At 34.6% G+C, this 144,179-nt stretch overlaps 1 protein-coding gene across 1 annotated transcript; it reads left to right on the forward strand.

The window, feature by feature from the left end:
* The first annotated feature begins 15,587 nt into the window (after positions 1 to 15,587).
* Positions 15,588 to 116,080, forward strand: SEMA3E (semaphorin 3E). The gene is made up of 16 exons (XM_069462172.1): positions 15,588 to 15,683; positions 32,781 to 32,840; positions 35,330 to 35,449; positions 69,195 to 69,288; positions 76,819 to 76,938; positions 78,036 to 78,178; positions 79,065 to 79,179; positions 79,607 to 79,676; positions 84,966 to 85,110; positions 87,256 to 87,478; positions 90,107 to 90,198; positions 92,326 to 92,367; positions 93,374 to 93,540; positions 97,769 to 97,836; positions 99,342 to 99,481; positions 115,628 to 116,080. The coding sequence occupies exons 1-16, from the start codon at positions 15,588 to 15,590 to the stop codon at positions 116,078 to 116,080; spliced, it is 2,148 nt and encodes a 715-aa protein (XP_069318273.1).
* Positions 116,081 to 144,179: the final 28,099 nt, after the last annotated feature.

A 144,179-nucleotide genomic window follows, 5' to 3' on the forward strand; every position in this document is an offset into this window, starting at 1 on the left:
GTTGTGACTAAGGATTTGTTGATGTCCAAATTCAGCCTCTGGAAGACTGAGAATGCCCTTTGCCGACTTCTGACTCATCACATCTGATGTCTGTGTGTGTCATTGCAAATATAGCTTTTTTTTTTTATAAACTATTAATTGTCAAACTTGTTATTTACCCTGGATAATCAAGAGCTAACTCTATGAAAGAGAAGATTGAATAAGAAAAAATGAAAGAGAATCGACTATTTACTAAAGCAAAGAAATAGAACAAATTTAAAACATTTTTCCAACACATGTGAATCACAAATTTCTACATTTGAGGACTATATTTAAACTTCCTTCATCTTTTAGCCATGACCTTCATAACATAAAATTTAACTGTTTGAAAATTCCCTAAATTCAGATGTGTAGGGGCATGTGGTGGACATGGCCGCTTCCTGTTTACCCCCGTGACACTAACACTAAAGCAGTTCATGAGAAGCCAACAAGTTCTCCTTCTCTACAGAAGGATTTTGCAAGCAATTTGGCAAGTTCCAAAGGATTTTTATCACAAATACCTGAAGGACTGGGCAAGGGAAGAATTCAAAAGAAGCAAAAGTGCCACTGAAGAGGATACACCCAGCGGATGATTACTCAAGGCAATATGCAGCTCAAAGAGTTAGAAAAAACTCTTGCTTTAGCAAAATCTTAACTAGAGCATTATTATGAAGGTCTTTTAAAGTCTCTTTGTGTTTTGTTGAGTTTGGGCTTAACAATGGGCAGCACAAATCCAAGTCTTACTGTTTGTATGGACATTATTTGGGCAAAATATCAGAGCATGGAGCATGCTGTATCATAGAAAGCAAAGGAAAGCACATCCAAACAATTGCCTGAGCACTGAAAAACATATCCTGAGTTTTGAATATGTTTCTTGATATGACAGTAGTTTATGGAGAAGCAAAAACCACTGTAATAAACGGCCAGTTAAAGCACAGGAAATGATGCACAACACAGTTAATTATCAGGGAGATGAAAATCAAAACCACAATGAGATATCACTTCACATCCACTACAATGGCTATAATTAAAAAGAGAAGTAATAACAAATGTTGGTGAAGAAATTGGAACCCTTTATACATTGCTGGTGAGAACATAAAATGATGCAGCCACTTTGGAAAACAGACTCTTTCCTCAAATGGTTAAACACAGAGTTGCCATATGTTTTAGCAATTCTACTTCTAGGTCTATAACCATCATTTGTCAATAAAAAGAAATGAAGGACTGATGTGTGCTACATACGGGTGAATCTTGAAAACACTATTAACTAAAAGGAGCCAGTCATAGAACATCACAAATTGTATGATTCCATTTATATGATTCAGCTCCCTAGTGGTCTAGTGGTTAGGATTCAGTGCTCTCACCCATTTATATGATCCAGAATAAGCAGAAAAACTAGTGGTTGCCTACAGCTATAGGTGGAATGAAGAGTAACTGCTAATGGGTATGGGATTTCTTTTGAGGGTGATGAAAATAAATATCCTACAGTTAGATTGTGGTGGTGGTTGCACAACTGTGAATATACTCAGATCCATTGAATTGAACATATTCAATGTATGGTATATGAATTATATCTCAATAAACCTGTTTGAAAAAAATGATAAGATGGAGGGCTAGGGGTACACTGATCCCAAGAGATACCCTGAAACTTTCTTGGAAAGTCCTTTTGTATTATCAGGGTTGTTGAGGTATGTTCTTCAGATGTGTCATGGTTTCATAGTCAGAGGACTCTCCAGAAAGATCACTATTGGCAATGTGGAAACAGAAGAGAAATCCTTGTTGGAAAGAGAAGAGAAATAGAAGCTTAATGAACACATTGATGCACTTACCTAAAAGAAGAGGTAAGACTTTAGGCAACTTCTGGATGAAACTCATTATTTTAACATTCATGTGGAAAGAAGTAAAAAAAAAAAAAAAAACCATTAAGGAAGACCTTCAATGCATTTAGTTCTCTTCCAGTAATAGAAAAAACAAAAAACAAAGAGAATTTGAAGAGTACATAAGAGATAAACACATCACAACCAAAGCTGAGTTCAGGACACTTTTGAAAGAGACCAAATTTATGACATAATTCATTCAGTGAAACTTGTGGAAGATGCTGGGATTGGCAGTCCCACAAACTGAAGTTGTCTGTCCATCAAGAGAACAGAGCTAAGTAGCATATCCAAGAATCTGACCAGCACCTGAAAGATGAAGATAAAATTTGCAGAATGATAAATGGTATCCAGGACTGGACCATATGCCAGAAGAGAGGCATAAACTGATGGTGGCATATGTTGATGACCCAATTGCCAGGGTCCACCCCTACATTCCAGAGCCTCAGACCCCACAGACAAAATAATTCCAAGTACTTTCCCATAAGGGTAGTCTACTAATTAAAAATGCTTGCATGAGCCAATTTTCAGGTTTTTATATAGATATACATTAGTCAACCCATTACACAATGATCTAACAGGAGAAGCATTTCTGAACAGAGAACACTTTGGAAAGACTTTTCATTGTGTGACATGATTGATATGTTTTAATATAGGCTATCTCTACTGAATCTAAAACCTTGAAACTATAACAATTATCTTTTTATGAGGTGTGGAAGTTGGTGACTTTTAGTGATGTTTTTCCTGACAGAGATGTACATGCAAAAGTTTTAAAGAGCAGTATGTGGTTTAACTTTGCAAGATGCAAATGTCACAGACTCTAAGAAAATCTAATTTTTTTTTTATTTTGTTTTTTAAAGCAGGTAAAACACTGGAAATTGAATTATCTTCCAGAGGCTAAGATTATTGTAATGGATGGACATGCTTTTACCTTCATCTCTAAAGAATGGTTTATTTTGTCCACTTATATGCTTTGATTATCTCCTCTGAAGTTTTGTTGTTTGGCTAAGTCTTGCTTAGCCTAAGAGAAGATTTATTTAGCAATTTCTTTTCAGATATGGAACCACAGTCATTAAGATGTTGGCCAGAAAAGAGTAGCTGGTGAAACATTTTATTCATCATAAAGTGATTGTTATCAGTATTTTGGATTAGACAACAAATTACCTTCCTGGGTGTTCCCTGAATACCATTCTCCTATTTCAATGTTAAACTTTTGTTCCTAAAGTTTAATTTCCAGATGTTTGAATGTTTAGTTTATGTATTTGAACTACAATAAATCCTTTTTTTTTTTTTTCTGAGACAGCGTCTCACTCTGTTGCCCGGGCTAGAGTGTGCCATGGCATCAGCCTCGCTCACAGCAACCTCAAACACCTGGGCTCAATCGATCCTCCTGCCTCAGTCTCCGGAGTAGCTGGGACTACAGGCATGCGCCACCATGCCCAGCTAATTTTTCTGTATATATTTTTAGTTGTCCATATAATTTCTTTCTATTTCTAGTAGAGACGGGGTCTCGCTCTTGCTCAGGCTGGTCTTGAACTCCTGAGCTCAAACGATCCACCCTCCTTGGCCTCCCAGAGTGCTAGGATTACAGGCGTGAGCCACCATGCCTGGCCCAATAAATCCTTTTAAATTAAAAAAATTTTAGTACCAAAAAATTCAGATGTGGACAAAGCACCTTGAATCCAGTGAAAATATAAGCAATGGATGTAATGAGAAAAATCATAAAAAGTAAAGTACCCTAAGATATATGAAAAGATGCTTAACTTCACCTATAATAAGATACATTCAAATTTTATTTCCCCAATAGATTAACAAAAATTCTAAACTTTAATTACACATGATTGTCAAGGCTATAAGGAAACAGTTAGTCTCCCATATAGTAGTGGGATTTTAAAATGGTGTAATACCTATGAAGGCAAAGTTGGCAATATTTATAAAGATTACAAATTCATGTATCTTTTAATCTAGTAATTCCACTCTTAAACATTTATTTTACAAATATATCTGCACATATATAGAATTGACACATATTTATGTATGTATATTGTAGTGCTGTTTTCATAGCAAAAATTTGAAAGAATTCAAATGCCTACTATAGGCGATCCATAAAATAAAATATTTTGCAACTATAACCACTCTCAGTTTTAATACAGGAAGATTCTCAAGATATTTTAAATGAAGAAAAGCAAGGTATCAAAGAGGGTTTATATTATTATTCCTTTTGGGCATAAAAAAGTTGGGAAGTTACTATCTATACATCTTATTTGTTGTATATGCATAAGAAACTCTAAAAGAATGCCCAGGAAATTAGATAGGATTAATCAATTGAGTGCAAAGGAGTGAGAACTAAACAGCAGGAGAGCCTAGATGGAAGGTAGTTTATCATTATAAACTCTTATCTTGTTCTGGGTTTTGAATCAAAGCATGTATTTTCTTTAACATAAAAAAAAAAAAAGGAGTGAATGTGCCTGATTTTATCAAGTACATAAGTTAAAAAAAAGCCTTACCTCTAAAATTAATTTTTAGAAATAAAATGAACGATAGTAAAATCTGATTTGTGGTGTTTTAAAAGAATTATATTGATCCTTAATATTCCTCTGAAACCCCAGATACAGTACCTAGCACAGTGAATATGCCATATGCAGCTGACCCTTCAACAATACAGGGGTCCAGGGTGCTGACAAAAATCCAAGCATAACTTTTGAATTTCCAAAAACTTAACTACTAATAGCCTACTGTTGACCAGAAGCCTAACGAAACAGTCGATTAACAAGTATTTTGCATGTTATAAGTATTATATACTGTATTCTTACAATAAACTAGAGAAAAGACAATATTACTAAGAAAATCATAAGAGAAAATATATTTACTATTCACTAAGTGGAAATGGATCATCATAAAGGTCTTCATCCTCACCATCCTCACACTGAGTAGGCTGGGGAGGAGGAGGAAGAGGAGGGGTTGACCTTGTCTCAGAGTGACAGAATCAGAAGATGTGGAGAAGGTGGATGGGGCGGCAGGAGTGGCAGGCACGCTTGTATAAATTTACAGAAAGGTATATTAATTCCTGTCTGAATATTTTTGCTTTTTCATTTCTCTAAAAATGTTTCTATATGGTATCAATCCTTCTTCCACCATTTGCTTTAGTTTTAGTGCCTGTATCACAGAAGCATGCATGTCATAAAACAAGTTAAAAATCAATCCTGAATAATCAAAACAATTCTACCAGATTGTCTAATGTCAACCTGATTTCTGGCACTGCTTCTTCTACATCTTCTTCCTCATCATTTGGCACTGGTTTGAAAGCACTCATCTTCATCAAGTTGTCTTTTCTAATTCCTGTGGTGCAATGTCTATTACCTCTTGAATTTCTTCAAGATCTTGAAAACTTTCACACTCTTACCCCACCCCCACACCTTTTTTTTTTTTTTTTGCCACATCTACAATGTCTTTCATGGTTTCCTTGATTGACTGTGTTGTAAATCCTGTAAAGTCATGCACAACATCTGAACACAGTTTTTTCCAGCAGAAATTTATTATTTCAAGCTTTTTTTTTTTTTTTTTTTTTTTTTTTTTGAGACAGAGTCTCACTCTGTTGCCCAGGCTAGAGTGAGTGCCGTGGCGTCAGCCTAGCTCACAGCAACCTCAAACTCCTGAGCTCAAGCGATCCTCCTGTCTCAGCCTCCCGAGTAGCTGGGACTACAGGCATGCGCCACCATGCCCGGCTAATTTTTTCTATATATATTTTTAGCTGTCCATGTAATTTCTTTCTATTTTTAGTAGAGGTGGGGTCTCGCTCTTGCTCAGGCTGGTCTCGAACTCCTGAGCTCAAACGATCCGCCCACCTCGGCTTCCCAGAGTGCTAGGATTACAGGCGTGAGCCACCGCGCCCGGCCTATTTCAAGCTTGATGGTTGTCACAGCTTTTTCCATGACAATGGCGGCATCATCAATGGTGTAATTTTCCAGACTCTCTTGATGTTCTCTTTATCAGGGACCTCTTCCATAGCATTGGCATTCCTTTCCCTAGAGTACTGTGTGTAATGAGCCTTACCAGTTCTTATGATCCTCAGTTTATCAGCTGAATTAGAGATGCTGTGTTTAGGGGCAAGTTGACCACTTTGACACCATTTTTGTTGAACTTACAGGGTTCTGGGTGGCCAGTGACATTGTCCAATATCAAAAGAACTTGAAAAGGCAGTCCATTACTGACAAGGATACCTCCTGACTTTAGGTACAAAACATTAATGGAACCTATCTAGAAAAAGGGTTCTCATTGTCCAGGCCTTGTTGTACAACCAAAAGACTGGCAGCCGGTGTTTATCTTTTCCCTTCAAGGTTCAAGGGTCAGTAGCTTTATAGATAAGGGCAGTCCTGATCATAAACCCAACTGTATTTGCATAAAACAGTAGAGTTAGCCTATCCTTTCCTACCTTAATCCTAGTGGTCCCTTCTTTTCCTTCCTAAAAAATGTCCTTTGTGGAATTTTGTTCCAGAATAGAGCACTATCATCTGCATTAAAAATCTGTTCAGGCAGATATCTTTTCTCTTCAATGATTTTCCTAATGGCATCTGCTGCCCCTTGGTAGGCAGAAGCTGCTTCTCTTATCTTGACATTGTTTAAAGCCAAACCTCTTTCTAAAATTATCAAACCATCCTTTGCTGGCATTAAATTCTCCAGCTTTAGATCCTTCACCTTCCTTTTGCTTTAAGTTGTCACATAATGATTTTGTTTTTCTTGAATCATATTAGAGACTACAGTTATGCCTTTTTATAGAAATGCCTTTTTTATAGAAATCCTGTGCACACATAAAAGCTGTATTTTCAATACGAAAGAAAAAGGTATTTCACAAAAAGTACAGTTTTCATGCCTGCTGGCATAGCTGCAGTGATGGCCTCACAATTTTTTTTCTTTTTTTACAATGGTCCATAAGCTGGATTCATTTATCTTGAAATGGTGGGCACCCATAGCTGTAAACCTCAATTTATGGTACATATCAAACAATTCCACTTTTATTTTACTGTTATGACTTTTCCCAGCTTCCTAGTAGCACTTCCAGCATCACTAGTGGTACTTCCTATGGGTTCCATGCTGTTATTCAAGGTTTTATGGTATTGCGGTAAGCATGACAAAAAATACATGAGAAATTACACTAGAACCATGAGAGATCACTTTTTACTGTTACTTAAAATTTACTGGAGAGAGGAACTACTCAAGCAGAGGTAATTAGCGTCACACCATGTTTTAAGGGGATACTCAAAACACTTGAGCTCACTGCAATACGGTAATACAGTATGCACTATAATTTTATGCAGTTATGATTTAATACTGCATCCTTATGCTTGTTTACATGTCTCTTGACTGTGAATGTCAATAAGTCTGGGTTTGTGTTTGTAAGTTTTGATCAATTTTAACTTTTTTTGATATATTTGTGTACATTTTATGGTAGAAAATGATAAAATAGACTAGTACCTACATATATTTTATACATTCATGACATACCTAACTTTTTCTTAATTTTGTTTGATATTTCTAGGCTATTTGGTTCATCCAACAGTTTTTTTCGAATTGTCACAAATCTCTAAAAATTTTTTCCAATATATTTATAGTAGTAACATTCATTGGGCATCAGGCAGGTGGGAGGAGGGAAGAGGGGATGGGTATATACACACCTAATGCGTGCGGTGCACACTGTCTGGGGGATGGACACACTTGAAGCTCTGACTTGGATGGCGCAAAAGCAATGTACGCAACCTAAACATTTGTACCCCCATAATATGCTGAAGTAAAATAAATAAATAAATGGGAAAAAAAAGGAAAAAATCTGGGTTATAAGTGGACCCATGTACTTCAAACCCATGTTGTTCACCCAGTTCAGGGTACCCCCAGTAGACGGGCTCTGTTTAGGGCACTATTCATGTAAGGCTTGCTCCTTTGGCCTCAAATGGAATAAAATATAAGTATACATTTAGGTGGTAATCAAAAATAAATTTTGAAATCATTGGATTTTAAGGAGTAGCACTTTATATTTTATGATTTTTGTTCAGTTAAGTAATTTAAATATATGCACACATACACACACATGATACATGGATAGATAATGAGTCCGTGTAAACTTTTCTCACAGTGACCTCTTGTTCATAAAGGAGTTCAGAGACCTATACTCCAGAATATCATATACAATACTGAACAATAATAAGTTACATAGGATAGGAACACAAGGCACCTTAAAATTCTGAATTACATTATTTTGTTTTCTTTAACCAAAGAAATAAAAGGCTATTCAAAGGTCTTGCCTATTGCTTTTGTAGGAACTCTTTTGCTTTTGTAGGAAGTGGTTTATGATTGAAAAACTTGGAGCAACATAATGCCTGTTGTATACCTTTGACTTGTGAGAAGGATAGAAACTAAAAGTCCAAAGAACACATGAAAGGCTAGCCACTGTTCATTGCTGAAAAGAACAATTGGCAAATCATTGAGCTATCCCCTATTTACACTTTTTAAAAATCTTATTGCTTATTTCTTTACCAGTTTTTACATTATTACAAGCCCTTAGTGATCATCAGTCAAATCTGTCAAAATTATCAGAACATGTTATAAGAAAACTTTTCCTTTTTAATTATTAAGAAGTTAACAAAAATTTCTAGTGGCTATTTCTATATTTCACTTTCATTAACAATGCCTACTATGTCTGCAATTCAGTATTTTTTTTTTTTTGGTTGAATAAACTTTAAAACACATATTGAATAAAGTAATTAAGTCAGAGAATAATGACAAATTAACTCAAAGTCCTAGGACTCAGGAAGTCCTTACTTGCCAGGTGACAGTGAAACAAGAATTGTGCATTCAAGAATGAAAACCCTTTCCTTGGGTATCTATTTTTATTTGAGCACTGAAAAATGTGTGCTCTGCCTTCCCCTAACTTACACATGAAAGTGTAGAATTTAAATATATTTTGACAAAGTGTAAAAAACGATCTCCATTATATATTGATGTCAGTGAGTTTTAAAACTATTTCCCTTGCAGGTTAAAAAGAAAGGCCACGAGAGGAAATGACTAAATCCTCAGAGTATATCTTCATTGACAGCTGATAATTAGCTTGCAGCTTAGCAATAATAATTAGTTCCCTCTTTAGAAAATTTCCGGATAAACTCCGAGTTGGTGCATTTCAGTTTCATCTTGTTTCTTTGTCCACTCCCTCCCTAAGTAATTTGTGTTATTTTTAGAGTAGGAAGAACTCAAGATGAGCTCATTCCTTTTAACTGAGTCAGCGCTGTCCATTATTTGCACTGTATTTTCTGGAGATTACCTGAGATTAGAGTTCCTTTTGTCCTTCTCTTCCTGTATATTTTCTGTTTCTTTCATACAGGCAGCTCGAAGCAGTGCAAAGGGATAAAGAAGTTAGCCATTGCTTGATAAAAATGCCAAGTGCATGGACTGTGCTTTGGAGCTAAGATCATTAATATGACTTAAAGTACTGGCTCTAAAACAAAAAAAGGAAAAATTCTTAAGGAGGGAGGAAAGCTTTTTGCTTGCCTTTATTTTGCCTTAAGTATGTACCAAAATCCTTTCAATACATTTTGAAACTCTGTGGCAAATTAGGTAAACACATTTCAATTTTCTTAAAAGTAATGTATATAAAACTAAAAATGTCATGAATTAGTGTCAAAACAACATGAAAAATCTGTAGTTATTTGAGACAGTTTATGAAATACAAACTAAAGGTAATTAAAATTAAAATTGGTATAACCTGAATTTTCCTGTTGATGCTGCTATTATTATTTTGGATTATATCAATACAAATTATTGAATATTGAAAAAATCTTCCATTCTACCTTACTATTTATATCAGGCTCTTGAAGAATGCATTCAATTTCTGACACATCATAATCACTTAATAGACTACATTTTTTTTAGTTGCTTCTGTAGGGAGTTTTATATGTAATAGATTATGGAGTCATTGTTAGAAAGGAATAAGCTTTTAACAAGCCAAACAATCTTCTTACTCTTTGGGACTAGAAATGGGGATGACTAAGCTGTGTATGAGTTCACAATGATGATAGACAATCTATGTCATGTGCATTTCTAATAGCAAAGCTTTCCAGTTAATTTCTGTTGTTCAAATTTTGGCACTAACACTGATCAAATAACAACTCTGCACTAAATCACGAAAAACCTCTATTTTCCATGAAGAAATCAGGGAAAGTAATATTTCCAAGGTGGTGTCACAATGATTAGATGAAATAATAAATATTTAGCCCTTAGGTAGTTAAGCAATATAAAACTCCTCAATAAATGTTAATTTATTGTTATTATCACCTTGAGAGTCAGGGCTGGGAAGAACAGTATCCAAACACATGAGGAAATTTGGATGCATAAAAGAAAGAGGCATTTCCCACTCTTCCCCTTTGTTGTTAATGAAGTAATACATGTTCAATGAAGAAAATTTGTATAATACAGATATGTTACATTGGCCTTTGGAAGAAGTCTAATAGCAATAACCTTAACCTTATTTTTACTGGTTATTGTAAGTTTTTAAACTTACAATATCATTTAAGTTACATATCATTGACATATCATTTAAGTTGATATTTTCATGTACATTTCTTTGAATATTTAATGAGGCTGAATTTTTTTTATGTGAATTCATTTTTCTGTGTCTTTTTTAATGACATACTATTTATAGAAAAAAGGTGATCATTTTTTCTTGTTTCTTTAAAATAGTTTTTTCAACATATTAAAAGAACAGTTTATTTCCACACATGCTATATAGAAGTATTTTTTCACACCCTTTCCAAATAATTATGTTTCAGCTTTTTCTTTAAATCTTAGAATTCTATGATTTATCAAACTTTACTTATTTTATCTTAATTGCTTTTGTGTTTATAATGCTCTTTTTAAAAATAAAGCATAATTCATTTCCTAAAAATGCCATATGAATAAGATAGATGTATGGTTCTCCATCCCAAAATAGTTTGGAAATGAAAATATTCTTCTCTATGTTGATATGAAGATTTATTCTCCAATAATGTGAGTGACTTTAACAATCCAATTATCAGGAAAGATGGCTCAAAATCGATTATTGAAAAACTCAAATTTTCATTATTGGCAGATATTCTCCAATATGTAGTTATATCGAACATCTATAAACAGCAAGTCAACTTGTTCCGTCTACTAGAATTACAGGTTATAACAAATTTATGTTATTATAAACTTATTAATTAATAAAGACAGACTGGATAAATTTGCCTGTGGAATTGAAATATGCTTCGTGGTGCTTGCTCTGACCCCATATACATTAATTATAGGGATCACACTATTAGCCATGTGGCTTGCACATATGACCACAGATGTATAATTCATCACAAAGCAGCCAAGCTAGAGGAGCCAGCAGTCTATGTATTGTGAACACTGGCTGAATCAATTACATTCTTTTCCTTGAGAATTTAAGCTGAGAGATGCAGGAACTGTTGTCATCCAGAGGTGGGGTGGGAGCCAGAAGGTCATATACAACTGGGACCTAACAGATATATTTGGCCATGAGCAAACTAATGGACAAACCCTTTAGAATCAGTACGGTGAAGCAGTGGTATTAAGAGAAACAAGAAGCAAAGATGCAGCTTCTCCTAAGAGATAAATCATGTTGGCTTCTATCAGTTTTCCAATTACCATGAGGCCGGGCTTTTTGTCCTTGGATGTATTACCCTAATTTAATCCCTGTTTATTGCAATCATCAATGTCCTAACTAACATGACCACCCATGGTCATAAAGCCACTCTTGGGAGAGTACATTTTGATATGAGTTCGGTTGGCTTTTATTAAGGAATGTAATTATAGACAGAGGTAAGGAACTTGGCACCTGATTTCTTAGTGATTTTGAGGGTCCAACATAGCATTCCCATTAAGACAACCTCAGGAGAAATTCTCTTAGTTCTTAATACCAGGTAATGCTCCTGAGCAACTGATAGTTTTCTTCTTGTTCTATTATAGTCACATTTACTTTGGATTTTTGGAAGCCTGAGGTCATTTTTGGGATTCACTTTAATAGTGTATTGCATATCACAGGATGATTCAGTTAAATTTATTCTAGCCTTCTCATCTTACTCTGTTTTCCTCTTGCCATCACTCCCTTAGAAATATATTTGTTTATTCAACTAAATATATTTGTATAAGTAATCTCAGATCCTTTTTGAGAAGAAGCAAATTGAATAATCAAATAAAAGTGGAACAATGGAGTTAATATTGAAAAAATAATAAATATTTATATGTGTGTATATATATGGCACAAATATTTACCTATAATGGATATTGTTTCCTGACTTAAAGTCAAGGATGTTAGAGAATTACAGCCAGTTAAAATGGATAGTTTAGGTCTTAGGGAAAAGTAAGGATCAAGATCAGGATTTATACCTGTGGAAGTAAACAAGAAAAATATAAACCATTATTACACTAAGTTTTGTTTAGTGCTATGATTATAAAATAATATATCTACTGACAATTCTGAACTTCTTGAGAATTCAATCATTGGCACTGTTCTGTTGTATGGTATTAGTCAGGATAGAGAGTGGCAGAATCATTCAATATACTTCTCTTGTACTGTGAAATGTTTAAAGAAAATTAAAGCCTATTCGTTAGATTTTATAAGTTTTTAAAATGACTTTAGAAATTATTCTAGAAAGTATCTTTATGAATGAAATGATAATTTCTTGACTTATTACCTGAGTTATGTAATATATTCAGTTTTATTATCTAAATATATCTTAGCAGCAATTTTCTGTGAGGTCATATGAATAAATCAGGCTAAATAATCTCCAAAATTCTTTATAACTCAAAAAAATTATTCTCTGGCCCTATAATTATTAAAATGTATGAAAAGTTGTAAATGAATTTTCTAACTACTTCCCTTTAGGCAAGCTTAAACATAGAACATGTGATTAGACTCATTCATTGACCACTCACTCCTGCTAAGTTTCTAAAAATATAAGCAAGTCCTTTAAAGGACTCTGTAAGATATCAATATGTTGGGTTTGCTTGTTTGTTTTTGTACATTGTCTTATCACCTCCATTTTAAAATGCAATTTAGACAAAGAATTAAGAATTTTAAAGGTGGAAGGGTAATGTACAGGAGAGGGACCCAATCAAAGAGTTTAAGAGGTTGTTCAAGGTTACCTAGGCAATTTGTGTCAAAGCCAAGATTAGAACTTGGCTTTCCAGATTCTCATTCTACAAGACTTTCAGTTATAATATATACATCTGTTTTACTTTGTCATGTTTTGAACCTTTTTTCATTGTAATAGTGTATACCCATAAAATTGTCATTAAATTTCTAGGTACCTGAGTTTTCCATTAGTAAAGTAAAAGACATTGGTAATTTAAATCATTATACTGTGGCTGCTTACTATTTTAGGAAAAAAATGATAAATGTGAAGACCATTAAAAATGAACATTTACAAATTTTTCATTTGTTGAATGCACACTTCAGTGCTTTCCCTTTTGCTTTTTCCGTATTATGTATGCACAGAAACGTGGGTGCATCTTTGTGGTGTTGTAGGATAGACTTGACATAGAGGAGGAGGATGGGTCAGAAGAGAGTTAACATATCAGAATAAAATCAGATTGATAGTTTAATAATTATTTTCTGTTATTGACAAAGTAATGGGAACTACCACCTTTAGACGATTATCAATAGAATTATAATATGCTTATCAAAAATTGGCATGTCATAAAAACAAGTAGAAATTGGTATCTATTGTGCCATGTGTACACAGAGGTGACAGGGCACTAAGGACCTCATCAGAAATCAAGGAAGGTCATCCCTAGATGTAATTCACTCCTGGAGTGCCTCCTTTACTGGTGGGGCTGTAAAAAAGTTTCCAATTCAAACTTTTTTTTTTGTATTGGCACAGATTACTCCACTGTGGCAACACTTTGTAGGGCATTCATATTTTCATCCTTTCATGATTTTCTCTTATTTCTCAGCAAACTTAGTCTCCTAAACTCTGCTCCTTTGTAGTTCTAGTAACTGTGAAGTCTACAAACCTGTTAATTGTAGCTAACATATAATCATATTTTTTTTTATCAGTTGTACCTGTTTGGGTAATTATTTCACTTTGCATAGAAATTGGAAAACTTTAGCAAACTATTGGAATAACTGTGAAAACTTTTCTGGGAAAGAATCCACTTGGCAACTCTAATAGAAAATCATAAATGCTCATATGTAAAGACAAAGTATAATGGCAGCAGACGGCTTTGATCTTTATTTTTGTTGTGATATTGAATCCCAAAATGTGCTTGTCTTGCTATATGTCAATGCCTACTAAGGAAAACAGTATGATTCTACCTTGACAAAATTATTAAATAGGAAAAAATTTGTCTTCCTGAGTTCAAGAACCTTTAATTTCTCAAACTCCTTTTTTTCCCTGCTTCAAATAAAGTACCTGTTATTCCTTCCTTCTCACCCTCAAAACTTGATATGACTCAATATCTTAAGTTTTACTTCTACAAGAAATATGTTGATTTTAGCAGTATTGCTTCTTTTAAACTAAAAGATTTAAACTTGGCCCTACACCACAAACTTTTGGGCATTAACAGTTTTAGCATAGAGATACGGACAAGAAATTCATTGTTAATAGTGGGGAAAAGATACTTCACAGTTTGTTTCTCAGAAACAGAAGGTATAGATGTGGGCAAAATGCTATAGTTCTGTCCTTTTTCATGTAGCTTTTAGCTTCCTGGTCATTAAGATATCACATTCTCTGTCAGATGCATTAGACATTGGCCTTTGGAAAAGGACGTTATCTTCTAACTTGTGAATATTTCCCAAGGGTCCTCTTCAGGAATTCTTCAGTGTTCAGGGTCTAGTCTTTGGGGCAATATTCTCTCATCACCAAAGGCTCTCATGTATCATTTTACCAACCTTAAGTACTGAACTGACATATGCAATTAAATACCTTCAACAAACAAACAAATGTACACATGAGAGTTTTGCCAGATTCTGACTTCTTAAAATTAAATACATGTAGCTAAAACATACGGTTTTAAATTTCTGACATAGATATGAATGCATGAACATTAACCAAAATCACAATAGTAGAAAATAGATCCCCACCAGTTTTAGCAGTGATTCCCCATGGTCCTGAATGTTACCACGTTAATGCCTCCTTGTATTAACAACACCAGTCGTTTCCAGACTTGGAAAATTTGACTTTGGATGTGACTTTTAAAACCAATTTCAAGTAAAAACATTATTTTTCTGAGTTTGTGTTCATCTGGAATTAAATAAACACACTTTGGGTGGGGTTAGTGTAGATTTGGAATTTTGTTATAGTTTAGACAGAAGTTGTAAAATACTTTTCCACATAGTGTCTTAAAAATTGCCAAACATGATATTTTTTTGTATTTAAAAACATAGAATATTTATTTTACATGTTAAGTTGACTTGAAGTTTTTAGATTCACAAATGTATAATAAAAGATTTTAATTTGTGCACATTAAAATTTATTGCCAGTATATTTGTGATAAATGTTAACTGCTAAGTTCCAGTGGAGATGAAAATAGAGCTATGAGAAAATGTTATGAAGGTATTTGCATTTCCTCATGTCTTTAGTGTACATATCTCTTTATATTTCAGAACTCTTGGAACTGAACAGAACATCAATATTTCATAGCCCTTTTGGATTCCTTGATCTCCATGCAATGCTGCTGGATGAATATCAAGAGCGACTCTTCGCGGGAGGCAGGGACATTGTGTATTCCCTCAGCTTGGAGAGAATCAGTGACGGCTATAGAGAGGTATAGACACACCAATCTGTATTTCAGGAGGGAAAGAAAAGGGGGAAATCGCAAGGACACTACTTGCCTTTTTTCATTGTGTTGACAACTTTAAAATTTTCAATGATTACTTTGTTTAAATAAAATATTCATTAAAATGAAATCATTTTCAGGAAAATTTAGAAATCATCATGTATGAACTTTCCTAGCACACCACTGATATCTAGATTCCCAGAGACTCTTGCCTAGTGCATTTGACATTCCTCTTGCATGGTGGCCCTTGTCACCACACCCACTGTCCTGAGACCTGAGTTTGGAGCATGCTGAATTACCAGCAGTTCCTCTGAGCTTTATTACTCCAAAATCCAAGCTTGAAGACATAATTGATACATGATCTCAATATAACTACCTCATGTAGTTCTATTGGTAATATCACTCATTTAGGTGATGCTCCTTTAACCTGGTGGAAGAATACATTATATTAAAATAAGTAAGTGCCCAACATCTTTTGAAAAAGGTTTACTGTGGTAAGGAGAAAAAAGGTTTTTATACTATATACTTATGCAGATTAGAATTGAACTAATTTTTTTTAGAACCATATCAATCTTACATGAAACATATAGAGATATTTAGAACACAGTATTTTGGGCATAAATTCATGCATTATGCAATATACTTTTAAAAAAATTAGTTTATTTATTTTTATGTTTGTCAAATGAGCCATGTCCATATTTTCTAAAGTCATTTGTAATTTTTTTTATTTTTAATTATTATGGGTACCTAATAGTTATATATCCTTATAGGGTACGTGTGATGTTTTGATACAGGCATACAATATGAATTAATCAAATCAGGGTAATTGGGGTATCCATCACCTCAGACATTTAACATTTCTTTGTGTTAGGAACACCGATTCCATCTAAAGTCATTTTTTTAAAATTATAATGAAAACCGTCATTCCTCGGTCTTGGCCAATTCACTATTCCTAGGGAAAACATTTTAAACTTCACTCTTTCTTCTGGTTCTTACCTCTACATTTCAAAATAACATTTGTGTGCTGTTCTTTATAGATATCTTTGGTTTTAAACAATATCTGTTAACTTTAGGGAAGATGAGGATTTTAGCTTTCTTTTCTTGCAGTGCCATGCCTGAAATATCTGTGCAGCACTCCTCACCAGCGACCCTCCCCTCACCTATTCTCCATTGTCCCAGTATAATTAGGCCACCATTTTTGGTTAAATAATAATTATGTCTTTACATTATAATTAGAGAAATAGTATTTACTACTAAGCCACATAGTATACGTTTTTTATCTCTCTCTCTTCAATTTTCTAGTTTCTCCTAGAATTAAAAATTATTCCATTTTCCCATTTGCTTAGAATCTTATATAAGTTTCACTAATTTTTCACCAACTTCTTCAGATTTTATACTCCCCTTAATACAGAAAAACATATCAGTGTTCATCAGTTAACATTGTTTTTATTTTTATTTATTTATTTCATTTATTTTTTTTTTTTTGTAGAGACAGGATCTCCCTATGTTGCCCAGGCTGGTCTCAAACTACTGGTCTCTGGTGATCCTCCTGCCTCAGGCTCCCAAAGACTTGTATTTTGTTTTTTATATTAAAGATATCCTTCATGGTCCTATTGTCCTGCTGGAGCTTAGCTTCACCACCATTCTGGAGCACCCTTTTGGCCTCTGACCTGTGTAGAACATTAGTTTCCCAGGTTCCCCACCTATTTGGGTTTAGTCGGACAGGTTGCTGAAGCATATCTTCTCCTAGCTTTTTGAAGAAGGATTCAAAGTCAAATTTTGGTCTTCTGTATTTGAAAATTTTACTATTCAAAACTTAACACATGATTGACAGGTGGATATACAATTTTAGGTAGAGTTTTGAGGATGGCACTCCGTTGTTTTCAAACTTTCAGTATAGCTGCTGAGAAATATGATGCTATTCTAATTTCAAAGTGTTGGATGTAACTTGTTTTATACCACCCAACTCCTGAGCCCATGTATTTAGAATCCCCTCTTTAATCTATGTGTTTTAAAACCTTCTCATGTTTCCCTTAGGGTCAATCTTTTTACATCCATTGCGCTGAGACACAATGGACCTTTCTATTAGGGACCCCATAGGCTTCGGCTCTGGAAAATGCTCATTAGTTCTGTGATGTTTTTTCTTCCCTCCATTCTCCTTTTTACTTTCTTTTTGGGACTCATATAAATCAGATTTGTTTCCCTTTTATTGTCTGGCCTTACTGCTTATCATAAATACTTTGAACAGTTTCTCCCAATTTCATCCATACCCTCCCCCCCCACTGTCTAGGCTTCTAGGCTTCTAATTTCTGAGAATTTCTGAAGTTCTTTTTTATGAATCAGCTTGCTTCTTGGCTCCTCTCACCTTGCAGGCAGTTAGATTTCCGCTTTTCCTAGTGTGCAAAGCCAGTCAACACTTGTCCATATGTTTTAGAGTTTCTAAAATGTTGCTGATATTTCTTTGGCATCTATACTCCAATTTTATTTGTCCTTTTTGGATTATGCCTTTTTAATCTTTTTACTATCATTTTGGTGGTTAGAGGATGAAGTAGAAGCAAATATTGCATTTTACCCCAAGCCTTTCCTTTCTTTCTAACATCTTTATTTGCTCTATAGTTCTTTTGACTTCTCTCTTTCCCATATATATATTATGTAATATATATGGAGAGAGATTAACATAATATAACACACACACACACACACACACATATATATATAAAATGTCTTGCCAGTCAAGTTCAATAGGTTTTTCTTTCATCTCTTGGTTGATCTCTTATCTGCTTCAATCCTAACTAGCCCTCTTTTTCTTTCTCTCACTGATACCATCTACATACTCTGATTTTCTGTGAGGGAATATCTAAGCTAGGTATCCTAAGTAAGGCTGCCATACATTGATCCTCACATTAAAATGGATAGTATGTGAGTATTAAAAGGTCCTCTAAAAGATCTGGCATCCTAGAAGATTAAGAACCTTTACATTAAGGAAGTGGTTCTTAAATTATCATCCTTGAACCAGGATATTGTATCACTCTCAGAGAGTGGGCTCCTGGAACCCACATTTATAACAAGTTTCCTAGGTGACTCTTATATACACAAAATTTCATAATAATTTTCCTGAGCTGTTGTTTTCTATGTGGATCATAAGACCAAGAGGTAACATCACCTCACGCTAATGTGCTTTCCACTCAGAGTAGGGGAGATTGAATTGCCTACTTATTCTCATTTATTGTTTTGCCCTAATTGTATCCTCAGGCCTTTAATGCTAGAAAGACCTGCTTTTATAGGGGAAATGATCTGTGAAGACTATATAAGGGTAGAGGACCTGGAGTGTGATGTGGTTTTATAAACCTCATCTTAAAGAACTAAATAGAGTAGTATGCAGCATCGAGCTTCAGGGTGCCATCGAGCCAGGAAGTCAGAGAAAGCAGCTATAAAAATTTTAAATTAAATGACGTCCTGCACTCAAGAGTAAATCCTCATTTTTCAAGACTTAAAAAATTTGGGGGACCTTTTCAAGTAATAAAATTAATTCAAACTTCTAAATTTCAAAATTGCAAAGACAATTTTCAGGTCCAACCTAGGGGCAAGTGCCAGGAAGAAGTCCTGAGACAAATGCTTTATTAGCTCTGAAGTAGCGTCATCTCATCTACATTTCTTATTTTGTACTTGTCCTGCCTGCTTCTCTGGAATGATTAGCAATAAAACTCTCAGTAGGTTTTTAGTGTGTTTTTAGTAAAAGCAGAAAGGGAGTAAGGTTTACTTCGTGATATTCCATTTAAGAGAGTGGGCTTATGAAAAGTGTTGGTTCTTCAGTGCTCTGCAGGCTCTGGAGATGTAATGTGTCTGCTTTTGGGCCAAGCTCTCCTCCTGTCTTGTCAGGACCTTGCTCTCTTGATTATTTTGCCTACTATTGTATTTTTTAAATCTCTCTTGCTTTGCTTTCTCTATCCTTGGGCTTCTCAGTCTCGGTACTACTGACATTTTGGATAATTCTTGGTTGGGGATAGGGGTGACATGTGCACTGTAGGATATTGCATCCCTGGTTTCTACCTACTAGATGCCAGTAGCACCCTCCCTGTAGCCGTGACAATCAAAAAAATTCTCCAGAAATTGCTGGATATCCCCTGGGAGACAATATCACTGAATCATGTCAAGTCTAGCTTACATATCTATAAGCAGGATTCAGACTCTCCCATTAAAGACATATACATACTCACTGAACCATGGATCTATCTGGTGGTACCACATCCCTCTTTCCTTCCTTCCAGTCTAGCATCTTGAAAATGTAGCCAAAGCTTATTTTCTTTACCTTCTCACTTTCTATTTATTTCTTAGCTTTAATATCTTGTAAAATTTAACATTTGGTACAAAAGAGGATATAAATAACAAATAGGTTAGAAAGTATAATAATAAAGCTAACACCTGTGAACCCATCGTCCAACTCAAGAATGAGAATATCACCAATCCCGTTGCAGGAGCAGCTACCTTCTTCTTCTACCTGTTTCCCTGTATGTGCCTCCTGCTGCCCAGAAGTAATGACTGCCTTGGATTTTACGTTTATCCTTCCTTTTTTTTCATTTTTGAAAATATTTTATCATATATTTCCATATACAGTATATATTGCCTATGTATGTTTCCTTATACAGTATACTATTTTTGTGTTACTATTTTCAAGCTGTGTAAAAATCACATATAATAGTATGTTGCAGTCTTCTGGGATTGCTTTTTGTTTTCTTTTATTCAATATTATTTCTTAGATTTAATCATGTTACTTGTACCCCAATTTTTTTTTTTTTTTTTTTTTTTTTTTTAAGAGACAGGCTTTTGCTCTATTGCCCAGGCAGGAGTATACTGGTGCAATCATAGCTCACTACAACCTCTAACTCCTGGGCTCAAGCAGTCCTCCTGCCTTAGCTTGCTGAGGAGCTAGGACTACAGTGTACCACCACAACCAACTGTTTATTTATTTATTTTGAAGAAACAAGGTCTTGCTATATTGTCCAGGCTGGTCTCAAACTCCTGACCTCAAGTGATCCTTCCACTTTGACCTCCCAAAGTGCTGGGATTACAGGCATAAGTCACAGCACCTGGCCTCTTTCCCCATTTATGAAATGGCACTCCTTCTACATGTGCTCTAAATCCCACTTTGTTAGCTTTTCTTAAGGATTGGTTATTTTCTGTCTTTTCTACATTATCATTTCTTCTTTTTCTCCCTATAAAATCAACAGCAAATATGGTTTATATTTGTACAGGGCTGCTTAATTTTTTTGTGATTCATGGATCCATTTGGCAGTCTGGAAAAACTTGTGGACCCTTCAAGGCACAAAGTAAATATATAGAATTACAAAGTAAAATATTGGAGTAAATTTACCAGAATGTAAATATATTAAAATAATCTATCATAATATTTAAATAATCACGATATAATAACCTGTACCTTCTTTATTAACATATTAGATAACACCTAGCAACAGGTCTCACTCATAAGTACCATGATTTCAAATTAATGATGAATGTTAATGATGTTTTGAGATAATTGCCACAACTGTAAAGTAACATTAAAATATCTTTTATTTCTCTTAGTAATTAAACCATAGATACTACTAATACTACTGTAATTTGCTTTCTACATTTAATGATAGAAATGCTAAATTTCAATCAGAAGTTAATGTAACTAATGATGTATTTTTTTTTTTCTAATTTCTGAGTTGGTGCATTTCCTGAATTCTTTATTCAGGCCCCAATTAACAACTACTGCTGTGTAATTGTCACTTTATAAAGCATTTTAAAAATCTTTGAGTAAAAATAAATATAAATTTCTCAGCTTAGCAAAGATAGTCCTTCACGATCTACTCTTGTCTATCTTTTTAGCCTAATCTTCACTTATCTGCACTAACACAAGGACACTTGTCCCACTTCTATTTGCTCTTTCATGCCTCCTCAGCCTTACACACTCCCCTTCTTTGAAATAACCTCAAACATACTCAATTTTTTAAAGCTACTTTCTTTCTCTTCTAAGCTAGATTTTGAGGCACTACTCCTTGCCCTTCCTTATCCCTCAGTCTGACTTTGATTCCTATATCGTATTAAAGTTGGCTGTTTACTTGTCAGTCTACTTTATAATATGGCTCCTTATGTACTATGTTTTATTCATCTTTGAAGATGTAGGTGCTAAAAGAACGTAGGCACTGAAAGAATGAGAAAAGTATGTCTGCTGCTAATCCTAACATGGTCCAATAAATCTATTCTTCTTCCTGTCTGCCCTCTTGCAAATCTCATTGTACTTATTGTCAGAACCACTTTCAAACTAAATATTCTCTAATTTCTTTTGAGGTAATTTTGTCTTCCTTTTTTACTCATCCCAACCTACCACCCCCACTCCAACTACCTACCTACTATCTACCCACTTCCTGTCTGACAAACAGGGTAAGGATTCTGTTTTGTAGTGTGGTAATTTTAACCTTGACTGCACATTAGTAAACCCCCGAGTATCTTGTAAGTAATATCTGTGTCTTGGCTTCACCTCACGTGAAGACGAAGTAGTGGTACTTTTAAAAACCCTTACAGGTGATTGTAATGTGCATCTAGAATTGTGGAATGCTAGAGTATTATGAATTCCTGCATGCCCTGGAAATACTAGTCCTATACGTGGTGCTAAATAAATAATTGCTTTCTGTACGATAATCAGAACTTATGGGGGGAGGGGCAAGATGGCGGACGAGAAAAACCGACAGCCAGAGTGTCTCTGCAAGAAAGACAGATTTTAGAAGAAAGTGAAAAAAAATAGAGAAGCAGACAAACATTGATTGGATGAGGGCCGCAAGGAAGCGTGCCTGAAACTACAGGAGACTCCATAGGAAGCAGTTGCTGTGGAGAACTGGAAGGAGAAAGGCCTTGGAGAGGCTTGGAGTCCAGCGACAAGGGTAGGTGAAGTGGTTAAATTTCCCCTCCCTTGCATCTTGGACTGCGGATGGGCTCCTGAGCAGTTGGAGAGACCTGCCAACATCAGCCCAGAGATGGCCGCTGCCAGTGAGAGGTGAGCCTCTTGAGGACAGGGCACCAGGCTCCCAGCTCCCTCAGGGCACCTCTCGGCCTGCAGACGCCAGCCGATTGGCAGGCGCCATATTGCTTCATTCTCCCCTTCCCCTTCCCTACCCATGGCTGCTGAGAGAGATAATTTAGCCACCACCTGGAGGCATCTACAGGTAACAGGGCCTTTCCTTTTGGGGCCCTACAGTGGACTGAGGGGTACTCAGACTATGAGCTCCCTAACCACTGGCCCTCCCAGGCTGCTTGCCTAGTGACTCCAGGAGAGCAGTGCAAATCCCAAAGTGGAGAGATTGATCTAGCTTGGGTACCCTGTGGGTGACTTGAGACCAGCACTACTTTCCCTGGGAGGGTCAGGGATTGATCTCCAGGGCCCAGGGGACAGGCCTGCAGACCAGATCCCGTACAACCAGGTATCCAGGTATCCATCGCATTGCCCCAGGGTACAGAAGGGTTATTTGTGAAGGAGCCTACTGAAGTATGTGTGCCATCAGGGGCAGATCAGCGTGCTTGAGTGGCAACCTTCCTCGCACAGGAGGGCCATGGGCATAGCTCAGGCTGCGATCCTGGGCAGGGAACCTCCCGCCCCGCATCATAGCCAGGGGAGATCCACTGGCTTGAGGTCGTGCCTGCTGGCAGAGGCCCGGGAAAAACTGCAGAATAGGGGAGGGTGGAAAGGAGCAAGGCCTGCTCCAAAGTGCAGGTCTCAGACAGCCCCACCCCCACAAGCAGACTTTTTGGCTTAGTGGGTCCATTTCAGCCCCTCCCTGGCAGCTTTGCCTAGAAGTAGAGAATATACCTTTGACTCCTGCTAACAACATTTGTGGAGCTTGAGGGCAGGCTCACCCAACCCAGCTCTGCCCAGCCTCACTCCCCAACCTGCCCCCACTGAGGTAGTCCCAGGGCCCCACACATGATCTGAGGTACTAGAGTTTTATTCTAATCCTCTGGATATTTTGCATGGTCAAGCTTTCCATACAGCACCTAAAAATACTGAAATCATTTTTGTATTATTTTCTATATTCTCTGAGAGAAACTTATTTCCTTACTCATATTCATAACATATATTCATATATACCATGACGAAGCATTAGATATGGTACACTCGTTTGTGTTTCTTTATTAATTGAAAGTTTGTCCTCATTTTTTCTGATCATTTCTAGAGTGAGGTACAGCTGACCATCAGTTACATTTTTCTTAACCTTGACAATAAATGCTAACATGTTAATTTTAGTTTTTAACTTATTTTAATTTACTTTTAAGACTTTGAAAACAGCAGGGTGCAATGGCAAAGAACGCAGATTCTATAAATGGCTTGTCTGGGCTCCCATGTCAAGTCTACCATTTGGATGAATTTTTGGGCAACTTATTCTACATCTTAATTTCTTAGTTTTCTCATCTATGAGAAGTGATAATCATAGTAGTTTTTTCTTAGCTTTTTTGAAGGGCTTAAATGAGTTGTGAAGTGCCTAGAACAGTGCCTGGAACATAGTAAGCACCATCTAAATGTTTACTGTGTTTATTATTATTTCAATTAGATGATTCTAATATTCTGCCATTTCTAAGTGAAAGGAATATGACAGATTTTTAGGATTTATCTGAGTTCTAGAAACATATATGGAGATATATGAAGTATGCAGAAATGAATAAAACAGTCTCCACCTTAAAACATTTATAACATAATAGTCAAGGTACATAGATACACATGTACTATAGACATCACGATTTGAGTAGACAATAATAAAGGTCCAAATAAAATGCTAAGAAAGTATAGAAAAGCTTGGGGAAGTGGTTCCTAAAGGACATACAGTTTAAACTGGGCTTTGAATGATAGAATTTTGATGAGTATGGCAGTAAGAACAAAGTAGGTGGGGGGAGGAAGGACAGAAATTTTAAAGTAGTGTGGAGTAATGACTAATAGCATTGGCTGAAATAGGTGGGATGGGGGCACGTGGATGGGAACAGGGCACACAGTGAGAGTTAAAGATGGAAATTTGGCTGAGACTAGCTCATGAGGAATATTGACTGCAATGCTCTTGAAACAGAATCTTCTAGGCAATGCAGGAGTCACAGGAGAATTCTGAATATGGACATAAAATAATTCAAATTGTAGTTTAGTGTGATTACTTTAACAGCAGCATGTTGGATAAATAAAAGGAAAATGAAAATAGAGCCATGAAGCCAGTAAGTAGCACTTAGAATTTAAAACTATGTACATTTGTTTAGGAAGCCATCATTGAGAACCAGGCTACTGCTCTGGGGTGAACTTTCTGTCTCCCAAATTGGTGGGCCATTAGTTCTACTAGTTCTGCCTTTTGTAATGAGGTGTTTCTTTCCCCCATGGTTCTTAGTCCCTTTGCATAATTGCACTTTATGCTAGTAATGGTTAAGAACTGGTAGAACACTTACTTAGTTGCTGGTGACAGTGTGAAGAAGAACCTCTGACTAGAACTAGAAGGAATTATATTCCTTTGTTTCCTTATAGGAAAGGTTGAGATCCCCAGGAGACTCCAGTATTTAATCACAGGTAACAGATTAGCTTGTTTATGTTCTGTCTATATAGACCCTTATGATCTGTACACATCTGAAAAATACTAAGACTTTTCAAAAAACAAATCAAAATTATTCTCTGGAAGATACCAATACTAGTTTAAGGTATAAAATTTTCTTTCGTTTTTCCCATTTTATGAAAATATTTAAAATGGTTATGTTTATTTATTTAAGCCATATTTTATAGCAACTCATAGAATATTCCATAGTTAGCAATAAACTTTCAGTTCAAGAAACGATGATCTATAGTTTCTCTCTAACTTTCTAAGTTTCAGCTTGTTTTTCTAAAACCATCCTCACCACTATAATTTAAAGCTAAGTTTAAACTATTTACTTTGGATACCTATAGATATGAGAGCTTGATTAGATAATTACATTTATAAAAATATGTATAGTTTTCTCATTCATTCAAACTTATTGCATCAAAGGTGGGAAAAAACCTTGTATTTTAGAATTTAATATTTTATTGAGTAGACAGGCATTAAAATACAATTTGCATATAAATGTGCAAATGTGATATTTCACATTAATGATACTAATTAAGTAAATTTCATCCATACAAAAGGGCATGCATCAGACCACAAATATTTATGTAGTTATAATATTGTTCTAGTTCAAATGCTTTGAAGAATAAGGCTTTCAAGTATAAATTTTGTCTATAGTCTAAAAGATTATAATTGCATATAAACTACTAGAATAATGACAGTCATTATAATTAAGTATAAAAGCATAAACACTGAGACAGATAATGTGTGTCAGGTTAAAGACCACCATTTATAAACCATTAGGATTATTTTAATTTGTTATATTGAAGATAGATTTTCTTGCTTTTAATGGTATCTATTGGGTGTATAATTAAAATGTACATTGATGAACACTGGTACTGTACATAGATGGAAAATGTAGAAAGAAAAACAAAATATAAACAAGAATTTATTAGAATAAAAGCAGAAAGATAATATAAAATGAAATTATAATAGAGTCTTAGTCACCTAAATATATAAGATAGACTTATATTAACTGGATTGTTTTATTTAGTTTTTTAAATGAAAATATATTTTTAGACAGTTAAAAATTATTCCATCTTTGTTAATTTGATTTTGCTCCTCTAAATCTCTGAGTGTCATAACGTCTTGTAACAATAAGCTGTTAAATCCTTAATTCTGGTTTAATTATGAGACTCAACAGGGAGTCCACAAAAAATTACTTTGTAATTTAATGTATATTTTATTTTATTTTTCTTCTTTGCGATATGTAAGAATAGTAAATGGCCTATTAATGTGCAGTGGAATGATTAAATTATATTGTAGGGGTATTGCGATGAAATGATGTGTACTTAACCTTTTGCTTTTTGAACCTTTTTTGGTACAGAGAATTCGGAAATAACATTACACCCTGTTGTTTAACTGCCTTTAAAAATGTTTTATGCAGAACAAATAGCTTAATTTTATGGGTTTTTGTTGATGCTAAACTCTGGAGCAGAACCAAAAGGCATCCTGACTGCCAAAACAAATGAAGAAAATCATTTCCTTTACTAGCTTGGCAGAACATTTGTACATGGTGGCTTTAAAGCCATCAGCTTTTTAAAAAATAACTTTCGATTTTCAGTGAGGTCATTCTTTGTCATATTTTGTCACCTGAGTTAACAATTTGGATGCACAGCCTGTTAAACTTTGTTAAAAAACAAACCAATACAAAATAACAACAACAAAGCTTTAGTAAATCTATAATTTTGTTGTTCCTTTGGAGGGTTCACAGGTATTGGACTTCACTGTGGTGAGTGCTCATAATTAATCTTTTGCCTTTCTCCATCTATCCAGACTGATCTGTTCAACATCTTTTTATCTGTTCTCAGAAATCCTATCAGTCTTTCAAAGATTAGATCATTGCTAACATACTAAAGTATTTCCTTTTTTTTTTTTTTTTTTTTTTTTTGAGACAGAGTCTCATTCTGTTGCCCGGACTAAAGTGCCATGGTGTCAGCCTAGCTCACAGCAACCTCAAACTCCTGGGCTCAAGCATTCCTTCTGCCTCAGCCTCCTGAGTAGCTGGGACTAGAAGCATGTGCCACCATGCCCGGCTAATTTTTTCTATATATTTTTAGTTGTCCAGCTAATTGCTTTCAATTTTTTTAGTAGAGACGGGGTCTCGCTCTTGCTCAGGCTGGTCTCAAACTCCTGACCTTGAGTGATCCTCCTGCCTCGGCCTCCCAGAGTGCTAGGATTACGGGCATGAGCCACCACCGCGCCCGGCCAGTATTTCTTTCTTTATTAAACTAGAAAATTTTACTTGTTCCATTCATTTGACACTTGTTACAGCATTTTCATGTCAATGAATCTGATGTCTCAAACTTTACTATAAACTCTTTTAGTGGATTGACTTTACTAAAAATGTGATAAAGTTATATTGAATTGATAACAAGCCAATCAACAGACACTGAATAAGCAGAGACTGTTTAAGGCATTGTACCAGGTAGGAATTAGTGGAGAAAGAAGAATAAGTCACTGCCTTGTCCTCTGTAATGTATAGTCTAATAAGAGAGCTACAATTAAGTACACAAATCACTGTAGTTCAAGTAGAGAAAATAAGAACATTATAGGGGATCAAAGGAAAGAGAAATACTATCTGTTGGAAAGCTATCAGAAAAGGTTTTGTTGCGAAATGCTTTGTAAAATGTGCCTGAAAGAATAGTTTTGTCATTCTTAGAGCAATTGCCATTTTAGTTTTGATGCTAGGAACAATGCATGTTCTGACAATCCTAGAAAAGCCATTTATTGTCTTCACCATCACATATTATCTTTTGTTTGTGTCAAAAACTGTGAAGGGCCTGAGATTTTATCTCGTTTTCAAGACGGGTTAGCCTGTCACAGTTTTATAGATGCTGTCAGAAAACATTAGACCCTTGGGTCAAAGACAAAAGACTCTATTACTCATGGTACAGTAGGCAGCGAGAGCTTCATGTTTCCATCATGTCCTTGCCCCTCCACCCCCAAGTCCTGCAGGGGGTGATTCGTAGCAGGTGGGTAGACACTACACACTCAGAGGATATGTGATACATGTGAGGAACCCCAAGATTAGGAAGCACCCAAACTTATGGGGGCTATTAGCAAATTTGTCCAACCTTTGCCCAGGGGAGACATTATCTTTATTATGCTGGTCAGGAAACAAATCTTCCATTTTGCCCTGGAGGGAAATTCTATCTCTATCTTTCCAACATATTTGAAAATATATTCTGGAACAAAGCCTGTTAAAAGATTTGTAAAAATGCCCCCCAAACAGTGTGTTTAAATAATCCTGGAAATAATGATTATGAGTCATGATTTAGGGAAATAGGATAATATGCTATGAAATTACAGTTTAGAGAAGCCGTCACTTTATCCAATAAGCAACAATGAATAAGAGGAGATGCTAATATTCTAAAAAGAAGATTTCTGCATCTCATAAGTATGTTATGAATATAGTACATTATTCTGAATTATGGATGAGGTGTTCTCTAACTTATTCATATTGATAAGGGAATTAGTCATGAAAATCTTTCCAATGATAGATTATCCTGAAATGAATTTGTATTTTGTTAAATGTGTATATACACGTACATATGTATATACAGTCTATATATACATGCACATGATCAAACATATCCCATTTGAATAATTTGTGCATCCACAGTATGATTGTAATTCCTAAACCAAATTGTATCTCAAGTTAAAATGGGTATTAGAAACCATCTGGTAAAATATCTCCCTCAGTGCAGGAATGTTTTTCCAAAATAATAGATCAAATAAATTTCATAAACTCTTCAGCTTTACTTCTAGAATCCCTATCCTACAATGGTGTTAGTGACTCTCCTCCGCCTCATGCAAAGCTGCAACCTAACCTGGCATTGAGGTATTTATGTAATATCTTTCTTGAATAATACATGATCTGCTGATAAATTCATTGCTAAAATCAACATCTATTGTAAGATTTTATGTATGTGCTTTTGGCTTTTTAGTTGGTTTTCTTTTAGATCCCTACTGTTTATCTTTTTTCTTGTGTTGCAACATTAACAATAACAACAAAATCATGTGTTTTCATTTAAAAGTTTACATGCTGCACTATGAAAACTAAAGAACAATTGATGCTGAATATTGTTAGTAAGAAACTCTTGAGGCTCATTGCACCAATAAGAACATCAAAGCAATATTTTATACCTATAATTTAAACTAGAGAGTGCTTATTCCTGTGGGATAATAAGTTCCGTCATATAATGATCATCATAAGTAAATGCTATTGTCACCACTTTTATAAATTCTCAATATTATTCATGTATCAGAGACTGGATTTGGCTATATATTGTATAAGTTAAAGGACAAGCCTCTTTCACTTCAGGATATAAATGTCTTACCTGATATTTTATGGGACACAGCTAGACAAAAAGCTTAAATATGCATATATTTGGGATTCAAACATAAATATCAGATTTCAAAAACTAAAATGCCGATGAGGGCCAGTCAGTTAAAAGAACAATCTGAAGAAAATCAGAGACTACCTGTCCCCATTGAAAGAAGATTTCAAACTTTCAACTCCAGAGAAATGTTGCTACACAAGAATGTACCCTAATGTTGCTTTTCTTCATATTTTTCTAGAGAAAAACAGAAATCTGGATTTTTATATGAAATTTCTCATGTTTGAATGTTGGCCACTAATTTAAAAATAATTACAGTTTGCTTACTAAATAAAAAAATACCTTCAGTCAGCAACGTCTAATATTTTATTCTACAAGCAGAATGTTTTTCCAGGCTGACAAATGGAATGGATGGAATGGTGATGGGTAGACGGAGGGGAGACATGAGATAATGGAGACCTTAAGGGAACAAATTGTCATAGACAGGAAAAGAGCCTGGCTTACTGGCGTAGGCCTAGCAATAGAGTCTAACAATAGTAAATACTGACTGGCCCTGAAGGGGCTTGGTTGATAAGGATTCAGGTACAGTCCTTGTGGACTCGAACATTCTGAGGAGGAAGAGGCTATTTGTAAAAAGATTTATAATATCTTGAAAAGACCCATGCTACTTGGCTGGAAATTTCTACTCCTTCATTAAAATGTTAACTTGACAAAAGAAAGTGATTTTCCACAAAAAGGAAGGGAATAAAAAAAATTCTGAGGTAGCCTGGCTTCAATGGAGGCAACAGAGCAGAAACTATAGGGTGTTTAGGTGAGAACAACCAATGCCCCTCAAAGATAAAATCCATCATCATCTGACCAGCAGAGCCCATGAAATTGGTATGTTAGTATGAGATGGTGCTCCCATGGAATGCTGACCTAAGGAAGGGCTGACTGCGGTTTCCAGTTTGATGGGGGAGGGTGACTGATCCAGCAGATTTGGGAATAAACTATATTAACTAGGAGACTTAAGTTCTTGAGGCACAGGGAACATTAGGGCACTTACCTGTTGCTACAGTTACTCAAATGGATCACATTCCTTGGTTTCCACCCATAGATCTATTGCTTGGTGGGTTTGAACAGAGAAATATGCATTTTTAAAAGGAAATTCTCTGGATAATATCAGTTTTTTGATAAAGTTGTGGCAGGATTAAATTATATACTGTATTTAAAGTGCTCAGCCCAAAAATTAGAAACGTTGATAATGCCAAGTGAGGATATGAGGATATAGGAGTGCTGGCATAGACAAGCTACCATTCTGGAGGGCAATTGACACTACACTTACATATTTAATATATGCTTACCCTAAGACCCAGTAACTCTGCTCTTGCTTATATATATGATATTCTTACACAGATCCCAAAAGAGCATGTGCAGAGAGGAGAGGTAACAATGTTTGGTGTGGTAGAGACTCAGAGGCAATCTGGGTATCGATGTAACTGGGAGAGTAGATAAGAAAATGTAGGGGACCCATATCCTGAGCATTACAGAGCACTTAGAGAGAGCAGACCATATGTATACATAGGACTATGGAGGGATCTTACAAATCCAGTTCTTAGTTAAAAAGATAAGAAAGAGATGAGATATAATTCTATACTATTTACATTAGAATAGTATATTAGAATAGAATAGCACGTTAAATTAGAAATATACACATTAAATTAGTAACGTACACAAAAAGCCATAGTATACACTTTATAAGAATATATAAAAACAAAGTACATAATAACAGGATATAATATTTGCCTCCTGGGGGGATGGAAATAGAATGGGGGGGGAGGAAATAAATAAATACTTGATTAAAATAACAGGGACTTTTTAAGACTGATGGTGATAATGAATCACTGAGTAGTATAACAAACTGAAACCACTGCACTAAAAAAAAAAAAAAAGTAAAAAGAAAATATAAAGTTCTCAGCACAAGCCTGACACATAGTATGATCAATTCTATAGTTTAAGGAAAAAGAGAAACAAAGGGAGTCAGAGAAAAGAAAAGGATAGAAAACGATAAAGAACATAATTTCTTTCAGAAATAAATTTCACAGTTAGAAATATGTGGAGCCAATTCATAATAAGTATTTGTTGATTTCTGTGTTCTCAGCAAAGTACTAGGTACTACTGGAGATGAAAAAGAAACATTTGATATGTTCTCTCTCTTCAAGGAAAAATAAACAAACTTATAACAAAACTTTCTGAAATCTAGTTGGAAACTGGTAGAGTTAAAAAAATATTTTAAAAAATAATCAAAGATGTAGTGTGGTATATTACTGGGTGATACATTATAAATCACTATTTAAAAAGTCATTTAAGGCCGGGCGCGGTGGCTCACGCCTGTAATCCTAGCACTCTGGGAGGCCGAGGTGGGCGGATCGTTTGAGCTCAGGAGTTCGAGACCAGCCTGAGCAAGAGCGAGACCCCATCTCTACTAAAAATAGAAAGAAATTATATGGACAGCTAAAAATATATATAGAAAAAATTAGCCGGGCATGGTGACGCATACCTGTAGTCCCAGCTACTCGGGAGGCTGAGACAGGAGGATCCCTTGAGCTCAGGAGTTTGAGGTTGCTGTGAGCTAGGCTGACGCCACGGCACTCACTCTAGCCTGGGCAACAGAGAGAGACTCTGTCTCAAAAAAAAAAAAAAAAAAGTCATTTATTCTTTATTCCTTACATGCAGCCAACATTATTGAGACCCCACCACACACCAGGTTCTGTGGTAAGTGGTAAAAATGCAAAGGAAACTCAAGGAGGTGCCTGGATTGGAGGGGCAGTCAGCTTCAATATGAGGAAGGGCTGATTAAGATGTGCCCGGCCTCTAAAGGGCCAAGACTTGAGGTGAGACTTCAAAAAGATGAAAAGCAAAAATAAGATTTAGCAAAAAGTGAAAGTTCAGAGATAAGTTTTTTTAATTATGCAAATAATTATGTGAAGATGATAAAGTCTTATCTTAGAAAATAGAACAAAATGGAAATGTATTGAATTGTAGAAGAAAATGAAATGGTTTTCCACTGTGGTTTACTTTTGTGTGCAATTGCCATAATAGGACATTATCTTTTATTTCAGATACACTGGCCTAGTACAGCTCTAAAAATAGAAGAATGCATAATGAAAGGAAAAGATGCAGTAAGTATTATTCATTGTAAATTAAACAAAACATCAATTATATCCCTGGTCAACCACAAAGGACTGAATCCTTAAACTTTTATTTGCTCTTAAAAAAGCATATATGCAATTTGGTTCATGTAGAAAAAAATGTATATACATATAATTATATAAAATTAATTTCAATGTAGAGTTAAAGGAAGCCAAGGTGACATCCAGATCTTGGTTTTTATTTTTTTATTAAATACCATATTTTAATCAACTTGGGTTTATAAATTCCTTATACTAATGCTTATTTCCTGTGCATTTGGGAGAAAAATAATTGTGGGTAAGTTTTTTTATTTTTAATTCCAGGAAAAATTAAGCACATTCTTTGTGGGATTTCACATCACTTTGATTAGCAAATTAGAAATAAATGAAGAAACAGAAGGAAAGAGAACAAAAAGTTTGAGAGAGGAAATAAACATGTTTTACCTATTCCAAAATGTTTTTATGGTCTCTTGTACTTAAAGCAGCAATATTCCATTTCTCCATTCCTCCACACTCCATTGCAGTGTGTGAGTGGATCAGGAGCAGCCCGACAGTCCCTAACACATGACAACATCAGTGATAGGACTTCCACATGCTAGGACTAGTTGGTTGATCTGATGACACAATACACATCTTAGAGGAAGACCTGCATATCTGCCTTTGAAAGTGAACTTATCCTTTTTTTCAGTAAGGAAAAAAATAACATATAAAAGACTAACCCACATTATACCAACTCCTCATTCTCTGTAGCAACTGGGTCACAGCCAAAAAGTGAGTCAATACATTCTTCCTGCCTTAGCCCATAGCGTGAAGCTGACTAATTGAATATAATCTTAGGCCATGTCAGTCTAAGCTCAACTGAGCCAAAATGTGGTCTAATTGGCTCATTCCAAGATGTGACAGTGTGTCAAGAGAGGAAAAGCAGTTGCTTATAGCAATTTGAGAACAGATATTTTTACTATGCCTGAATGATCAGATTCTATCAGCTATATAGGTCACCAACAGAATAAAATGTTACGTGAGTGGGAAATTGAAGAAATAAATGTATCTGTGTGCCCTGGACAATCAGTTCAGTATTACAGACCTTGTTCTTGCCCAGAGCATGCTCTTCTCTGAATCACTTATATTGAAGTGATTTGGCTGGCCATTTCCTCCTAATATTGTTGTATGACTTTAAAGACTTTAAAGAGTGGAAGCCACGATCTCTTCTTATAAAACATTACGTTTACTGTGACCAGCCTCTGAAGGGCCAAGACTTGAGGTGACCCATCAAAAAGAGGAAAAAAAAAAAAAGTAAGATTTAGCAAAAAGTAAAAGTTTGGAGATACTAATTTACTGATTATTGCATGTATTGATTGCAAAGTAATATTTAATGTTAAAAGAGTTTAGTATTTCTTTCATAATTTACTTTTAATCATTAATAAATAGCAACACCTAATTCGCTAAGAGGGCATTTGCTAGAATTAATTTAGTCAAGTTGGTTTGGAAACAATTGCAAACATTTTGTTTTTATTTAGCATACTGCTAGTAAAACTCACCTAGTGACTGATGTATTAGAACTTTGTTAAGCATGTAGTATGTGTGAGGTACTGTGTTTGATTCACCGGGAACACAAAGATTCTGTCTTCAAGAAGCTTCCAGTTGAATACTAGTTTTGGCAAACTAGAGCTCCTAGTAAAAAAAGTTTTATTGGAATACAATCACACAAAATCATTTTTGTGTTACATTTGGCAGCTTTCATGCTATAGCTACAGAGGTGAGTAGTTGTAACAGACCAGACAGGCCATCAAACTAAATATATTTACACACTCTGGTCCTTTACGTAAAAAGTTTGCTGATGCATGGACTATTGTTACTTTCTTATAATAATAGTAATCTTATATTTAATAGTAGTCTTATAATATATTTTTATTGGTTAACTTCTTATGTACTTACTTGAAAATTCCCCCTGAAAGTGCTTTACATAAATTTGTGAGTCTGAGGATATAGGACTTATTTTCCCAAGTGTCAAAATTCTGTAATGATATAAAGTCTGCACATGTTTTCTTATGAATAATGCTTTTTTTAATTTTTGGTTTTCTGAATTTATGCTAATTCATTGTTTACACTGTACTTAAAAAATAACAGCATTGGGAATAACTTGATTACTTAGTGGGACATATTGCTATGCAAATCTTTATACTTGACAAATTTCTGAATGGTGCTTTTTTTATTCCTCAATTGTGAGCTAGAATATTTTAAAAAATGATACATTCCATTATAAAATGTAATTCACACATCACTGCTAGCTAAAATGTGCTTTGGCCACCCAGTTTCTTCTTTCCCAGTGTGCCTTCTTTTCATCTGTCCTCATTGCTTCCTCCACCCAAGGGAGATTTATGGTAAAACACGAGATTTCTAGGGTTAGGAAAAACAAAAATCAAAAAAGGATTCAATATTTTATTATACTAATAAATTTCTTCTCTTTTTTCCTGCTTTAGAGTGAATGTGCAAATTATGTTCGGGTTCTGCATCACTATAATAGGACACACCTTTTGACCTGTGGTACTGGAGCTTTTGACCCAATTTGTGCCTTCATCAGAGTTGGATATCATTTGGAGGTAAGATCATTTCATTCATTGCTATGAATAAAAGTAATGCTTAAGGCCGGGCGCGGTGGCTCACGCCTGTAATCCTAGCACTCTGGGAGGCCGAGGCGGGTGGATTGCTCAAGGTCAGGAGTTCGAGACCAGTCTGAGCGAGACCCCGTCTCTACTAAAAATAGAAAGACATTATATGGACAACTAAAAATCTATATAGAAAAAATTAGCCGGGCATAGTGGCGCATGCCTGTAGTCCCAGCTACTCGGGAGGCTGAGGCAGTAGGATCTCTTAAGCCGAGGAGTCTGAGGTTGCTGTGAGCTAAGCTGACGCCACGGCACTCACTCTAGCCTGGGCAACAAAATGAGACTCTGTCTCAACAAAAAAAAAAAAAAAAAAAAAAAAAAAAAGTAATGCTTAAAACAACTATGTTTTAAAAGAAAGACTGTGGCATTTCTTCTCAAGAGAGATAAAAAGCCTTTGTGATGTACTAATTCAGTTTGCTTAGTACAGAGAAATGAACTCTCTGGGCCTTTAAAATACTTTTCGGCTATAAAATCTGTGAACCGATTAATTCTCTATGTACTCATTCACTGAACAATTTTATTTGCTTAATTTGCCCACTTAAAAAACATTTCTTAATATCAAACTGTGTTCTCTATTATGTTATAGTAATAATTTAACCACCAAACTGAAATACACATATGTGAATGTATACATATGTACATATCATTTATATAAATACAATACTATGTATAGTATTTCACTGAGGATATGCAAAGACTTTGATTTTGTAGTGACTTTCTTCTAGCCAGGTGAGATAGGGAGTGCAGAAGGAGGGAAGATTTCAAACTGACTTAAGATGAATATTGCTTAATGAGAGCTATACATCTCTTCCCTTAAGCCTGTGCCACTAGGTGATAGAATATGTGAAAACAAATTCCAACTGAATACTGCCACACTTATAATGTTTACTGCCAAGCAAACTCAAAGATCAGTTATAGGACCTGTTTTTACAAGCTAGGTGAATTCTCTCTTTATTTCACCCTGCAACTCCTATTTATTTCGCATACATTTTGAAGCACTTTACATCACAATTTTACCCTGAAGCATATGAAAAAATATTCTGATGTCAGAATCTGTTACTTTTTGTATAGATTGAAAGGCAGAATTGTACATTAAGATGGAGCACATAAAATAGAGGTCTAGATATTTTGTAGTTTAGCAGCTAGACTTGTGGTTCTTATACTCCATTTATGAAAGGGCAAGAGTGACTATGAAATATTTCCAGCTACCACATACAAAGATTTCACTACTAAAATATTATTTCTAATGTTTCTTATACTAGTTAACATGTAGGTACAAATATATTTGAAGTGCTTAATAGGGAAGATATATGATTACTATATTTTAAATATCAACTAACCACCCCATTTGTAGATTGAAGTAGCATACACAAATACATCATAGTGTATTCATTGAATAATTTTAAAAAATAATGCCAATGATATAAAAGAACTTTAGACAGAGTTACAGAAGGCAAATCAGGCCAGTGCAAAGTCAGAATATATACATGTATATGAACATACAATGTATACATATGTTCAAAGTCATAATATATACATCTTGTGGCACAGATCTGCTAGCAAAAAAATTCTCTTAGTTTTCATTTATCTGAAATGGCTTTTATTTCATCATGATTTTTAAAAGATATTTTTCCTGGATATAGAATTGAGGATTAGTAGGTTGTTTTTTTTTCCTTTTATTAATAGCATTTCAAAAAATGCTTTATTGTCTTTTAATCTTTTTCTAATGTAAATTAATCTTTCATTCATAATGATGTTTCCCTTCTATAATTCTTTTATCTTTCAAGATTTTATCGTTATCATTGTTTTTCAATAGTTTCATATAATGTGCCCATGTATGTGAAGGGGTGGTAGGGGAGATCAGTATCTATATTTTTGAGGATACTGAGATTCTTGGATACAGAGTTTATGTTTTACATCCAATTTATCAAATTTTTGGCCATTATTTCTTCAGACAATATTTCTCCTTCATTCACTCACTGCTCTCTTTCAGAGATTCCAATATATGTATTTGTTAGACTGTCAAGACTTATAGGCATTGTCCCAAAGATCTCTAAGGAAGGCACAATTCATTTTTATGCAATCTTTTCTCCCTCTGTTTTCATATTTGATAAATTCCATTGGTTTATTTTCAAATTCACTAACTCTTACTCCTGACATCTCCAATATGCTTATTCAGCTCACCCCATTAATGTTCCATACATATATTGTACTTTTAGTTCTAGAACTTTCCTTTTTTGTAGTTTCCATTTCTATACTGTGTTCCTCTCATATTTTTATTTATTATGACTGTATTTTCCCTTAAGTCTTTGAACATATTTTAAACAGTTCTCTTAAAGTCCTCATATGCTATTTCTAACATCTTGGTCATCTTCATGTCAGTTTGCCTTGACTGCTTTTTCTCTTGACTATGAATCATATATTTTTGTTTCTTAGCATGTCTGGTATTTTTTATTGTGTACTGTACATTATGGATTATATATTTTCAAGATTTTGGATTCTATTGTCGTTTTAAGAGTGTTGATTTTTGTACTAGAAGGTAGCTTACTTGGCTAGACTCAAACTTAAAACTCCCTTGCAATGAGCAGCAGCCAGCATTTTCAACTTTCCAGTCACTGCTTTTTTTGGTCTATGTGTACATACAGTTCAGCTGTCTGCCAAGATTTGAGAGGTAATTTATACACAGATTTCTAGGTGCATACTTTAGTTTATAGACATCTCCCTTTACTTTTCAGCTGATCTGATACTTTAAAAATCTTTGCTCTATGACTTTCCATGCTAATCCATGCTTTCTGCTTGAGTCTAGTCATTCTTTTCCACATGAATTAGGAGACTGCCTCAAGAGAAAAATTCTCTAGTCTTTGTCTATTCTTAATTGATCTCCAGTACCTTCAAATAGTTGGTTTTTTTTGAAAAAATATATATGTATATATAATTAACTTAGTTATCATTATTGTCTGTGCAAGAGTTAGTCCAATACAAGATGCATTATCATTGGCAGAACTGGAACTTCATGTAATTCAGCTTCATATGCACAGTATTGAATATTTTTGTCTTACATAATTATCTAAGTATTAAACATGATTGAAATATTTGTCATGTTAGAATCTTTGAATATGATTGAATATTATTTCAATCAAAGTCAAGTAGTTGAATATGATTGAAAATAGTATCTCACATAATTGTCTATCAAATATGACATATTATATCTTGAAAAAATTCTATACATGTCATAAGAGGAACTTGTGACCATATGATAACAAGAGCTGTAAGGGATTTATTCCCAAAACACCATTTGAAGTCTTGAGGCAACTTTACATGAGGGAATGAAAGTTATAAATCATTATAGGCAAGGAGAGTATCTTGATTAAAAAGCTCAGAGGCAGGCATATGTAGGATAGGTTTGCAGACATTTGTGTAGTTGTTTGGAGAACAGCAACAGATAAAGCTGGGACAAATTGGTAGAGGATTTTAATACTAGACATTGCATTCTGTGTTATTTCTGAAGACAACATGGAGACCACGAAGGAGGTTTGAGCAGAGTATTTGATTGGCAAGACATTAGTAATGTTTAAGATTGATTCAAGCAGGGAGAGATGAAAGGCAGAAAGAAATTCAAGTAGGCTATTACAAGAGTCTCTATGAGAGAGCATGAAGGTATTTGACACTGTTGTTGAAACAGCAAAGAAAAGGAAGTGTGGAACTGAAGTGAGAAGCTGCTCAGCAGGACAGTTTATATAACTTAGAGTTTCTCAGATGTTGAAGATAAAAGGGAATTAAAAGACAATTCCAATTTTATTTCTTGCTGATTGGGAAGAAATGCAAAGTCCTTAACAGCAAGAGTGAGCTAGGGAAACAGAACAGGTTTTTGTGAGAACTTAATAAATGCTCACTATTTCTTAGTTTTAACTTTTTCATTTCCATTTAAAGTTATTTGAAAGATTGAGCCTGAAGCTGGGCGACGGTATTATCAGAACTGATTGGATTATTGAACAGGGTTGGGGGGATTGCGGGAGAGAGTGATGATCTCCTCTGAAGGAGTACCCCCCTACCCACCCTGTCTATCTTATTCCTTCTCTCACTTCCCTTCCTTCTCTTCCTCCCATTTTACCAAAATAATTTGGAAAATGCCATTATTTAGGTGCCAGTAGGATGTCTAGGGAGTACTAATATAAACAGAGAATGAACAGACAATTTGATACAGGACAAATCAGGTTAGAGCAAATTCAGAGTTACACTTGTAAAAGGGAAAAAAGTTTTAAAATGATAGTCAACATCATCAATGCTACACAGAGGGCAGTTTTGGTAAAGGAGTGAGTAATAAGATAGGAGATTAAGAAGTGACTGAATAGTGACAAAATAAAGGCAGTGATATTGTATATTTAATCAAGAAATAGAATAGTTAAGGAAAAATATAGGAAAGGGTATAAAATGTATAGGAGTGTTGAAAGAAGATTTTTCTTAGGGTAGCAGATAGAGAAAACTAAACTTATTTATGAAGTATGAGAATAAGACTGCTTACCTTCTTGGAGATCAAGAGAGCTAACTAGGGAGCAAGTTTGCCAGGCAGGGGAACCACTGGATATTCAACAGAGATACCTCCTGAACAGCTGGAGATAAAGGACTATTTTTCAGTAGAGAGACCGAAAGTAGAAATGTAGATTTGACAGTTAACCATATATATGTGTGGAAGCTGAAGTCTTCAGGCATGATATCATTGCCTAGGAGAATATGAGGAAAGAGAGAAAATAGCTAAGTGTGGATCCCAGGAACACCAACATTTGAGAAGCTGGCAGAGGAAGAAAAACCACAAAGATTAATAAGGCATGGCTGGGACTGTTACAAGGAAAACGAGAGTGAGCTGGCACAGAATGAAGGAGTGATCACCAGTGTTAGAAGTCTCACAAAGTGTCCATTGGACCTAGAAAGTCATTAAAGGCATTCAGTAGAACATGGATGCATACCATGGTCTTCTATCATGAAGTATTGAAGTCAACTTTCTCTTGAATCACTTTTGTCTGTTTCATTATTTTTAGATTTTTACTAAACTATAGTATAAACACAAGAAATACACAGCATGTACTGCTATATCATTTTCACAAATAGAATACCTCTGTACAACCAGCACACAGCTCAAATCATTTCTCCAATATTTGTTTTTATTTTTACCTCTTATTCTCATAAAGCATAAACTCTTGTGTTTTCTATTTTGTTTTATTTGGATTTCTTTTTTTTTTTGTCTCTTATGTACCTTCCAATTTACTCTTCTTTTCAAAATATTTTTTTCTTATTTTGAAGTCTTTTCTGAGTTCTATCATGTTGTCTTTGGGTTTCTCTAACTTTGGTTTATGTTCTTCTTTTATTCTTCTAGCATTCTCTTATTTTAGCTTCTATTAAAATAGTTATGCTCAATTTTCTTATGTTTTGTGACATTTCTTTGTGATAAGCTTTCATTGTGGCAATGTTTTTCTGTTCATTTTCTTATGTTAACATTATACTGGATTCAACTGGAATCTTTTTCTATTAGTCATTCTTAAATAAAATTAGTTCTTCTGAACTTCTAGGAGAGGAGTATGAGTCAGAATAGACATCTAGCTTCGTGTTCTGAATCTCACCATTCTGTTTTGTGTTGTGAAATGTTCAAAAATATGGCCTCATTTTTTTTTTTTTTTCCATGACTCCCTCCTCTTTTATCTGGCTGGATATTGCTTTTTCCCTGACTCTCTTTATGCCTGTTGTGAACAATTTGTATTCTACTCCCAGCAGTTTCTTCTTGGAAGGGACATAGGCTGGTTAATTTTGAGGGCTCATAGGGCTTCACCCTTCCTACAGATTCCTTGCGGTCACCCAAAAATTGAATCAGCAAAAATTCCTTCCAGTTCCAGCTGCTATTCTAAAGTGGTGCTTCACCATCCATGAGCACTTGTTGGAAATTTCAGATTTCTTTTCTTCTCAGGTTTGATAAAGCCAGGTTGCTTCCCTCTGCTTCCTCCTGCAAAATGTTAATGCCATGTGTGGTTTACACCTATCAGTAATTCATACACGCATGCTCATATTTGGGGATTCATGGATAAGTCTTGACAGCCAGTTTTGCTATAGATATTATCAATGAGCTTTTGATTTTGCATTCCTACTTGATTCCTGCTTCTGTGGGTGGATTTTATGGAAAAAAAAAAAATTATCTGCCTCTGCTTCTATTCTCTCATTTTAAATACATTTTAAATAGTAAAATGCTATACAAACTACTACAAGTTTATGACTACATCTGATTTTACTCTCATCTCAAAGGAAATGGAATCACTTATTGAATATACAGGTTCAGACAATAAAAAACAAAGAGTCAGCTATAAAATACATATTTTTGGAGAATTGGCAAAAACTTTGAACTCTTGCAAAATTAAAATTGTTTTCATTACTTAACCTAAGTTTTTCTTAGAACATAATGACTTTAGCACAAAGATGTTAGCATGTCACTGTTTGCATTAGTTTTCTATGTTGTATGACAACGTTCCAAAATTGTAACTGCTTAAAACAACAGACAGTTATTATCTCACAGTTTCTGTGGGGCAGGAGTCTAGGCACTAAGCAGTTGGCTCTATTGCTCAAGGTGTCCCAAAGCTGAAATCAAGGTGTTGCCCAGGCTGTGATCTTTCTGGAGCTCAGGGCCATATTCCAAATTCATGTGTTTGTTGGCAGAATTCGTTTCCTTACAGGCGTAAACTGGATGTCTCCATTTTCTTGATGGCTATCGGCCAGGGGCTGCTGTCAGCTCCCAGTGGTCATGTGCAATTCCTTGCCACATGGCCCTATCATAACAAGGCAGCATAATTTTTCAAAGCCAGTAGGAAAATCTTTCTATTCAATTTACTAAGAGGAATTCATATAATATAACTTAATCATACAAATGACTATCCCATCACCTTTGCCATATGAAGTACTATAATTTTGGGAGTGCCATACACACAGGTCCCACCTACATCCAAGGGAAGGGGACTGTACAGGACTGGGAGTGAGATTCTTGGATGTCACTAGCATTCTGCCCACCGTACTATTCTTTACATCTCTTACATATGAAGGTAAGGTTGTATTAACACAGGTGTTTTTTAGAGGATGTTTCTGGGGGAGGCAAGACAAAGGTACAGAATGAAGGGTGAGAAACGTAGTCATTCTTTTCTAAACTTTGTCTGTGGCTATCCTCTTAAAAGAAAATTTCAATACTCCTTGCAAGAACCATAAAGATTAAGGGATGATTGTGTGGACCATTTCCAGAATTTTTCTGCCCAAAAATGGGAAAATTTGATTGTCTTTGAGGGTATAAAAGCATTTGAATATAGACTACTGCCATATTTTCTCAGTGTATTTTTATTTAAAACATATTTATCTCAATGTTTAATTATGCAGACTAAACTATTCATACAAATGTATTTTGCAGCAAAGATAATCAGTAATGCACTCTATGAATTTCATTATATGGTGTTGATACAAGTTTTCTCTAGTGCAAAAAGTAGCAGCTCATCTATTTAAGTTTGGATATTATTGGCTTCTAAATCAGAAGGGTTATACATATACCTCTAAGAGAACACAAATTTCTTTTAAAATATGTTAGAAACTATACCTGAATAATGTTCTTACCAAGGTAATCCACATTTGAACTTCATAGACTAGAAATGACATATTTTTATAGTTGTCTGTATTCTCTAGTTAAATGTTTTGTAATGTGAAAGGAAGAGACTACTATTTATTCATAACAGTATTCTTGCCTTTTAGAGTCATATGTTTTACATATTACCCCATGGGTCCTTTAAAGCTTGAATTCCTTATTTTCAGTAAATAATGAAAATACTTTTCTAGGCAATAATACTTAAGTATTCAAAAATAGATTGAAACATATATGTTACGAACACATGGATTTTTTTCTAAAAACAGATATGTTTTCCTGAGAGGTATTTAATTAATGTTTGTTTCTCAATAGATGATATATATTTTTTATGCTTATAGTACATAGTGAAAAATTCATTGGGATAAGTCAACAAAACTTGCAATGGTTTTTTGAGGTTTAGAAAGTTACCCGTTAGTGTTACATGGCTGATATTGGTATTTTGTCTTACACATCTAAGATCACTATAGCCACACATTTAATAGTCTTTGTGCTTTCACAAAAAAATGCATATCTTAATTTTCTTTAATATTAAACTATTTTCTTTAATATCAACTCTTAGTCCACCTAGCTTCTAAACCCACAAAATCCTTAAGATTTTCAAATTTTTTCTTTTAAGGAGTTTCTTTTACATCTCCATTTCTGTTTGTTTAAGTTGAAATTATCTTAAAAGTAGGTGAAAAATGTTCAAGGTGATAATTTAAAAATAATTTATAAAAATATAGAGTAGGCCTTAGGTATTCGAAAAGTATAAATATATCAAAATGTGCATAATTTTTAGCAACATTTATACTTTCAGATAATTTTTACATATTTAACTAGCCTTTAGTTAACAAAAATGTCCAGATTAAAATTTGTACTACGATATTTTTGTAAATCTTATTAGTCACATGTTGTGAAGGGTGACTCTGGTCTGTAAGTCCCTGTTCCATTTATGTGAAAATAATATATAGAAATTTTTACTGATTTAAAAATTATGGTAATTTTTTAATATTCTTATGTCGAGTAAGTATTAGAAGGTAATGATTATCACCCTATAAAATCAAGATTATATTTTGTTTTAGTCTCAGTCTATGAGTTTTTCATTCTTCAGACTAAGTGCTGTGTGTCTGTGTCTGTGTATGTTTTTGATTTAAAAGATAATGGATATTCAGGGCAGTAAAAATGGAGATTAACTGACAATAGTACTTCTTTTTTTTCCTCTTATATGGGCAAATGGGTATATTTTATGTATTGAAGGTGATTTTCAAAGTTGAATGTAAAAGAGGAAATGATGTACACTAACATAGTAGCTATCAAATAAAGATAATGTATCAATAGTTCTTTAAAGAAAGAAAACACAGATTTTGAGTACAAAGAGAAGGCTGTTTTAAATCTCATATGACAGTGCACCAATATTTATTATTGATAAATTAGCATTAAAAGACTGACATAACCAATACTTTAAAAGAAATTATTCATTTTGTCTATTGGAATATCAGTCATTTTCTACATTGTTTCTTCTACTTTCTTTACTTGAAATCAAAAGATATTTTTCAGTGCAGCTGACAAAAAAAAAAAAAAAAGCCATGTTGTGATCTCTGGGGCATTAAAAGGTGAGCCTGACACTTTCTCTAGGAGCTCACAGTCCATTATTTTTGTGATTTTTAAAATCCCCATGGTTATTTAAAGTGTCTCAGAATAGAGGGAGTGTTTCTTCCAGCCTTTCTGTCCTGTCAATCTTATTAGTGAAAGCTGGTTAAACAATTTTGTGCTGGGAAGGAAATAGGATTTATTGTGCTAGTTTTTGTCTGAGAATGATTATATTAAAGCTATTGGAAAGGCAGACTGCTTGACAAACGTCCTTACTGCTCACTCCTTTGCACCCTCTTTCTCTGGGTGAGGCACTTAGTAAGAAACCTCACTCTGCAGCCATGTGCCTGTGAGCAAAGAGAAAGCCCACAGAGAAACAGGGTGATGCTTGTGTTCTGAGCAGCTTTCCTGTTGGCCCTGAGGAATGAGGGGCTGGGAGAGGCTTATGCTGAACCAGAACTGTACCTAATTAAAGAGCTAGTAGGTTTAATCCACAGGGAGCAGTGAGCTCTGCTATGAAGGTTTTTTTTTTTTCCCCACTTAAACAAATATAAATGCATGGAAAAGTACTCCAATGCCAAATTTTGCCCACCTCTTTCATGGTACACCCAATTCTGATCTTGTTGATTTTTACTCAAAATATTTTACAGACATTCATGTGTGTCTGTGCACGTGTGTGCACATGTATGTGTGTTGTGTGTGTTAGGACATAATTCTGACTCATTCAAATGGCTGCCTAGTATTTCGTAGTAAGAATGAACCATAATGCATTTAACTAAGTGATTTATTTTTAAACTGTTAATCCTGAGGTCACAGCAAACCAGCAGGAGAATGAGTGTGGGGTTTTGAGTGGTTGGGCACCTAAAGGGCAAATGAGCTGCTCATGGCTGTTGCCCAGCAAGCATTCATGTCTCTTCAGTTTGATCAGACGTTGGAAACTGGCAGCCATATGCCCAATTCAGCTCACAGATGTGCTTTGTTTGTCACAGACAGTGTTTCTTGTTTGTTTTCTTTTAAAGAGAGTACATTTAAAAACCGGTTGGTTTCACATAGTAAATTGTGATTTCCATTGGACCCATAATGAAAAGAATCAGTTGGTGCTAAGTAGTTGCTGCCCCACTTTCCACATGGGGACATGTGGTTTACAATATTGCACAATCCCCATCACTCACACTGTGCACACCAATACCCAGCCTCTATGCCAGTTCCCAATCTCCACCTGGCCCTGACAGGCATTTGCATTTGTGACTCAAGCACTGGAATTATGAACTTCCTCAAAACCTTTAAGTGCTTAGAATCTAGTAGTCAATAGCCATGGAATGAATGATTGAAAGAGTGAATGAGGGATGGGTTTGTCTCATTCATATCTTGATATAAAACTCTAAGATTCTAACAAGTCTAAATTAAGAAATTTCTGTACTTTGTCATAATATATAAACGTTTTATTTAAATTTCGTATATTTTGCTTTTTGTAATCCTTATTTGGTTACATTGGTTAAAGTGTGCATAAAATGGAATTTATAAGTCCCTCCCAACTTTTTAAATTATGTAGATTCCATAATACCAACTCTTCAAAGAGTTTCATGGTAACATGATAAAAGACATTTATTTGTTTTTACTTTTCTAGTCTTTAGAGCAGCAGTCCCCAACCTTTTTGGCACCAGGGACTGGTTTCATGAAGACAGTTTTTGCCCCGCGGGATTGGGTGGGTGGCTTGTGGAGATCAGGGAGCGGCTTTAAAGGCTTTAGAGATACTGACCCGCTGCCTGCTGCTCACCGCTCACCTCCTGCTGTGCACCTGTGCACCCCACCATTTCCTAAGTTTCATGGAAGAAAGACAATGATTCCATGGATGGGGACGGTGAGGGTTGGGGGAGCTCTGCAGCCCAGTCCCTAACAGACCACAAACCCCTACTGGTCCATGGCCTGGGGCTTGGGGACCGCAGCTTTAGAGCATAAATTAAACAAAATATAAAGAGCAGAGTCATTCTTTAAGTCCATTTTTTTGTTAACTTATAAAATGAAGAAAGAAAAGTATACAGCTGAAAAAATGTACTTGTGATTAATTTTCAAATATTGAACACATCTGTGCAACCAGCATCCAGATCAAATAATTGAAACTAGCACCCCAGAATCTGTGCTGGTTCCCTTTCCAGTCACTATCCCTCTTTGAATAAATACTATTCTGATTTCTATCAACATAGGTCACTTTTGCCTCATCTAGAATTTTATATAAGTGGAATAATACATCATATATTTTTTGTGTGTTTAGCTTATTTTGCTCAATAATTACACTGAGATCCATCTATGTTGTGTGTAGTTGTAGTTCATGCATTCTCATTGCTCTATTGTATTTCTTTATATGGATATACTTCAATTTATTTATCCATTCTCCTTTTTCTGATCATTTAGGTTGTTTATAGCTATTGTGCTGTTACTATGCTGCTATGGGCATTCTTGTCCATGTCTTCTGGTAAAAATATGCATATGGTTTTGCTTAGTATTTCTAGTAAAGGAATTGCTGGTCACAGAAGATGCATATGTCCACCTTTGGTAAATACAATCAAACTGTTTTCCAGTTATTGCACTAATTTTATGCCCACCAGCAGTGTATAAGTTTTCTAGTTACTCCACACTCCACAGACAATACTTGGTATTGCCAATCTTTTTTCTAGCCATTCTGATGGGTATGTAGTGGTTTCACATTCTGGTTTTAATTTTCATTTTTTTGATGATTAAGGGAGTTGAACCCCTTTTCATAAGCTCATTGAGGCTTAGGATTTTTGAGTTACTCTTGAGTTGAAGTCTTCAGATGCCAGGTAAGAGCAGTTTGACATTTGCCAAATGGGTTTGTTTGGGGATTTTATGAAGGAGAAAATGTAAAATATCCAGTTCCGTATTCAGCATAGAGAAAATAATCAGAGAAAGATAATTCCTATTATACTCCTTTCTCTTGCCATTTAAAACAGATAGAAAATTTAATGCAAGGGTCAAACTAAAATTGAGGGAAAATTGTGGAAGAGAACAATTGAATTATATATATAAGGAGATGGTGAGAAAAGAGAAACAAGGAGAATAAAACCAACATTTCTTGATTATGATATTGAACTTCTTGATAGTCAAGGTAAATTAAGGGAAAAAAAAGGTGTGTTATATAGTTCTTATTAGTATGGAAGTGAGTAGAAGTTAATGGCATAAGCTTTTAGAATTCAGGAATACCTGGGTTTTCATTTTGTCTCTGTAATTTAACTAAATATGTTACAAAGATTTCAATAATATTGTCTTCACAGAGTCAGTACTGAAAATTAAATTTATATGTGTATATTAATTTAATAAAATATAAAATATGAATACAAAATATAAAATATTTTAAAATCTAAAATAATCATACATATAAAAATTATCTCAGGAATAAAGTCAGTAGTAATAAAAAGTAGATATTTTAACTTTTTCATCTTTGAGTTTTGAGATATAATTGTAACATAATTCTCTATATAAGAGGCATTAACAATATATTGACAGTGTCCACAATAAGCCAATTACAAAGAAAAAGCAGAGACTTTCTACATGTGGACTTCCACGCCTCATGCAAAAAATTTATTATCATAGTTCATCACTTTTCATATTTATAATACTGTGGCAACTGGTTGATTTCTTTTCCTTATATGATGGCTATTGAATAATGGTGGAATTTTTGTAGTGGTTACATTAGCCTGCTTTAGGCTGGAAATGATATCAAATAGATTCAGTTTTTAAATATTCTGTTAAAATTATCTGGAGAAATTTTGAAAAATTATACCTTAAGATGTCAACATTCTGTAACTCTAAAGGTATATTTGACATTTATTAAAACTTAATGACTCTAAGAAGAAAAAATGCTAGCCTGGTTTTTAAGAATATTTTAACTAAGACATTTGGGTAACATTAGGTGATTAAGTAATACACTGACTCCTTCACACTAACTTGAATCTTACTAGTGTAGTCAAGTTAAATTAGTTATAAATTCAGTCACATGCTACATTGCTAATTCATGGACATGATATAGAACAGATGTACATTGAGTTAAATTTGGTGGCCTAATTAAAATATTGGCTTGATTAAAATGGCTTGCTTATTCCAGGCTGGCAAGCTGAATTTTGTCAGGTTTTTACTTTCCAAATGGAAATTAAAACATTTTTTAAATGTAGGTAAACTCTAATTTTACTCAGTGATTGTGTTAACCTTCCAAATTCTACATTGTTATGGATATATTTTCCTGGCAACTATATTTTGGTGTTTGCATAGATGAAACAGCTGGCTAGAGGAAGATAAGAAAGAAAAGTGGAGGAGATTGATAGGAAAGCAGTACTTTTAATGTGCTGTTTATCAACATCGTTTCCTACAAGAAAGTGAAGAAAGAGGTAATATAAGAGCCTCAAAGAGAAAGGAGCCTTTTTGTTATCCTATTGTTGGGACATACATCATTTGGCAGGGCACTTAACACTTTGGCCACCGTGCCATACTTTCTTTACTGACTTCATTATTCTCTCTTCAGCATTTCCTACACTAACTGCATCTTCTCTGCCACTGAAGTGCACATATGCCCCCAGTTTTTCTAACTCTCTTCCTAACTCTCTCTTCTATTTTGCATTTGGAGTAAATAAAAAAGCTTCTTTGTCCATCTTTCTCTTTTCTCCAGTAGGGACTTTCCTTCTAAGATGAAAAATGTTAAATGTAGTTTTATGTGTCCATCCATATTCTCATATTTGAACCATTTGACAGACTTTGTAGTCTAAACTGATTGATTGATCAATATGTAGATTTAGTTTTTTTTTCTAGAATGAAATTCTGGAGCAAAATTAAAAAGCTGTAGTTTCATCCTAGCTCAACCTCCTCAGGAAATTTGTTTTTCTCTCCAATCCCCCATTTTGTTGTTTGCAAAATGAGATAAGAAGGCATCTGCTAAATTTAAAATTATATACAAATGAAATAATATTGTCTACCTCACAGTGTTATGGTAAGAATCAAATTATTCCAATTATGAGAATCTTAATAAACATAGCTATTACGTATTGAGTACACACCATGGGCCAGATGTTTTTGTTCATTTATTTTGATGCTCATAACTTCTCACAAAGGAAGAATTAATGTTCTAATTTAGCAAATGAGGAAAGTAAGAAGTTAAGTGACTTCTTAAGGTTATGTAGTATGCAGAAAACATGGGCTTCATGGTCCAAGGCCAAGTTGTTTCCATTATGCTGTTTTCCAAAATGACATACTATATTAACATATTTTGTAAAACTATGAAATGCCATGTAAGGAATTTAATGATGGTAATAATTGTGTCTATGCAGACATCTTCTGCATGAATCTACACCTTCCACTGCTCTTCCACTCTTTCTCTCAACTTGAACTTCAGCTGTCAGTAGACATCTTCTTTTGTCAGTCCTTCAAACTTCTTCCAATTTTACTTTTATCTTGACACAGTAGAGACCTCACTGCAGTGATATTCATAAAACCCTACCACAAACTACTTTGTATATCCACCTTTATAATTTACTAACCTGGGTTCATTCGAACCTTTTACTTTCTCCATTGTTGTTCTGAAACTGCTGAATATCATCAGAGACAATTGTAGGATGTCTTCACTGTTATTCAGATGTGCCAATATACATGTGGTCAATCTTTTTCAGTCCTCAATTAACTCTTGGCATTGTCCATGTCACTACTATTCTGGAGGTTAGATGGGAGTAGTTTAATGTAGTGGAAAGAATACAAGCTTTGGGACTGGACAGATGACATATCAAACGGGATTCTGCTACTCACTAGCTGTGCAACCTGGAATTAATACTTAACCTCTTTGAGCTTCACTTTCCTCATCTATAAACTTAAGTCTATTTTAATACCTAGCTTGCCAGAGTTGCATGGATTTACTGACATCGTATATGGGAAAGCAGCTGCTCTGGGACCGGAATGTAGTAAGATGCTATTTTTTTTTTCACATTAAGTCTCCAAATCTGCCTTCATAGTTCGTAACTCTCATCATTTGAACTATCTCCATATTTAAAAAAGCAAATGGAAGCCATGAAGTAAAAGTCCATAACTTCCCCCTCTTTTCCACTTCCAAATTTAAATATCTGATGCTCTCTTTCCCCCTTTCTCAGATGAAGACCTCACTCTTCTAAGATTATTTATTCTGCCTATGCCTTTGATCACATCTCTTTCCTTCTTTATTACTTTAATCCACCAAATATCCATTCCTTTTCTTTCTACTCTCTTTCCTTCCAGCATACAAAAATGTTTTAGGGTTCTCCATTCCAAAATAAAAATTATAAAACAAACCAAAATGTCTTGCCATGCAGTCTGTACTTGCCATCTCACTTCCTCCACTTTTACTCTTCAACTCAAGGTGCATCTGTCACTTCACAGAATTGACTTTGTTATTGTTACTCACAACCTTCCAGATGCCACATAAGTATATCTTCCCTAACTCATCGTCCTGAGCTACCTCTCTGCTGTATTTCACAGTATTTGTAATTTTCATATAGAAGTTCTTTTAGTTTTTAGGACTATATTTTCTCCATAGTTTTAAAATGCTGACTATTCTGCCCTCCCAGCCTTTTAAATGTTGGTGATGGCAGGAATTCTACCCTTGGTCTATGTTTTCCTACATTGCTTGCTTTCCTTGATATTCTTATTTCTTCACATGGCTTTATCTGTTATCTGTTTGCTGACTTCCAAATCTTTTCCCCATTCTTGACATCTATTCAGAACTCTACATTCACATTTTCTATGCCTACTGGACATTAATCTATAAAGTAATTTCCTAGAGACAATGTAAGGTAAGATAATAGTTCCTTTAATATTAAAACCCTGAACATTCAGGTTGACAAAGGAGGGAGACTCTCCATGATAAGAGGAGGAGATAGATCCTACATGACCTTCATGCCTCCCCTTGTCCAAAGAAAGAGACCAACGAGACAAGCACAAGATTTTGTGCCATGTTTCAAAGACATTGTTTTCTCTCACTTGTCTATGTCTTTGCTTATGCTGATCCCTTCACTTGAAAAACTCTTATCCTTATTCTCTGCTTGGAACATTCCAAATCATCCTTCAAAACTTACATCATAGTTCACTTCCTTTATGATGATTATCTTGACCTCTACCAGGTGAAGTTAATTACTTTTCCTTTGGATTTTAATTGGACTTAAGACTTAATTATGAATTATTATTAATGAATGCCAGAGCATCTCTAGGGAAGAGACTGTCATTTCTACTTCTGTGTCTACATGGCCCAACATAATCCTGGCAGTAGCCATTGAAATCATTCACTAAAAATATATAATAAGCATCTATGTCAGGCTCATTATTTTACTTAACATACTTATTTACAGCCTATTATTTGCCAGACCTTTAATTAGTTGTTGAATTAATATTAATCAATGAAATATGTGAGTAGAATTGAGTGTTGGGTTGATTTTTAAAATTCAAGCCTAGGTATGATCAAACATTTAAACATTCTTTCAATATTTTTTGAATTTATAAAATCAATACTTATTGAAAATTCAAGATCACATATATACAAGTATACATATAAGTGTATGTAAATACAAACATATGTATATATGATGATCTTTCCAACTTTCTGGATTACTTTTTGACTGTTTCTTCTTCCATCCTACTGCTAAGTTATAAATTACCATTTAAAATTTTTTCCTCTTATATTATCTCTTTAGTAAACCGTTTTGATTTCAACCCTAATAATCTTCCTGTATCCTCAGTTGGTATCAGTTGTAGGCTATGTATCCTGCTGTGCAAATAAACCTCTGCTTAGCTCAAATTAACAAAGCCTTGGTTGACTATGTCAGGGGAGGCAGTACCTAGTCCGTCCTGCTATGCTGCTGCTGTGACCTATGGCAGCTCATATAACTGTGATGGTTTATTATGATGATGACACTTTTTGTATCAGAAGTGCATCCCCAGGGAACTTTTTAAGGTTCTAATGGTTTGGATTTTTGATCATAAACTCTAGTCCAGCCCTTGGGCTCCTACTTCTGGTTTTATCCCTTTCTTCAATTCAATATTCTGTCTCTAAGTCAGCATGTATTCTGCACAAAGGTGTCCCACTACCCTGTCTCTTCCTGAATTTACTGATGCCATGGGCAGTCACTGAATGTCTCTTTCCTGTGTCAACCTTACTCTCTTGACTGCATCTTTTGTCACTCTTTCTGGCTTTACCATCATGCAGTTGTCAAAGCCATGGGCCTCTGCACTGACAGTCTCATCTCTCTGTAATTCCCTTGTGGTTTCCCCCATCCTTCACATCTGTACCCTCACCACACTTATGACTCCTTGTTACTGTCCTAGGTTATCTGTCTGTCAGCTCTATCCTGATTTTTCTTTCCAAACTAGGCCATTTTCCAGGCTCAGCCAGGTCAACTCTGTTTTCATTAGTGCTGTAGACTGGATCTTTTGGGCCTATATACGTCTCTAAAAACAAACATGCTCTGCCTCCATCTTTAAAACAAAAAAAGCTTCCCTTAACACACTAAATTCCAGATTTAATCAAAGAGATAAATTATCAAGCATTGAGATAATTATAAGAACACACTTGTTATTAATTTTTCTGTTCCTCAGCAGGAGAGGAAAAAAATCAGTAAGAATTTAAAAGCAAAAGGAAACTAATGATATGTTTGGATTAGGTTAGGTAATTAAAGAAAAAAACTTCTGTATTTACAGATATATCATAAATAGATTTACCACATAAGTCACACAATGAGGAACCATTTGCAATGTGATTAACAATAATATTCTAAACTCTGAAGCATATTAATAAAGCATTAAAAATACCAATAACAATAAATGGAAAACAGATATCAAGATAAATTTGCAAAAAAGTACATATGCTACTACATATATAAAATGTACAAGCTCATTATAATCAAACTAATGCAAAAATAGTTATCATTTTGTTCTATGAAAATAAAAATTTGAAATATATTGTTAAGTGTGAACTTCTGAATTCAGGACCTCTTCATACTTCCTTCTGGTAGGAACATAAAAATAGATAAAATTCTTTGTTTCTTTTGAAGTCTTATTTTAAATCTTATTATTTAATTTTATATCTAGTATAATTCACTTTTATTGGATAAATTTATCTTATTAATTTTCATGAATGCATAGATTTTGGTAACCACTAACAGAATTTGCAGTCATACTCTCTGACTCTTTCCCCAGACCCTAGCAACCACTAAACTGTTATGTGTCCCAATGGTTTTGTTGAGAATGTCATTTAAATGGAATCATGCAGTAGATAAATTTTGACATTAGCTTCTACCACTTAGCATAAAGCTTTCTGATGCATCCAAGTGATTATGTTTATCAATAGTTAGTTCCCTTTTATTGCTGAGTAGTATTCCACAGTGTGAATGTCTCATAGTCTGCTTATCCATTCACCCATTGAGAACTTTGGGGTCATTTCAAGTTTTTGGTGATTATTAAGAATGCAGCTTTTGTTAGTACACATTCCGAGCTGGCCCTCACAGATCCACGCCATTGTATGATTCCCTCTGCTTGAGCGGGCAGGACCTGTACCTTGCTTCTACCCAACAGACATGACGAAGGTGATGGGATATCATTCCCATGATTAGGTTATGTTAGGACAAAGGGGAAGGGATTCCCTAATCAGATGTAATTAGTCCCAATCAGTTGCCTTTAAATACACACGACTTAAGCTTTGTTACTAGATGGTGTAGAGAGGCATTCCTGAAGGAAGGGGATGGCTTTGTTCTTGGTGTGACTATTTCACCAGGCTCTGGAGAGTACACCTTTTCTCCATTGTTCAGCCCCTGGGGTTTTCTTCAGTGTTAGGTGCCTGCTGGACACAACTTTCTCTGGCATTTGGCTGCAGCTGTCACCTCAGGCAGAGGCAGCATGGGAGCCCACGAATGCACGTGTCTGAGCCCCAGCCAGTCCAGATTGCTGTGCTCAACACCCTTTCCTCAGCTCTGTGCATGCACAGGTCATGGGCCCCTGATGGGTGCTGACCATCTAGTAAGCCACCCATTACCAAGCCATGCAAATGTGCTAGATTCCTCAGAGGGGAGCCTCTCTAATTCTACATTCTTGTGGCACCCATAGCAGTACCCTAATGCCCTGTGCATGTGTGATTCTCTTTGTAACCTTGATGGTTGTTTTGCTTGCCCAGGAAATGTGAACTGTCACTGACCTGGCAACACCATAAGCTTCTCCACCATCCAGTGGGATGCAACCACCCATTCTTCAGTGAGGTCTTCCCTTCTTATGTTCCTTCCAAGTTTGTTCTTACTCAGCCCTTGGTTCATCTTGATATTTATTCTCCTAGCATTACTTAATAATTGTTTGTGTTAAACATACCCTGTTTAACTTATTGTATCATTGCTTTGTCTTTTGATTCGTTCCAAACTGATATACATACTTACTCACTCTAACTCTTAAGAACCACCTCTTTGCTGATTTTCTGAATAACTAAAAGGATTTTACCAAAAGGGAAAACTTGCATTAGCATAAGCTACTGAGGAGGAAAGTTGCTTCCATGTGCTAGAAAGTACAAGGATATTTTATTAGCTATGATGCAGCATTAGAAGGAGGAAAATGCTGAAGTTCAAGTAGCACTACCTGACAGAGCAGTACCTCCTCGTGGGAAGCAGAGCAGTTCTGGCAAATGCTCAGGACCTTGCCAGGAGCATCAGAGAGAGGGGCCAGTACATGATGCATTTTGCCTAAGCATAAAGTTATATGTAAAAAGATTATAAAACAAAACAAAAATACACAAACAAAAACCTGACCCCCTGTGCAGCCAGCCGTTTTAGCAAACATAGGAAGAAAAAAAGAGAAAAATAACAAATAAGTAAACCCTGTACTAATGGTGTTTTTCTTTTGGGACATTCCATAAGATTCCCATCCCTTTCCTTAGGTGGCTAAATCACTGTTGAGATCATATGAATTTACATTGGCTAAATATGTGAAAGGACAAAAGTAAAGGAGCCAAGTGAGATAGTTAAACAGAAAATTATTCACCTGTTTCCCAACAAAACCAAGCCTGGCAGACATCTCTTTGTTTCAGTGATGTCTGAATAAAAATCAGCAAACCTCAGGTCTAAAGAAGGGTTTGGCATCTAAAATATCATAGCACAGGAGATAGAAAAGTGATTTAAAAGTATTTACTAAGAAATGGAAATGCCATATCTTATCATTTGTTTGACTGGTAAGTAAAATTTGATACAACATGAGTTCTTTGGGAAACGATATGAAAGATGCTATAAACATTGGAGGGAAATTTAACACAGCTCCAACAGTGTTTATCTCTAAATATTGGGATTATGAAAAATCACTATTTTCAGTTTTATCTATTTACATTCTATATTTCCTCCATAATGATACCTTGATTTAATTTGTAAGTAATGATATTGCTTTATGCATTTATAGTGATGCAAGTCATTGCCTTCCTTTTTGTAAAGCATTCAAAGAACAGACAAATTGAAAGTACTCCTTGAACATTTCCCCAATCTCAATCCTTTCTCTAGACAAAGCTACCACCAGTTTGGGTTGCCTTGCAGACCTTTTCTTCTCTCTGTAGAAGGACCACAACTCATACTGATGACAATGGCTTAGCGGTGCTATTGACTTTATATATACATATATAATGTGAGTTTGTGTATATATGTGTGTGTATATGTATGAATATTCCAATACCCATAGGCTTGAAATCTCAGTATCCTACTGGCTGTATAACATGGGGCAAGTCATTCCTCCTGTTTGTGCTTCAGTGTCCTCCTCCATGCAATGGAACTTATGATAGTACCTGACATATAGGGCTGTTGTGAGAATTTAATATGAATAAATCACCTAGAATAGTGCTTGGAAATAATAAATGTTGTGTAATGTCAGCTACCATCATCATCACCAGCAGCAGCAGCCCCAGCAGTGGCAACAGCAGCAGCATTGTCCTCACATCTTTCCTTTTTGCACTTATTTTCTTCATTTCTCCAGTGGCATCAACCATTGTCATCGTGTGTTGGTTCAGAAATCTGAATTCTTAAGTCCTAACATATCTTTTGATATCCTATATCAAAGTTCTTATTATTTCCTGCCATCATTTCCAAAGCATCCAAATTGCCAAATCACATTCCTAATATGAAATGTATCATGTTTCCATAAAAATTATTTTTTTCTTTCATTTCTACTGTGCTTCTAGTTCTTTTTCTTTTCACTCATGCTTAACACCTCACTTGTAACCTAACTTTTCCCCCAAAAGGGATTTTGAATCAGTAGCAAAATCCTTTTGGCTGTATCTATAAACTACTTTTCCAATCTATTTCTTTTCTATTCCTCGGGCAAGAACCATTATTATCCTTGACTGCCTCCACTGGCTTTCTTACTGTTTTCACTTGCTTTTTAATCTAGCTATAAGCTCTGCTGTCAAACTAATCTTGCCAATCAATAAGTCTCTTCAAAACATTCATGATTGAGTGCACACTGAGTGAAGAGTCCAAAGACTGTATTTCAGATAGCCGGTGCCTCTCACAGTCTGGCTTTAATGTACTTTCTTGTTCTTCTCTCCCTCCTGCTTAGTAAACTTTTGCTGTGTGTGTTTGGCTACAGTCAATCTGGGATACTCACTGCTCTCCTACCCACCCTTTTACCTAAGTCTTGAATAAAATGCTTTTTTCTCCTTCTAGAATGTCTTTCTGTTATAGCGGAGTATGATTAAGAAACTTTGGAATAACATCTGTCTGTTAGTAGCTATGCAAGTTTGGACATATTTCTTAATATCTTGGAGTCTCAAAAACCGTATTCATAAAATGAGGATAAAATTATCTGTCTCATAAGGATGCAATAACCATGCAATAAATAGATGAGCAATGTGTTTACCACAATATCACCGATAGAAAGTGTTCCTAGTATTAAATCTTAGCCAACAGGTGCTTTGTTTCCTTAGAAAAAACATCCCGGAATATCATCACTGTCTCCCAACTCAGACCATCCTACCATCCCCAGGGCAAGAATTAAGCTCCAATATTCTCCTGTTCTCATAGCAGTATACATCTTATTATATGGATTTTCACAATGAGGCACTCATCATACTAATTGTACTTTCCTATGTTGAGCCCAGAAAACAGTTTCTGTTCTCTGATGTTCTATGGAGGATCACTGTGCATTTACATTCTTAGATTTAATATTTTTGATAAAACATTTAGAAAAAAAGCATTTTTTTATCTTGTAAAGTGCTCTGCAGAAATTACCATTTGCAGAACCTACCAGAAGTAACATTTGCTGTGCACAGACTAGTGAAGTGCATACTGAGTTGAAAAAATGATGTCAGATGGAGCTTATGTTAGACTCTGTGTTTATTCTGCATTCTTTTACCACCAATCATGTGGTTCCAGTAAAACATGTTCATTACCTGGTTCCTGAGTTTTATATATTTCTATTCTATTCTGGTATATATCTAGAGGCACAAGCCTTCAGAATAATCATACAAGAAAACATGTTAAGGATGTTATCATGTCCCTTTTACTTCTATAATACAAGCTCATTTTTGTGTTTTGATAAAATGAGGAATCAGAAGCAAGAAGAAAGGCGGGAAATGTGTTCCCACACTAAAGACCATGCCGTGACGCAGGATTTTCCATTTCAAGTATATAATAGGTTAGGCTATGGCCTGGGAATCATGAAATCAGAAATGATTAAATTATCAAGTTTAAAAATAATTTTGAAATAATATTCCTTTGTAAGCATATAATAAGATACTATAATATAAATACGTTTTCTCATATACACATTTCTTCCTTCCCTCGTAAAAAACCAAGAAGCCTTTAACCTAGACTCCTGTGACAATCATGAAAGACTTTGCCCATTAACCTTATTTTCCAAAATTTTCTTTGTTGACACTATTAACTTCAAGAGCTGTATGGTTTCAGCCAGGGCTGAGTGACAAATCGGCTGTTACAGACAGCGTCCTTTCCCTTGCAGCTGTCCAGTTCTTACTGTGCAGATTGTGAATTTATTTTTTCTTTTACCAGCAATTCCTTTCTTTCTTCTCCACATAGCACTGTGATTCTTTGTGATCATGTATGACTCAGTCTGCAATAGGAACACTCATAGGATTGAGGAGTTGTCAAATGTGTCCAAGTAAAAGGGAATAAGGAATTTAGAACTGAAGAATTATTCTGAAAACTTTTTGCATACTAAAAAGGGACTATGACTTCCTTCCCATGAAGAGTAGATATTCATGGTTTTATAAAAAGATTCTTTGTCCCCAAAAAAGAATTTTGATTTTTGCTCCATTCTGTGTGGTCAGAATAACAATAAAGCAGTCAAACCCAGAGAAGGTGGACAGGCGGAGCAGTACAGAACAGAAAATCCAGATCCTAAAGCTAACTTGGAGTCAAGATAGTTCTATTCTTGCCATGTCTAAATGTCTAAATAATTACCTCTATGCTTCAGTTAAATTTTTGAAAGTATAAATGTTTATTATTCTAACATTCTCCCATATGATTTTACATATTAAAATATATAAATGCTTTTATTATAATCATTTATACATATCTAAATTATATGTATACCATATATTTTTTCTAAGATAGTTTAACCCAATGGCGTATTGAATATGCTATGCCCTGTCATGCAGTGCATAGAGAGTATCAGAAGTTTAAAACCTGTTTACAATGAATATTTACTATTATTGTTTTCTACAAAATTTGTCCTAAAATATCTATACAGTGATAGCATGTTCATAACTGTTAAAAAATAGCCAATCATTATCACATCCATTAAAGTTCTTTACAGTTTACTAAACAACTGAAATTATGATGTCTAGATGCCAATTATGATATCCATGATGCCAATTACTATAAGACTTTATTCTACTTTTTAAATATAGATTGGCTTTAAATATAATATTAATATAATGTGTTTATGTAAACAGATTCTAGGTAAACTACTTAATTAACTTACAGAATGCTCTATCAATTTCTATATGAATTGTAAATTTAAAGTCAGATTCACTTGGTGGTCCAGGTAGATATTGACTAGCCATATGTGATGAATTTTCTATCACATTAAATTTGACTTTTTAAAAAATCAAACACAGATGATTATAGGTGAATGAATCCAAATCAGAGCCAATGCTAAAATTACAACCATAACAAGACTGCCTGTGCTGTTCTTTCAAATAATTAAAATACTGAATTTCTTTTCTTAATCTCAGAAGTAGATATTTAATTATAATATGACATTTTCTAATGTGGCCTCACAGGATATTTCCAGCACATATTGCCGACATTCAATTGTTTATATTCTTAGGCGTGTTTACATTTATTTTAATCTCTTGTAGTTATTATCCTTATTAATGAACAAATTGTTCTAGCACGCTAGCCAGTACAATAGAACAAGACTCCGTCTCAAAAAAAAAAAAAAAAAAAGGAATAGCATGCATCATACTTTCTATATTCAATATTGATTGAATATTTGGAACATAGTAGACTTCTGACAGATTTGTTAAATTATCCATAAATACATAATCACAGCGAAATACAAACAACGCTACAAGAGATACATAGTATAGTCTGTGAAAGAAGCTTTGCTTGGAGGAATTTTGAATAATTGGCAAAGTCATTTTTTCTTCAGTGAAGGCATTTTTAAACAGCATTTTCTTATGGATAAGTAGGAGTTAGTGGTGGAGGGAAAAAAACTAATGTAATTCCCTTTTCCTAATAATCAAAAAGCTATGGGTATTATTAAGCACAGGTTTTTGAGAAGGAGGGTGTCATGATTATATTTGAGAAGGTGATGAGCAAGAGGTAGGCGGCAAACAATGATGCTGTTTTTCTAGTAAAAACAGGCTTAAGGAAAACAGAATAAAGTTTAAAGGGTATTTGCTTCAAATACTCTTAGGACATCTGGCATACATACCCAGTAGCCAGAGCTATCAGTGTGGAATTTAAAAGAGTTGGAGGAGGGGAAGTGTGTGAGTTGCAATATTGGCATGAGGTGAGGTCACTTAGTGGGGGAAAGAACGTGGAATACAGAAGTAATGATTAGAGGATACACAAAGGAAAAGATTTTGTCTTCAAATATGGGTTTAAACAAGTGTTTATTAAAAAATTCAGGGACAACTGAGTTAGAAATTTTACTCAGATATATATTTATATGCTTAGTGTATTTTTTAAAAATTTTAGTAGCATCAAGAACTATCCAATGATATTAAAATCCTTATAAACATTTGAACATGCAATTTAATAAATAATAAAGATTTTCTTATTTGAAAAAATCTTATATACACTTTTGGACCTTGATTATGCATTAAATACCTTTTAAAAGACACTCAACCATACCCAGTAACACAAACTCATATACCGCCGCCCTCCATTTACAATGATAGGTAGAGTGGGTTTAATGTAAAATGAATATGGAACCAGAAGTCAGAGGACACTGCTTGAGACTTGCAAAGCCTCACCCTGATCTTATTCCTCAACTATAAAAAAATATTTAAAATTTAAAGTATTATACATATGTAACATTTTTTAGAGAAAAATGTTTAAAAAGAAATTAAAATTAGCAAAACTGTTAGCCTGAAATTCAAAATATTTACTTACAATTTTACTCCCTTTTTGTACATTTTTTGCTTGTGTATTTATACAGTTTCTGGGAAAGCTGTTAATTATTCTTTAATAAATATTTTTATTGCAGAAGAAAAAACCACATGGTAGAGTGAATCTTATTCAAAATTAATTTGTGATACATATTATTAAGTAGTTACGTAAAGAATTAAATGTTTAGGCCGGGCGCGGTGGCTCACGCCTGTAATCCTAGCACTCTGGGAGGCCAAGGCGGGTGGATCGCTCAAGGTCAGGAGTTCGAGACCAGCCTGAGCAAGAGCGAGACCCCATCTCTACTAAAAATAGAAAAAAATTATATGGACAACTAAAAATATATATATAGAAAAATTAGCCGGGCATAGTGGCGCATGCCTGTAGTCCCAGCTACTCGGGAGGCTGAGGCAGGAGGATCACTTGAGCCCAGGAGTTTGAGGTTGCTGTGAGCTAGGCTGATGCCACGACACTCACTGTAGCCTGGGCAACAAAGTGAGACTCTATCTCAAAAAAAAAAAAATAAAATAAAGAATTAAATGTTTAGAATATGCACTTTATGTATCAAAAGTACATTTTTGCCTGTTTTCTATTGTTGACAGAAATATGTGTAATGAACCTTGTACATTTTACTACTTATTCTCTAACCAGTAGAAATAGCCAATAAAATAAATTATTTGTTTTATCCTATAGTATTTGTAATATTTTAGTTTTCTTCTGACATCTTTCAGAATATCCCAGTTTCACTGAGGACAAGCAAAAGAGCTTTAGTTCATGAAGCTTATTTATTAATGGGGAACTCTCATTTTATTGAATTGGCATCACATTTAACACCTGATATGCAATAGCTCACACCTATTGAAAACAGCTTATAGCAGTTCTTGCTGGGTTCCCCTCAAGGCTTCAAGAGGAAAACTCCCCTGAAGGGATCTACCATTTATACTTTAGAGACATTTTTCTGATGAACACATTGATCCTCCCATAGTAGTAAACTAGATGTCCTGCTTACTCTCAAGCACAGAAGGAGCCACTGAAAAATTTCTCCATATCACACCGCAGCCCATGTGTTAATACTAGCGATGCCTTGTAAATTTAAACCACGCTACTCAGGCAGAAATTCCAGCTGTTAAAACATAGATAATGGAAAGCCAGTGTAAGTACTGCCCAACATTCTCAATAGGGTTAAACACCAACATTACACATTGCTTGAACCATAAACACGATTGCTTTGGGGTCATTGACAATGTCATCATGCCTCAAAGTTGGTTTGGCTGCTGAATCCTATTTCATGGAAGAAAATTATATTACTCACTTTTTAGTATCTTATTGGATTGTGCACTACATTAAACACTGCATTTAAGACTACAAGGAATTCTCAATGTGAGAAACTGCATTCTTAAATGTATACTTAATTTTGAAGTTAGCTTGATGTATGCAAAGCAAAACAATACAACTTTGGACACTATCTGCTTTTCATCATAATATTAGTACTACCCAGTTTATGGTGAATTTTCTTCCTTTTTTCTATTTTTAAAAATTTTCACATCTCAGTTGTATAAAGTTGCAAAAGTATTATATTGAGTCCTGAGGAGTTAAGATAAATTGGATCCATGTATCTTTTTGTTATTTAGCTTCATAAGGTAAAAAGACTGCTCTTTTTTGAATCAAGGAATAAAAGATCAATTAAATTATTAAAAACTACTGTTAAGTCAATTATTTGATAAAAATGAAAAACTCAGTTTTTACTCTCAATTTAGTATTGAAGTTTCATGACCATATACCACAGCTTCAAAAGAATACCTTTACCTTATCAAAAGGAAAAAAAAAATTGGTGATGTGGGAACAGGGAAGCCTCAAGTAGCAAATGACTGTACCTCCGTGTTACACCTCCACATTACTTTCAAATTACATGCTGTCATTAACAAGGTATTTAGAGATAAAATAAATCATTGTAATTCAATTTTTAATTTTAAATAACTGCTATGACATACTACATTATGTTATATTCATCAGAAACTTTATTAATCCTGGCAAGAGTCCAATATAAATTCTAAAAGTATATATATTATTTTCATTGAATAGCTGGGGAAAATAAGAATATATCTATTCTTTCTTTAGTTATTATAGTACTCTAATCAATTTTGGTAAAGCCAATGGCAATCAAAATATAGAAAAAAATAGAAGCATTATGTTGCTATATAGGCAGCCCCAAGAAAGCATGAACAATATAGCATAATAATTTGTATAGATGATCTACTTTAAACTCAACATCCACAACTATGTTTTAGTGAGTTGCTTTGGCTCTATAATAGTCAAACATAGTCAAACATCACACAAGAAAGGAGATAAGAAAACAATTTGTCTCTGGAAAGGTAGTATTTATTCAAACAAAATCAGTAGTTATTGAGCACTTATTTTGTACCAGGTATTTTATTTAATACAGTAGATTCAGAGATAAATGTCACCTGGACAGTTTCCTCAAGGAAACTCCACAAATCAGTAGGAAAGAGAGACAAATTAACAAACAATTATAATACAGGGTGGTAAATGATATATAAGAGGAATTCATAGGATGATATGGGAGGATGCAAAAGGGAAAGTATTGGATACCAGGACAAGCTAAGCTGTCAGATTGATCAGGATTCCTGGGGGTGATAAAGTCTGTGTTGAATTTTTGATACTGTGTGGACATTATTATCCCAAACACATTGGATGAGCCCAAACAAGATATACTCAGAAACCTGCAAGTAGTTCATAATGGTGATACAGAGACTGCAAATGCAGCATTTCAGAGATTAAAAAGTACCTAAGTATAAATCCCTTATATAAAAGCCTAAGGACTTAAAACTTTGTTCTGGAGGGCATCAGAAGTCAATAAAAAATTTTAACCAGGGAAATAAAAGAAAAGTCATGTATCAGAAAGAACTCTTTGCAACAGAGTAGAGAGTTGATGGCTGGGACCTTGGAAAGAGGCTGGTGTTAAAATCAAGGTGATAAGTAGTAAGGGAACAAACTAAATAAATGCCGGAGAGCAGGCAGCAGTGTCAAATACTGAAGACAGAAACAGTAAAAATAGGAGAGAAAATTTTGTGTAATTTTTTGAGAACAGTAGAACAATGGGGTTTGGGGCTTTATTTATTACTATGCTTCCAGTTTCAGACTCAGATCCTGACATACAACAAAGATTGAGGGTTTTTTTGAATAATTACATAAATGATGGAAACCTATTTTCTCCATTAAACATAAGGTGTGAAGTTGTCTGCTGAGTGTGATCAGAGAGGTTGTAAATTAGGGTGCTTGAGTAAATGGCTGCTCAAAGGAATTACAAAAGGACATAACTAGGGAAACAGTTATACGTCAATTCTGAGGGCTAGCCAAAGTCACCGATAGTTTTGAATGGTGTTCTCTAGCATTTATGCATAGCCTAGCTTTAAGAATGATGGCCCAAAGAGGTGAGGGCTGACTAAGGGGGAGAGGAAGGGAAGAGAATGCTATATTTTGAGAAAAAAATAAAAGGGTCCTAACTCTGGAGGCCTGCATGAGGTCAAAGAATATTTATAGTGTTCTGAGTAATCACGTGGAGGAGCTGGAAGGGTGAGAAGCTGTGATGAGTTGACAGAAGGGTCAGGCAGTTGCACTGGATGACAAGTTCTGGGGTGTGGCATTGGTGTTGTTGCTGAAGGGTAGTGGCTCTGAAGGTCGTGCCACTGAAAAGATAGGAACCACGAGATCAGGTGGTGGAAAGGGTACGTGGACATCTGGCACGATGGTGAATTTAGGATACGGAAGAACCCTGTGAAATAGTGACTGAAGGTGGGAGGTGTAGATGTCAGTGAGTGACAGCTACAAAGATGCTTAAAGGATTGCATAGAGAGGGTGGTACGAGTCTGGATAAGAATGAGTTATGGTATTATAGTTTGCAATTTGCATGGGAGTAGGAGGAAATAGTGTCTCCTGGATTATAGAGTATGGGGAATAAAGGGAGCTATCATTTGGAAGGACAAAAGGACTTAGGCAGGAAGCAATATACTCATTGCTGTATTAGTTTTCTATGGCTGCTGTAAAAAATTACAACAAACATAGTGGCTTAAAACAACATAATTTTTATCTCATAGTTCTATAGGTGAAAAGTCCAAAATGAGTCTCACTGGGCTAAAATTGACATGTCAACAGCACTGCATTTCTTTAGGAGCCTATAGGGGGAGAACCTATTTCCTTGTCTTTTCAAGATTCTAGAGACCACCCACATTCCTTTGCTATGGCCCCATTTCTCCTTCTTCAAAGCAAGCGTTCACAGGGTCTAATTTTCCTCACACTGCGTCACTCTGGTTGGTTCTCTGCTTTCATCATCACATCTTGTCCCTTTTAAGAACCCATGTGATTCTATTGAGCCAACCTGGATAAATTAGGGTAGTCCTCCCACCTCAAGGTCCTTAACTTGATCACATCTGCAAAGTCCCTTTTGCCATGTAAGGTAACATATTTACAGGTTACAGGAATGATGACAAGGACATCTTTGAGGCTCCCTTATTCTGCCTACTAAGGAAATTAGGACTCAATTAAGGCAAAGAGGTTTTGAAAGCAGGTTGCAAATTGAATGTGATGTTATGGATTTATTTGCTATGAAATAAAGATTTCAGAAGACATGGCAGAAAGGTTTGAGAGGAACAGCAACATTGGGCCAGAAATGTGGTTTTTAGTATTTGTATGATCTCCAGTAGAAATGATCCTATTGTTCATGCGATCATCCTTTCAGTGTTACACTTGTTATCAATAAAGATCGATGGGGTAAAAATGAAATTTTTTTAGTATGTTTATGAAACAGGAAAACTCTTTCTAGGTTTGACTGGCCTTAATCGTAGATCTTTTTTTAACAATATCATAAAGCATTGGTTTAGTAAGTGAAAGATAATTTGAAGTTCATATTGTACAATTAGCTTTTGTTTAGCTGCTCTAAGCTGTCAGCTAAATACGCTTTCAGGCTATGATTGCACATGCGCTTAAATGAAATTTATTGAGGTCACTCACACAATTGTTACAGGCAACTGAATAGTTGTGATGAAACTGTTAGTTGTATCAAGAACTGAGGCTGGGCTCAAAATAATAACTAAGGTGAAGTTGTATATGATTATAGCTATACTTGGAATCTCAAGTTACTCACATGAAAAATGTCAGCCCTTTACTAGTGTTTCCTATCAAATGTTACTTTAGTAAAAATGTCATAATATCCCACGTTATAAAAACTGACCAACATATTATTGTTACAACTTCATTTAATTAAATAACTCAAAAATAAAGTAAAAGGCAAAGATATAATGTTGCTGTTTTTAAAGGCATACCATTGTTCAAATAAAGAACGTTGATATCACCTATATTACACTCCAGTGGAAAGACATGACATGTTCTGATTAAAAGATGTTTGGAGCTTTCTGTGATATGTAACAACATTGTAATGAGGTAATTTAAATGTTCATCTAACCACCAGCCAAGTTTGGGGACAGGGTCAAAGAATGCTGGTGCAAAGTAATAAGACAGGGGAATTACAGAACTTTCACGTGTTCAAATCAACTCTATTACTTTTGTTACAAATATTAGTCTTCAAAATACATAGTACAATAGGCTTCAAACTTAAGTATCACAATCGACATCTAATTTGATATTGTCTACCATTTTTGCGTTATTTGGCTCCTAGAGTATTATTGACCATATGTTGTCCTATATCGATGAAATGAATGTATCCTCTAAAGATTTGGACCTTTCTTCTCTTTATACACAAAGAGAATGGTGCTTATCTAAAGCAGGGATGCTCCAATAGTTTATCTTTAAAAAAAAAAATCAATTAGTGGGCTGAAAAATGAGAAATTACAGAATACATGTGTTTTTAAAATTAAAATAATACCTATTTTCAAGGTATTCAAAATGTGGATTTTTAATACTGATGCAAAAGCAGACCAGCAAAGTTTAATTTCATTTGCTTATTATTTTAAAATTATTACTTATTGACCTATTTTTGGCCATTAATCAAATAAATGTTAAAAAGGTATTTGAGGTCTTCTGGAGAAAAGTGAGAAGGTTTCAGTCAGGGTACATCTGAGTTTTGACCTGAGGCATAGATCTCCGAGAGTACATGCGTATTTAATATTCAAAGCTCACATATTCTCAGTGTCAAATTTGAGGTTTTATAAAAGAGTAGGTCCTTTCAGAGGCTTATATATTTACATATTGCACAGAATTTTGCTCATACATAGCTAAAAAATTCCAGATGATTCTGATTTCCTCTTAATTGTTTCCAAAATGTTGGGGTTACAGGTTTCTTAGCAAATACAGTTTCCTGTTGACTCAATCAACTTCTGTTGAAAGTTGAACACACTGATATGTCAGATACTTGATATCACATATATATACTGAAATTCATAAGTCAATGATAGCCTCAGGAGCCTAGATTATGGTTTCTACTTATGGTAAACCTGTGAGTTTTCTAAGAAATTGTGCCTTCATTTCCTTCATCTAATTCTGCAGTTCATACAAACTCTGGGATTCTCTTGATCTTAGAATTCTTTCAGTTTGCATTTTCTATTTGTTTCATCCACTTGACCATTGAAATTTAAATGAATGTTTTACACTTCCTTGAATAAATAAGCAATGTGCTTGTTTTTCTCTTACAGTTTCAATTTTAGTGTTTAAGGAGTCTAATTATATCTGTTAGATAAAATGACCTCATCAAGTCAATAGAGAGAGACCAAAAATCGAGTTAAGCTACCAAAAATTTTGATTTAAGAAAGCAGCTCAGCATCTCTCTTTATCAGCTTGTGTGATCCTGACATTTGACTATAATAGAACTAGTATAATATGTGTACCCTATCTACTGTGTATATTTTACAAAGTAGCACTGACTAAGGGGGCAAACAGGTATTACATTCATACACTTAGTCACTTCCTCCTCCATATAATGCTGTGGGTCTGTTTTGCAAATTTAGGTGAAACTCCTTCAGCATAAACGTTAGCTGGGCAGACCTGTAATTCTTTTTCATTTGAATAAACTATTTTTCTCATATCATTGCAAATTATCATCTGTGGGAAGTGAACACAAACATCTCTCATTTATGCTTTCTCCTAATTTGTGTATAGTAGCTAAATGGGCCAAACTTTTTTGGCTTAAATATCAGTTTAGCGACACCTCTGGGTCAGGAAGCCACATTTGTTCTCCAGACTGTGTTTCACATACAAGAATAAGACAGGAGGGAAATAGTAGTTGAATGAACTCAGCATTTATTGAAAAAATTTTGAAAGGGCAGTATCAGGATGGATATTGCAGTGATTATGCATTAATTGCTCTCTAAATTATTCAACCTTGGATGTTTATAAAAAGAACATATAATAAAGAATTAAAATGATTGAAAAATATTCCAAATTATTGAAAGTAAATCTTTTCCAAACTATTCAAAAAATCAATAATGGCATTTCTGAAATCAAATCCCAATTCTGTTTTTATCATTGAATCACCTTTTTAGTAACCTTTTTCCAGCAAATTTCAATTCCTTTGGAATATTTAACTGACACACCTCAGAATAACTAATACTCTCTGATCAAATAATAAAAACTGCAAATTTCTTTCATTTCATTACCTACATACTTTTTGAGAGGGAGAGAACCCACATGGATCTGCAAAACCCATATGATTATTTATAAAACCCAGTTTGTTTCCAAATAAATTGATGTTACTGGTGCCCTTTTTAGAATATGTGTTTTGTAAATTATCAGTTTAATATGTTTTATCTGAGCAATTAAATTATTATTAAAGTTGGCACATTCACAATAGCTTTTCTGGTTTTCTTTCAAGGATCCTCTGTTTCACCTGGAATCACACAGATCTGAGAGAGGAAGGGGCAGATGTCCTTTTGACCCCAGCTCCTCCTTCATCTCTACTTTAATTGGTAATTATCGTGGCCGCAGACATCAGGTGGTAGTCATAATGATTTTGAAACCTATTTCTCAACTTCAGTTACATTCTTTCAGTATTTCTTTATATACTCTGCCTTGTCATATCTATTTCCTGGTGCTGGAAGCAATGATATTCAATTTCAAACCATGCTAACTTGAACAATTAGACTCCAAAACAAGTGCAGCTGCTATGAAGTATGTGTGTCTCAATCTGAAAAAACAAATTGTCACTTAATACCTGATTAAGAAATTCTGTATGGTGCTATTTACTACTTACAAAATGCAAGTATATGAAGACTTTATAAAAATTTTTCCAGAGAAACTAAACTATTTTAATATATGTGAATTCTTTATGTTTCAATTACATTTTAACTTTAGGGAAACTTCAATATACTTTTTGGTACTTTTCTCTGTTATCAGAATTTAGCAGAAAGGCATCTCAGTTGAGACTATCAAATTTATTTAAATTTTTGCTAATCTAGAATGTAAATTATAGAGGTTAACTAGCTCAAACTATCACTACAGTTATGTATTGAAATAATGGAATACATTGACAATGTCTGATCTAGATTTCAATTTGATTGAATTTAATTATATGAGTTTCCTAAGAACCTCACTTAAAGACACAACAAAGTACTTTTTCTTTGTCTTTTATACTATTTGGGGTTGAAAATGGCACACTTGTCAAAGCATTCTAGCACTGTGATGGTACAGACAGATGAGTGCCTAAGTATAAAATCGAAGAAAGCAATCGCTGACACCTAAACATGGGTGCTAATAGGAATGATGCTATTTCCTCAGTGTTGAGAAGGTCTGATATAGGTATGGTAGAAAGGTGCAAGGTTCTATTACTACATTTGCAATGTTTAGAGTTATATGCTATATGAGCAAATTTCTCATCTTTGCAGAAAAATGAGAAAATATAAAAGATATTTTGACTTCATATTTCTAAACTCTTAAAACTTCCAACTGAAGATTAAAGTATGTTTTTCTTGATTTAGAGTTGACTTAGGTTAGTAGAAATCACAAAACCCTAGAAATGACACTTTTGATGAAAGATCCATAAATGCTAGAAATTCCAAGGAAATTGACAGAATATGAATTAGAATTCATGCATTTGTTAGACTCAATCTTTTTCTAAAGTCCTTTAGTGATTTGGTAACTTCATATATTTAAGATTTTAATATGTCTGAAAAAGAGTTTTCTTTTACCATATATCTTGAACAGAATAGGCCTCCTATAAATACTGAATGAAATACTCATTGAGATTCTTAAATAAAAAATAAATTTCAAACTATTTTTTGTAAGAATATAAAGAAAATTGGAAGGTGAAAATTACACAATGTACAAAGCCTCTATAGTGAAATCGTAGGGATATTAGAGGATCAATTACTTTTAACATTTCATTTAAACGGTTAAAAATAATTTCTATAGCCACCCTGACATTCAGTACTCTACTTCCCTGGAGCTTGTTTATGCATGAAGCCAGGAATTTAAAACTGAAACTTTTAAGAGGGGAAATATTACTGGAGAGACATTTCCAAGTGAGTTTCATTGAACTTCCAAATCAAATTACACTCTGCTGAAATGTGAAGTGCTTGCCATCTGGGTGGCTGTTTCGCTTATTCAGAAGAGAAATCAAATCATAAGAGCCCTCCAAGCTAAACACAAAAGTTATAGAATAATCCCCCCAAAGAGGAGAAATAAAAATATAATTCTTTACATTTATCCACTCACTTTCATCCCAAAGTACCTTGGAGAGATCATTCACTCACTGTGGAAATGCAGCAGCCACTGGATGGAAACTTGATAACCTATATGAGCCAGAAACTCTTTAAAAGAAGGGAAGTGAAAATAATTCACCCAATTGAAATAGCAGCAGGAATATGGGCTGGAAAAATGGAGCTACCTGAGTTGGAATTTGGCAAGCTTGGTGCAGCTTACTCTGACACAGAAAGAATGTATTAATGTGGTATTTTATGACCACACATGTTCTTTGCTGATGGGTTAAGACGAGACTCCAGGAAAGATGGTTATCTTTAGACTATTGCTCCTCTTTGTTTCTTTATTAATCATGTCACACACGTTTAATGCTTGTTCACATGAAGACAAATTTAATGATGAAACACTGAAGTTGGTAGCGATACTCATAACACTACAGGCTTCAAAGGAAAAACGGAACTTGCAAATCAGAATTTCCTAACTTTAGATACAATTTTAATTCCGTTAACTTAAATTCAGTTGACTTTAGATCACATGGAGTAAAAGACTATTGAAAAATTGAATATTACAAATTATTGGATAGGTGAAAGACAAGTTAATAGGTTTTTTAAACTTTATAATTTAGAAAAAGTTGATAACTTGTAATGATTCAGTGTGAAAAAGGATTTAAAGAGTAAAACAATCTCCTTATTGAGCTTGTTCTGTATGTTCAGAAACCAATAAAAATGAAATCATATCCACTCACTTTCATCCCAAAGTACCTTAGGTTTATTCTGAAATGCCACTTTGCTGTAACATAATTTATCTTGGTGGCACACAAGTTCATGCCTCAAGTGAAATATTTCTGCATGTTTAGCCAATTTTTCCCCCAGTGTGATTACTAATACTGTATTTAAAGTGGTATAAGCGTGGTGGCTCACACCTGTAATCCTAGCACACTGGGGGGCCTAGGCAGGAGGATTGCTTGAGGCCAGGAGTTCAAGACCAGCCTGAGCAACCTCATCTCTACAAAAGATAGAAAAATTAGCCAAGCATGGTGCTGTGGCCTTGAAGTTCCAGCTACTTGGGGCACTGAGGCAGGAAGATTGCTTGAGCCTGGGAGTTTGAGGCTGCAGTGAGCTATAATGATGCCACTGCAGCATTCTAGCCTGGGTGACAGAGCAAGACCATCTCTTAAAGTAAAATATAAAATAAATAATAAGTGGTTAAGTAACTGTCTGAAGAATACAAGGCATTACAACCTGGTTTTAAAAATACGTTGTCAAAACAATGAATTTTTCAGTAGAATGAATTGCTGCATCGCTTGCCTATTGTCTTTCAAATCATCCAGAGATACTTAGTACTTATTTTGCCATTAAATTGTTAAGCTTAGTGACAGGCCAAATCAAAATCCAGGAAATATTTTCTTTATATCAAATGTCATTTTGGCCAGAAAGAAAATATTTTAGTTTTCTTGTTATGTTTGATGTAATATTGCAATTTTCTCATTAAATTGATAATGCCATCCGTAACTTTAGGATCCCTTATACTTTCTCCTTTCAATCCTATTGCTAGTTTTTTTTTTTTTTTTTTGCACTTTATTCTGACCCTATAGTTGTGTTACTAGTTCCAGGTATAATTTAATCGTACCATGCCTGAAATGCCTGAAGTATGCTAAGATGCATGTTGCTAGTATTTTGGGGAAAATCACTTTGATTTGTAATGTACCCTTTGACACTTTGCTATGAAAGTGTTAACTTTGTTGTTGGGATATATTTAGGGACATTTTTGAAGTTAAAGACTCACTAAATTTTATGTCACCAAATAACCACTAATAAGATATTTTAGTCAATGAAATTTTCTTTCTACACTTGTTTTTGTCCTCTTACTTTTTTCAGCAAATAAAACTACAAAGTTTACAGCCACCAAAATCTTCTTTCTGAACTTTCTTTTCATAATCATAAGACCTTTGTGAATACATATCCTCATTACAAATTCTGTAAATTAAAGGTCAGTGTTGATTGAAAGAGTTGAAATACACACAGGGAAAATTTATGATTATTTCACATTCTTAATAACATTAAAGCATTTTTAATAAATGTTTCTTTTTAATTAACTATATTTATATTCAGGGACTATAACAGGCATTAAGATTATTTATTAGAAAAGTAAATGAAAAAATTTAAATAAAGGTAGAATATGTGTCTTTATAATTGTAACTTCCACATACGTAACAAGTGAAAGTGCTGACTTGTTTTGTGAATTCACCCCAATGGTATAGAAACCTCAACTTCAAGTTATTCCCTTACCATGTTCCAATCCCTAAAGAATATCTATAATCTCTTATCCAAGATTGCTGCTCTCTTACACTTGGCCGAATGCCCATTATCCACATGCTCTCTGTAGCGTCTGGCCATGACTGCCAGAAAATTAAATCTTTGGGTACTTCTGCTCTTGACATTGAAAGCCTAAAACCTTTTACTCTTTTAAGAAATTGTTTCTTTTTAAACCTTGAAAATATGATTTATGCAAATGTCACTTTTGCACTGTATAAAATGCCAAAATATTGATTCATAAATTTTCTGATACTAAAGTTGTAATTTTAAAGTAAATTTTCAGTTAGAGACTATTACTATAAATAATATCAATAATTATAATGATGCTGAGTATTTTTGCTTAAGTACTAATAGATAATATTTGTACCTAAAGCTTTATTCTATTATTTTTCATTACTGTTTTTTCCCATTTTTCTTAGAAAAGTATTTTGTGAAACATAGTTATTATCAATTACTATGAATTTTTTTCTTTACTTTGATAAAAAGATAAAATGAGAATCTTTCCCTTCTGATAAAAAGCCAATGTTTTCAACACAAATACATTTGGTTCAGTTTACCTAGCTTATAGTTTTTAGCACCTGTCTAGCTTCCTTGAAGTTTAATTCAGACAGTGCATAATATGTTATTTGAATTGTTCACAAACTATTTCTTTTTATCTGAGTACAAAATGGGAAATTGGGTAAAATTGGAAATATATCATTTCTTTTGTACAGATAACCTGCCCTGGATGTGGTATTATTTGGTATCATAGTATTGCCATCTAGTGGCTCTAAGGGGTACTGTTTTGTTAATTTTACAGCAATGATAAAATCACTTTAAAACAACATTCCAAATTGGGATAAGTGCAGTAAAATTGATATGTACTAATATCAATATTATATATTAGATTAGATTCCAATAATATTTTCAGTTATCAAATTTCTAAAATATTTTATGAAATGAAATCAAATATTAACAACTTAAGAAATAGAAAACTGTCATGATTTTTAAGAAATCTAGTATTTAAACCAATTATGCATTAAACCTTCATCCTAGCCCAAGTTAAAAAAAAGTTATGTTTACAACAATTTTGCAAGATAGTTTGTATATTTGATGTAGGAAACAATTCAACCATAATTAATAACAAAAATATTTCAGAACAATCCTCACTTGTGTTAGCAGTTAATTTTTTTAAGGGTCAACTTGATCATTTATGCCATACAGTTGATGATTCTCAAGTAGTTTTAATGATTACCTTTATTCCTGTTCAAGTAGGGCAGATTAAATTCCAGTAACAGTTCACATCCCCAATCACAGCATGTATTTTGGCTCAAAATGCTCTTTCTGCATATTTAGATATGAGATTTCTGCAGCACTAATTGACTTTGATATAAGTTATGTTGCTCTTTTCCTCTTGAATTACCAAAGAACATGAGATGCCTAAGTAAGAGTTATAACTTTTCTCTACCAAATTATTAATACATGTTCTTAACTTCAGATTTAAAGCATCCTTGTTTTTTTTTTTTTTTTTCCAGTTATTTTCCTTATCACACCTCTGAATATATGGGATGAACTGAAAAAAAAGTCTCTTAAAAATTTTGTTATCTTGAAAATTTTCAAATACAAAGAAGTGTTGAAAGAGTGAGATTAACACCTGTGTACCATTTACTTTGATTAACCAATTAACATTCCGCCACATTGGCTTTTCCCTCTCTCTCATATAATATATGTAGTTTAAAAGTAAATTCTTCTGTGGATACCTGGACTTTATGTATATCTATCCTATTATTATATAGTTTTTAAGCATCCTTAGCAGGTTTTGTGAACAGAAGAAAACTATCTTGCATTACTTACCTTTTAAAAATGGGAAAAAACTGATAGTAACACTTCTAAAGGTTTATTTTTCTTTAACCTTTGAATTCAATTTATACCTTACTATCCTATGTCTGGTATACAAAAGCTATCATCTTTACTTTTTAAAAATTAATAATCAGTTAAGTTAAAAATAATTTCCTTATAAATCACCCTATATGTATTTCAGTTATCAATTTCTCAAATGTTACATCGTATATTTAATCTACTCAAGGTTTTTAAAGTTTTCAAGGCCTTACCTTAACAAGCCTTCATAATTTTGAAATAATTTTTAATAACCTAATAAATAAAATTTATAAATAATCTCAAGTTCTCTTAAATTCTGATGATATATTCGGTCAAATTTTTATACCTGTAACTTTAGTAATGCTAATTGTAAAATTGATTCTATAATTAGATATATTAAATTGGAAATACAATCAATTTGAATCTCTTAAACTTTAATAAGTCACTTTAAAAATCATGTGTACACCTATGTGCACATTCCAAGTCTAACAGAAAAGCATTAATATACTATGTAATATTTCATCATCTATTTATTTTTAAGCCAGACCAGAGTTATATGTCACTCATTAAAAACATAATTTTGTCATCCTAAATTGAGGTTGCTATTTCCAGCAACCTACTGTCATCGTCTGGCTTTTGGCCGGAGATTTTTGCCTGGGACAGACCACCTGCACAGCTCACGGCTAGGGCAGTCCTCCTGGTACACTGACGGGCACATTTATTACCTCTTGCTGTTTTCAGGAAAGAAAGATTTCAAGTCCCTATGCTTGAGAGGTATTGATTTTTCTGGGGTTCAAGTTATACCCTTCCATTTTCCATTTGTTTAAAAAAGTTTTGTGATTTTTTTTTAGTTTTGTGTTGTTTTGTTTTTCTGTTCTCTTAAACGATTTTAACGTTTTTCTTTCTGGCTCTAAAGACACGTTGTCATTTCTTGAGATTCTCCATACATTTGTGTAATTCCTTGGTCTCATTTTTAACTCTGTGACTGCCACCACATTGTTGCAGCTTACTGCATTCAGTCATTCTGTTGACGACCTGATTAAATTTTGAGCTCTTTTTTCCATGCTTCCTGTCAAATTGAGCCACAGACTTACAAATTAAATGGCAACTGATTGGACTATATACAGCTTCGTCAGACTTTGTGGTTCCCACACTAAAATCATATTAATGATAACATTTTCTTGTTATAAGATTTGAATTAGCTGAATCACATATAATATCTGTAATAATAATAAAGCCCTGATCTAAAGGTTAAAAGAAGTTTAGTATATAAGATGAAACTAGGTATTTACCAAAAACACTTATACCTCTTACTATTCCCCAGCAACGCTTTCAAGCGCTTCACACTTGACTACCCTATTGAGTGCTATTTCTTTTCTCATTTGTAAATGGGGAAAGTGAGGCACAGGGAGGTTAGCAACTTGTCCAGCTAGTAAGTGACAGAGTCCAGATTCAAACCCTGGCAGTCTGACTGCACCACCTATGCCCTTGACAATAGTATTCATGTCATAAAGTACATGTTATATGTATACATAATAAATCTGGATGTTTAATGTAATTGTGGTTTATACCTTTTCTTCAGACCTAGAAAAAAATACTGACTTATTTTGAACTGATGCTTCCACGTAGGTAGTGAATTGTTTGCTGGGCTCTACAGTGACTACTGGGGCAGAGACGCTGCAATCTTCAGGAGCTTGGGGCGACTGGCCCACATTCGCACTGAGCATGACGATGAACGCCTGTTGAAAGGTAAGGTTGAAGGGGAAAGAGTATGGGAACCAGGATTGAAATCAACTCTAGAACTTTTGGGAAATTTCACCATTTTGATAACAATATAATTTATAATGTTTACAAATGTCAGGATGTTTTATTAGCAATATTCTTGAATTAAAATATTACATGATATGTATACATCGTTTTCTGGCTTAATTATAAAACCAATTTATATTTATAGCAATGCTTAGAAATCGAGATTTATATGAAGAAAACAAAGCAAATGTATGAAAAGTGAAAAACCTATCATCCAACAAGATGTTTTACGTGTTCTTATCAATTGGTATAATTTTTGATGAATTGCTTGCTCTGCTTTGTTTTAATAGTATCACATTTTAGAGACAGATAAAACACTGGGGAAGTCACTAGCCAGTCACTAGAGACAGAATTCTTTGTAAGGAATAATTTTTATATTTTTTGGCACACTGGTGAATCTAGGGACTAAAACATCATTTTATGGTGAACATTTTCATCACTTTCCATATTTCTGCTAAGCTTTAAAATGCATAATCATTGGTAGCATGTTATCATGAAAATATTTTACATATCTGTCAATTAAAAGTCACTGATTCAAATCCCTTAGACTACAAACTCAAAAACTTAAAATTTTCTACTTTAAAACTAAAATGATCCTCCACATGCTAGACTGGTAGATAATTTATGAATTAAAAAAAGTAATGATAGACTTTCTACTTTAATATTTTACTTACGTTCATTTTTACTCTATAATGGGAGGAAATTTATGGAGATTATTATCTTCAAGATACCTCCAATCTGTCCTTCGTTGAATGCATTTTAAGTTTGCAATGTATGTTGTTCCAAATTGTTCTCTCCATGGCTCTTTTGTTTTCCAATTAAATATCATTTAAGTATTTCCAAAATGTCTATTGATTCACAAATAAAATGAAGATCTCTACGTGGATTTGACTGGTAAAAAATTTCCAGGAAAATGTTTTCTTCACGAAATGATGAGAGTTACACTTAAGCATTCAGGTGATACATAATTTATTAGACTATCTTGCTATCATTTGTTATATCTTTTCCACTTTTTCTTGTATTTTTTACTTCTATAGAACCAAAATTTGTAGGTTCGTATATGATTCCTGATAATGAAGATCGAGACGACAACAAAGTGTATTTCTTTTTTACTGAGAAGGCCCTGGAAGCAGAAAACAATGCTCACACAGTTTACACCAGAGTGGGGCGACTCTGTGTGGTGAGGACTTCTCTCTCATCAAGTTGCTTATCTCACAATTTATGGTTAAGCCTTGGCTGATTTTATAGTAGAATTCTACTTCAAAATATTGTTTAGTATTCTGTAGGCTGTCTAAAAATTGTATTTGCTATATTAAACTTTATAGTTCATATCTAGTAAAAGTTTTATCTTGAAAGAGCCTTGTATTTTGTACGATTTTTTAAAGACATACCGAAAAGAAATAGTCTATAATTAGACTTTTTCCCACAGTGAAGTTTGAGATTTTTTAAATTATAAATTAAAACATCTATAGTTTGTTGAATATTCAGAGAGGTTGTATGGGAAATTCAAAACCAATTATAATAGCAACATACATTGAGAGAGTGCTAATCATAATACAAAGTTTTTCTGGCATTTAAGAAAATACTTAATAAATTTAAGAAAATATATATTCACATATATGTATATATGCATGTGTGTGGAGTGTGTGTGTGTATATATATATATATATAAAATAAGAATATTGTGTGCGTATTTCAAGCTTTCCTTACTAAAGAAAAAAATGGATACTTTCATATTCTGGACACAGGTAATTTAGCAATAAAATAATCAAGATTATTGTATCGTAAAACACACTGCTTTAGAGAGAGACTAATATTGTTTAATACCTGGAAAATACATTTAATGTACCAAAGTGAATATACATTGAAATGAGAGAATTTTCAAACTAATATATATATATATATATATATGGATATATAGGGACTGTATCTATGGTACTACTTGAGGATTATGCCAAATTTTCCTAGTTTAATTAAAAGCCATAACTGTTAGAATAATATAAAATCTGTTGTTGGTGAAAGTTCTTTGGGTGGGTACCCATTGACCTGCTTTTTCTATTTCACAGAACGACGCGGGAGGGCAGAGAATACTGGTGAATAAGTGGAGCACTTTCCTAAAGGCGAGACTGGTTTGCTCAGTACCAGGAATGAATGGAATTGATACATATTTTGATGAATTAGGTAATTATTATTAGGTGAATTAAATTTTACTCTTTGATGTGTATTCTCTATAACTCCATCTCTAGCACACATAGAAAACTTGTTTTCTATGTATTTGACCTCTCTTGAACAGAGAGCCAGTTTCTGTTCTTGTCATTTTGGCCAGGCCTATGTAGTAGTGGCAAAAAAAAAAGTTGCATTAAAAAAAAAAAGAGAGACTCATTAGCTTAGTGTGTCTCTGGTTTCTTCCCTGTGACTCAGCTCAAAACTACTCAGAACAGTCAAATGATTCACTCTGTTATGATTTGGTTATGGTTGTATGATTTTATATGGAAATGTATAACTTAAAATCTATATTGGGTTCTAAACTATTTTAAGTGAACATGTTTTCTTTGAGTGTAAAGAGAGCTAGAAATACTAAGCGATGGAACCATCTTTAATTTTTCAGAGGATGTCTTTTTGCTACATACCAGAGATCATAAGAACCCAGTGATATTTGGACTCTTTAACATGACCAGGTAAGAGATTTATACAGTCAATAAAAACGATATAAAACAAAAGATGTCTCACTGGACTACCTCTTCGCAAACTTGAAATACTATTGGCCCACTTGCCATTCTCATTTTCTGTGCTTTTATAAGTCACCAATTTATCTTCATTCTCCTATGTTGCAATTGAACTCCCATTTTCAAAGCCACAGTCTCAAATCTAGATTCTTCCTTCTTTTAGCTGGTAGTACCCCAGCATTCTCCTGTGCTCTGTATCCCAATCTCCTCCCTTACTAATCTACAACAGAATGATTTTTTTCTCATATTTTGTAAGATATGCGTTTTGTGCTATAATCTAGGATAATTATTTTATTCAGATAGAATTTTCCAAGCCAGGTTTTCAAGGCTCTCAATCAACTATTACCCACCCACCTTTGGAAATTTTTCCTCTGAGTTCTCTAATGCTCTGCTTGTAACAAGATAATATCTTAACAGATCCTAGTCAGTGTCTACTTTGCTAGTTCCTATTACTATTAATATGTTTTTATTTATTCACTTATTTTGCTTGAAATGACTTTCTTTTCCTATACTGATTTATATCACTTCTCCAATACTCGTCAATTGCCATCTCCAAGAAATATTTCTTGATTCCTGAATCACATAGCATTTTTCACACTCCTTTATCCTGGTTGTCCCGCTCTTGGGTACATTCATGGTGAACTTGCGTTTATCACTTGCTCTCCATCTTTTAAATTTGCTGCTCAAGTTTAAGAATTATAACCTGTTGTTTTCCCTTTTATGGTTTTGTATTTTGTACCCATGGTTGAGTACTTTAACAATGAATAAAACATTATTTCATGTGTACTAATGCATGGATAAAAAATATTAGAATCAGTTTGGGTTGAAAGTTTACATAGACAATTTCCTGAGTATCTTTTCAAATAAAGCAGAATGGGGGTAAAATGATTGGAGTAAGAAAGAAGAATATACCTCAATTCTCTTGAGAGGGATAGAATGATATTACTGAGTTCCTCTTTTGCATTGTAGACCATAAACTGTTACATAATCACACATAGTGTGCTTGCTTAGGGCCTTTTTACGCAGGTTTTGTTTAGCTTTTTCGGCCTGTGATTTCCATTGCTCACTTTGAACAAAATAATAGATGTCTTTGGAGGAATATCCCACTATTGTAAAAGAGACCTTTTCTTCAGCAGAAACATTGAAACAATTTTCCTATTATTTATTGATGCAAATAAAAATAGTTAATGAAAATTGCTAGTTATCACAGTCCATGGAAAGTCCTTAACCAGGAGTGGGGAACCTGCAGCCTTAAGTCCACATGTGACCTTCTAGGTCCTTAAATATTGCCCATGTCCTGCCCACCCCCCCCCCCGAGTCAGAGCTTCAAGCGTGTCCATTTCCCAGACAGTGTGCATTACACTCATCATATAGTTATACCCCCATCCCCTCCCCCCACCCCTCATCCCCCCCGAGTCAGAACATTCAAGCGTGACCATTCCCCAGACGGTGCGCAACGCACTCATCAATGCAGCCTGTTGACTGAATCCAAATTTGACAGAACAAATCTTATTTTTGTTAATACATTTTTGTTCATCTTTTATATATTTAAAATAAACGTTTAAAATACCAGATAATAAAATAAATTTCAATGAAATAATCTTCCCAGATTGATTGACACAATTAGAACATTAGTAAAGCCGTAAGGGCTAAACTGATGGCTGCTACACTCATGATTTAGTTCTTTTCCCCTGCCTGACTGGCACCACTACCACTGGTTGGTGAAAGTTTATGGGCGTGAGTATGCCAGTCTGTTATCAGCTTTTGACAACGGTGCCCTGTGTTTCTGTTTGAAGTTGCACAGCTAGACAGTGTTTTTTAATTCTGTCTGCTCAACAGCCCATCATGTCAAAGACAACCAAGAGAACGCTGAAGGAAGAAAACTTTTTAATGAGGTTTGGGAATTGCAATATTATCTTGTTTCTGCTAAAGATAAGATGATTTGCTTGCTTTGTGATACTGCAATATCAACATTAAAGAAATTCAATGCTCATCAACACCACTCATAAGGACCACAAATATTTTAAATTAGAGGAAGAGGTGCAAAATGTTGTATGGCAGAAATTAAAAGATGAAAAGCAAAAGCAAAGACAATTCTTTCAAGTAGCAATGAGACTCGGAAATAATGCCACTGAAGCAACTGATATACTCGGGGGGGGGAAAAGGGAAGCCATTCATTGATGTAGAAATTGTGAAAGAATGCATTGTCAAAGTTGTAGGATGCTTAGTCCCCCAAAATGTTTCAAAGTACAAACAACTGCCTCTTTCAAGGAGAACCATAGCTGATCAGCAGCATGAGTTAGCCTTCAACTTAACGAAACAACTTCATGCAATACTTCAAAAGGAAAACATTATTCAATCGCTTAGGATGAATCAACTGATACTACTGACTCAGTGCAGATTTTATACTTCATTTGAGTCATAACAGAAGATTTTCTTTGCTATGAAGAGTTACCCACTTGGACACTCTTGTGAACAGAACACGGGGAATAAATACATATCTTTAACAACTTTCAAGATAAATGTTGGACTGAATTTGGTACATTTAGTGAGTGCATGTACAGACAGTGCACCTTTCGTGACAAGAAAACTTGAAGGGTTTATTGCACAGATTTTTAAAAGTATTAACAGATCCAGATGCTCTCATTTATGTTCATTGTATCTTGCATCAGCAAAATCTCTGTGCTAAACCTACTATTTTAAGTCATACTTTGCAACAAGTTATAAGTATTGTTAACTATATTGTTAACTATATAACATGCTAAACTTGAAGGATTAGGTGTTCAGTATGGATTTGCCCTATCATTCTAAAGTGCATTGACTATCACAAGGACAGGTGTTGGCCAAAATTTTATCTCTGCAAGAACAGATAATTAAATTTTATGAAGAATGGGATCAGCAATGTGAATTATTGAAAGAAGATTTCTGTAGGAATACAGAATTTCTGTGTGATATCATGTCAAATCAAAACGACTTGAATATTTCTTTGCAAGGTAAAACAGTCTAGATATGATACGTGGCAAAAAATTCAAGCATTTCAAAAAAAGCTATCTTTTTTTCAAAACAATTCTTCAAAAGGAAATTTCAGATGAACATTTTCCCTGGATAGTAAAGGTCATTGATGAGCAGGATGATATATGCTAATCATTTGAAGAATATGCAGCAGTTGTAGACCTATTAATTGGAAAATACAATGAAAGATTCACTGACTTTGAGAATCATGACATCACACTCAAATTAGCATTTCAGTCTTACCTAGTTGATATTACCAAAGCACCTAAAGAACTACAGATGGAATGGATTGAGCTCTCAGTAGATGACATTTTAAAGCCATTGTTTGATGCTAAGAAATATCCCATTGAAATATGGAAAAATGCAGTAGAAATCCCATGCCTTCAGCAACATGCCCCAAAAATGCTTTCTTGCTTTTCAACCACTTATTGCTGCAGCAAATCTAGATTTTCCTACTTGACCCAAATCAAGATGCCCTTAAGGTCACAAATGACTGATTCCCATCTAGGGGATCAACTGAAAGTACAGACCTCCACGCTGCAACCAAATATTCAAATGCTTTCCAACAAAAAGCAAATGCAATACAGTCATCAAAAGGTTAGTTAACTTTAAAATTAACAAATAGTTTTCATTTTTTGAAATCGTTAAGTATGTAGTATAGTTTTACAAAATAATGTACATTTTAAATATATCTAATTGAAGTTTCTTGAATACAGCCTTATTTGATTACAGCTAAATGAAAGCAGCCTTCCAACATGAAAAAGTTCTCCATCTCTGTCCTTAACTATTTTTTTCTTATTACCTCATTATCTCCCTTATGTCAGTCAATAATTTATACATTGCATGAGCATTCAGTGGTTTTATATGATAAATTCAAGTTATGACATAATCAGTATTATTTTTCTGTGGGTTAGTCTGAACACCGTATAAGCTACTTTCCTAAATGATAGCACAATGGAGCTTTCTGAGAAATCAAAGATGATTTTCTTCCATAATTTCAATTTTGACTATTCAATTTATATAAAAATCTGAGAAAAAACTTCCCAGCTGTTACCTGACATAAAGGTTGATTTTTGTAGAACGGTGATCAAAGGTTTACTGCCACGTTAGTCGCAGATTTTCTCGGTATGCAAGGCCTTTCCAATTGCTTCAAGGTGTGTTATAAAATGTGTGAATTGATGTCCTAGGACAGTAATATAACTGCTGTTTTACAGGTGTCTCAGGGTATAGGAAATTTTATACTTATATAGAACTTTGCATTTTGTAAAGCACTTTCACAAACATTTAATTATTTTGATTCTTACAATAGGGAGACGGGGATAATTTTATAAGTTTTTCGTATCATGCTAGATTAAGAAATATGGCCAGATTTTTTTAATTAATGTTTTTTGCGGAATCTGATTACAAATGTGCCCGCTAAAACCTGCTGTAGTTAGTCAACTACTTTATCTTCTCCAGGTTGAAATTTTGTTTTTGTTTTTTTAATTTTCTGTGTGTTCTCTAAACCAAGTAGAAATTTTTGTCGAGAAAATAATTTCAATTGCTGCTAGTTCTAGAAATGAGGGATCTGAGTTATATAATTTAAGTAATTATCTCGAGATTAATATATCTAGTCCAATCATCTTTCCACTATAGTACAATTTTCTGTAAACTGGAGGAATATATAAGCATATTAATGTCTATGTAAACCCAAGCTAAAAAATGCAACAAATTCCTAAATTTTCATGAGACTTTAAATTGTTTTCAAATTATATACACTAAGGTATTTTGTAAAATATGAATAGAATTTGTAGCAATATTAGCAGAATAGTGATCCAGAGAACACTATTTACGCTGAAGATGGAAGAACAACATTAAAGGAGATAATACCTTAAAATGTGCAGCTCAACTTGGGGAAGAATCTTTTTTAATATTAAAGCCAGACATTTTTAAATAAAAATTATAAAAACACAATATAGGACTTAATAATAATCAAGTGACACAACTACACTTTTGTCATTCTAACAATGTCATTTTCAATTGTATTAAATAGGCAAAGAAATGGTAAGTTTTGGAGTTTCAAAACTTGAACTATTGCAATATTTATTATTTCTAGAATATTCTATGCTTAAAGAAATTACAACTTTTTTACTAAAAAGACTTAACTCTTATATATGTAGACTGGAGTGTTTGGCTAGCTGACCTGCTAGTTAATTCCAAAATAGTAACTATCTTTTTTGTGCTTTTCAGTAATATATTTCGAGGGCATGCTATATGTGTCTATCATATGTCTAGCATCCGGGCAGCCTTTAATGGACCATATGCACATAAGGAAGGACCTGAATACCACTGGTCACTCTATGAAGGAAAAGTCCCTTACCCAAGACCTGGTTCTGTAAGTTTAGTCATTTAACAAAGTATTCTTATTCTTTAAAGGCTCTTTTGGTAATATTTTGTTCACCGTTTCATGTGTTTTACAAGACTTTGCAATTAAACAATTAAGGAATTCTACACCTAAAAGTATGATTGGTAAAATGTATGGTAAATATTAATAAGTATCACTTCAAATCTCAAGTTGTCTGCTTGTTACTTAATGAAAAAAATGTAGGCTATTATGGCTATATCTGAGCAGGACTATACAATATATATTATCATTGATATTTTGGATAAGTAGCACTAATCTTATTTTTAGGAGTGATGATGAACACAGAAACATTCAAATAATATGAGCATAATATTCCTCTCAGCCTCTTCAGAAAAGTTAGTACATGTCATTTACAAGCAAGAAAATGTCACCAAATTTTTATATTCTAATGTTTAGATCGGCCTCTAAGTTCCCTAGGCCAAACTTTCTCCTCACTTCTCACTTTAGCAGATCTAAAAAGTTTTTTTCTCTATATCCTCAGCACCTCATTTAACATCCTTGGCTGGCCTCTTAGGAAAAAAAAAGGCTAAAAGTATCACTAGAGGACAGGAACTTCTGTTGCTTGCCTCTAAATGGGTACTACTAAGATTCTTCTTAGCTACTCAAACTTTTGTGCTTTTAATTGTACATGTGTCTAAAAATGGTGATGGTGATGATTTTGTATCATGCATACACTTTGTGCAATTAGGTTGGAAAGATGTTGCATGGTTGTATATGCTATGTTGGCCATGAAGAGCAAACACTTAACTTGTCACACAAGTCAACATCTACACTTTTATGAGCAGCTGGTGAAATCCCATCACTATGCTGATTCTACAATCACTTGAAAAGTCAAGTAGAAACCATTTTTGCGGAGCCAAAAAACAAAGTGGAAACAAACCTTACCTACATTAACGAGTGTAAGACTTTACTGTTTCAATCACTCTCACTAGCTTAAAATTATTACTTCCAGTAGGATATAAAGTATATTTTATTTCACTCTATTGATTGAAATTATAATTTAAATCTAGAAAACCCACCCCTGTGGCTTTGCTGGAAATGTTTCTTGAAACCACATGGTCTTAAAGGAGATTTGGAGGAAGTGACTGGTTACTGAACTGCTTCCAACCTAGTCCAAAATGTTTCCAATTATATATCATGAAAGTACACTCAAGTGAAAAATTCATGCCAAATTAAGAAATATGGCCCGATTTTTAAAACCAAACCATTATAAATGCCCTCTTTTCAGAATGTGATTACTAAACTACCATATTTATACTCTAAAGTAGAAAATTTTTATCAAGATAATCATTGCAGTTGCTGCAGGTTCTGGAGGGAAATATGTGAAATGAGGGAGTTCTTGTTAACAAGCATGAATCAACACATTTCAAGGTTTTCCAATAAGTAATTTAAGAAGCTGTTGGAAATTTAATTTTAGTGATTTAAAAATTGACATGTTATAGCAAATATTTTTTGAATCCACACAAACATAATACAAATTCATACAGATTATAATAGTACATAGAACAAATTCATACAGATTATGATAGTAGAGGATTTTTTCCATCAATAATTAAAAATAACATTTGAATAGGTTTTTATGTTATAGCACTAAAATTGTACAGTCAGTGAGCCAATTGTGACCATCAGTAATCATATTATCAGAGTCTCAATGATAGAAAAGCAACTTTGTGCAGTTATGATCCTTAGTTTTGACAAATTGTCAGCACAACAAAGCTTTTTTGTTTTTGTATGAATAGATTGTTTTTCACATTATAAATTAAATTTTGAAGGTAAACAAATTTCAAGAACAGGGAAAATAATTTGGATATTTATGAAGTTAAACATTTTTAGCACTTTCAAACTGTCTTGGTATTAAATAAACTTCACTTTTCCAGGATTTCTCTACCTTTTTCTACATTTCTAGTGCTGTATGTTTGAAATAATTTAGTCTGTTTTTGTAATTTTTAATGCATATTCCATTTCTGTAATGAAAAATGTATAGTTACTAAATGTTTCTAAATGCACTATTGATAATTGAACACACTCAATTTTTCTAATTCTTCTCATAATTGATTATAAATTTGCTCCTTACGTTTAAGGCAAAAAAAATTATCTAATCCACTTGTATTTCAGTGTGCCAGTAAAGTAAATGGAGGGAGATACGGAACCACCAAAGACTATCCCGATGATGCCATCCGATTTGCAAGAAGTCATCCGCTAATGTACCAGTCTATAAAACCTGCCCATAAAAAACCAATATTGGTAAAAACAGATGGAAAATATAACCTGAAACAAATAGCAGTGGATCGAGTAGAAGCTGAGGATGGCCAATATGATGTCTTGTTTATTGGTACAGGTAAAGAGATGAGAACATACTCAGAGATACTTAAATTGACCCTAAAAATCAATAACTTTAATAACATTTTTAAAAAGCACCTATCAACAAATCTCTTGTTGATCCGTTAACCCATTTGCACGTTGCTAATCTATAGTGTCTATAGTGAGAAAGATTGAAATAAAGTCCTCAGAGGACTGCAACAGTAAGAGTTCATATCTATTATCTGGGAATAATTATTGCTATTACCAGTTTCATTGTCAATAGTGTTGTGGTTTGGACAATAAAGTATGTGGTCCGCCTTGTTCCAGACCTGAAAAATATTGAAGTTATTGGGAAGAGAGGATTTGGGACTGTTAGAGCACATAACTCCTGATAAATGGTCAATGCTTAATACATTTGAATAAATGAAGAAATGAATAATAGATGTTAATGAACAAGTTGGTTCCAAGTAAAACTTCTACATAGTGGAAGTAGAGTGTCATAGCAAGAATGGTTCTCCTCTCAGTCTCTAAGCCTCATTAGTACCTCTGACTGCTCAGTGAGGCCTCAAAATTTTATAAACTTGGGACAATAACCTTACCTAAATCTATAACCAGAGTAATTCTTATCAGGACCCATCATAATCAACCATGTGTACGAAGCAGGCCAAATATTACCCCAAATAACCCTGAATTAACAAAGCAAAGTATAATGAATATGTTAAAAGTAAAATTCAAATAAACTTATAACTTCAATTTATGCTATATATTAGGTCTAATTTCTGGATGAGACCTAACAAACTTAACAGCCTTTAGAGTAATATGTAGCAAATTCTGTTAAGTAATTTAAAGTTCTATAGTAACTTTGAAAGTGTTTTAAAAAATCAGTTCTTTCTCCTCCTTCTTTCTCCTCTCCAATTACTATGTGCAGCATAGTAATTGCTACAGCAGTTGTTCTTTTGAAGAGTGAGTATTCTACCATACATATTGTTAATCATAGACATAAAATTCTGAAGAGATAGTAGCATATGCCTAGATCAGGAATCAGGAATCATTAATATCATCAATAATCATTAATATCAGGATCAGGAATCATTAATATTAGTACTTGGGCTTCCTAATAATATTCGTCTTTTTAGAAAGCAAAGATTTAAGCAAGGAAAAATTCTTCTTATTCTAAGAAATTGATTTCTGGTACAGGCTATATTTTATCCATTTATGTTACAAGGTTAATGTTAATAATGTGCTCTGCACTGTGGGTTCAAGATTACTAAAGCATCAGATTTCTTTAACAAACTTGATATTACGTGGCCATAAATTTTCTCAGAGTGACTTCCAGCCAAATTTATAAAAAGGACTTTCATAATCAAGACTAGTATTTGATAAAATGAATCAAAATTGTTATTTTAAAATGCCCTGGAAAGTAGAAGACATATTTATAGTTCAAGAATGTATTTAAAAATACCTGCTTGTCAGAGTGACCAAAGTTATTTAAGAGAATTCCAGAAATATCAGATATTTATATTGTCATATAAAACACATTTAACTCAAAGATACCATATTGAACCACAGATTTTCAGGAAAGAATATGTTGATGGATTATGAGGAATACAACATTGGAATATCCCACAAATGATAGTTATTTTTCCCAATATTTACCAGACACAGGATTTAATACAATACATATATAATCCTTATTGCAAAATCAGCAGTTGTAAATAATTTGAATTTCATCTTTGATTTTTTCCTGACATAATTGTGAAATATTTAAAATGTGTGCTTGGTTTTCACAATGACAGTTTTTGTTCCTTTTAGTTAATGTACAATACAAGCAACTATTATTAGCTTAATTATAATCAAATTTTATTAACCTACCCACAAGACTTGATAATTTTTCAACAAACTGCTGAAACACCAAAGAAATTCTTAGAACTTCCAAAGTGCTTATTTTTTTCTGAATTATGTCTAACACTACACTAAATTATTTGTATAGGTAAATTAATGTTTTATTAAATTTTTAATAGGAAAGAACAAGCTTAGAGTATCAATAATAAAAGATGAAATTTTAAATATGAATACAAATTTATAAAACAATTTATAATTATGGAAGCTAAATGATTGGTACAGAAGGACTCATTCTTCTCTCAATGGTGTATACTGGAATTTTTCCTCATTAAAAATGTATATATTTGTTTGCATGTGTATAAATATGTGTGTGCACATATATGTATACAATGTTTAACAGTGTATGGCTTGCAATGTTCCCTAAGATTAAAGGTATAGTTTCATGCCACAAAAGTAGCTTTAAGTAAAAAAATTTTTCACATTATACATCATAGAGGAAGCTAGAATACTTTGGCATCTGCCATATTTCACTAATTCCAAAAAACATTTTGATTTCAGAATCTATAATTGGATTTTTGCATCAAACTATTTGAAGAAAATTATACTTTATTTGATCTTAATTTTTGGCCAGACATATAAAATTAATTTTTACTAATTGAAAATGTGAGTATAAGCAGGCATATTCTTAACTGACAGTGATAAAATGTTTCATGCATCTGGGTTGCAAATCTTATTTGAATTTATAGACCCTATCGTTTATAATTATTTGAAAACTGGATTGTGACATAAACTAGAAGCTATCTCTTTTTTTGCTCCCTTACAGATAATGGAATTGTGCTGAAAGTAATCACAATTTACAACCAAGAAACAGAATCAATGGAAGAAGTAATTCTAGAAGAACTTCAGATATTCAAGGTATTTTAAATAAAAATTATAGCCTAAATTTATGCATTATAGACAATTACAAGCTATGTAAATAGAAAAGGCATTATATCAATTCTTTTTCCCTAACAAATGTGTTGTGGATTCAGAGCAAATTGAAGTGAGAAATTATTCAAAATGTTGATGCGCCTATTTGATTGTCGTGGACTTTTCAGATAAAGAGGCTAATACTTAGCATGAAAAGAATTTTAATGTACAAATTGTGACTATAGGAAAATAACACTTATGTCACATATGAATTTCAGAATCAGTATTGCAAGGTCACATCTTATGCAAATGTACTATTAACATTGACCAATAAAACACATTTTCATATTGTGAACATTGTGGCATGATAAGCATACAGCTTTTTATTGTATTATAGAAATAATTTACTGAAAAAGAATAGAAAATGGTAATGGAAAGATTGGACATAAAAATTATATGCACATGTATATTTACATATATAAGTGCATGGGTGTATAAATACATGCATATATAATATATACAGTCAAGTGGCATCATTCACAGCAGTTTTGGTGTTTAAAGACACTGGGAACATTGAATTAGTAAATACTGACTATTGCTCCTGAAGAAATACAGGGTTAGGTTCCTGCAAATTTCTGATTATAACATCTTTGTTAACTGATCAATACATAACCTTGTTTTCTGTGTATCCGTGTTTAAAGACATCTTATTTAGTATATAGTGTTGATTAATTAACATTGAACTGCCAGCCAACAGCAGTATAACTCATGATTGAATGCAGCTTATCTAAACAAAGTATTTTCTTCATTAAAGCACATCACAGCCTTTTTGAGTTTAGGAACACTAAACAGCAATTCAGCACTACACTTGGGGGCCATTCTAAAAAACAAAACACCAATAAAAAGCATAGAAATGTAACAAGCATGGCACTAAATGGTCCACGGAAAGGACTCATGTTTACACTATGAAAGCTGAAACAAGAAGGCAGAGTGTCACCTTGTTCCATGTCAGCTGGGAATATGCATGTCTTCTGGCTCGAATTTTTTGCTGTTCTTAGCAAGTGTATGTCCATGAATAAAAAACACAACCAAGTATTGATATTTGGGTTATAAATTAATTTTAGTAAGTAGACAAATTTGCAAATACAAAATCTACAAATAACCGTTACATTCATATACAGACAATCCTTGTTATCTGTGAAAAGATTTTGTGAATGAAAAGTAATGCATTTTGTCTTGGCTGTGATGGTGATCAGATTCCCCAGAGCCACACCCAAAGCTGACCACCCTCCTATATGCCAGAGTAGCTATGCTTTTGTTTATTTTGTACGTTGGGGCTTTATGAATGAATGTATGCATGCATGCATAGAGATTCTGTAGCTTAAAAATGTTTTTAAAAAACCCACTGACATAGAGGATCAAGTGTTCTCTTTTAAAAAATAATTCTTCCATGGATAATCATCTCCAGAGTGAATTTCACTGGCCTTGTATTTCTCCACTTGCAGAATTGATCTGAGTTTGTTGTGCTCCTTAGAGATAACTTCAGTCTTAACATCTCTAAAGTAACACATGCCTTCTCAAAGCTATGCTATGTATTATGCCTTCCTCTGGTGCAATTCTAAGAAAATCAGGTTATTTATCTTGTTCAAAGAATCCTGGGTTCATAGTCATAGTCATGATCACTTAAACAGAAAAATATGTTGTTTAGGCTTAGGTTAAAATGATTAAAATCACCTGGTTTGTTAACAATAACACCTATCCAAAGATACAACTGCCTTACTTCTAATGGTTTGATTACTTCATAAGAAAGAACATTCTTAGTTTATTATTTTAAAGATATTTAAGTTTCCAAAGCACAGTATTCAAATTCAAATACAAAAACTATACTCCAGAGACAACCAGTAAGTTAGACTACCCACTGCTTTTCTCATCTACATATCTGTTCCATTCCCTTAGAAAAAAAAATTTTTAGCTATATTTTAATTGTATTTGCATATTTATTTACTATCGTGAAAGCCAAAGGCTGTTTGTCACACAACCACTCACGTATCTAATTTGTTTTCAGGGATTTATAATGATATTAAGGTAGATATTATTGTTTTCCTTAAAAAGGAAACTTTTTTTTAAATTTCAGGATCCAGTTCCTATTATTTCTATGGAGATTTCTTCAAAGAGAGTAAGTTATATGTGTGTGTTCTATATGTGAGTTAAGGTCAAAGGAAGTAAGAACATTAGTACATGTGCTTATGTATGAACAAGTTAATAGTTTTTTTTATTTTATTTTAGTAAGAATGCTTAACATGAGACCTATCTACCCTCTTAACAACTCTTCAGTGGGCAATACATTATGGTTGACTATAGGTACAGTGCTAAACAGCAGATCTCTAGAGCTTATTCATCTTGTTTGAAACTTTATGTTCATTAATTGCTCTGACACAATTACATAGTGATTTCCATTTAATAGATGTTTCTATTTTCGTTGTCTATAGAAAGGAAGATATGAGTAGTTTTATTTCCACAATTATGATAGCACATTGTTCCCTAATTATTTTTCATGAATGTTTGTGCAAAATAATGATAACAATGATAATCCAAGAGTGTGCAGTGAAACATGTTTCTCTTCCACTTCACTGCAATCAGTTTTGTGTGTAAACTTCTCCGAAACAATTGTTGCATGTATTGCCTCAAATTTATTTATAAATAACATTTCATATTTAGGCAGACAGGAACATATATTAAATATTCCACTGCTTGTCTTTTTCAACTTAACATCTTAGTTTCTTCCATGTCATCCTATATATATCTACATCACTCTTCTAAATATGTTATATGTCAATATTTAAAAAGCCATTTACTTTTCCAATCTCTGATGTTCCTAAGAGGCTTTAAAGGAAGACCTACAGTGTTAGATAATGCAAGATAATGAATAAAAGAATACACATCTCCTTGAGTTTTTATCAAGTTCAGTCTAGCAATCTTGGTATTCCTGCATTTAAGTCTATAAACATTTCAAATTTTGGAGAAATGCAAGTATCAATGTTCCATCATCTATTCTGAGCAACTACAGTAATTTAGGTAAATATTTGCTTGAGGCAATTGTGTATAAATGTGAAAATCTAGGTGTTAGATCTCAGTGAATGTTCTGTCCATTTCTGCGAGCAGCCTCTTTCTGATTTCTGTAGCAACAGCTGTATGTTGGATCTGCTTCTGCCGTGGCTCAAGTCAGATTCCATCACTGTGACATGTATGGAACTGCTTGTGCTGACTGCTGCCTGGCTCGAGACCCTTACTGTGCCTGGGATGGCATATCCTGCTCCCGGTATTACCCAACAGGCACACATGCAAAAAGGTGAGACGTGATACCTGGTGGAATATTTCCATTGTTTAAAAAAAAAACCCTACTGATTTTTTTGGTCTTTTTCTTTTTTGAACCTTTTCAATGAAGAATAACCAGGCTATTTTTACTTAAATAAATCACCACAGTTATAGTTATTTTGTTCATAATATAAGCATTGAAAACTTGAGTTGTTCCTGAAATACCTCTGTCAATTATTGTGTACAAAGACTGGAGCTGAACATGCTGTTGGGCTTTTATTTTTCCACCCAGGTTTGCATCAACTTTTCCCTCTTTTGAAACTTTTGCTGCAAGACATGAAACGAGTTTAGATAAACTTAAAGTGTGGAAATGGCAAGCCACCATACATAAGGGATTCAAAGACTTGAAAGGAAAATAAATAAATAAATTCTAAAATACATCCTGCATTTGCCCCATGTCCTCTCTACCAGCTGGTCTTCATTTATTTCATTTTGAAAGTGAATATTTTAACTCCTAGGCAAATGCATGACCTGTGTAATTAATGAAATGTGTGATTTAATTCAACACAAATGAAAGGTGCTTAAAGACCTCCAAACTCCAATGTCTGCAATTCTGTAAGGTCATTGCCATTTCTTACAGAAGATAAAGCCCAGTATTCTTTAAACAGAGATCTTAAGGTACAGAAAGTATTTTGGAGAATAAAGATATTTCTTCATTCAAGACATATGCAGTTGTGCATACTTTAGGAAAATATATTAGGAAAAATATTTTTATTCCTTATAGATAAGTAGTTTTTTTCTTGTGATAAAATGACCATACAAAACAAAACATAGAGCTATATAAAATATCCCTACTGAAAAGCAGTTTGTATTAATTTCAATTATTCTTACAACATCACTTCGGGTTATTTTTCTTTAAAATTTTTTCAGAATCTAACCCAATTTAGTGTAGTTGTTATTTTTATAGGTTCACATATGTAGTAGAGTTTCATTAAAAAGCTCACTATTTCAAAACTTTTGTTAATTTTATCTGAGCTAAATTAACAATCCAGTAAGTATTTCAAGAAAGGACATAAGAAGCAAATAGTGGAAGGATGCTTTGAGAGGACTTTTCTGAACTAAATTTGTTATACCAACTGTATTTAAGAATTGAGCAAATTAATTGATTTTGTACAAATGCTTGTTGATATTTGAAAACAATTCTTGAAAAATAGTCTTATTTTAATGTATTATTGACTTAGTCACCTACTAAGCCAATTATTGTACTATGTGCAAGGTTTATGAACAAATAATCATAATCTTCTCTATACAGGAAATCAGAACCTAAAATGAAGAATAGGATTGTAAATACAGAAGTAGCTCATTACTGAGCACTTACTATGTATAAAGTACTGGACTAAGTGCAATACACATAATACTTTCTCAAAATAATCCAACCTCTGAGCTCATTCTCAAAGGTAGAGATATAAGAAGATTCCAGTTAGGAATTAATTGTGCAAAGGCATAGAATACTTAGGAAAAACAATGCAGTTCCATGGATCAGAAGTGAAGTAGCAGGATATGAAGATGGAAAGGTAATTTTACCAAAAATAATAAAATTATTTTATTGTCATTGGTAACAATAAAAATGTTTGCAAGCTTTGCACCAAATGCTTATGAATAACAAGGTTTTTTGTTAGGCATGCAGTAGTGATGAATTTTAACTGAGCAGTCTCCAGAGCTAAATATTTTTTGGTATATGAGTGTGCAACCACAACCTTGATAATATATTTGAAAGAGGTGAATGTAAAGAATTACTTAGAAAAAGTTAAGTGGACAAAATAGTAGACAGGAAGACATGAAATGCCAGAGTCAGAAGCCATGTTCTATAAATGAATGAGCTCAGTTCAGTGACATGTAATGGAGATCTTTCAACGGTGTGGAATTCTTTTGAACCATCACTCACTCCTGGAGGAGAACTTTTTGGATAAGTTCCAGCACATGAAGGGAAAGTAGTTTGCTTTTATAGCAGATCGTTTTTGCTTCAGACCTGAATAGAAGCAGAAATTGAAAACTGGTCATTAAAATAAATACTTTTCTGTTCATGGAGTGAAAATGAGTCAACAGAGAAAAAACATTAATTCACAATCCAAACCACTTGTGTAAAATGGTCATCCAAAATACACTACAATTTATAAAGCTAGATCTTTTTTTCCCCTCCCTTGCTCTTGTATTTTGTCTATTTTCAGTGTTCTCTTAAAAAATTTCTAAAAGGCTAGAGATATAAGAAAAATATGCAGCTTTGTGAATGAAAGTCAATTTTGTTCAACCTTTCTCAAACTCTTGATCCTAACATTTATATATATATATATTTTTTTATGCCAAAATAAAGGATAAGTATATTGGAATGAAAATGAACTGAAACCTTTCTGGATTTTTTTAAATTCGTGTTTCCAATAATTTTTTGAACTCAATTTATTAACATTGCTTATCTAGAATTATTTGATTTCAGGCCCCTTTATCCTCACGTCACTTATATAACAATCTTGATGTAACACCATCTCAGCGAAGTGGAAACCATTTCTCATTTCATTGATTTTACCCCTGTACATTCATCATTGCTAGGCTGGCTTTAGATTCTCAATACTCAAGCAAGTTTCAACAAAATGAGGAATTAACAACAGCAGTTTAATTCTCACCTAGATCTGCTATCAGTTGAATGATAGCTATGCATGCTATTATAAAATAATATAAAATCATGGAGCTTTTTGCTTGCTACTTTTGTCATAAATTCTGTTTTTAATGTAGTTTAATAGAATAATCCATGTGGAAATTTTAATCTTAACTTTGTAAAATCCCTGGTCTTTAGGTAAGATTTTCTAATCAGCGATCTCACATTAAATAAAGAAAAAAAATAAAACTTAATTTGTACATAGATAATATTCCCAAAAATTGATTGAAAATGTTCATCTGCCTAGCTTTAGATATCTATTAAGTTGTTAAATAAGATCTGAACTTCTATATGTGATAAAGTATTTCATTTCTTGTGATAACATTCCATTATTATTTAGTGAGGAAACCCTAGAATGAAAAGAAAAAAAAAATGAGGCTGGAATAGATTTTAGGTGTCATTTAGCCAACTTCATTTTACAAACAAGGACACAAAGAGCCAGAAAAGGGAAGAAATATGCGTGAGATCATACAGAAAGTTAGTGGTGGCATTAGGATTTGAATCTGGTTCACTTTTCCAAGTTTTATCATTGCATATGGTTAAAGCATCTCATTGTCACTTTGGAAGCTGCACCATCACCCTCTAGGGTAAAACTTCTGCTTTGCCTTCTGTTTTTCCTTCAATCTTGAAGAAATGCCATGATTTAGAGAAGCAAGTGGTATTTTCCACCTTTACGTAATACTTCTATTTTTATCTCTAAAGTAAAAGTTTGCTAGAGATCTTGATTTTAGAATTCCAGTACTAATAATGATAATTCCCCTTATTTAATTTCTCAGAAATATGCATGTAAATTTAAAACATGATATATATTATGGAAATCTTTTTCATAGATATAGATTAATTTTTAGTTATATATGTAAATAATCTATCAAATATAAAAATGTACTTGAAATGTTCCTAATTATAATAGGCAAATTGAAGGAAAAAACCTAGGGTTTCTCGAGTCCCACTAATGCACAAAATCCTGTTAAATGTGTATAATACACCATCACATTGAAAAGAGGCATATACTTTCTAAATGTTATGTCTAAAGAGTAAGCTGACTATAGTATATAATTAGTTTGTGATTTTTATTAGCAGCTATATTTATATTAATTCTTATGGCCATAGAACAAAATATGTGATTCAAATATTTTTCATGTGAACTTCATTAAGTTTTATACTCAGATGTTTTGTACACAATATTCTACCTCAAATCCTTCATCTGCTCACATTCCTTACCACCCAAGGCATTCATTTCAAACCAGAAGACTTCTTGTTCAACTAAACTTTAGACAAAACATAAAGAGAAATGTATTAAATTGTTGCTCGGGGATCCAGAATTCAAAATTATGTAAACATTTAAAAAATAGTGTTATATAGATCTTAACTATTAAAGAACATTCAATGGAAATATGAAAAATTATGAAACTTAGATTAATCCTTGTTTCATATAACTGATCAGTTTTTTCAAGAGCAGAATCCTACTTGAATCTTTAATGCAGTTGGCTGTATTTTAAAGTCTGGAAAATTGAAATACAAACATCTCCTAAATGCATTTACTTTCTTTCAGGCGGTTTCGGAGACAAGATGTTCGGCATGGAAATGCAGCTCAGCAATGCTTTGGACAGCAGTTTATTGGTAATCCATATAAAATCGTTATGGGTTACTTAGAACGTACATTGATGACAAACTGCAAGCTTCTTAAAAAGAGTCCTTTTCTTGGTGATTTATGCATACTAGAATCATGTAACTGAAAGTATTCTCTTTTCCTTCCATGTAGTTAAAATTTTGTACATTTGACATGTAATTTTACATAATTAGGAAAATAAGTTTTATATGCCACCATCCAAGCTTTAACATTAGACCTCAAACCAAAGGAATCCTAGAACAAGAATGCTCTACCTCTTTTAGCTAGTTAATTCCATAATGGCTTGTAGGATTTATCTTTTTCTTTCATACCTGGGAATATCTTCACCATGTTATATAACTTATGGTGATTTTATCCAATGATATGACTTGAATCAAGTCACTTACTAAGCTTTGGTATGAAGTAAAAAACTTTTACTTTTACTGAAGGTGGATAAGCTTAATGCTGGGATTGGTGATGTAGGATGAATGCTAGGTGGTCTGATGGCCAAAGGACGAGAGGAAATTTCAGGTTTAGGCAAATGTAAGGAGGTTAAGACAGAAAAACACTCTCCTGACTCTTCACATGATGATGGTGATTGGTAAACAGGCTGTGTTTAGTGGCAGTGGGTTCACCAGGAAGGAACAAGGGGCGGGGGGGCTGCAATAGTTGAGAGACCAGCGGTGGTTACACAGATCTGGAGGTTGTGGCCCAGCACCAGTTTGCTAGACCCCAGGCTGACTCAGGATTCAGTGCAGGACTCAAGCATCTGGGAATACTGACAAGAAAAGGCAGGTGACCTTAATATTAGGGAAATTTAGGGTTCAGTTTTGAAGGTTAGAAGGATTCAGGCATAGGAAAAATAAAATCCTAGGATTCCAGTTACTGAATTTGTCTTAGTTAAAATAAGAATAATTCAATTTACTTTTATTCCCCACTGCAGCTAAGTATACTTGCTTGAATACAAATTTGAGTTCAAGTCCGATGAGAGACTTTCTGGTCCCAGATACAGATTACGATCAGTATGTTCTATTTCACAAAGTTGTTAGTTCAGTTTCACACTCTCTTCTTACTGCAGAAGCCCAACACTCGGATAGCTGCAATCCTTGGTCAACATTTCATTCACTCTGTTTATGTAGTGCCATTTTGCCTAGATTTTCAATTTCTGCTTTTGTTTGTGATCATTAATTTGGTCCTTGCCTTGCTTGAACGTCTGGTGCTCACCTTCTCCCTGCTTTACCAATAGCTGTTGCCATTGATTTTTCCATGAATTTAACATTGATGCTTCTTTCTGTCCTGTCTTGTCCTTTGGAGCCAAACTCACCCCCCATAGCCTGCTTACCTTTTTAATGTCTAGATTTTTGTATGCTGCTCTCTCTAAATAACTCCTTTAAATGACCCTACATAGAAATTAGCAAAAAGTAATGAGTTTTTGCAGGGATCTAAGTAATGTTATAAGAGATTATTTACCAGTAAAATCAAAGTCTCAAGGCTGATGTTAACATTCCTGTTGCAGGGGATGCTTTGGATAAGACTGAAGAGCGACTGGCTTATGGCATAGAGAACAACAGTACTTTGCTAGAATGCACCCCACGATCTTTACAAGCAAAAGTCATCTGGTTTGTACAGAAAGGACGTGACACAAGAAAAGAGGAGGTAATTCACAGCTGCACATTCACGCCACGGTGTCTTATAATAATGCGTGATCAGTAAATAGTTGATTTACTTGGGTGCTTAAAATGAAATGTATTATACATATCTTATTTAAAATGTCAATGTATTATGTGTGATTTATATAATATGAAAGTTTAAATACATGAATAGATTTACATATAAATAAAAATTTTATACATATAAATAATTTAGATCCCTGAAATTGAATTTTTTTAAGGAGGTATTTATAGTGTTATGATTTTCATGTCATGTTGCCAAAATGACAGTCTTAAAATTGTATCAACCAAGACAATGTTTAGGGAAATGGCAAACTTAATAACCATTAACACATATATCTTGGACATGTGAGTAATGTAATTAAAGTAACAGCCACTGCAACATTAAACTGGTTATATGATAAAGCTTTTAAATCATGTATAACACATTGACACAAGGGTTCTTGTCTACTGGGAACAAAGGAAGTGCATCAGCTCCTTCATCCTTTTAAGCAAATTTGATTTGTTTATAGATTATAATTCTGTAATCACCTAAATCTGCAGTTCCCAGAATCTGGGTGCAGACCAGTACTGGTCTCTGGCCTATTAGGAACCGGGCCACACAGCAGGAGGTGAGCAGCGGGCAAGTGAGCGAAGCTTCATCTGTATTTACAGCTGCTCCCCATCACTTGCCATCCCTTCCACCCACACCCCATCCATGGAAAAATGGTCTTCCGTGAAACTCATCCCTGGTGCCAAAAAGGTTTGGGACTGCTGACCTAAATGATGGCAGAAGAATCACTTGGCTGCTTTTAGAGATGGAAGGATAGGCAGCATTTAAAGCACATGTATAGAATAGTCCGAGGAAGTTACTGGATAAAAGAATGCAAGTCAAGGGAACTGGCTGGATACAGGGATCAGGCCGGGGCTTAAAGCCATTAGGAAAAGCAGATCATTGATGTGATGTGGGCTCTGAACTCATTATTCACAAAAGTGGTGTTCTAAAGATAGCAAGTAGAAAAATAATGGTTACGTCAGAGGGAGCTAGATCTTGGTGAATATTGGAGAAATGGTTGGTGGTAATGAAAAAATTGCAAGTTGAATAAGGAAAAGAAATTTTAAAGACCTACCTTAGGTCACAAGGAAGAGCCAGTAGGTGCACACTGGATATCGAGTGAATCAGTGGGAGTCTTCACCTCCTTTTGGCAACTAAACATTTGTCACTGGAACCCACGATTACTGATTCCGGGAGCACTTTGAATTTTTCTGTCTTTTTTCTCTAGCCTATGGTAAAGCTAAAAACCCAATATGTCGTTGGTCCAAATTCAAACAGTACATTCTGGAAAGTTATTAAATATATAAATCCCTAGTTCTTGGGATAGTCTTAAGAAAGATCCCTCAACTTAATAAGGGCTATTAGAAATATAAAAAATGCAATCAGGGTAGGAAAATTCTCCTAAATTTTCATGACATCATAAGAATAAACACGTCATAAAATGTTATAACATATTGCACTGAATTAAGTTGATTTAGTATTATTTTCCATTTCACAAATCTGAGGTGAAATAGCTTAATTCCACCATAACTCACTTTGCAGGAAAGGACCTGCAAGTATTCCATAGTTTTTCCAAGTCGAATGGCTTCGGAAGACGGAGAAGTAATTCTTTTATCAGTGATTTTCCTCATTCAGTATGTTCTGTTTCTAATTTGAAACTCAGCATAATCTGCCTCATTTGGAAATCTTTACCAAACCATTTTGACATGCTGCATCCATCAATGTTCAATTATAACATTCTTTTTCATATTGTTGGTATCATCTACTTCTCCTTTCCCATAATTTTTAGTGCCTATTTTTCAACTACATTCAAATTTCCATGACTAATATATTTATTGATATTTGAAATTTAGAATTTACTTGCTGCATTAAAAATTATATCATGATCAGATAATACATGGCTTTTATAGAATTAGCAATATATATATTGATTTATTCACAATCTTAAACAGGACGAAACACAAAATTGCTGACTTCATTAACACATTGACTGCCACACTAGAAAAAACATTTTTTCCTTGGGGCCATTGTGTTGTATCATGAAAATAGAATAAAAACTTCAAAAACAAGATGATCTTCTCCAATTAAAAATTTGTTATTTTTTATTGTTTTGAGTTATATGGAACTTGAAAAATAGTTCTCATCACTCCCAAGGTGAAGAGACGTGTGCGTTACATATCCTTCACCAGTTAAATACAACTCACATGGCAGTTAATGTGTTAAAGGCTGAATGTCTATGATATACACATAAAGCAGAATGATTTTGCATGTAAGTCCTGAATTTTATTTTTATTTATTTATTTTTTTCTCCCCCACCCCACCCCGCCCCCCCAAGTCCTGAATTTTAAAGACCGTTTTGCATTCATTGCCATTTGTATGTCTTATTTACTATGAAATATAAGATAACCCCTTTATTATCAAGCTTAGACCATTGTAAAGGATATTTAAGTTCACCTAGTCCAATTCTTACTTTCCATGGGGATGCTTTATAGAATACCCCTGACAGTAGCCATCAAGGTTTGTCACTGACGTTACAAACCATGAGAAGTCATTAATTTGTCAGACCAGAGTACATGCATCTTCCATTTAGTGAACTGAAATTTTTGTCTCTGAAGTATCTGCCCATTCAAATCCAAACTCAGTCTTCTGGAGTTATCCAGAAATGACATATTCATGTGAATAAGATTTTTGCTCTGATTAATCTTTAGAAACTCTACATACCTGAATTGGTAGAAAGCATCCAGAAACGCAAACATCTAGTTTATAAACTCTGGATTACAGTAATTCTCTCTAATGTGCACTTTATAGTTTCCTGCTTCTTTAAATACAACAAATGGAACATGATCTCTATATATTTTATTAGTTCAATAAATATTTATTGAAAGCCTGTTTTTCTAGGCACTTCATAAGAACATTTTTCCTTGGCTTGATGAGCTGGCTACTTTTAATGTTATAACTACTTGCTATGAATATATTCAATATAAAAATTAAATACAACTATATTAGATGCTATAAATATCAGTTATTTTGATAGCCTGAAAGAATTAATACAACTCAATAGAACAGAATTGATAGGTTAAGTCTATTCTTTAATGTGTACTTATTACACACAGGAACCCGGCAGGTGCCTTGTTATTCCTATATCTCACAACTGCATGTTATACAAAATTATCATCGTACATGTGCAGAATCCAAACCTCAGAGAGTAAGCTCATACACAAAGTCAGTGATAGACCCAAGGCTGAAGTCAGGTATTTCTGACTCCAAAGCTGTGCTGCCTCATTCATTGTCCAAGTACCAAGGACTGTACTATGTGCATTTTATAGAATATACCATTTTATTCTAAAAAACTGGTTTATAAAATGAGGTAATTGAGACACAATGTTTAATAATTCTCCTCGTTACTCACAGCTAGTAAAGTGGTATCAGATCCAGATCTATGCAATTTCTACTAAACCACAAAATCTGAAATCAGAATTCCAAATACAGATGCTTTGGGATGTGGAACAAATGAAACACTTCATAGCAGAGGTTCTGTAACTTAATTTCTGAAAAATGCTCTTAATATCAGGTGATCCTTATATAAATTTTTCTTTGTCAGAGTTGAGTGGAACATGCTGCTGCAGCCTTGATGAACAAGGCACTACTCCTGTTTAGACGTCTGAGAACCTGTGCATAATTTGAGCAGTTCATTCTCTAAGCACTGATACCATGAACCATTATTATACAATGTATACATCAATGTATAGCCATTCTCAAACTGCCCTTTTCAAGCTTCTACTCTATGCTTATTTGTAGAAGATGACTTCTTCTATAAAATTAAGAGCACTTCATCATTTGAACCTATATAGATATAAAACTCAGGGTACTCCTCCTTTTTTTTTTTTTTAACTAAAAGAATTTTATTCATTTATTTGAAACTTGTTTATTGAGCATCTACTATGACTTTCCCTTTCTGGAGAACAGGAAAATGTTTAAATAAGAATATTTAAGATGTCAGGTAACAATAAAGATAAAAATACAATGAAGATTATTTATAGGGAAAGATTGGAATTTTAAAGGGGTGGTCACAGAAGTTCTCACTAAGGAGGTTGCCAAGTAAGTGACATTTGAGAAAAGATCTGAGAAAAGCGAGGAATAGGTCATGAGAGACCTATGAGAGAACTTTCTGGACGTCAGGAACAGCAAATGCACAGGCCTTTGAGTATATCCAGTGCACTCCTACCTCAAAGAACATCAGAGTAGAGGGCAGTGTGGCTGGTGGGGCATGAGCAATAGAGACTAATAGACTGAGTTGGTGAGGCGAGATAAAAGGTCAGCTCACGCAGGGACTTAGAGGCTGTTATATAGGGTTTTGTGTTTTCTCTGAATTAAATAAGCCGCCATTAAACAGTTTTCAGCAGATGTATGACATGATCGGCATTTTTTTAAATCACTTTGGTTATTGTGTTAAGAATATAGTATGTGGGGTGGAGATAAGTATGGAGTATTAAAGGAACACAGTAATAAAATATAAATCTTTATGTTCAAAGACACATCAACTCTTAATGTGACCTGTCCCTTCAAGGCTAGATGATGCGCAAGTGACTGCCTCATATATGTAGTAGCAATGTACTTTGTGATATTTTTCGGTATTACTGAGGAATGAGAAGGCTGCTTGACATCTCAGATGGAATACTTTTTGGACCCTCTGTTCTTTTCTGTGTAAATGCCTGCAAGTACTGTTTCGAACTCAATATTCTCTCAGAGCCTAACTTAACAGGTGCTAAATAATCATAGTTCTAGCTCTTGTGAAGGTTATGATCTTTTATGAAGACAGAAATACAAATACAAAATTATAATATATGTTCCTTAAAAGTTCTATTGAAAGCAAGGGAAAATAAAATGGTCTCAACCAAGAGGTTGGGCAGGCAGGTGGCATGATGAATAATCAGGAAAAGATTCATGGCAGAGGTGATATTTGAGCCATATCTTCAAGGATGAGTAAAGAGTAATTAGCAGAGAGAATAATATAAGCCTATGTTATAGAGATGAGAAACAATATGGTACATGTAAGTCATGATTGGAAGTGAAGATGCAAAATGAGTAGACAGATTAAAGAATCCATTTCATTTTATCTATAAGCCAATGGGAACGCCTTAGACTATTTTAGACAAATTAGTCTAGAAACTGGTAGACTTGGGAGACAAGCAAAATGTTAAAGAACATTTAGAAAGGTATTTCAATGGTCATTGAAAGATTTTCTTCCTGCATGAACTGAACAGTGATAGGTAGGAAGGGAGAAAGATTTCAAATTTTATGAGATAATATTGAGTGGATTTGGTATTTGAGATGAAAGAAGCAATCAAAAATGATTCACATGTTCTTTGTTTGGGTGTCTGCGTGGCTAATGGTGGAGTAACATGATTCAAATAATACAGGGGGCAAAGCAGATTTAGGAGAAAGATGTTGAGTTCATTTTTGCCTGTGTTGAATTGAAACCTCTTATGAAGCATCCAGGTGGAGCTATCCTGCTGGTATATGCATATTCAGGAATATAAAACCCAATGGAAAGATTTGGAATGGCAAGAGATGTTTGAGGGACATCAGCAAAGAGATGGTAATTAAATTCATGGGGACAACAAAAGTGAGAATAATATAGCAACAATCAGTACTTAACATTTATTGTGTGCCAGGCACTATTATTACTTAATCCTTGCAACAGTCCTACAAAGTAGATACTTTTATTGCCCCACTTTATAGATACAGAAATTGGAACACAGAGGTTGAGTTACTTACCTAAGATGACACAGGCTGTGCAATCAGTCTGCATTTGAGGCCAGTCTGGTTTTAATCTGGGGCCCTTAGACACAGTGCACCATGTGTCCACTAGTATGGCTCACCTTAGATAATGAGTAAATAAGCAGCAAAGTGAACTAAAGCTAAAAACAGGGAGAAAACTCACATTTAAGGAAAAATAAGACGACAAACTCAAAAAGATTAAGTAAAAATAGAAAACAATTATAGTTACCTTTTAGTTAGTGCTTACTATGTGCCCTATGCTACGCTAAGTGCTTTATATACAATTACTTATTTAACACATTTCTGAGATAGTATTTTATGCATTATGAAGTTAAGTGACTGACACAAAGTACAAAACCAGTTAGTGCCTCTAAAGTAGTGTGGCTTAAGTAGCAACAGTGAAATCAGGCGAGTTTAGTACAATAGATCCCAAGGAAAAGATATTGGATAAAAATAAAGTAATAAACAGTATTTTTTGAACAATGCAGGAAATAAGTACCCAGTATCTAGTGAGAATGTGTTACGTGGAATGGTTAAGGTAGGAGCAATATAATGATAGTTAAGTGATGAGTGGGGCTGTATTGAACTGGAAACAGCTAGTTTAGTTTACCAAAGATTTGGATGAGAAAGAGAGGTTGACAAAAGGTAGACAATAGTAAACAGAAGTTTTGTTTTGTTTTTCAGTAAAAGGGTGACTTGTCCACTTTTATAGGCCAAAGGGAAATAGCCATAAAGAAATGTGCAGCTAACTGGTGAAGCAAAATGAAGAACGTGTGGGGGAGGGAAAAAAAAAAAAAAAAAAAAAAAAAAAATCACAGACAAAAGTTAAGGAGTTATAAGGTGAAAGAGAGAGACCCATCGTTCTGAATTGGGAGAAAATAGTTTATTTATATGGGTAAGGTGATTTTATCCACAGAAGCTAAGTTTAGCTCTTCCAAAAGATCTTCTATCTTTAGTTAAATTCAGTGGCCATATATATTTCCACATATAGATTTAATTTGAAATACCAGCCCAAATCTTCCTTATATGACGAGTGTGTAAGTTATGTGATACAGAGGATGAAACTGCTACAATTACAACTAAATCAGCACTATAACATAGTTTATGAAGTCTCAATTTCTGCAAATCCATATACCTTAGTTTATAAACCTCCAAAATAATCACAAAAATTTAATCATGAGTAGCATCCTTAAGAAATTCATTCTTGTTAAGGCACTTGATTGTACAGTTGAAGTATTTCTCTATGCATTTCTCTTTCTCTTAGATGCATGAACACTGTATTTTAAAACTGTAAATGAGAGAAAATTTAAATATGCATCATTTGCTTAGATTGTAGTGTTTATTAGTTCACTGTGTAATTTTCTGTTATGATGAAGACGACCATAGTTTCTTGCAGCTACTCATAAGATTAGTAAAATAATTCCTCACTTTAATACACATTTTAAATGTTCTGAGTTTGGAATATGTTGTTTTTAACTTGAAAGTAGGTTCTCCTGAACGTGACAATAATTTAAAGCAGAAGTTAAAAAACTACAGCCTTGGGGGTCAAATCTATCCTCTGCCTCTTTTAGAAATAAAACTTTATTTGAAAACTGCTACATCCATTTGTTTACCTAGTGTCTTACATGCTACAATCACAAAGTCGAATAGCTAAGACAGAGATCACAGGACCTGCAAAGCCAAAATTATTTACTATACAGTTCTTTATAGGAAAAGTTTCGACCCCTGATATAAAGGCACAGATGAAAATGCATGTACAAGTGGAGCCTTATAAAAGGAGTATTATTTTGAAAAATCTGTTTTTGAGAAAAATTTCATGAGAAATTCACCCTTTACTTTGTGCTGACACTAAAATTTCACTGCAATGGATTTCCAGTAAAACCAAACAATGTGAATAATTTCTTCAAATACATTCTTTTGGAATTGATTCTTTACTCATTTACTGACAAAGTCAAAGTATATTCCAAAGACACTGTAAACCAGGTTGAGTTCTAAACGTGAGTTAAATGAACTTATATAAATCGCCTTTGGGGAAATATGGGGGCAATTTTAAGATACACTATCCTGGCACAGGGATAAATAATATTTAATGTAAGGCAAGCAAGCTGCTGGTCAATAAGACCAAACTTCTTATATTTTTGGTAAGCATGGAGGAATTATTTTTTTCCTTGATCATTGATCATTTATTGTGGATTCTTTATTTAAAGGGGATATGTGTGTTTGTGTGTCTTAAAACTAAAGTATCTCACTTTAAAATAATTATATGCATTGTATACAAATGTGCATGTTTATTATAGGAAATCCGAGAGAGAATGTAAATTGACATCAAAACTCCAAAACTGCAATTACACTTCACTATAAATTGTATTTTTTACTCAATGCCAAAAGTTGTCACTTTTCAACTCTGCCTTCAGACCACCTACTAAGTAGAATAAATTCAAAGTCTATCAAATACTGTTGAGAAATTTAATAGGCACAGTTAACTTATCAATCAACAGCTCATTCCACAGAACTTAGAGTTCATTGCATCTGTGCTAAATTTGTATGTTCTAAGTTGAAACATAATTTTACTGATAATTCACTGCATAATGGAGACAGCTTCTGTAAAAATGAAACAAAAATGGAGTACACAAATTATAACTTAATATTGCAGCTATGTTATCAAAGCTAAGAGAATTGTGACATAAAATTTCATTTTTATTCTATCATCTCATTTGTTATGACTCATATTTTCCTTTCCTTTACTAATGCTAACCCATGGCAGTAAGTCTAAGTGGTCAGTGATGGCCATAAGTACATTTTTGTCTTTATACACATACCCTGAAAGAATTGGGTTTTGTTCCATGTGAATATTATTTCTTTTTCTTATTTTCATAACAAAGTACATGAACTCTTGTCTCATTTGAAACATGTTAGTAGTTTTGAGGTTTCTTTTTTAGTCTATTAAAAAATGTGCTCATCTTTTCTAAACTATTTACAAGAGGTGAACGTTCAGAATTTGTATTTTTTATTGACAAGCATATTTGTATAATATCATATATCCCAAATATACTTTCAGTTCTGGAATAACTAGGACATTAGTCCATTAATTTCATTTCTTCCTCTTTACAATGGCAGAGACACAATTCCTATCATATAGAGAATATAAGGCAACTTTATGGTCATAAGTAGATAAATAGATCTAGAGTTTTAAATACAACTCTATCTTCTGTTAATCTTCCAAGAGAATATTAGATGTCTTTGAAAAGTAAACATATCTTCCTAGATCTAGAGACTCATATACTTCTCTAGGTCTTACCCACTGAGACCACTCTGACTTTGTGCATCCGATTAAAACAGGTAACATGGTAATGAAGCATGCCCAGTGCACAAGTAAACAGTAGATACTCAAAAATGCTAATTCCCTTCATTTTCAAATTCTTCTTTTTCTAGTGGAAATTATAGTTCATATGGTCTTCTGTGTAATAAAAAGCGTGCATATACATGAAAATATACCAGCATAGAGCTGTATATCTGGACTACATTGCTTTAATTCCATAGAATAGCTGTATTGAACTTCACTTCATTTTGTCTTCGCCCTACACCAAGATGCTGCCTAGAGGAAGTGTATTAATTATGGTGCTGTTGGACACCTTCCTCTCATTTTATGAGAACACACAGGAGAGATTTTTCTCAGGTCTCAGTGCCAGGAAAGATGTACTTGTTATAAGGAGTAATTTTAAAAATATATGATATTTTAGAGATATTTTAAATCTTAGGATTTATCATACTTTCCTCTTTACTTTGGTCCCTAGGAAACTTAGTATTTCATTTCTGCTTCAATTATAGTAGCTGTGCAGTGCCTTATGGTGTCCATTTGTGTTCAAATATTGTGTTTACTTTCATCGTCTGTACTTTTGTCTTAATTCTGATATTCTTTATGGAAATTTTTAATAGAACATTAACCTTAAGTTGTTGTTTATTTGTGAGCAATATTTCTAAAATCTTTTGATTATAGTATACTAGAGCTTAAACAAACTTACTTTGTTGGTTGTCAAACCAGACTAATAGTTACAAACAACTGGAGATTTTTTGTTTGTTTTGGTTCTTGTTTTTAATTTCAGATGCATAATTTAGTTAATACTACTACTTGGTTTGTGGCACATGTCACGATTGGCTTACACAAGTCTCTCATTGACCTTATTTTTCCTGAGCCACTTTTCTCCAGTTTCATCCTAGCTTCCCCATGTGTCCATTACAATGATTGGAATGAGCCCAATACCATTTGCATATTGAACAGATATAAGAGATTTAGGATATACATAAGCTATAAAAATAAATGTATTATATAGTATTCCATTTCTCACTTTTTAAACTCAATGCTATATTTACGGTTTATCCCTGGTGTTGTGTCTGTATTTCATTGCTTCCGATTGTCACTTAACATCCAAGTACATTCATTTATTCTCATGAGTGTAGACACCCAGAAGATAATTAACTCATCACATTTTTAATGATCTCTGAAAATTCCTTATATATTTGAGCACAAGTTTCTGCATTATTGTCGATCAACATCCTTCATTTCTGTAATTATTGTAGGCTTGCTCTCAGGATTTCTGCACCATTTGCACTCCCCAAAGCAGTTTATGTGGGTTCCCGTTTACCTACATCCTTACCAATATTTGGTATTATCTAATTTTCTAATTTTTGTCTTTCTTCTGGGTATAATGTAGTGTCTTATTTAAATTTGCATTTCTAAGATTAATAAGGTTGAGTATTAGCCTGCATAATTACTAAACCTTTGCATTTTTCCTTCTCTGAATTGCCTATTTATACTTTTCCCCATTTTTCTTTGTTATTTCTCTTTTTGTTGACTTGTAAGAGTTCTTTACATCTCCTAGATATTAATCCATTCTTGAACATAAGTGCCCAGAATTTCTTCTTTATGTTTTGAATACAACGTGTTTTTCATTAGTTTTGAGTTCTTATTTATGAAGACTTTATTCTCAGCATCATCTCGTATTAGAAATAAGGGTCGTTTTCCCACATTCATTCTTCATATAGCATAATAGGTTTCCCCAGATGATCCATTAAGGAATCACCCTGTGTCTATGAGATGATATCAGATTGTCATATATCAGGTTCATATTAGAAAGTGTTTTTAATAAAAAAATATTTTATGCTGTCATATTAGATATATTTTCTGTAAGTCAACCAAATACAAATGTGTGTATGTAGTAATGAAGGCAGGCCAGATAAACAAATATATAAATTAATGGCCTTTTTCTTGACTAAAGCTGGTTTTATTACTAAATATATTCTAAATTTAACCAATTCGAGGCCCTTATCTGCCCCCTTCCTATGAAAATTGTGGAAGCATATGGTGATACACATGGAAATCACTGCTTCTTCCTGACCAGCTACCAGATGTGCAGAGTTCTTTGTTCAATTACTTCTTTTTATTTGACATTATAAAACATACTGAATCAATCTTTATAGCTAAGAATATTAAAACCATTCTTGGCAGAAATTCTTTATTTGTATAGTTTGCCTATAAGAATATTTGATAGAAATGATGTATTATGTACCATCTTCTTGATCAAGGAAATCTGGTCTGCAGACATAGAAAAAGCACAGCTGGATGAAAACAATTCTGTAATCAAGATTTGATGTTGGATGTACCCAAGTTAACTAAAGTAGAAAGACTAAATTGTGGGAAGACTTCAAATACAAATTTGTAAGCCATTTTATATTTTCAGGTATTTATAGTCCTTGGAGGATATATTTAAACTACATAGTCTACGGCCCTCTGACTGAGTTAAATTAGCTTCTATTCCTGACTTTATGATGTGGATTTGCTGTATCCAAGAGGGTAGATCAAAATTCTGAGAAAGGCAGTCTCCGACTTGCAAACGAGCAGTGTAGGACAATCCCCATGGTAATTGTCAGGCTTTCAGATCTTTGAATGTGAACCAGTCAGGACTTTATCTGTACATAATGTAGTGTTTCTCAAGCCTGGGTTTCTGGTTATGAGAAAAATACCTGCTTTTTCATATCAGACTTTAAAAAATAAAAACCAAAAAAATAATTCTAGTGGTCAATGATGTGTGTTTATTTTTAGTGTTTTTTTTTTTTCCACTTTGATAAACAGCTTGCTGGATGAAAAAATTGGCTAGATAACTTTCATGTTTTTTCATGTATTATTCACTTTCACAGGAAATATAGTACAGAGACAAGAAAGAATCATATTCAATGAGGTTACTTGTATGCATATTTTTTTCCAGGTAAAAGGGAATGTCCTACAACTGCTTTTCCTACGTATCTGTGAAGGAGCTCTTTCCTCAGTTATTAACTGCTCCCGAAATCATGCTTGCTTCCATCTTATTCAAATTATTGGATTTACCTAGAAGATGTGAATAACGTTTGAATATATTTCTACTGGTACACCCCATTGCCTTACATGTTTGTACCTTATGGACAAACTAACATGTTCTCATTTTTCACCATGTTCTGAGTACTGCTCATTTTGGAATAATTCTGAAGAATAAGGAGAAAGGCCTTTGCCCTTAAGAAACTTACAATATGTTTAAAGAGAAAACTTTCAGGCAAAATAATTTGAAGAGGAATATAAATAACAGCTTTTGTGCTACAAAAATGCGAATGCTATTGAATTACAAAAAGAAGCAAAACATCTTTATGGGCTATAAATTATTTATAAAGGAAGTGAAAATTTAACTCAGCCTGGAAATAAAAAAATGGGTTGGTGAATAGTAGAAAGAAGTTTACTAAGGGAAGGGAAAAAATACCTAGAAGTGGAAAATAGGGTGGTGATACAGGGGACTGAGAGCAGAAGGAATTAGGAGAGGAAAGATTTGATTCTAGTAATGAGCAGGTTGCCCCAACCACCTGTTCTTAAAAGTGAAACATCTTCTTGGGCTTCTAGCATGACTAATATTAAAATGTTCATTCAATATGCATAAGATTAAGACAACACATGCATTCCTTATGTTTGTAGCTTTTATTCAAATATGCAACTAAAATTAATTTACTAGTAACATAAATACAATGGTATATCATTAGGATGTTTAACAATGTTTTTTTACCGAAATAGGTATCTCCATGAATGTAACATGGAACACAGACTGCCATGTGTGTGGTGTGTATAAAACTTCCTGCCTGTAGCACTGCATGCCACGTGATGGCTCAATTCCCCCAACACTTTACTCAAGTGACTTCAAAACTTCTTATATGTTTTACTATGTAGGGAAGTTGTTTGGTTTTTATTTGGCCGGAACGTATCATTAACATATTAAATCCATCTTTGTTCTTCCTTAGCATATGGAAACTATTAAGGCTTTGAAAATGGTTCAGAATCTATGATAAACACAAACACTAAACTTGATCTTCCATGATTCCAAATATAATTTATTAATTGATATTGATTATTGTGGTAATAAACAGCAATTTAAGAAATCTCCATTAAAACCCTCATCCATCTTCAGAAATACACCTATTCTGCCAACCCTACTCTGGGGTTTTTCTGGGATCCAGATTTAGAAAGGCAGGATCTGGTTAATTGAGTAATTCTCATTTGCTCAGGCAAGCAGTAAAGATTTGAATAAGTTCTGCAGCAGGAGCATGACAAAAGAAAGTGAGCTATAAGAGTAAATGAGTACCCATTTGTTGAAATAAGTGGGGAAAGATGCCCCAAGAAAATTAACTGAAGGATTATTGTTATGTATTTGTATGCATTGTTACATGCTCAGGTACATAAGGTTAACAGGTGAAATGATGGCAGTAAGAGAGGGAGGACACTTTTACAGGGGTTTGAGGGAGGCCTATTTGAAAAGGTGACATGTATTAATTCAGTTGTTCAGGATGAGAAATCAGCCTTAGGGACATCTCTCTAGGCAGAGACAAGAGCAGAGATCCTCAAACAGAATCAAGCTGGGCATGAAAGAAACAAAAATATTTAGGGGAGTCTGCCTTGAGATAAGGTCAAAGAAACTGTCATGAGGTAGAAGAACCTAACATTGTGGCAAAAATGGTGAAGAGGAAGGGTTGTTTATAAGGGTTACTGCTGAAGAAATGTTGATAGGAATTTGTGACATATTGGATGTGAGGATATAGAGAGAGGGGGAGGTATAAATGATTGACAGTTAAGGATGGGGGACTAAAAGGATAATGTAATTGTCAGAAATAGGGAAGTTAGTAGATGGGGGGTCAGGTTGAATGGAAAGACACTGACTGTAGGTACTAAAGCATCATGTAAGTTTCGGTGTTTCTTAATTGATAGGAAACACAAAACAATGGATTATCTGTGTATAATCCTTAGGGAAAGTGACTAAAACAAATAGAAGCGTTACCAAAAGGATGGAAATAAAACATGGGATTAGTGAAGGATGGAGGATTGTGCTTTAGAGGGTACAAGAAATCTTTAGAAGAAACCAAGAAGGAATTAAAAGAGAACCAAGACTGTATAATGGCATTTACCACACAGGAGAAGGGTCCCCCTCTATCAAATGTAGCCACAAATTTTAAAAAATGGAGGCCGTGCTTCAGAGTCAGTAGCATTAGAGGCATGCTGTGGTCCCAGGTTGCAGTAGATGGTAAATTTATGGAGAAGGCTGGTGGTGGATGAAAAGTTTTCACAGAGGTTTTGCCTAGAAATGTAAAATGAGCAGAGGGACACAGTTTTTTAAGAGTTAGTTGGCTGTGGCAGGTGCTAAGGATATGCTGAGCAAAAACTATTAATAGAACAGATTGTTTCTATGGAGTGAAGATGGTTTTGGTTTGTGGGTCTTCCTGGTTCCTCACTGGATAAGTTCTCGAATTAATGGCTACAGCACCAGGGCATGTTTCTGCCAACTCAAGGAAAGCACCTCTGAAGGACTTAAGCATTCTCTTTTGTCTCCCCAACTATGTCACTCTGAAGCTTCGAAGTAATTTATTTACTTCACATGTCTGAAAAAAAAAAAAAAAAAAAAAAAAAAATGCCTTTTGGAAACTTCATAACTTCAAAATAATATCCCTATTATTTCCCCATGTTATCCATAAATCATAGTTTGTGGATACCAGTTTTCACATCTGAGTAATCACATTGCAACTTCAATTATGCCAAGTCTGATCAAGGCTGGGAAGACCCGAATCTGGCAGATCTGGCCAGGACCTACTGCTAGGACAAAGACATGCTGAGCATAAATGGCCTTTATTGCCAATGTGGTTGTAGTTGTTGCCTCTACACCCTTTTTTATATTACCAAAGGTGAATATTGCTTTCATTTTCATATTCTCAAAGGGGAAGTCTGCCAGTATAATATGAATCACCTTTATGCCATTATCTGAAGATCCTAGACCACATAAAACACATGTTTGTTTTTAGTTGGAGGAATGTATCGAAAAAAGGCAGAGGTAACTATTGATAGCACTCTGCAAAATATCCTCACCTATGTTATTTAATGTTCACGATCCTTTATTAGATTATCTCCATTTTTACAAAGAAAACTAAGGCAAGAAATATATATATAAATGCCCTAGGTGACAATTAATTATGGTGCCCATATTTGAATCTAGCTTTGCCTAATGCCAAATGATTTACTCACTAGTACAATTATTTGTGATTAAATGTGAGCTATTCATTGAAAGCCTTATTGTGTTCTTCTTTCCCTGAATTATATTTATAGAAATAATGTACATAATTACTCAAAACAAAAGGTATTTGAGCATTGAGGGTATATTACAATTAATATTTTCTGGACTGTCTCAACCTTTAGAGCAGAATCTGATTTTTACTTATTTTTTAATCTGTTAATGGAAAGCCTTATGGAAATGTAATAGATTCTCACTGAATTGATTAATTGATGAATTTTTGGGTTTTTTTGGTAAGGAAAGAATGAATGTATCCTAGGCTCTCTAAACAAAGGTCCTTATGGAAACATCAGCTGCTATGATCTGGAAGGCATAAGAATCCCTAGAAAGAACGTGGGAAATGGCATTTGCTTTGTCCATTGAAAAATAGATGTTAAAAAATAAGTTTGACAAATCTTCATCTCATTCTAACTTTTAGTGCAATACTGAAATGTGCTTCTTCTCATGACTAATGGAATCATTAGGGAAAAATCTTTACTTTGTTCTTTGATACGAAATGACCTCAAGATCATCAATATGAAGTGGTGTCCAACGTAAATAACTTCGGAATACCACATCCATCTAATTACTTAGCATCTTAGGATTTCATTATGTGATAACAAAAATGAAAACTTAGGTAGTAGAAAAATATAAGTTGGCATTTTCTCTCCTGCATAATATCCCAGTGCCCTTTATGTCTTTGTTCTTGCAGGTGAAGACAGATGACAGAGTGGTTAAGATGGACCTTGGTTTACTCTTCCTAAGGGTACGCAAATCAGATGCTGGGACCTATTTTTGCCAGACAGTAGAGCATAGTTTTGTCCATACTGTCCGTAAAATCACCTTGGAGGTAGTGGAAGAGGAGCGAGTCGAGGAAATGTTTAACAAGGACTATGAGGAGGATGGGCCTCACAAAATGCCGTGTCCCGTCCAGAGCAGCATCCCGCAGGGAGCAAAACCATGGTACAAGGAATTCTTGCAGCTGATTGGTTATAGCAACTTCCAGAGAGTGGAAGAATACTGTGAAAAAGTATGGTGCACAGATAAGAAGAGGAAAAAGCTTAAAATGTCACCCTCCAAGTGGAAATATGCCAACCCACAGGAGAAGAAGCTCCGTTCCAAACCTGAGCACTATCGCCTGCCCAGGCACACGCCTGACTCCTGATGGGCTGAAACCATCTACTGTCTTTTGAAGAATTTATATTTGGAAACTGAGAAAGAGAGAAAGATAATAATAAACCATTCAACTTCTTTGCATTACTTAATAGACATTTCTGTAATACAGAAATGACTCTGAAAATGTTATAATAAATTATTCTATATACTCATTTGACTGGTCAGATAAATCTCACATAAAATTAACTAATTTGTAAAATAAGTGCATTGCTTAATGGTTTCACATTATATTTATCAAAAAAGGGACCATAGAGGTAGTTTTCAGTAACTTAGATGCTTTTTTCCATGGTAATTATTATTTTACCCTTGTAAGATGTAAGATTAGAATATTGAAAAATTAGAATTTCATAGTCATGGAAAATATAGAAATATGTTTTAAACTTTCTGAATTTTTTCCACAACTATATAAAATATACAGAATGTTGGTACTTCAACATTCTCTTGTGACCTTTCTGTACTCTTTAGGAATTATTGTATTAGTGTTGTCCAATCCATGAGTTTTAAGTAGCTGGTGTGTTGTGATTGCTGCAAACCATGGAGGAAAAGTGTCGTCACTCTGAGGCTTGTGCCTTTCATAAAACATTCATCAAACCACATTCATGTTGTTTCATAACAAAAACATGTCCTTTAAATTTCACTCCAGTGTGGAAAGAATGAAGCCAAGGTAACTTCTGCAGAAAGATACCAAGGTCAGTCAAATCAGATGGAGTTATACTAACATAGTTCCAACTACCGTAAACGATTCTTGCTGCCCTCTTGTGGTAGAGAGAAAGTATATTCTCACACATTTCTTTTTCCTCTACAGATACCTGCCTAGGAAAGATTTGAAAACAACTGATCAGTAGATGATACATCTAGTCCATTTTCAGAAACAGTTGACGGAAATTTAAAAAGAAAAATGTTAAAGCTTATGTCATGCTTTAATACGGAGGTATTCTGTTTATAATTCATTATCTCACAAGTCAAAAATGAAGAGTTTGCAGCACTGAAGACCTACTAAAGCTTAAACTTTTACATTTCTAAATCATTTTCCCTGAAATCTAAAAGACATTATGGAAATGTTGTATTTGTGAAAAATATATTAAAGCATTTTCTATCAGATACCAAATTTTCTTTGGTATTTTATATTTACAGACAGGAAAATTGCGAGTTCGCTTAATTACTGAGATGTTCAGAGCATTTTTACCTTTATTATTAATGTTACCCAAATTTTATATTTTTGAGAATTTCTTAAAGTCTTTCCTTCTCCTGTTTTAAGTACTTAACAATAACTTTCTAAAATATGAAATTTTCATGAGATTTTCTCATTTAAAAATTGAAAGCAAGTGGATTATATACGAATTACAAATAATTTAGATGTTAATTTTAAATAATATTTATTTTAGTTTTTAAAGTTAGCTCAGGGCCACATGTGGCCTTCCAGATCCCCAAGCACAGCCCCTCAAACTGAATCCAAACTTCACAGAACAAATCCCTGTATTAAAGTAACTTACTCTTTTAATAAAGGGATTTGTTCTGTAAAATTTACATTCGGTCAAGGATCCAGAAGGCCACACGTGACCCCAAGGCTTCAGGTTCCCATCGCTGCTATAGGTTATACTATTAAAGTGTTGACAACTTTTAAGAGTTTGCAATTTCATTCTAAAATATATTAAGGTTTAAGAAGTTTATTCAGATAAGTCACCAAATTCCAAAAGATCTAACAAATACAAATGTATTGAAAACCGACATCCTCTGAAAAACCTACTTGCTATTTACCCAAGAATCCACTGGAGGTCATTGCTGCCCACCAATAGCAATTGAAAACAGTAGGTATTGAAAGTTAGTTTTAAAAACTGTATTTCAGTAAAATCTTGCTTAAATTTGAAGAAATACAACCATAACACAGGTCAGAGTAGCAAAGTTTGTGTCTGAAATACTTGAAGTGAATAGGTAAATCAATAATGCATAATTTATTGAAAATATGCTTCCATTAACACATAAAAGCAGGATTTTTCTCCTGTATCCTACTTAACAAAAGAAAAAGACAGATAAGGCACAAGCAGTTATCGTGTTAATCGTCATAACACAGACAAGTAGTTAATGATTGTAATAATGCCATCATTGGGGAAACTAAATAGTTGCTAACTGAAGCAGTAGGGCTAAGGAAAAGAACTTTTCAAGACACAAGTCTTAAGGATTAAATGCACAAAAGCGCCATCTGACTAAAATAAGCTATTAACCAGAAAAGAAACATTTCACATAAAATGCTAAAATTCATTCTGGGAAAATAAGTTTAACCCAAAGAAAGCTCACGAAGATGCTGGTTTGAAAGTAACCTGATAAAATTCTGAGGACTCGGGTTCATAATTTAGGAAGAGCACTAAATTACATATATAATTATGTATGGAATTATATGAGTGTATGCATATATATCTCATATCATGCCACTTGTCTGATTATAGCAGAAGCTTAGGAGAACCAGGAAAGCAGAGGGAAAGAGAGACAGCAAGAGCACACCAGCAGTTTTCAAGGCTATGTCTCATGTGTCCAGCAGCATTCATTTTCTCAGTCTCTCTCTCCCGCCCCCCACCAACACATACACACCCCGTAAACTTTAAATCTCCATTGCCGTCTCAACATACAAACTAATCAGCCTACATTTCTCTGTCTTTCGTGACAATTTGCAACATTACCAAAATATACTGCCAGTCTTTTGTTCTATCTGAGGTTAGAATTCAAATTCAAAGTCACTTTTGAGAAATGCCCAGGCTTAGAAAAATCACAAATGAATAGATCATCCTTGAACTCTGGAAGGGCACATACTTGGACTCCTCCAAGACTTGGAGAGATTAAAAGTTTGCCCTTAACCCAACACATTGTCCACAGTCATGAACTTGGTAAAAGAGGAGTCATGCCCTCTAGGAACACACAGCTGAGCAAAAATCACAACCACCCATCCTAAACTTGAAGGAGCACCTCCACATAGCGTCAGTCTCCTGTTTCTGTCATTCTGTTATGGGAGAGGACCTGTGACTAGAATGAGCCTTGAACAGAAAACAGAGTTCACCTCCTTTCTCAATGGTGTCGCTCATTGAGCTAGAGAACCAGATTTGTTAGCAAGGAGGATTACAATTTAAAGGGATTTTACTTCATGATCTGTGAGGTCTCTTCCATGTCTAACATTCTACTTTATTCTTTTGTGTTAATTACTGAATATTTCAGTGCAAAGCAATTGACTTGGAGAAATAGAGATTAAAAATAGAAAGAAACACTATTAAGAGCTCTAGAAAAAAGGGAACAAAAAGTCTTTGCCTATTTAGTAAGTGGCAATTCCATATGTATTTTAGAGTTATGTTCCTTTATCAAAGTTACTTTAAAATACCTAGCATGTTTTTACTGAGTGTCCAATATTTCCTATAGGGTTTAGGGTTTTGTAAATCTTCGTAGCGATTATGAATATTCGTAAAGTTTGTAAAATACAATAAATCATTTTGAGTGTTGGTGTTAAGCATGAAACGAACAGCAGCTGTTGTCCTTAAAAATGAACTGCCTCGTGACATCATTAGCCTGACAAATACATTATGAAAAGTACTTGGTATTATGTAAATATTTCAGATCCCAGGAGAAAATGCAACACTTATGATGAGAATAAGGACGCCGTGTGCTTTTTCCTCACAGCAAAGTATCACACTGAATTATATTTTAAAGAAGTACTAATTTTTCCAGGCTAACAACTGTTGCATTTGAATCAGATATAAATAATAGATTTTCCACGAACACTCTGAATTGTAGCAGTGTTATTTAAGCTAGTATGTTTATTTTGCTTTTCTTGGAAGGATAGCTTTATATTTTGGCTTTCATTATGAATTGAATGTGTTCCGTTTGTGTTTAAATGGCTTAGTTATTAAGCTAGAGCACTATATTGGGATATTCTTGTCTGTATGGTATCTTTTAATTTCTTGGCTGGGTCTACAACAGCATGTGCCATATTTTTTTCACTGATTATAAGCCATGCAACTTGTTATCTGATAACAAGCTCCCGGGACCATTGACAATGATTTCTCACTATAACATGGATTTGCCACTATGCACTACATAATTTAACTGTACCATTATGTATATTTTCTATTTGGTTCAACTTAGACGAAAAATAAATATTTACTAAACCCTTAAGTGCTGTCTGAGGAGTACAAAGTTTCTATCAATGGAACTCAAGTTTCATACATTAAGCCTAAATGTAAATATACAATGCCAAGCTAACACCATTTTTTTAAGAAGTTAGAAAAAAATTCGATTTTCTTTCCTGTGAAATTCATAAGCCAAATTTCCTAAAGAGGAAAAAGTCTGTTAGTATCATTACCTTCTAGCAGTTGGGTTTATTTATGCTGCACCGTGTTTCCAAGACCAGCAGACAAAAATTCTTTTCAAAGCTTCATCATCCAAATAAGAGATATGAGGAATGAATGCTTTTAGAATGGCAACTAGTTGAATGTTTATGAGTTTTGCAAGCCTCAAGTTCTATCTTAGTGTATCTGAATTGATGTTTTCTCTGCTATTTTTATAAGGCCTTGAAAAGGCCATTTAAATAAGGTTTAGTGTTAAACAATCTTCTTGGGATTTTTGTTTGAGGCAAATTTTATTGTAGTGGTAAGTAACTAGTTACAATGTTTGGGGTTTCCCCCCCCCCTTTAAGGAAGGGTTTCTGTTGCTCAGGCTGGAGTGCAGTAGTGTGATCATAACTCACTGTAGCATACAACTCTTGGGCTTAAAGGATCCTCTTGCTTCAGACTCCCCCAAGTAGCTAGGACTACAGGTATGTGTCACCACACTTATCTAATTTTTTTTTAAATTTTTTTCTAGAGAAGGGGTCTTGCTATGTTACCAAGGCTGGTCTTGAACTCCTGGCCTCAAGCCATCCTCCTGCCTCAGCCTCCCCAGTTGCTGGGATTACAGGTGTAAGTCAGTGCCCCCTACTCAGCTACAATGTTTAAAGTAAGTATTTGGCAGCAGCTCCAAGATAATGCTGCTGATGGCTCAATGATGTGGCAAATGCCACTAATGGTAACTTTTATCCATATTTCAAACTTGCATTTATTTATAACGTAGGGCCTCCTTTTAGCATACTATTTGATAAATCATTCAATCTTTAGTCAAAGGAAAGAAGAGAAACCATTATAGTAACTAGAAATCTCTTGCCTATTCAAAGGAAACAAGAATACACACCCAACTTTTTATTAAACTGTGTCGGGCACTAGACCAAGCACCTCATGAAGTATAGAAATGTTAATATCTGATTAATTATACACGTAAATAAAAATTAAGTTATATTTGTTCTGAGACTATGAAGTATTAGAAAAATTTCAAATCTTCATTTTACTTTATACAACTTGAAATACAGAAGTGTAGCATATAAAAAGTACTCAATTACTTATAATGCTGGCAAAAAGTCCCTCGGTATATGCAAGGAATTGGTTCCAGAACCCCTGAATATAATAAAATCCTCACATACTCGGGTCCCACAGTCGGCACCTATGAACTCGTGTAGGAAAAGTTGGCCCTCCCTATGTTCAGGTTTCACATCCCACAAATACTGTAATTTTGATTCGTGTTTGGTTGAAAAAAATCCACATATACGTGGACCCCCCACAGTTCAAGCCCACTTTCTTCAAGGGTCAACTGTATTTCTAATTATGAATTTTGAGACTCCTGGTCAGGATGGCATTGAAAAGTCGTGCTTTGATTCAGAAGAGCTATAATAATGTAGCAAAGATAAAAGGTATATAAAAAAATTATTTAACAAGAAAGAACAGCAAAGATTAACATCTCTATGGGCCACAAATGGAACACAAATGCAAAGCAGGGATTGGGCCTAAAGCCATAGGTCCACTTGGCATGGGTCCAGCAGAAGATAGTGGTAGTGGGAAGTCCAGATTCGGCCCAGTGAAAAGAATACATGTGATACATGCCAACTGGGGCATTAGAGCTACTGTCAGCTTGGGGTAACTGCAGAAGCATGAATCTTGGTACCAATCGTTGCCTGGGACTTTAACATATAGACGCTGCTTGTAAAGCCACCTAAGGCTAGGACACAGACTCATCTTAGGTCCACCGAATGACTTAACCTCTTATTCCTCCCCACTCCTATTCATTCCCTGGGATCACTGGAATGATATTCCCAAATCACCTTAATACTGGAGCCTAGGATAGTCAAAGAACCTTTTTCTGGTTTAGTGCCCCTGCCGTGGGGGTGAGGAGGTAAAAGCAAAACTAAAACCTTTAGGCAAAGTGCTATGGACTGAATTGTATCAAACTCCTCACCCCCAAATTCATACGTTAAAGCCCTAAGCCCCAGTGTGGTAGTATTTGGAGACGGATCCTTTGGAAGGTCATTAGGATTATATGAGGTCATAAAAATGGGACTCTCATGATGGGATTAGTGACTTTATAATGAAAAGAAGAAAGCGCTCTGCTATGTGAGGACACAGCGAGAAGACAGGAAGAACATTGCAAACCCAGAAGAGGGTTCCTGACCAGAAACTAAATCTGTTGGCATCTTGGTCTTAGACTTCCCAGGCCCAGAACTGTAAGAAATAAATGTCTGTTGTTTAAATGACCTGGTCTATAGTATTTTGTTATAGCAGCCTAAGCAGACTAATACACCAGGTAAAACACAGAGAAAGATAGAGGAATTAAGAATAGACAAATACTCAAAATGAAATGAGCCCACAAATATTCTGGAACATCTGGGATATTTCAAGTTATGCAAATAATGCCATCTGGAAAAAGTCACGAGAAGTGGTTTCAGGTTGGTATAACAGTCAGGGGTAGGACATTCAGGGAGTGCTTCCAACCTGTAAGTTATCTCTCTCCTCTGTGGCTCAGAATAGATTTCTGAGAAAGGGGAAAACAAAATTATAAACCCAGTTTTTACACACCCCTCCAAAATAAAAGTGGTGGTGACAAGCAGGATCATCTCTTGAAGATTATTCCATAAACTCAACCTATTTTGAAAAAAGTTACTGAAGAGTTTGTTGTTTTGGGGGTTTTTGTTTGTTTGTTTGTTTGTTTGTTTGTTTTTTAAAGAAGCTTAAAACACCACAAATTTTCTCTTTCATGGTTTCTACAGGTCAGAAGTCCTGGAACACATCTCAGTTGGAATCTGTGCTTAGGATCTCAAGGACCAAAATCAGTGTATAAATTGGTTGGGTTCTGGGGGAAGAATCTATTTAATATTTAGGCTCATTCAGGTTATTGGTAGACCCCTGTTCCTTGTGATTGTAGGGCTGAAATCCCTTCTGAAGCTTAGAATCTCCAACTTCCTCTTATGCCGCATGTCTCTGCCTTCATTTAGAGAATTTATTATTTATTTTTTGCTTTTAAGGGCTCATGTGATTATATTGGGCACACAGAAGACTTAGGATAATCTGTTTTAAAGTTTATAAAGTTAATATTATCTGAAAAATTCCTTTTGCCATGCAACATTCACAGGTTTAGAGGATTTAAGGTGTGGACATATTTAGGGGTCATTTTCCCTATTCTACTGTAGTCCATTCTCCTGGCCCCCAAAGATTCACAGGCTTTCCAAATGGAAAATACATTTACCACCATCTTAAGATTCAAAAGTCTCCTACTGTTGTAGAATAAGCTCAGAAGTCTTCAATCTTATGATCTAAATCTTCTAAATCAGGTTCAGATGAGGCTTGGGGTGTAATCCATCAAATACACCTCTGGAGCACATTCCTATCCATATGTGCACCTGTGGAGCTATAGGAACAAGTTATCCAAACATGCGATGATGGGAGAGGCGTAAGGTCATGGTTTATAGATGTTCTGATTTAAATAGAAAGAAAAAGTTTTAAATAAAAAAAGAAAATAAAATGATAGCCCAGGTATAATTCTGAAAGAAAAGTACCATGAACTTACCAGAGATTCCATGGGAAGAAGTTGCAGAGGAGAAAAAGGAGCCGGATTTCAGCAGAGATCAACCCCCAAGGAATTTAGAGCCCAGTGAATTGGTAGCTGGGAGTGTTTGTTTTTCTTCCAGAACCCAGACCCCTATCAAAGTACCCACAAGCAAAGCCAAAGGTCCTTACCCAACATATGATACAGGCACACCCTTAAGATTGAGGCAGGGGGTGGGGATTTTCCCATCTAAACAAAAGATATTTCTCCAGATGAGAGGGAACCAGGGCAAGAACTCTGGAAGTATGAAAAATCAGAGTGAAAGGAGCCACCCCGAAGAGCACACCAGCTCTCTCGCAACGCATCTCAGCCAACATGAAGATACAGAAATGACAGATAAGGAATTCTAAATGCAGATTTTTAAAGGAAGTTCAATGGTATCCAAGAGAAAAGGGAAAACCAACTCAAAACAAAAATAACTCAGGAAATGAATGAAAAATTTACAAGATAGGTATGTTTAAAAAAAACAACTTCTAGAAACGAAAAATTCACTTAAGGAAATCAAAACAGTGGAAAGTTAAGAACAAGCTGAAGAAAGAACGTCAAAGCTTAAAGACAACTCTTTTGCAATTAACTCAGTCAGTCAAAAATAAAACACAAGGAATCAAGAGAAATGAAAAAAGCTTGAGAAATATGGGATCATGTAAAATGGTCAAATGTAAGAATCTTGGACATCCCTAAGGGTGAAGAAAAAGCAAAAGGTCTGGAAAACCTATTTGAGGGAATAATTGAGGAAAACCTCCCTGGTCTTGCTAGAGATTTAGACATACAGATACAAGAAGCTAAATGAACAATTAGAAGATTCATCACAAAAAAAAAAAAAAAAAGACATCACCATGGCATATATAGTCATCAGACTGGCCAAAGTCAACATGAAGGAGGAACTCCTACAAGCCATGAAGTGAAAGCATCAAGTCACTTACAAAGGAAAACCCATCAGACTAACAGCAGACTTCTCAACAGAAGCCTCATAGAAGGAAGGAATGGGTCCTATCTTCAGCTTCCTTAAACAGTAACTGTCAGACAATAATTTTGTAACTTGCAAAACTAAGTTTCATACATGGAGAAGTAAAGTCTTTCCCAGACAAGCAAACCCCAAGTTGAGCCCTATTTTCTATAGTTTACACTATTAAATAGCTTTTGGTGTTTTCCAAATAGGAAGTGTTAGATATGGTGTATTTTATGTGTGCATACATATTGTACAGTGTTCGTTTTTTTTTTTAAAGTGTTACGGTATACATGCATTGTACATACACACATCCCCCTACCCTAAGACTTTAAATATGCATCCATATGGGGATCTGCCCATTATTCCCACATTGAAAATCACATCTTTAAAAACTAACAGTCTAGCAAGGAAAGCAACCTCTTACTCTCACTAAGCTGAAACAATTGCCCCTTTGTGTGTACTTCAGACAAAGCATTTGTTTCACTAGACTGACGTTGTTGGTTTCTCAAACTACCATTAGGCCACATGCTCCAAGATGGCAGAGACTGCCTTATTGATCTCTATATCCCTTTCACTTAGCACAAATATACATTCAGAAACTGCCTAATAAGATTTTTTTCTAGTATTTTAACAATGTTTTAGCACTTACAAGATATACCAGAAAATGTGGCAGGATGTTTAAACAAGTTCTTTAACTCCACAGCTATAAAATATATTATGATCATTCATGTATCTTAAATGAGAAAGCTAAAGGCAGAGGGCAAAGTACTTAGCCAGCCATCCTCAGCTAGTAACAAGCAGAATGAGAATTCAAACTCAGATCTGTCTCACACCAAAGCCCGACTTCTGCACATTCTAAGACTATGATAAAGTTTTTTACATACTAAAAATAGATGTAGGTATCAAAAAAAAAAAAAATATATATATATATATAGCTGGGCAACCCCCATTAGGTTGCAAGGCCTAGAAATACTGCCCTGTGTCTCTTGGCTTTGCCTTCTGTGTCTGTTTTATGCTGTAAGCTATCCACCACAACCCTCTGACTTCTAAGTGGCTTTCTGAAATACAAAGTCAAGACAGATTTAATATGAGGTGCACAGATCTCAACTTCCAATTTTGTAATCTTTTTTTCCTGTTAAAACCAGTGTGATATGTCATTCAGTGGATGACACTGTTATTCTGACTATAACATTCTACTATTTTAATAAATTAAAATCCCAAGTTCATGATTATATTTCCAAAAAGGCTCATGGGCAGGTCGAGTCAAGGTAAGCTTTGGGGGTGGGGGGAGATTTTATATTAGTTACGCCAAATACTAAATATTTTCCAAGCATTATCTCACTTAACATTAAAAACAAAACAAGACCTCTTTGAGGTAGGTATCTTTATTTAGGGATGAGGAAACAGAAGTAATTTGTAGATCACAGACATGCAAGGCAAGAGATAACACAATGAAATTCTCACAAAAGCCAAAGCAGGGAACCTCTGGCACCACCTGATGATGTGTGAGGGCTACTTTGTATGGTGGTTAGGTAAGTATGTTTTCATCTTTTTGATTTCTTTTGGGTTCAGGCCTCTACCTTTTTGTCTCCTTCATTTCTGCCTCAGCCCTCCTTACCGACCTCTCTGCTGCTACTCTTGCCTCTTCTCATCCATTTTCACCCAGCAGCCAAAGTCATCTTTCTAAAGCACAAATTAGGTTCTGTTGTACCTCTACTTGAAACCATCCAATGGCTTCTGTATTGATAACAGAAAACTCGGCACCCTCATCTTGGCTTCACATGCTCTCCTGACCTAACTTTGTTCAAGTCATGTCAGTCTTCTTTCCCTCCCATACTCTTTACACTGCCCACCATGCTTATTTTCCCTAGTCTGCGTAACTATCTGACCTGAGGCCTTTGCTGGAATTTCCTGGAATGCTCTCACAGTACCTGTAAAACCTTCCTAATCTCCCAGGGTAAGTAAGGCAGCACTACTATGTGGCCTCAGTTTTCTGTGGTCAGCTTTTTTGTAGCACATTTGTCACTGTATTAGGATTGCTGATTTGCTTTGTAAAAGTTTTCTGTGGGCAGGAACTGTACTGTTTACCCTTGTCTCTAGAATTTAATTACTAATAACTGGTCATGGACATTAAATGTCATGAGTGACTAAATCCCATCAGGCCATAATTATCCTGAAATAATGAATTTCCTAAAATTATATCTAAATTTTCTTCTGAAGAAAGAACCATAGTGTTTGTCACAATTATCAAATAAATGTTCTTTGACCCTCCAAATCAAGAGCTGTGCTAGTACAGATCAAATTATAGATTAGCACATAGACCACTGATGTTAAATAACTTTTGAAAGGTAAAATGAAGATGCAAAATGAGAAAATCCAGCTCAAATGTTATGCATTCTTAGAAATGAAAAAACATACCTGTTATAAAAATATTTTGTTAAATTTCATTTTATATGTTTGGGCAGAGCCTTGGAGTGTGACTGCAATCAGAATAAAAATTGACATTTACTGCAGCAAACTGTAGATGTCTCAGTTTATTGCCCATCAAGCCCAAGATGAAGACAGGAAGTGTTATTTTAGCTGAATAAAATAAAGCATAAACAAATGGATAAATCAGTGAGAAGATATCATTAGATTCAAATAATAAAATACCAATAAGTTATTTAAATGAAGATGTTTATTCCTTCATATAACTAGGAATCCAAAGGAAGCCAGTTCTAGGATTGGCCAATTCTGTGGCAGAGCAACATTTTCAAAGGCTCAGGTAATATATCCATCTTTGCTCTCTGCTGTCCTAGGAATTGGCTTTGTTATCCGACAGATGCTGTAGGTATCTATTTCTTCACACGAAGAAGTGCAAAAGACAGTACTTAAGAGAGTATCTATCCATCCCCCACCCCAGCCACACAAAAGCCCCGGAAGCCTTTTATCCAGGATAGGGTCAATACCCATATCAGGGAATCTGGGAAAGGTCATTTCTAACCCTACAATAAAAGGCAAAGTAAATCTGTAAGGAGAGTGAGAGACACAGTTTTTTGATAGAAAAACAGCAGGATCTGCCATAGACATCATCTATTGAGGTAAGAAGTAGATTAAAAACTAAAATTTAAATGAAAATTAGTAACCCTGGTGTGGGATAGGCTTTCCCACCTCCTGAACTGATAAGTAGAGAATTAATTTTTCAAATTAAGAATCCAAATTTTAGCAAAATATCACAATGCAAAAAATATCAGTTACTTTGTTGGTAAATTCTCCATGTTTTGAGATTTTGTGACCATAGTTTATGAGAATAATATTTGAGCATACTTTCTGAAAATAGGTTAATCATGGATAAAGATTCATTATGGATAATTACAGCAAAATGGGAAAATATGGACACAATAAAGAATATTCAAAATTTACATTTTATAAGACATCAAAGGACAGTTCATTTTTTTTCTTGTCACGTCATCTCTGAGGAACAGATGGCAAATGTGGAGACACTTTGAGAGCACTCTTTGACGTCTGTTCCTGTCACTGGTAAGAAATTGTCTCATGGACTATACAGCAACATCTCCAGAGTGTGTGAAAGGGGTCCTGGCCTGGGCCAGATCAGAGTTCCGTTTCCCCCCACTTTGGTAAGTAACTAGGTAAACTACATAGTTTCTCTGCTTCCAAACACATAAAATATATTTCAGCTTCCAAATACAGAAAATGAGGTGGTTGGAGCAGATGATTTTGGAACACTTGCCACTTGTAACATTGTTTGAGCCTATAAAAAAAGGGATTTTGATGACAAGACCATGTTCAAATATCTCCTGGGGGGGTGGGGAAACAAAAACAAATAAACAAACAAACAAAAAAAACCCCACAAAACAAACTCTTTAGTTTGAAGCCTAAACTACTATCTTTTTCTTTTGAGACAGGGTCTTCTTTGTTGCCTAGGCTAGAGTGCAGTGGCATCATCATAGCTCACTGCAACCTCCAACTCCTGGGCTCCAGTGATCCTCCCATACCTCAGCCTCCCAAGTAGCTGGGACTCTGCAGGCACGTGTCACCACATTCAGCTAACTTTCCTTTATTGTAGAGACAGGGTCTTGCTCTTGAACTCCTGGCCTCAAGCAATCCTCCTGCCTTGGCCTCCTAGAGTGCTAGGATTACAAGCGTGAGCCACCACTGGACCTTCTTTAAACCTTATTTTTGCAGTTTTATTGATGTACGATTGATGTGAAATAAACTGCACCTGTTTAAAGTGAATAATTTAGTAAATTAAAAATTTTTTCCTCTTTGTGCAATCATAGCTCACTGCAGCCTTGAATTCCTGGGATCAGGAGATTGTCTCAGCCTCCCAAGTAGCAATTAAAATAATGAATATATCTATTATCGCCAAAGGTTTCTTTATGCCCTCTTTAATCAATACCCTCCCCCCCCCCCACTTTCTCACCCCTTACCCAGGCAACCACTCATCTGTTTTATGTCACTATTAGTTTCCATTTTGTATAATATGTAAGTACAAAGTATGTTCTCTATTTGTCTAGCTTCTTTAACTCAACATGTTTTCAGATTATTCCAAATTTCAGTGTTTCAATAGTTTATTCTTTTTTATTACTGAGAATTCCACTATAATGAGAAGTGTTTTGTTGTTTTTTTTGTTTGTTTGTTTGTTTTTTGTTGTTGTTTTTTTGAGACAATCTCACTCTGTTGCCCGGGCTAGAGTGCCGTGGCATCAGCCTAGCTCACAGCAACCTCCAACAACTCCTGGGCTCAATCCTCCTGTCTCAGCCTCCTGAGTAGCCGAGACTACAGGCATGTGCAACCATGACCGGCTAATTTTTCTATATATATTTTTAGCTGTCCATGTTTTTGTTTGTTTTGTTTTTGTAGAGATGGGGTCTTGCTCTTGCTCAGGCTGGTCTTGAACTCCCGAGCTCAAACAATCCGCCCACCTCGGCCTCCCAGAGTGCTAGGATTACAGGTGTGAGCCACCGCGCCCAGCCTGTGAACTTTAAACATGTACAATTTTAATTGTCATTTAAATAAATTTAGAAAACAATTGAAGAAATAATATACTTAGGATTACACGTAATTAAAAAGGTGAAAGGCTTATACACTGAAAACTATGAAATGCTGATGAAAGTAGTTAAAGGCATAAACAGATATCTTATGTTCATAGATTTGAAGAATACTGCTAAACTATACTACCCTAAGTAATCTGCAGGTCCAGTGTAAGCCCTATCAAAATCCTGAAGACATTTATGGAAATAGAAAAAGTAATCTTAGGATTTATGTTGTATGTGTATATGTATGTTACACACACACACACACACACACACGACTCAGAATAGCCAAAGCAATTTTGAGCAAGCACAAAAACTGGAGGCATCACACTTCCCGATTTGAAAATATAAAGTTACAGTAATTAAAACAGTAATGACACTGGCATAAAACAGACATATAGGCCAATGGAACAGAATAGAGAGCCCAGAAATAGACTGATCAACCGATCTACAACAAGGATGCCAAGAATACACGATGGGGAAAGGATATTCTCTTCAATGAATTGTGTTGGGAAAACTAGGTAACTACACCAAGAAGAATGAAATAGGATCTTTATGTTATACCATAATTAGAAATTTTAACGTAAAAATTAGAAAATTTAACATAAGATCTGAAGGAGTCAAATTCCTAGAAGAAAACACAGGGGAAAAGCTTCTCGACATTGGTCTTGACAACGGTATCTTGGATATGACACCAAAAACAAGCAACAAAAGCAAAGACAGATGAATGGGACTACATCAAATCAAAAAGCTGCTGCACAATAAAGGAAACAGTGAAAAAGCAACCTATGGAATGGGAGAAAATATTTGCAAACCGTATGTCTGATAAACGATTAATTTTAAAAATATATTAAAAACTCCTAAAACTCAAAACCCTCCAAACTACCCGACTCAAAAATGGGCAAAGAGCTTGAATAGAAATTTCTCCAATAAAGACATACAAACAGCAAACAGGTATATGAAAAGATGCTCAACATTGCTAGTAATCAGGGAAATGTAAGTCAAAACCACAATGAGGTATAAATTCACACCTGTTAGGATGGTTATTTTTAAAAAAGATAACAATTGTTGACAAGGTTGTGGAGAAGTTGGAATGTTTGTACACTGTTAGTGGGAATGTAAAATGACTCAATCACTATGGAAAACAGTATGAAGGATCCTTAAAAAAAAAAAAATTAAGACTAGAACAACCATATGATCCAGCAATCACCCTTCTGGACATATATCCAAGAGAATTGAAGTCATCTTCAAGAGATACCTGCATTCCCGTGTTCATTGCACCATTAGTCACAATAGCCAAGATATAGAAACAACCTGAATGTCTATCAATGGACAAGATCAAGAAAATGTGATACAAACACATATGCACATGATAGATTATTCAGCATTAGAAAAATCCTATATGTGATAGCATAATGTCATCCACATTCATGGATGCTAAGTGAAATTAGTCATGCACAGGACAAATGCTACATGCTTCCTCTTATGTGAGGCATCTAAAATAGTCAAACATGAAGTAGATGCTAGAATGGTGATTACCAGGGGTTGGGAGGAGGATATGGGGAGATGTTGCTCAATAGGTATTAAAAGTTACAGTTATACAGATAAGTAGTTCCAGAGATCTGCTGTACAACCTAGCTCCTATAGTTAAAGAATTGTTCACTTAAGAAGTTTGAGGGTAGACCTTATGTTGAGTGTTCTTACCACTAAAAAAAAAAAAAATGGTGACTCAAGGAAACTTTCGAAGGTGGATGGGTATGCTTATTACCTTGATTGTGGTAACAGTAACACGAGAGCATGCATACATACAAACTCAAGTTGTATGCATAAGTTATGTGTAAGTTTTTGGCATACCAATTATTCCTCTATAAAGGTTGGAGGAAAAAAGAAAGGACACCCAGACTTAAGTATCCCCACCTACACTCAATCATGTTGTTGCCCTGGGAGAGGCCTTCAGGCTAGAGGCCATGGACCTGACCCTACTATTTACAGCCTAAAGCAGTTTGTTTTCTTAGCCGACACAGAAACTAAAGGAATTACACATGTGTCTTTTCATAAAGGCTAGTTTTCAAGCCTGTCATTAAACTAAAGAGCTCAAATGCCCACCTTTTCTGCCTTGGAGCTACAATTGGATAGTACTGTGAAGGGGGAGATTATAATGGTAAAGTTAGAATATATTTTTTGGTATTTGAAAGATATTCCTATTATGGCTATTTTCTTCCATCTTAAGATGTTGAAAGCTTACCTCCTTGAAGTCTCTCAAGGTACCTATTTCCTATAAAGTTCCCCCTGATTAGTCTCTAGCTACTAAACCTATATTATCATAGCACGAATGGTCAAAATAAATGTGTTATGATCGCTCAAACCAATTCTGTTCTATTTACCTGGGACATTTGTCATCTTAATGTAACTTGATGAGACAAAGGGAAACCCACTAATTTCTGTCTCCTTTTCAAGATTTCCCTACCTTCCCGAAGGAGTCACTAATGACGACAATCACCTGCAGGTGCAGACTTGCCTCAGTCTATGAGCAAATCCTGGCAGAAGAATTTGGTTAGCACTCTCTGGTACCACGTTTCTTTCTTAATCACTTCCACAATATTAAATCTGTGGTCCAGATGTCTTGTGTGTACCATGTTTCCCACCATTTCTTCTCCTGAATCTCTTATTGCCAACCATACCAAAGATCCTCTGGAATAGAGGTCCTAGGTATACTATAATCAATGTGGGAGAATCATTCAGAGCACTGTGACAAAGTTCATTTGCATTCCGGGTATAAGAAGGCTCAGAAAGTGTTCTGTCTCAAAAAAAAAAAAAAAGGTAAAAGTTTATAGTGCTTTATCAGACAGGATCATCCGAAACCACCTAGTATCAGGAATACTTGTCAAAAATGGTTCTCAAAAAGAAAGGGATGGCTCTTAGGGGTTAGTAACCTTTAGGTTGGAGAGGAAGAGCTAGGGACTGAGATCATAGGCAAGAAAGAGTAGAAACTGGCTCTGGAGGCCAAAGATATGAGAGGTTCTCAGTAGAAAATTCTCAGTTTTTTGGGTCTCTTATACCTATGAAGTTGCTGTCTTTGCTCTGTACCTTCCTATATTGTCCAGTCCAAGTGCCTGGACTTCTGATGCACTCCCTGTGTCTTAGTGCATTTATGTGGCATGACAAAGTACCTGAGGATGGGTAATTTATACAAAATAAACATTTACTTTCTCACAGTCCTAGATGCTGAGAAGTTCAAAAATCAAGCTGGCAGGTTTGGTGTCTGGCAAGGGCCTGCTCCATCAATGGTGTATTCTCGCAGCAGCGTGCTATCCTTGCCTGGCAGAAAGGGGGAAGGCTGTGTCCTCTCATGGTGGCTGGTGGAAAGGCGAAAGGGACCAAGCTAGTTCCCTCCAGCCCTTTTATAAAGTCACCAATCCCAGTCTTGAAGACTGCACCCTCATGACTTTATTACCTCCTATAGGCACCACCTGTATCACATTGGCAAGTTTCAGCACATGTGTTTGGTGGGGGGACATTCAGACCATGGCACCCCATATTCCAATTTCTACTCATCTTGCCTTACAACTCAGCCAGTTGCTGGGAGTACATAACATATTTTGCGAGTATTGATATCCTTTGTATCCCAGTATTAAACCCTTTATCCATTACCCCCAGTAGTTTGCTGGGGCTCATTTTAAAGGGCAAATCTCCTGATTCTAATAAACACTCCACCTTATTTTTTAGTTAGCCACAGCCACAGTGTTGAAGCTATCCTACTACAGCTGTGTTCTACTAGTATAGATAATCCTGATATTTATGTAGCTCACTGGGTAATCTGAATGCCTTCACTGTGTCTGACTTCTAGCTCTTTGTCCTAGGAAGCAGGTCTCAATTTGGCTTGCTTTACCCTCTAAACTGGTTTATACATTATGCTAAAGTCCAGGATTATTTCACACCTAGAAATAAGCATTGGTAAGTCTTAGCAGAGTGATAAATAAGATCTTAAAAGATAAATATGATAAGGAAAAGAAACACCAATAGCACAAGTGCAACGAGTACAATGAATTGAAAGCTTCCCATGGTGACAATTGTAGCTAGATTGTTCAGCAAAGCAAGTATAGATGCAGTAGAAACTAAATTGCCGATTTGTGGTAGGAGCCAACACTAGAAATTGACGACCATCCCCCATCTATTCTCCCCTTTGTGTAATAGAATCCTTTCACTCAGATACATAGCTAATAAGCTAGACTCCCTTGCAGCTAGGTAGTAGAAACATTTGATTTTTCTCTTAGCTAATTGAAATGTAAGCAGAAATTATATCTGAAAATGCTCAGGAATATCCCCTGTGGAGGAAGTTTGCCTCTTTCCTTTTTCTGATGGCAGAAGTAGTAAGCATTGGATCTGCTGCCTTGGACCCCAGGCTGGAATTTGTGTTTGGTGTAGGAAGGGTAACCCCCACTAATCCTGGGCCTTTCACCTTTGAACTTATGTGAAAAAGAAATGTTATCTAAGTCTTTTAGGGTTCAATTGTTACACAAGTTATGTCATTAATAAAGAGCTTGAAGACTTCTGAGCATATCATATCATGAGTGAGAAGCTCAAGGCTGCTAGGCTAAAAACATCAGTCAAGTGGAGACTATCACGAAATGTATCTGAACTCTAACACTGGTACCAGACTGAGCCTCATTTTCTCTGGTCCAGTGTTTTCTCTAGACAATATCATTAACAAATACATCCAGCAGAAACATCCTTCTTTCTCACTGAGCTCGATTGATTGTATCTTTTTGATAACTACCTGGTTTTAGAACAGTAATATTGGCTTTTAGCGTCAACACTCAGTGGCAAGGCAAGCAACCACCCACATTTTGATGTGATCTGTAGCCTTACACAAAGCACCTCTTTTACATTCCCACCAGGGTAACTTTGTTCTTCTCCAGGCATCTTAATTAATCTGAAGCATTGCTAATGTTCATATAATCCCTAGAAGAGAGAAAAGACCTTAGTCTTTTATTGCACCCATTTGCTCAGGGAAATTATTTTATCAAGAGTGGTCACTTAAGAAAATGTCAGAAAAGCAGATGCAAAGGAATTCAGTTTTCCTGGGAGATTGGATAGGTGAAAGCTTTCTTCCCTGCAAAGGGGGTTGTGTGAAGAGTACTCTCAGAAGTTCTTTCTCAATGGCTTGCACTTACAATGGGCAAGACCCCATTCGAGCAGTATCTCTTTTAGTGTTCCCAGCAACCTTAAGGAATTTTACCACCCATTCTGCAGATGAAGGCACCGATTTAGCAAGTTTCAGGGACTTATCCAAGGTCGCAAAGGAGGTAAGTGATAAAAGCTGGGGTTTAAACCCATTAAAACTCATTTCATAGCCCAGGTTTTACCTACATGTTAACTATACATGTATAGTATATACCTGCGATATACTCCCCCCCTTAGTATTTCAAGGCTCTACATGAGGTGCTAAGTAAAATTTATCCTTACACCTCTCAGTGTGGCATAGAGTCAGTCTTAAAGTCATTGGATATGTATCCTTCATCTCTAAACAATTACTGTTTTTTTTTTTAGCAATTGACTTTACAAGGCCTCAGAGCAATAACGCAATTTTAGTCAGAGTGCTACAATTCCTAACTGTGGAAGGGCAATGGCAAGAAGAAAATATATGCAGAGTATAATCAGATATACATTTCTGATATAAAAGTTAATACATACTTTCTAAAAACATCTGAGTTTGCTTATTCTATTGGTAGGTTATAAAATAGGTTAATGTTTCTCAATAAAAGTTACATAAAGTACAGTTTTAGGGTTATTTTCTTTTCCTTTGAATATTTGCTCTTTAAACATTTTAAGATAGGTATTTCATAGACCTCTTCTGAATACTAAATGTACACTACACTTTTTGTTCATGTGGAGATTGTTTGAATTGGAAATACACAGTCTGGAGTGACCTGGGCACAGGAATATGAGCAGCCTTCCTATCGCTGTGATTTAATCAGTGGGTCTGGCTGTGAATTTTTCAAGCGAGCAGGCTCTGTAATGAGCTGCTCGTTTCCCCAGTTATCATAATAGAAAGGGTATGAACCAGAAACTGGTTCCAGAGTAAGTGCCTCGTGAATGTCAGATAAGAGAAGGAACCGCTTTGCAGAAGGCACCTGTGACTCAGCTCTGTGAAATTCACCAGCATCCTTCTCCAAGATAAAGACTAAGTGACAGAATGAAAAATCTGTTAAGGTCTATTAGCGGAGAAGTAGTCTGTGTACTGAACCGTCTTATACTGAAGCAATGTCCACAGCCGATCTAGGTAAGAATGGGTTGAAGGCCTCATTTTCTATAGTACTCAGCTGAGCAGTTTGTGGTCCTGTAGATTTCCATGAGGTAACAAGTTTCTTTGGCTTTTCACGTGGCTGCTAGACCAGTGTGATTTCTTTCCTCTCAGCTGTAGGAATTTGGTGCGCTTTCTTCATGAGGCTAACCACATGTGCCACGATGTGCCTCATCAAAAACTTTAAGTTTCTTGTGTCATATTTGCATATCCTTTATAGCAGTGTTTTGCAGGTAGATGTAAATATCATATGCTTAAGAGAAATTTTTTTTTTTTTTTTTAGTGTTCTGAATGATTTTTCCTTTAGTTTTCCCAGTGTTGTTCTTTTGTTCCCTGGCCTTTTAATGAAATTGTTTATAGTTGACCATTTATGACCTATAAGAGCAATGGTATCTATGGTTCAACTTAAGTTTACACAGATAAGGACATTTGACATTTTACGTTAAATATATACAGGTCACATGATAAATGCATTGAAGTCTTACATTTAAATGTAAGAGATACGAACTTTGGAGTGTAGGTCCCTGAACATACTTCGGTATATTTTAGAGTCTAACCACGTAGGCTTTTTTCAAAGAAATCTTTTTATGTCTTGGTCTATGTTACACGGCATAAGAAGGTACTAGTTTCTACCAAGATTTGTTTATATTTCATTCTGGAAAGTTTATAAAGATAGACCTAGCTTGAAGGCAAGTTGTGATGCTAATTATTTAACTTTTCATTAGATTGCATAAATACTAAAATCGTAACTCTTATGGCATTATAAGATATAAAATACTGCCTCATCCATTTAAAAAGCATTTCCTAAATGCCCAACATAGGGGAGACACTGAGGGAACAGACATAAGTGATATGCCCTATATCAACTCAAGGAATTTGCAAATAGAAGTACATAGAGTAGATGTTGATCTATCACTTGTTTATGTAACAAATAATGAATCCAATCATCGAACATCTGATTTATTGGGTTAAAGAAAGTCCTTTCATCTATAACTTGCCTTCTAATTGTGCATTTGTGTAATCGTGTGAACTTGCATACAGTATTTTAAAGCTTAACTTGCATCACTATGTTCAAATTTTTTCCTTATTTCTAAGCCTGTATCTTAGTGCAAGAAATGCTTTAGGGACAAAATGCTATTACTTGTGGGGTACTTTGAAAGATCAAAGATAAAAAGGCAAAATAGTTCACCGAGAAATACCAATTAGTGCTAGCTCACTCGTACTGCCTCCTCTCCAATGCTGTTTAAAGAAGCTATCAACTAAACCTGTGAACATCACCACTTATAAATAATGGAGTGGAGAGTTCTCTGCTGCTCCAAAAGCCTGCAGCCAGAGTGGCAAATGAACCTTCTAACGAGGCAGGTGATTACAGCCACTCAGTGCTTAACTCGAATCACGAGTGCCCCAGAGTTGGGAGTTCTGAGCGAGGCTAGTCTGAGCACCGAGGCCTCACCATGAGTTTTGTGAAGAGATTTTTCTAATTACAGTCAGAAGATTTCTAATTTGCTTTCAAGTGTAGAATTGGGAGTTCACATTTCAGAAACGAAAGCCATTTTAACACCCACCCTTCATCACACATATGGATCTAAGTCTGTGACCTGCCATTGCAGTTGAATTCTGAATTTCCTGTTTTGTGCTGCCTGAAACAAGATTGTTGTTTTCCACGTATCAGTGGGTAAATCTTCTGTATATTTTTCATGTTGATTTTTCGTCTCATCTGGCATTTTTTTAACCTATATCAATTTTTCAAAGCAATCACGTGAGGCTTTTGAGCAGCCAACATCAGCAATCCAGTTACGAGAGGACAGAAATACAAGCAAATGAAAAATACTTTCTGAAGAGTGGCAGTCCTAAGATTGCTAATTGTTCCCTACCTACAATAAACAACAGTTGGAGAGCAACAGAAACCAACTTTGTGAAATTTCAGTAGAAAGAATTTCTTAGAAGGGTATGAAGACACGCATAGGACTGAAAGGAAAGCTGAAAAAACAGGCTTGAAAGGAAAGAAACTTTTCATCTAGAGGAAAGCTTCACGAAGAGGAGGTCAGAAAAATCCTAGCTTATTTTTCTTCCAAGACGGTTACTGAACCCCAATGGAGCCCAACCTAGGTCTCACTACTCACCCCACAAACAGCCAATTATTGAGAAAAACGAGCATTGCCAAAAAAGAGAGAAATTTTAGTGCAGAGAACAGAAAAAATGGTCTCAAATTCACCTCCCTGGCCGACTGAGGGCTTTTATAGTGGGCTGTGAACTGCAAGTCACGTTGCTGCGGGGTTTGACGTCAGAGGGTCTTCAGGTGGTCTGATTTAGAACCAGCTGTCGGTGATGGATGGTGTGTCCTGGGGAGAGGATAGTCTGGTTGTTAGGCTTGACTGGTAAAGCCTGTGGGAACAAAAAATAGGAAGGGAGTCATTTTGCAAGGCCGATTACAAGACCATCCATGCTGGGGAAGACAGATTTTATCCGAGAAAAATCTCAGGGTGCTAGAGGGAAGTAGACACGACACTGGGTGGCCCCAAATGACAAATACCTACCACACAATATTTTTAAATACTCATTTGACAGAATGAAACCCACTTGAACTATATGTAAGATACAGGCTGTGAAACTCTGTTCCGTCACCCTCATGGCGGGTGAAAAACAGTATTTCGTGATAACTTAGAACATAGATTCTAGAGAAAGATTAAATGGCTTTAAATCCCAGCTCTGTAGCTTAGTAACCATAAAATTTTGTCAAATTGTCTAACCTTTCTATCCTTCAGTTTCTTTATCTGTAAAAGGGAAACGATAACAGTACCTACCTCAAAGAAATGTGGTCATGATTACTTATGTCGTTATGTGCACAGCAGTTAGTAAAACCTCAGGGAGTGTATCTATTAAAGTGAAAGAGTCTGAGATTAGACACCCAGCATCATGGGATTCAGAATGATGCTTAATTTAGGCTGGTTGATTATCATTGACTAGGTTGTTATTCAATGTGCTAAGTACACAAAAAATCAAACGGCAGGAGAGTACGGTGCTTTAAAATCAAGGCAGTGACAAAGTTCAGGAACCACAGATAATGGAGGCCAGGGCCAGCTGTAAGAATGACACCAGCTGAGCAGGCACGTGGGAATTGGAACACTTACAGTGAAGGACAAGGCAAAACGCTGGATTCAGAAGGCACTGCATGCAGGAACCAGAAGGTTCGCAGAAGCACTGAGGAAGGCAAAGCAGCAACAGGTGCATGGATTCAGCATCAAGGAGCCTCATTGTGAGTAATACTCCTTGTCTCTGCCAAAATTCTCATAATTTCATATCAGACCTAACTAATCCAAGGTTTTAGGGAAGACATAGGGGCCTGAACCACCTGTAGGAAAAGGGACATGACTATTACCCAGAGATAGGGCTTGTAGGGTTAAACTAAAGGAAGCAAATGGGACATTGGTGGTGTGACACCACGCCTGTCAGTTTAAAAATAATAATGACGCTACTGTCACTAATTAGTGATAGTAATAATGATGGGTAACATTTACTTTGCATTTACTGTGTGCCTGGCACTGTGCTAAGTATTTTGTCTCTATTATATCTCTTAATTTTCACAGCAAATCCTTGAGATAATTAGTAGAATATATTCAAGGGCATAGAATTTGTCTTCTTTACCATTCTATCCACAACACTTAGAATAGGACCTGGTATCTAAAAGCCATTTTCAAAGTGTTGGATTGTTCCCAGTTTTTAAAAATATTAGGTACTGTTAGTCCAGGTAACTTGGTTAAGTCAAATAATGATAAATTACCAAGCTGAAATTCAGTCAGGAGCTGGACTCCAGAGCCCACAATGGAACTGTACAGTTTCTACCCAACACTACCCTGTCTCCAAAGCATCACTCACAGCTATGGGTTTTTTACTTACTGCTCCTTTGATTGCTAACTTCCTCATATCACCAAAGTAAAACAGATCATTACAAAAAGGAAAAAGTCTTTGATGAGCTTGTTGTAAAATAGGATAATGAATATATAATATTAGAGGTCTCAAATCAAAGTTTTTAATGTACTCACACACAGATACTTTGAACCAAATATGCACAAGGAATTGCACTGACCAGATAATAATAATCTGAGCAAAATTGTCTCTTAACTTGAAGGACTCAGGTTCTAGTGGGACAGAGGGGGAACATAAACAAATAAATAAATAATCTAGTAAGTGCAGAAATAGAGGTGTTGTATTTTTTCTTAAAGCCCAGCTAGTTCCAGCAATAGTGAAACTCGTATGTCTGTGGCATGGGGACCCTGCAGGAGTAAGAGGAGTGAGACAAGAAAGGCAGTTGATAAGACACAAGAAGGAAAAAGGGTTTTAAATATGGTGCCAAGGAGATTGTACTTTATTTTATCAAAAATGAAAAGACAGGCCAGGTATGGTGGCTCACACCTGTAATCTCAGCACTTTGGGAGGCCGAGGCAAGAGGATTGCTTCAGGCCAGCTGTTAGAGACCGGCCTGGGCAACATAGCGAGACCCTGCCTCTACCAAAATATAGAAAAATTAAAACATTAGCCCGGCATTGAGTCCCAGCTACTTGGAAGACTGAGGCAGGAGGATATCTTGAGCCCAGGAGTTTGAGGCTGCAGTGAGCAGTGATTATGATACTGGACTCCAGCCTGGGGTGGCAAAGTGAGACCCTGTCCAAAAAACAAAGAAAGAAAAAAAGAAAAGACAGCAAGATTAATGTTTTAAGTATGAACTCCAGTAGTTTTATTGAAGTGAGGAAATACGGGCAGGAGGAGGCCCATGCAACCATGTAGGGCAGAGATGACTAGGACCCGAAATGAGCTGGTAGCAGTGTGATCCATGTAGAATCAACAGGAGGAAGTGGCTGATTGAAGCTCAGCCTGTTGGACAGTTAGAAGTGAATATGGCCCTGAAGTTTCCCATTGAGGAAAGTAGGTAGTTGGTAACAATATTAGTCCCAAGAACAGAAATAAATAGGAAAAGTAGATTTGGCCAGGATACTGAGCAAAAGCCTAATCTAAATATATAAAGCTCCTAAAGAATTGTTTTTTTTTTTTAATGTGGAGAAAGAATGGGGGCACATAAAATGATGTAAAATTGCCTATTTAAAAATTTAATTTTTAGTACCAGAAATTACTAAGCTTTTCCTGAATAATTGATTTGTCTATAGATTCTATGAATTGTGTAACTCAGCAAATTGCAAACTGGGTGTGATAATCACCAAGGAAAACTTTCAGAATGCAGAATCTCAGACCTTTCCCCAGACCTACTGAACCAGGATATGGAGGATATGAGGATATAGGTCCTAAGAATTTGTGTTTTCGTGAAGCTCCCAGGTAAAATGTCTTCTTTTAATGTCTTCACATAACTGAAGTAACTATTCACGCTCCCTGTTTCTCACTCCTAGTTGGCAAACTTAAGAGCCAAAATTGTGGTTTACCTTTAATGAGTCCATATTATTTTATGTTATACATGTATTATATTAATTTACTTTATTTTAACATTATTTAAAAATGTATTCTACCTGGATTTCTTTGCCTTAATTTTAGTATTAATTTCTATATGCTATCTCATGTTTGATAAAGTTGCTTACCAACTTTAATCCTTTTTTAATGAGGTAAAATTATATTCCATAATATACATAGATTTTAAGTGTCATTTTGATAAATATTGATAAAATACATGCAGTGTAATAGCCATCCAAATCAAGATAAAATTAAAATCCCAGAAAGTAGCCTAATGTTCCTTTCTAGTCATTTCTCCCCATCTACTCTCTGATTATACCAAAAAATGATCTAAGTCACTATAATTAACTTAGCCTATTCTAGAACTTTGAACAAATGGAGTCATATGGTGTGTGCTTTTTTGTAACTGATTTCTTTCACTGAAAAAAATGTTTTTAAGATTTATCCGTGTTGCTGTATCTATCGTTAGTTCACTACTTGTTATAGCCAAATAGTAACCCATTTTCAAGCATATACGAAAATTTATTTATTCATTTATCTAACGATGGCTATTTGAGTTGTTTCCAGTCTGGGCTATTATGAGTAAAGCTTCCTGAATATTTTTGTACAAAACTTTCATGGACATATGTTTTGATTTCCCTTGAGAAAATCCTGAGAGTGGAATTGTTGAGTCATAGAATAGCTCTATGTTTAACATTTTAGAAATTGATTTTCCAAAGCAGCTGCACCATTTTACACTCTCATCAGCTAAGTATGAAAATTCCACTTGATCGACAACATTGCCAATATTTGAGATTTTTCACTCTTTCAAAAATTTTGGCCATTCTTATGGTATATAGCAGCACTCATTGTAGTTTAAATTTGCATTTTCCTAATATTTAAGGATGCCAAGAACATTTTCATGCATTTGGTTATTTACAAATACTCCTCAGTAAAGTTTCAAATTTCTGTTTATTTTTATTAACTTGTTTGATGTTATATTATTGAATTATAGAAGTTTTTTTTTCTTTAATATAGTTTAGATACAAGTTTTTTCCTATGGCATACATTTGCAAATATTTTCTTCCAGTCTGTGACCTGACTTTTCATTTTTCAATGATGTCATTGGAAAAGCAAAAGTTGTTAATTTTAATGAAGCCCAAGTTGTGAATTTTTTTCTTTTATTCTTAGTGTTTTGCTCTCTTGTCAAAGAAATATTTGTCTGCTCCATGTTTGCAAAAATATTCTCTTCTATTTTGTTCTAGAAGCTCTCTGGTTTTAATGTTCACATTCAGCTATGTGATCCATCTCAAATTAATTTTTGTGTAGGCATGAGATAGAAGCCCATTTTAATTTTTCCTCTACATATATCCAATTATTCTAACTCCATTTGTTGAAAGGTTATTTCTTTCTCATTAAGTAACCTTTGTACCTTTGTTAAACATATTATATATATTCATATATATAATGTATACAACATAATATATAGTCTATAATAGTTATATGCATATTATATATACGTGTGTGTGTGTGTGTGTGTGTGTATTAGGGTCTAGTCATGGACAATCTATTTTCTGTTCCATTGATCTATTTATCTATCATTATGAAAATTCTGCATCACTGATATTCACATACACATTTTAGAATCAGCCAGTCAAATTCTCCATAAAACTTGCTGGAAATTTGTTAAATCTGTAAGTCAAATTGAAGAGAACTGACATCTGATTAATATTGAGTCTTTAAATCCATACACAGTGTATATTTCCCTGTTTATTTGAGTCAAATATTTTTCTTCATTTATTGAGTAGGTCATGTAGCATTTCTTCTTCAATATTTATATGCCAAATTATCTTGTTTTATTTTCAAATATTGAACCAAACTTACATTCTTGAGGTAAACCCCACTTTCTGGTGATATAATGTCTTTTGGTATATTCTGGATTTACTTTGTAAATATTTTGCTGCTTATTTTTCAGTATGTTCATGAGTGATAATGATTTGTAATTTTGTTCTTTTTAATGATCTTAATAAGTTTCGCTATGAAGTTTATGCTTTATTTTACTTTACTCTCCAGCTACCTCTTCAGTACCCAAAGGAGATAGAAAACTGATTATTTCAGTGCTCTGTCTTAGCAGGGTATAGCAGTTTCTAGGGCTGCTGTAGAAAACTTACCACAAACTTAAACTTAGTGGCTTAAAATAACAGAAATATACTTTCTGATAGTCTGGAGGCCAGAATGCTGAGAGGAAGCTGTCAGCAGGGCTGCAATCCCTCCAAAGGCTGTAGGGGAGAATCCTTCCTTGCCTTTTCCAGCTGTTGGTAGCTTGAGGCATTCCTTGACTTGTGGCTGCACAACTTCCATCTCTGCCTCCCTCTTCACATGGACTTCTCTGTGTCTGTGTCTTCTCTTCTGTATCTTA

Source organism: Eulemur rufifrons, chromosome 29 (genome assembly GCF_041146395.1).
Source record: "Eulemur rufifrons isolate Redbay chromosome 29, OSU_ERuf_1, whole genome shotgun sequence".
NCBI classification, from domain to species: domain Eukaryota; kingdom Metazoa; phylum Chordata; class Mammalia; order Primates; family Lemuridae; genus Eulemur; species Eulemur rufifrons.

What these genes read in the sequence shown, in the direction of transcription:
- SEMA3E (XM_069462172.1), top strand. Translation starts at nt 15,588, where the DNA reads ATGCTGCTGGATGAATATCAAGAGCGACTCTTCGCGGGAGGCAGGGAC. An exon ending in AAGAACTTCAGATATTCAAG is followed by an intron (nt 90,199 to 92,325) that starts GTATTTTAAATA and finishes TTTAAATTTCAG; the next exon opens with GATCCAGTTCCTATTATTTC. An exon ending in CTTTGGACAGCAGTTTATTG is followed by an intron (nt 97,837 to 99,341) that starts GTAATCCATATA and finishes TTCCTGTTGCAG; the next exon opens with GGGATGCTTTGGATAAGACT.